The following is a 126,668-nucleotide window of genomic DNA, read 5'->3' on the forward strand; positions in this document are numbered from 1 at the left end:
TTATTTAAACATATCTTAGTTACTGCTATCAATAGCAGCTTTGCATGTTACAAGGAGGCTTCCTAAAAGTTGCTTTGTATCCCTTAAGCTACACCATTGATATAGCAACTCTCTTTCTTGCTATAGTTTCTGTCATCATGACAGGTTCTCTTTCATGGTTAATCTCCCAAGTACCAAGACTGTACCCTTCCAAGTTCCAAAAGCAGGACACTAGAGTTAGTAAGACTTCAATACTAAACTAGTTTTGGGTGTGGTTCTCGGAGAAATCAATGATCCACCATGGGGTAACTTTTAACCTGTATCCATCCTAATCTATTTCTAATTTGTAAATAGCATGTAAATAAATTTTCTATATGCTTTTAAAGGAGTCTGTGTCTGCTTAGCATTGACTCAAGAGATCGAAATCCCAGAAATCTCTCTATCAAGGGAGAAACACCAACTCTCTAGATCTGGGCAAAGAGTGGAAGAACATGGGCACCACCTTATGCAATTTCCAGCCACCCTGGCCCACTCCCTATATTCCCAACCCCCTGCTCCCAGCCCAGCCCCATGGACTTACCTTCCCCACATGGATCCAAGTTGCCTTCCTTCCGTGAATTGAAGCTGTTGGGGCTTTCCATATTTTCATAGGAATCAGCATCTGTGAAGGGTAACCTGGTCAGTAATGACCCAAACCACCATTCCCAATTCTTGAAATAGGGCTCTTGGACAGGAAATTGATAGAAATATTAACCAGCTGCCAACTTTATTTTTTTCCTTCCAGGCAGCTATCCAAGTGGTCCAACTTTCCCTGATATGCAAGCTGGATTTCTACCTGTCATGTAGCTACGAAAAGAAAAAGTGTCATGTTGAAAAGTGTTGGCTACCCTAACCAAGTGACGTATTAAACACATCTCTCTTTTTGCTGTGGGCCCTGTAGGTTTGGAGAAGTAAGCCCTCATTTGTTTGTAGCTATTATGGTTGCAAACTTGAACAATATGAAAACACACAGTTGGAAAACTTTGGTATTAGCTTCATCATCACAGATTTGAATAAATTCACCTGTCTGGAAACACCCAAAGTTTCCTTTTCTTAGGAAACTCAGAAGACTTGGCACTCACCCTCCTCATTGCTTGTGTTGGGATGAAGGTGGAGAGTCTTGCTTGTAATGGGAGACAAGTTCCCATTCATCTCTTCATAGGACTGGGAGCCTGATGGGAGACCAAAAGCATCTCAGATAGGGCTGGAATAACAGTGGTGCTAAATGCTCTATGGAACAGGGTGGGTCTCAGCCTCTGACGTAGCTTTAATTGGAGTTTTTCAGTATATCATACCCAACTTGACATAGAGCTTTTTGAAAGTTCTCCAAAGGCCCAGAACAGTGCAATGCCCAATTCACAAGCCAAAGACAAATCTGGCAATACTGCCTGCCCAATCAGCTTGAGGCTGCATGCTTTGGGATGTATTTCTCTGGGAATAAGAATGATGGAGCACAAGAAAGCATGGCTCATAGGTTCAAGGTGGATTTTACCACGGGTAGCCAAGGACACATGTACTGAATCTAGGTAATTCCTTCCTTCCCTCGAGGGCACATCAGCGTGGTCGGCACTGCTTTTAGTTACCAGCACCATCAGCTTCTGATCGGCTGGTCTGGCCAACCCACACAGAGAAAAGTTCCTGGAAATGATGTGAAGGAGAAGGGTGCTAGCCTAACCTTCTCCCTGACAGGCTAGTTTTCTATGTACAGTGATGATTAGGTTTAATGGGGAGGGGGACAATGACATTTAATTATGTTCCTATCAGCAGCCTAAAGTAGCACTATCTGCAAAAAGTTTAACTATGTAACCTTTTAGGCTAGATGTTACTTATGGACACTTGGAACTAGCAGACAAATGTACCTTCAAAGAGGAGTAGTTGCAGATTATTCATCTGCAGGGAGAGCTCTGCTTACCCCTTCCCCTGGGGCTTTGCTTCTTAACCAATATCCCATACAACACCCTGAATCAAAAATGCTTCCAATTGTCCACTTTGTTTTGGTTCTTGTTTCTCCAAGCACCTTACATGTTTATCCACTTGAATGTTTGCTTTCTTTAACTATTTTTAAAATGCTGAAATTGGCTTTAACAGTTGGGGAAGTGGCTTCCTGATTGTCACAAGAGCAGGCCAATCAGTGCTGGTTTCAGTTCTGAAATAGAACAGTTCTCTCTGAACTTGAAAGACAATGATATATGTGCTGAATGGGGGCTAGTGCACTTCTGCAATAGATGTGCCGCTAAAATGAGGTACATCAGATGGTCGCCTTGTGACAGCTGCGGAACAGCTTCTTGTTCCCGTCTGGGAATCTCAGGCAGAAGTATGGTGGAAATGGGGAAAACAAAAGGGAGGAAAGAAGCGGAAGGGGGATGAGACAGAGGAGGGAGGGTATTGTAAAAGAAAAACGTAGCAACTCCACATATGCTTTGATCTGGTCTAGCCTTAGAAGAAGACCAGATCAACAGTGACATTTACAGAAGCAACTATCTTTTTTGCTCACCTGTAGAGGCTTCACTGCCCCCATCCTGCCTGTCCAGGTTGGAGCTCAGAGCCAGCTGCAAACCTGTGGGCAGAAATCAACACTGACACAGAAGAACAATGCTGGTTTAAGGTTGCATCCACAGGAACATTATCTCCTTATCTCAGGAGGGCATCATGCCCATCTGTTCTGCATTGATAAGTCTCTGTTTGCAATTGCAATGGTCAGTTTGAGGGACAACAATTCCCAAGAATTCGGAAAATGTTCTCTGAAGGTGGTTGAGGAAATACTATACTGGGACTACTAGCAGTGGTCAGCTGTTTTCTCATTTTCCATCTGAATTACACCATGTTATCTTATGTAGAACTAGAATATAGGCTGCAGTCTTTTGCCCATGTACTTTCGATTAAGTCCCATTGATTTCAGACTTTACTTCTGAGTAAACATGTTTAGCATACTGCTTATTGGCCAGAGCTAAAGACACAATGAAAGGCTATCTGAACAAGGCAAGTTAAAAGAAGGCCTGTAGCTTAAAAGCAAGAAGGGCTGTTAACCCTGTTAACAGGGTGTGTGGCTATGTCAGTTGTGGGGAACTTGGGGTTAAAAATGCTCAGTGTGGATATCTGAAGATCTTTTGCTATTTCAGTGAAATACATTAGTGTTTAGCTTTTATTTTTTTCTATTTTCTATTTTTTATTTTTTTTTAAAGCTTGCTTCTAACAGAGTTTGTTGATTTCACCCAGAATGAGGATCTGGGCTTTGCAAAGAGCTGAGTAATGGCAATTTGAGGAGAATCACCACCTCCCTTGGGCTTGATCTGCTGAACTGAAACGTTATTTTTTTCCTACACAGTTGAAAAGCTGAATTCTCATTTTATTAGATGTGGCAGTGCAATATTGCACAACGTTGCAGTTTTTGTGTAATTCTTCAACGGACGCATAAACCACCGTCCTCGTCCCTACTGGCCTCCCATCCTCCAAAAGGCATATCTATGCTACAAACTCATGCCAGTTTCATATCAGTTCAACTGTCGTGCTTCTGTCCACCTCCAAATCCTGGGAGCTGTAGTTTGGTGAAGGTGCTATGAATCTTCCCCCATTTCCTGCCTCTCTTTCTCTGACACAACTACAGTTCCTACGGTCCTCTGGAGGAGAAGGCTATTCATTCAGTGTATAGTGTAATTACAACATACCTTTACTGGCATGGCAAAACAGTTCCCACTGCAAAGCAGCTATCCCTTTTCTCTTGTCAATGAGGTGCGGTGGCTGCCCTGTCTCAGCAAGACTAAGGAAAGCTGGGTTCAAGTTTGGCTCAGGCTTTCCCATTTCAAAGGATTGTTCTGAGGATAAAGGGGGGAACCATGTATGCTGCCCTAAGCTCCTTTGAGAAATAAACATGCAATATAATACCGTGGTCGCGAGGAATCAAGAAGACTTTTGCCCTGTGAAAACAGTTGGAGTGATATTACACATGATACTTGGAGAACTTAGGGATCTGAACCACTCCAGTACCTGCTATAAGTCGTGCAGCACCAGGGCTCACACAGACTGCCTCTTCTACATTCTCATAGTTCGCAGCATCTGTTGGAAAACACAGGAAAACATGACCACCCTTCAGTGGCGTCGCTAGGGGGGTGCGGGGGGTGCGGGCCGCACCGGATGATGGGGGGGTGATGCGCCCTGGGGGATGATGCGCTAAAATCACAGCTTTAGGAGCTACCCCATTATGCCATACACTGTTGGATACAGAATGTCCAGTGGAATACCATGCAAAAAACCAGAGCAAAATAGTTCCTTTCCTTCAAAAGTTAGGGCTAAAAAACTGGAAAGAAAAAATGCATGGAGCCCTATGGAAAATGAAAGTGAGCTGTATCGCGCGTTTACTCGTGAGTAGGTGTACTTGCCATAGTCCATCGGAAAGGGCAGGAATCCAATGACAACAGAATGGTCCCTATCCAATGAATGCAGCCCCCAAAAAACCGAGAAGGAGGTTTCTCCCTCCCAGCTGTGAGTCTATTGAGCCCTGTGGAAAGTGAAGCAGCCTCACAGTTGCGTTTACTCGCAAGTAGGCAAACGTGCCTTGGCTGGTGGTCAGGCCAGGCAAAGGGGAATGTAAGGACATCAGAATGGTCCTAGTCGAATGGAACTGGAGCACAACAAATGCTCCAGAAGGCAGCCTCCCCCCCCCCCCTCTAAAAAGGACAAAAAAAAAAGGCTTGAACTGGTAAGGGGAATGTTTTCTCTTTTGCACTTGCAAAGCCAGGTGGGTCTTTGTATTAATATGCTTGAAATAGAAGAACTTTAAACTGGGCACTGGGGAGGGCTGTATATCTCACTGATTCTTTTGGGTGGGGGGTTACTGCAGGCAGACTACAGAGAAAATTCATGTGGTGGAACAGGGCTGGCTCCCCCTTATTTAATTATTTCATTTATTTTATTTTAATAATTATTTATTTTAATTTGCTTGATGATGTCATTTCTGGTCATGACATCACTTCCAATGGGTCCTGGACAGATTGTTATTCTAAAAAGTGGGTCCCGGTGCTAAAAGTTTGAGAACTGCTGCAATAAGGTGTTAGTAAGTTGACACGGGGTGTGTGTGTGTGTGTGTGTGTGTGAGAGAGAGAGAGAGAGAGACTCTACAAGTTTTCAAAATCACTAAAATCAGAATTTGGAGGAATAATACCATCACGTTATATATCTGCCCGAACGGCCCCTCCTGACCGAGGAGTTAAGTCAGATAGAGGTTAAAAGAGAAGATGTTTCAGACCTCATTGATAAATTAAAGATCAATAAGTCACCGGGCCCTGATGGCATACACCCAAGGGTTATTAAGGAATTGAAGAATGAAGTTGCAGATCTCTTGACTAAGGTATGCAACTTGTCCCTCAAAACGGCCACAGTGCCAGAAGATTGGAGGATAGCAAATGTCACGCCTATTTTTAAAAAGGGAAAGAGGGGGGACCCGGGAAACTATAGGCCGGTCAGCCTAACATCTATACCGGGTAAGATGGTGGAATGCCTCATCAAAGATAGGATCTCAAAACACATAGACGAACAGGCCTTGCTGAGGGAGAGTCAGCATGGCTTCTGTAAGGGTAAGTCTTGCCTCACAAACCTTATAGAATTCTTTGAAAAGGTCAACAGGCATGTGGATGCGGGAGAACCCGTGGACATTATATATCTGGACTTTCAGAAGGCGTTTGACACGGTCCCTCACCAAAGGCTACTGAAAAAACTCCACAGTCAGGGAAATAGAGGTCAGGTCCTCTCGTGGATTGAGAACTGGTTGGAGGCCAGGAAGCAGAGAGTGGGTGTCAATGGGCAATTTTCACAATGGAGAGAGGTGAAAAGCGGTGTGCCCCAAGGATCTGTCCTGGGACCGGTGCTTTTCAACCTCTTCATAAATGACCTGGAGACAGGGTTGAGCAGTGAAGTGGCTAAGTTTGCAGATGACACCAAACTTTTCCGAGTGGTAAAGACCAGAAGTGATTGTGAGGAGCTCCAGAAGGATCTCTCCAGACTGGCAGAATGGGCAGCAAAATGGCAGATGCGCTTCAATGTCAGTAAGTGTAAAGTCATGCACATTGGGGCAAAAAATCAAAACTTTCGATATAGGCTGATGGGTTCTGAGCTGTCTGTGACAGATCAGGAGAGAGATCTTGGGGTGGTGGTGGACAGGTCGATGAAAGTGTCGACCCAATGTGCGGCGGCAGTGAAGAAGGCCAATTCTATGCTTGGGATCATTAGGAAGGGTATTGAGAACAAAACGGTTAGTATTATAATGCCGTTGTACAAATCTATGGTAAGGCCACACCTGGAGTATTGTGTCCAGTTCTGGTCGCCGCATCTCAAAAAAGACATAGTGGAAATGGAAAAGGTGCAAAAGAGAGCGACTAAGATGATTACGGGGCTGGGGCACCTTCCTTATGAGGAAAGGCTACGGCGTTTGGGCCTCTTCAGCCTAGAAAAGAGACGCTTGAGGGGGGACATGATTGAGACATACAAAATTATGCAGGGGATGGACAGAGTGGATAGGGAGATGCTCTTTACACTCTCACATAATACCAGAACCAGGGGACATCCACTAAAATTGAGTGTTGGGCGGGTTAGGACAGACAAAAGAAAATATTTCTTTACTCAGCGTGTGGTCGGTCTGTGGAACTCCTTGCCACAGGATGTGGTGCTGGCGTCTAGCCTAGACGCCTTTAAAAGGGGATTGGACGAGTTTCTGGAGGAAAAATCCATTATGGGGTACAAGCCATGATGTGTATGCGCAACCTCCTGATTTTAGGAATGGGTTAAGTCAGAATGCCAGATGTAGGGGAGAGCACCAGGATGAGGTCTCTTGTTATCTGGTGTGCTCCCTGGGGCATTTGGTGGGCCGCTGTGAGATACAGGAAGCTGGACTAGATGGGCCTATGGCCTGATCCAGTGGGGCTGTTCTTAAGTTCTTATATCAATCAATGCGTAATTTCATGCAGAATGGAATGAAACAAACCACATTGAAATATATGTGTTCTATCAAAAGGTACAGCCAAAAAAACAGTGATGGCGGGGTGATGGTACATCACCATGCCCACCATCTGGGGCGTTGCTCCGCCCACTACATGGGGTGACGCGCAGGCCTCCTGCACTGGGTGACGCGAATCCTAGTGATGCCACTGCCACCCTTAACGAGACTGAAGAAATATGGGTGATATTTCTACAGTTCTGAAGGAGTTGTTGCTCTTGATCGTGTCTTCAGCATCCTCAGAAAATTGTTGTCTAGGACAACAGATGCCCTAGCCTGGAAGGGGAAAAGTAGATGGGGTTCCCATTACAATTTGCTGCCCCTGCAGGCGACTCTAAGAAGGGATGGAGACATGAAGGTAGCCAGGGGCAATGCAATGGGCACTAATATTGAATTGCTGGGTGAAATATCACCAGGATAATGCTTTCTTCCCCATTTGGCGGCCCAGTTACACACATTAGCAGCTCTGTCCCAGGCATCTAGATCCCTCTTCTCGCCCGCTGCACAGAATCCTGCCAACAATGTGTTGTTCGCATATATTTTATTTTCTAAGATGCTGTGATCTCCACACAGCTGCTCTTATTTTTCCTTCCTAATTTGAAACCCGTTGCTTCAATGGGCTGCCCCAACCACACCCAGATGTTACCTTCGGCAAGTGACTCTTGGATCAGATTCTTGTTGCCCTTTTGGGTATTGTTTGCATACAAGGGGCCAGCTGTGGTCAAAAGAAAGAAGATGGTAAGACACTGTGGGCAATTCTGCCATGGAACCTGTTTGGTTCCCCCTTCCTTATTGATATAGCCCCCATCAATACCTGAGTCCCAAGTGCAAGAACCAGACTTCATCTCTTCCTTTCTGTTTTCATAAAGGGATCTATCTGTTGGAAGGAAGAACAGCAACTGTTGGTCCATGAAGTTTAACAAGTAAGAAAGGCAACGGGCCATAGCTCAGGTCTAGAGTACAAACTCTTTGGGCAGAAAGTTTGATTCCATCACTGATATCTCCAGATAAAAAAGGTTCTCTGGCAGCAAAACTGGGTCATACCCTTCCTGAGACCTCAGACAGCTGGTGCCAGTTCCATTAGTGCAGCGATTTTTCAGCTGTTTTCATCTCACGGCACGCTGACAAGGCGCTAATGATGTCACAGCGCATCATCAGGTTTTTGACAATTGATAACTTGCTTGGGGACTCACTTCCCCCCATGGGTGAGGTTAGGGACTGACTTCCTGTCATGGCCCTACTAATAAATGACCCTCCCCCAAACTCCCATGGCATACCTATGGACCATCTGTAGCACACCAATGTGCCATGGCACAGTGGTTAAAAATAGCTGCATTAATGGGTAGTTTAGACCAGGAGTGCTCAAACCCCGGCCCGGGGGCCACTTGCGGTTCTCAGGGTCTCCTAATCAGGCCCTTGGGGAGCCCCCAGTCTCCAATGAGCCTCTGGTTCTTCAGAGACTTGCTGGAGCCTGTGCTGGCCCGAAGCAACTGCTCTCAGCATGAGGATGACTGTTCGACCTCTCGCCTGAGCTGTGAGATGAGGGTTCCCTTCACTACTTGCTGTTTCACGTCTGTGATGCAGCAGTGTCAGTGAAGGAAATGCTGGCCTTGCTTTGTGCAAAGCCTTTTATATGCCTTGAACTACTGCAAGACCTTCATTCATTCTTATAAGTTCCATCCCTAATACATTTATGTAAATTTATTCAAATTTTAAATGTAAATTAATTCTTTTTTCCCTGGCCCCTGACACAGTGTCAGAGAGATGATGTGGCCCAATCCTGCCAAAATGTTTGGACACCCCTGGTGTCGGGGGCCGGGGGAAAAAAAGAATTAATTTACATTTAAAATTTGAATAAATTTACATAAGTTTACATAAATGAATATATTAAAGATGAACTTATATGAACGAATGAAGGTCTTGCAATAGCTCAATGCCTATAAAAGGCCTTGCACAAAGCAAGGCTGGCCTTTCCTTTGCTGCCGCTGCTGCATCACAGATGTGAAAGAGCAAGCAGTGGAGGGAGCCCTCATCCCACAGCTCACATGAGAGGTCAAACAGTCGCCGTCACACTGAGAGAAGTTGCATTGAGCCAGTGCGGGCTTCAACAAATCTCCGGAGGGTCAGAGGCTCATTGGAGACTGGGGGCTCCCTGAGGGGCACATTAAGAGACCTCGAGGGCCGCAAGTGGCCCCCGGGCCAGGGTTTGGGCACCCCTGGTCTAGACCAATGGTTCTCAGTGCAGACCATGTGGTTCCCCTAGGGGACCATGTCAAACTTCAAGGAGGCACATGGAAACAAAGTGGCAGACCTCCCATTCACTCTATGGAGCAAATGCCCCAGGCGCGGAGCCTCATGCTCCTTTAGGACCCCTGGGGAGCCTCCTGACGGGGCTGGAAACTGTGCTTTCAGTTTTCTGGAAGCACAGTTTAAAGAGTCAGGGAACCATCTGCAGGCTTCCCCGATGCGTCCTGGAGTCGCGCAAGGCACCATGCGCTCCAGGTAAGTGGGGGACAGATTTGCACATGGGGGTGGTGACATCCCATGGGGAGGCGCCATTGGGGACCTTTGCCCCGGAGCGCAGGAGTGGGGACGACTGCCATGGTGGAAACAATTGAACATTAGGGGGGCACCCAAACTTAACTGCCAGGCATATAACAAATTTGTCACAAGGATCACACTGAATAAACTGCCAATTATCAGAATATTTTTTTGTTAGCAGGCCTTATGCTGCTACTATCTATTTTGTGTCTTTAAGAATTTTCTTTATAACTTAGAAATAAAGTACCAGTTATTAGAATAAAGTTGGTAAAGTGCCTTTTTTCCCAACTAACAGTAGCTATGAGGGGGGCCACAGAGGTAAAAGAGGCTCAGACGGGGGACATGAGCAAAAAAAGGTTGCGAAACCTTGGGGTAGACAGATCATGGTCTGATTTGTCAATATCATGGTTTATAGACCTTCTGGATGGTCTGTAGACCACTCTCGTTGCTTAATGACGTGAGAAATCAGCTGTACACAATCTTGTCGACTGATAGTAAGTTTAGGAAGATTTACCACACAAATTCCTGTCTCTCCATTTCACTTCTTCCTGAGTGTTTTCATAATTGTCATCATCTGAAAGAGAAAAGAGAGAATGACTAGCATCACAAACCTATGCATGTTTACTCATAATTAACTCTCACTGTGTTCAATCAGGCTTATTCCCGGGAAAGTATATATAGGATTCTGCTTAAGCCTGGATTTTTTCTCATTCTTTCTTGGACCCCATTTCCACAACCCACTTTGATGCCATCCTTTTCCCACTGAACCAACCTATCCCACATCTGGTCAAAATCCCCCAAATCCTTCTCGTTCACAGGTCTGTGGCTCTTCCCCTTCTTTTCGGCACGGATATGTGTCATACTCTCCTATGGTACCAAGCTGCTCAGCTCAGTACAGCATTTGAGGGTTCACTATCAAGTCAGTGAGAACTGACTTTCACACTGGTCATTAGCTGTGGTGGCCTGGGTGATACCTTTAGAAAGTGTAATCTTACTAGAAGATAATGTGATTTCTACACAGCTGTTCTTATTTTTTCTTCATATTTTTTTTTACAATGAAACCTGTTGTTTCAATTGATTACACTCCAATCACACTCAGATGTTACCTTCAGCAAGTGGATCTTGAATCAAATTCTTATTGCCCTGTTGTTTATTGTTTGCATATAAGGGGCCAGCTGTGGGTCATGAAAAAGAAGAGGGTAAGAAGATGGCACCCAGCACAAACTCAGATGCACAACCTGCTGTTCTCTGAGACAGAGCAAAGGATTCCAGGATGCACACTCTGTGTTTGCTGGCTGCCAGCCTTGGAAGCTACGGAAGGGTGTGGGGTCTCCAGCTATCCATCCTCTTGACCTTTCTCCCATCCCTTTAAAGCAGAGTATCTGCCAGATATTGTGGTAACCCCTACCCTGTTTATTCAGCCCAACTGGTTAAGGGCCCAGTCCTATCCAACTTTCCAGCTCCAGTGGAGCCACAATGCAGCCCCATGGTAAAGGAGTACATGTTCCCATACCTTGAGAAGGCCCCAGTGACTATCCCTCCACCACAGAATGCAACGCACACCCTACTGGCACAACTGCACCAGCACTGGAAAATTAGTTAGGATTGGGCCCTATATCAACAAGGGCTTTGTCAAACTCTCAGTGGGTCACATTGGTGGTCACATCACACACATGGCTGAGGGCCCAATCCTACCCAATTTTCCAGTGCCCCTGCAGCTGTGCCAATGGGGCATGTACTGTATCCAGTGGTGGGAAGGCCTCCTCAAGGTAAGGTTACATTTATTCCCTTACCTCGGGGCTGCAGTGCGGCTGCAACAGTGCTGGAAATTTGGATAGGATTGGGCCCTCAGGCTGCTATGAATTTTCACAGGTCTGTGAGCTTGTTTTCCCTCAAATCCATCCTACAATTTTATTCCCAGTCCTTCCTCCCATATTTACCATCTTTGATCTCTGTCTCACTGTCAGGGAGCTCATACTCTTCCTCGTCTTCATCTGATGGTTAGGGAAGGAAGACAAAAGTAGAAAAATATATGTAAGTTGTGACAGTAAAACTCACTGAACTAACAGAGCTGTCCTTGCTATCTCAATACTCCTTTGGTTGGATCCATAAATATTTGACAGAGTCCTATACAAATAGCTGGAAGGTGGTAAAAGTATTTGTGGAATATACCACTTCAAATTGCAAGTGGGAGGATCACAGGGTTGAATGTTCTTTTATATAAAAAAACTCCCTCTACATAGACGATAAGAGAATAGTTGTAGGACAACCTTCTTCCCACTATGTAATGTTATATATTATATTTGTCAATATAATGTCATGTATTGACAAATTCTGGGTGCCAGATTGCTGTGGCACCTAGAAATTTCATAGCGGTGCCAAGTATTTCAACAATAATTATTCACTTTTTGCATTCTCGTGGCAACAAAAGTGTGAACAGCAGCATCACGCCACTGCTTATCTCTGGCATGGCACTGGGTGCCAAATTCTTTGATTAGTGACATGTGCAGTTGTGTGTATCATGGTGTATTGCTGGTGAGTGTTTCATTTGCACAAAGTAAGGAGCACAAAGTAAGGAACAGGAGCCAGTGTGCTTATTAGACAATGCGGGTAAATGTGTAGACAGTGGACCAGTGACTAGTGTTTTATAATTTCATGGGCATTATAGCATGTGTGTTGAGGTATTAATTTTTATTAGTCAATACCACAAAAAGGAAGCATGTAGCCACAGCTGGGAGAAAAAAAATATGCAAAGCAACAATGGAAGACATTGTACAGCACATTTGTCATTTCCCATCAAAGTCTGTTATTTTGTTAGACATAAATCTCCAGTAAGTTCTTCTCTATGCTTGTTTATATGTAAAACCAAATTCATGCCATTCATTGGTGGCACATGAGATTATTTGGGGCCATTGTTAAAACCTAAGAACTTGAACGCTGGAAAAGGTCCTGAACGTGTCTGGCTCCTTCATTTGGAGGGCTGGCTTCTAGATCCAAGACAAATTTATCAAGCCACGCATTGTACGGGCTGGCATGCAACTACTGGGTTCTCCCCACCTGTAGCCTGAAGTGGAACAGCCCAGGAGTAGTTTGACTGTATCATGTCCTGTTTGTGTGAACTGGACCAAAGTTCCTTCCCCTGCAGCAAAGTTTGTGGTAGGTTGGCTGAACTGTACTGTAAATATGAAAGTTGACAACACAGCACCAGATAGGGGCTGCAGAGGTGGGGTGGAAGGACCTCAAAGAGCTGCTGTACCAGATCCAGGTTCAAATCCCCCCTCAGCCATGAAGCTTCCTGGGTAACCTTGGGCCAGTCACTTTTTCTCAGCCTCACCTACCTCACAGGATTGTTGTGAGGACAAAAGGAGGGGAGCGCTGTGTACACCACCCTGAGCTCTGTGGAGGAAGAGCGGTATAAAAATGTGAAAAAATAAAAATAAATAAATAAATGAGCAGTTGTGTAGATAGGGGCTTTGCACATCAGTGGTGCAGTATGTGGGGCTCACCATGTGCTACATGCACTGATCCCAGTGACTTGGCTCAGCATTGCCAAGAGCTGGTGCTTGTGTCAAACTGGCCCTTGGTGTACTTGTGTTATATACAAAGTCTCCATTCTCTACTTTGTGCAAGCCCGTGGTGAGAATGGGCACCTTAGTGTTCATTTTACCATGAAATGGAGGTTGGCTTTTTCCTTCCTCCTTGAACAGTGTTATACGTTTACTTTGCTAAACTGTTTCTGCATCCTGCCACAACTTGAGAAAATCTCATTGTACAGGCAAACCGCAAGCGTGTGCTCGTTTTAGTGGCTGTTTCTTTTTCACACATGCAGGAAATGAAATTTCACCCTGCTTTCCCCTCATGTTAGCGGGAAACTCATAAGGGAACACTCAAAAACATTGGCAACATGTCTCACAAATGAATTACGGCACCTGTATAGCCCCTGTAAAATTTCAGGAAGGCTTGTTCCCAAATCCACCACCTCACTTTGCAATACAGACCTCACATCCTGAAACTTCAGTGTCTAATTTCATGTGAAATTAGGCCTGCATCTTTAAATACAGTTTGCCCATCACATGAGGTATGCATGAGAATATTCAAAATTTAAAAAAGGGACCACAAGGAGTGCTGAAACTTTCCTCCACATGCCTCCCCCCCCCCCAATTAAACATGAACCTGTGTAATCCATTCTCACAACCACTTTCCTCTCATCTGGACCCAATTCCAGTATTGGAGCCCCACTGAGGGGAAAAAGCCCTGGGAAGATGGACTCTCTCTCTCTCTCTCTCTCTCTCTCTCTCTCTCTCTCTCTGTGCGTGTGTTTAAAATCAGGAGAAGAGTTCAGCTCATCCCTTTGTGCTTTAAATCAGATTTTAAAACACAGGCCTACCACTCTCATATTTCACCTGGTCCTGGGGCTGGCTCAAGACCTCCTGATGCTTAAATCGGCATGCCAAATGATGTCCCCTTATCCGATGATGCTCCCCCTATTCTCCAATGTCCTAGCGCAGGGATCTCCAAACGTTTCAGTACAAGAGCCACATTGTATATTTTACACTTTCACGAACCAAAAACAACAACACAGTTTTATAAACGAATGAAAGAAATTTAAATGAATGAATAAGTTTCACTTGGATCATTTTTGTAAACACCATGATATGATACATAATGAAAGAGAAATGTGACAATTACCAAAAAAAAAAAAATGCAGTGCTTAAACTGTGAAACGAGTAAAAATGTCAAATATTATCCGATGTTCTGACCAAAAGAAAAAAAAAAAGGCGAGTTGCTGTAGGCCAGATAAATTCTTGTGGCAGGCCAGACGTGACCCCCAGGCCATAATTTGGAGACCCCTGTTCTAGCTTAACACCCCTCCACATTTTATTCCTCTACATTTCCCGTTTCTCTCTGTTCTCTTTGTTTTCCAATCCAGAGAGTGGAAAGAAAAGAAGGAGCAATTGAGGCAAGTAGACAGACAGAGATGAGCCCCCCCACCTCGCCAGAGGTGACTGCTTCAGTTGGCCTTATGAGTAGGCCAGTCCTGCTTGATCCTCATTTTGCCCATTGAATTCTACAAACAGTATCCTCAAAACACTTCTCAAAATAGCACACTCGCCCACTGCCTTTCTATCCCTGACGTTTCTCAGAATTGTCATAACCCTAAGCTCTGATCTTTGTGCAATGATCACTCTCCATTATGCTGTTCCCCTACTGAAGGTGGCATATAAACAAGCTCTGGTTCTTTCCATTCCTTGCTCAGAACTTACCGCCCATCTTGGTGGCATTGGGCAGGATATTTCCTTTCTGAAGTAACTGCTGCCCAGCTACTGAACCCACAGTTGGCATCACGTTCTCATATGAAAAGGCATCCACTGGCTCTGCGCCTGGGGGAAGGGGGAAGCAAGCTCTGTCAGGACAATCTTCACGGGGTCAGTCAAATTTCTAACAGCAGCAAAGCAAAGAATCAAGCAAGAAAGTCGAGGAAAGCAGCAACACTCTTAGTGTCTTCTCTCGGAAGACCATTATAGGCTGGATGCCTGCCAGGAGACAAAACTGGGGGGGGGGGGGGAGGAGAGGGGTTGATTCTTTGGATGGAGGAGCAGTACCAGATCATTAACTTACCATCTTCAAGAGCGGAGAGCACCAGAGCCCCATTGGAGACATGTGCCCTGTTCCGCTGGGCCTGGAAGAATCTTCTGGAAACCCAAGAATCGTAAAACATTAATGACAACAAGGCATGGGTTTGACTTGGGCTGTCTTGAAGGCCTTTATTGGGCCAAAAATAGTTAAGCTATACAGTTCTGTGATCACACCAAGAACTATGGAACTCCCTCCCCCATGAGGTCCATCTGGTCTCCTCCATCACCATTTCCTGGGAATCTGAAAACTCTCTCGGTCCTGGCCTTCATTCTGGAGTAGTGTTCCTGGGAAGCTGTTGCAGATGTATTTGGTTGTTAAGTACAGTGGTTGCTATTTGTTTTATATTTTGGTTTTAAATTGGCCAATTTTGTTTTGATTTTGATGTGCAAATGCCCTGACTGCCTGCAAATCTTTTAAACAATTTCTACCCAACGTTGCATATATGCAACAGGAATCAAATGTGTACTCCTGTGGGCTGGGCAGAAATGGGTTTTAATTAACAAACTAGCCATAATCACAGTTTCCCTACATTTTGGACTCAGTTGGGAAGAATATTGAGGGCTGTCAACTTGCCCTTTAGCAACAGTTGCGATCTCCAGGGAACATGGGGAAGCCTGGCAGTTGCCTGAAGAGCCCAAAATAACATCTAAAAGCAAAGATGGTTAAACATGGAAGAAGGATCTTTGTTTGCCTGATGGGGAAGGGCATGACTCAGAATAAAAATCTTTCTTATGGTATACACAGGTTACTGACATATGGCCAATTCAAAGGATGAATTTTTTTTATTGGGGGGGGGGGTTCAAGAGTTTTACCCAAGGACAGAGTGTTGGTGTCCCTACCTTCCACTCCAGTTCCCAGACCACAAATGACTGCCTATTCCTTGCACACTCAAGTCCTCCACCCCAGTCTCATTCCACAGAGGTCATCCAGAGATTCCCTGTTCTCTAGCCCTCCCTATTCTCCAGGAGGCCACTCTCCCAAATTGCCCTCTGCAGAGTGCCCACATATATCACTAGGAACATAAGAAGACCCTTGCTGGGCCAGGCCAAGGAGCCCTCCAATCCAGCTTCCTGTATTTCACAGCAGCCCACCAGGTCCCTCAGGGAGCACCCAAGACATCATGATACCCAATCCTGTTGCCACTCCCTTGCATCTGGCATTCAGAGGTAGGCTACCTCTAAAACTCATATAGTTGCATATAGTCATCATGGCTTGTAACCTGTGATGAACTTTTCCTCCATTATTCTTCCCAATCCCCTTTTGAAGGCATCTAGGCCAGGTGCCATCACAACATCCTGTGGCAAGGAGTTTCAAAGATGAATTATGTGCTGTGTGAAGAAATTGTTCTGCCACACTCTTTCCAACCCCAATACTTGCCTCCTTGCAGCTACTCTCAGCTTCTTCTGCTGCCTGTGTGTACGAATACCTGGAACAAAAGGGGTAGATAAGGAGAACCTGACAAAAATAATCCTTTCCCCTACAGGCTATTTATCAGTCTATGGGCACAATCCTAACTCCTTATGTTAGTGCTTCTGGCATAGTGGTGCCAATGGGACATGTGCTGCATCTTGCAGTTGGGTGGCACTCATGGAGGCCTCTTCAAAGTAAGGGAATGTTTGTTCCCTTCAGAGCTGCATTGCCCTTATGCCAGTGCTAAAAAACACTGACATAAGGGGTTAGGATTGCGCCCTATATTAATTACGCAAAAATACTAAAACCCTGAGTTATCATCTGGGAGGCAGTGGTGTAGTTAGAGGGGGTGCGAAGCACTAAGTTTTGCAGGGAGTCACAGCGCTTCATGCAAGTGGCTCCTCCCCTCCCCTTTGGGGGCCACTTGCACACCATGCTGAGGCTCCCTGCAAAACTTAGTGCTTCACACCCCCTCTAGATATACCACTACTGGGAGGTCCTTCCTTAAGCTGCCACTGGTTGACCTGCTGTGTTCATAATGAACATTCATAAACATTCCCTCTTGTCAGGGGACACTGTCAGCATTGTTAACTGTGCAAGTTCCTTTCTCACTGTTGAAAACGACATAGGGTCTGGAAGGTGAGGGGGCTGTGTGTTGTTGGCAAGAGGAGACTGGACAGGCAAAGGAGAGTTGGAAGATAAGAGGTTGCAGCCTAGGGGTAGCAAGGCCAAAAAGGCAGTGGTGGTGGTGGGGGGGGGGTAGATTTTACATATTTACTTGAAGTAATCAGCCAGTCTGATTCCTGGTCTCTAGGTCTTCATTATTTAGATTTCACAGCAAAGAGAGGGGTGCAAAGGAGGACAAAAGGAATGGTTGTGTTTGCTGAGGATTACAAAATTATGTTAGGTCAGATTTCAGTCTAGAGGGCAGGATATAAATAGTAATGGTTTGTGCTGGAAGAACTATGTTTAAGCTATGAGGATGAGTTACACAAAGACTTTGCCATGCATTTCTATGATGTTATAGATGTACATTTACTCACTACGCTGGATCCGCAGGAAACAGAACAGGAAGCCAAAGCAGACAACCATGTATCCCAAGGCCACAGCCCAGATTATCCAATGCCAGTCTCCAAAGTTCAGCCAAGAAGCTTCAAGGGAAGCGGGACAGGGAAGGGAAAGAGTTCTGTATTTATATACACAATTATCACACTATTATTTTGCAGTTCTGTCAAGCGCAGAAATTGGGAGTATCCTGAACATTTCCGGTTTCATTTTTTAGAAGCAAGTTTCTAGTCCCCAAGTCTGAAAATTAGGGTTAAAACTCCCTGTTGCTCTTTGTGCAAATTGCAAATTACATACAAATCTGTGGATAGGATTAGATCTTTTCCTATGGAGAAATTCATACAGTATTTCATTGTGATATTTGTTTATTTTTTAAACAATCAACTTCAATTTTAAAAGAGATCAGCATTTGGAAATGTTTCAGATCAGAAATTTTTAACTTTGAATGTTGAAAATAGGGCTGCATGTCAGATGTATTCAACTTCAGCTTCTGTCTAACCACCCCTAACCTCCCCTCCCTTCTCCTTACTCTGAGTCACACCTGATTTAGCTGTCACCTCCAGCCAGTAGTAGCGACTTGGGGTCTGGTTCACTACCTCACAGGTATAGTTTCCAGAATCTCTGGGGCTTACTGAAGGCAACAGCAAAGAGATGTCATTGTGCCTCATCCATGGCCAATAAGAGCTGGAGCGCCACATGGTTACATTCAGCACTGTCTTCTGGCTCCATAAATCATTGTGGAACCAGAGTAAGGACCCACTCGTCCAGTTGTTGGATATGGAGACGTCACAGGGGAAAGATTCTGGATGCCATTCTGAGTGAAGGAACTCCTTGTGTCCTGCAGAGGTAAGAGATGGGGAGGAGGGAAATGGGGGAGGAACAAGCTGAGCAAAGCACATTTTGGCACAAATATAGCATTTGTCAATTATTGAATTTTGAAACCAAGTTTTTAAACTTCTCTTATGAAGGACCCATTTGCCAACCTGAATACTTCCTCTCAATCTTGAAAAAGCCTTTAATCCCTGCACAACTATAATCGGCCCCGATTGGCGTGTGAAACAGTAGGAGGGAGCCACACAATAGCTATTTATTTAACGTATTTAAGGATGTGTATTCTTATATATAAAGCCTCATGTGGCGCAGAGTGATAAGGCTGCAGTAATGAAATCAAAAGGCTCTCCCCACAAGAGTTTGAGCCTGGCAGAAGTTTTGGGTAGCTAGCTCACCTTTCCACCCTTCTGAGGTCAGTAAAATGAGTACCTAGCTGCCTGGGGGTGAAGTGTAGATGACTGGGGAAGGAAATGGCAAACCACCCCATACAACACAGTCTGCCTAGTAAATGTTACGATGTGACATCACCCCATGGGTCAGTAATGCCTCAGTGCTTGCACAGGGAACTACCTTTACCTTTATTCTTGTATACAAAAATTAATTAAACATTAATAGCATCAGTAAAACCAAGGCAGCAACTGCATACAATAAAATCCCCTTTCTAAAAACAAAGTTATCAAATATCAGTAAAAGCCCATAAGTGGGGTCGGCCCATCCATGAGGCTGGCTGAAATGGTCGCCTCAGGCAGCAGAAGAAGGACTGTGGAGGAGAGGAGTGTCAGAAGAGCAGAGACTGGCACATTAAAGGGTAAGGGGGTGGCATTTGCATGCTGCCTTGGTGGCTGGGAAGCCTTTGGCCATCTTTGCTTGTGAGAAGAGAATGAACTTTACCTGGCACCTGAATGTTAGCATTGTTGACATCAGATGCTTCATGCCTTTGAAGGCCACCACTAGGTACTACCACCAAAAAGATCCTGTCTCTGGTCTCCATCCACTTTATCTCAGAAGGTGGAAGACACCTGAAGGAGGGTTTCTGAGGCTGCCTTTAAGTAACAGCCTGTAATACCCTGTAATACCTGCTCAACCCTCACTGCTCAACCACATAATACCAGAACCAGGGGACATCCACTAAAATTGAGTGTTGGGCGGGTTAGGACAGACAAAAGGAAATATTTCTTTACTCAGCGTGTGGTCGGTCTGCGGAACTCCTTGCCGCAGGATGTGGTGCTGGCGTCTAGCCTAGACGCCTTTAAAAGGGGATTGGACAAGTTTCTGGAGGAAAAATCCATTACGGGGTACAAGCCATGATGTGTTTGTGCAACCTCCTGATTTTAGAAATGGGCTATGTCAGAATGCCAGATGCAAGGGAGGGCACCAGGATGAGGTCTCTTGTTATCTGGTGTGCTCCCTGGGGCATTTGGTGGGCCGCTGTGAGATACAGGAAGCTGGACTAGATGGGCCTATGGCCTGATCCAGTGGGGCTGTTCTTATGTTCTTATGACAGGCAGGCTCATATGGTCCTTCAGGTACCCCTACCCCAAACTGTTTATGGCTTTAAAGTTTAAAACACCTTGAACCGCACCCTGAAACAAATGGGTTGCCATTGTGATTCTTTTAGGATTGGCATAATCCTAATCCTAATCAGCATCGATTCCAGCTTTCTTCCATGCCTCAACTCAAATCTTAGTGACATCCAAATCAGCCCACTCCCTTAGCTCATCCTTGTCCCTCTCTCAGAACGAGGCTGTAGCCAATCACTAACCCCCATATTCTTCTGTACCATTGCCTCCCATTTGCCACCCTTCGCCCTGTCACACTCTAATCCTCTGGTTTGTACTCATTTATGCTCCTGTCCTTATCCCCGCGCTTTCAAAATGCAGGAGTCATTCCGTCAAAGTCCCCCTTCACTTCCTGAATAAAGAGCCTCTGGATGAAAAATCCTCTACAACTGCAAGCCCAGAAATCCCCCCCTCCGCCCCACACACACACACAAAGCCAGCACAATTTAGCTATCCTCATGAAGGTGCTTGAATGGCTGGGTTGTGACCATTTCCCAGTGAAACTAAATTTGATGTGGTCTCATGTGCTAGCCATAAAGGAAAGGAGCTGTTACCGCTTGAAAGGTTGCCTTTCACTTCCTCTTGGGTGTTCTCAGAGTTGTCATAATCACCTGAAGGAAACAGACAAGGTTGACTACTAAGCCATCTTCTCTTCTCTGAGCCCAGACAATCTGTCCTCATCCTCCCCATTTTTCTCCTTCACACATTTATGCTATCCTTTCCCCTCTAAACTGACCCAACCTCTTACCAAGTTCCCAACAGGGCCTTAAATTGGCTTTAAGTCAGTTGGGCCAATGGCTCCCATTTGGGTCCTGATCCTAAGGGCCCTCCATGTTAGAGTAAAAATAAAACATAAAATTAATATTTTTACTAAATCATTTAGAGTCACCAAAACAAGTGATTTTGTAACTATTTGCTTTTTCAAAAAGTAATCACACATTTTGTTTGTTTACTTGTAGGCTTATATGAATGCAATTTTAGATTAAGGTGTGTTTAGATCCATTTGGTCCTCTAATTCATATGTACTTTTTAAGCACATATTTTGTTTGCTTTCCATTCTATCATAGAGATATAAAGACTATAATAACTTTTATTTATACCTCTAAGATTCCAAGGACCTTGGTTATGAATCTGGGCTGAGTGGATGTGTGTGATGCTCTTCAGCAATTACCATGCTCCCAGCACAATACAGTACTGAGGACAACATATAGGTGAATGTATCCTCCAGTATCCCTCCAGTTTTACTAAAACTTTTCCCCACTGTATTCTTTAAGATGCCAATCACAGCCTAGTACGTCCTTACCAGTCCTGTTCCTGAATGTGTGGTTCTTTCCAGAGATGCCGTTCCAGCTGCAGGTAAACCAAACATCATCCTCTCTGGTGATGTTGTGGATCTGGAGGCTCCATGCGTTACCCAAACTGACGCTGGAGTGGTGGGACGTCACATGAACAGACAGCAGCTCCTCCTCAGAAGGACCAAACCAAGTCAGCTCCAGACTGCCTGAAGCCAGCATGTCCTCCAAACTGCAGGACAGGAAAACTCTTTGTGACTCTGGGATTGGGGGAAATAGGAAAATATGAAGTAGTTTATGGATTTGTTTCATAGATGCATAGCCTACTTCAGACCACAATGAACAATCACAGTTCTAAAAAAACAACCTTTTTCTTTTAAAGACCGTTGCCATCTAAAAACTGATGGCAGCCAGAAGTTCTTAAAACAGCATAAGCATTAAAAAAAAGAAGTGATTTAAACAGCAGTCTAAAAAGCCAAACAAAGCAGTAATTTAAATAGATCAAACAGTATAAAAGTAGTAAGGAAGACAACCTGTCTCAACATTCATTCATACATTCATTCAAAAGCCCAGACAACTAAAAAGGTAAATCAGTACAAAGGCGGCAGATGGACCTCTCTGGGGAAAGCATTCCAAGGTGCCACCAATTAAAGGTCCTCCGGCCATTACCCACCTCACTTCTGAAGTCAGTGAATCTAAGAAAGAGCCTCTAAATACAATCTTAGTACCAGGTGGGCAGTACTTTCAGAAGATGGTTCTGCTGGTACTTGAGTGCCAAGCCATAAAAAAAGGCAGAGACACTCCCCAAACTAATGCATGAGCTCACCCACCCATTCTCTACTGCTGGCAGCCATCAGCCTACTGCAAGGACTTTTTCTCTCCACACAACTAATATTGTAGCCCCTCACCACTGATCTGACTTGAACAGCATCCTCAAACCTTTCAGAAAATGATGCCTTCCAGCATAGAAGCTTGCCTGCCTTTTAATCTCAGATGCCCATGAGGCTGGGCTGTGGTGAGAAACAGGTACTTTGCACATGTTCAGAGGCATTCCTTTCCACCACTGCCACTTTACTGCTACCATAATTGGCTTCCCTCACCCCATCTCCAACCCACACATTTGAAATCTGTCCTCATTCAACCCACCTCCCTGCCAGTTTCTATCCTCCCCCACCTTTGGGACCTACCTGTGGCCTGGACAACTTGCATTGGCTCTCCCCACGCTCCGGTGGCTACTCCCCAATCCAGCCACAATACAAACAGGTAATGCAGAGCGGGTGCCATTGCCTCCCTCCAGCCAGCCCTGCTGTACACCAGACCCTGGGAAGCTGGGCAGAGTGAGGCCTGGGCAGCCCAAAAGGGGCCGTCAGTAAACCAGTAGCTGCTTTTCTCAGAAAAGGGGGCTCTGGAGCGTGAACTTACCAGCGTAGTCCCCTGAGGGCGGAGCAGCTGCCTCAGGGGAAGGAAGGAAGGGTGGCGAGAGGAGGCCAAGGCTGCGTTAGACTCTGTGAGCGCAAAGTGATTGAAAATGGAACCTGTGGCATCCAAGCACCTGGCAAGCGGGCAAAACTTATGCGGTCATTTGTTTATTTACTGTAACTGCATCTCAAGCTTTCTGAAAAGGCAGTTTGAAGTGCTCAGACAAGCAAGCAAACAAGCAGAAGTATTATTGATTGATCAGATTTGTATTCCGCCTTTCTCCCCAAAGGGCACCCAAGGCGGCTTACAAAGTACGTTGCAGCGGTGTAGCTAGAGGGGGTCAAAACGCTAAGTATTGACAGCGCTGCAGTGCGCCATTTAAGCAGCCCTTCCCCCTTTCTGCTGGAGTCATACCAGAAGGGAAAAGCAATGTAGAGTCACCGCCTGCCCCAAATGGCTTGGAAGGTTAGGGGGAGGGGCCACTTACATAGCGCATCACGGCGCCATCAATACTTAACGTTTTGACCCCCCTCTAGCTATGCTGCTAGTACGTTGCAAAATAATAAAGCAGCAGAGCTCTCTGTCAGTCCCGTTGGTGGTCTCTTCAGAAGCTGGGGGCACCAGATCAAGTCTCCCCCACTTCTGCCCATCTGTCCCTTCAGGGCATTCAGGCCTTGAAGCACCCCTTGGGAAGAGATGGTAAGGTGGTTGCCCCAGCTGATTTCAGTTAGCCAAGAGGACCCTGTTAAAATTGCTGTCAATAGTCTCCTGGAGGTTGATAACACAGGCCTACAAAAACAAAAACACTCTTTTTTTGTTGCCAAGGATGTATGAACAAATTTAGGATATTTTGGGAGTTCTGAATCCAAAAAATGGCATCAGTTTTGCCTGATTGGCTCTAGTTTCGGGGGTACGGCATAGCCATCTTACATGCTGATTCAAGCAGCTTCCTCACGAGGAAGTCTGTAGACTTACGACAACAAAATGTGTATAGGCCTGTGTAATGATTGCTAAAGACTCCAGGCCAATCCTGGAGAGATGGTAGCCAGAGTGGTCTGTGGAGCTTCACCATTGCCCTTTGAGGATGCCCACATTCCCCAGAACACTCCTCCCTGCCTACTGAGGCTGCTATCCCAAACACACTTGCTAGAGAGCAAGTTCCATCTCATGCAGTGGGGTTACCTTCCACGTAACCATGTTTAGGACCACACTGCAGAACGTTGTGAATTCTTGAAAGCAGCTATTAAAGTGTAGGGAAGAGAGCTGCTGTAGGTCATTCTGAGAACATGGGGTAGAGTGGGAGAGAAACAGAGCAAACAACACATAAATAAATATGGTTGTAGGACAATTCTGTACTGTTTTCCTAGTGCTTTAGATCCACAGTTAAGAACACAAGAACAGCCCCACTGGATCAGACCAAAGACCCATCTAGTCCAGCTTCCTGTATCTCACACTGGCCCACCAGATGCCTCAGGGAGCACACAAGACAGCAAGACACAACCTGCATCCTGGTGCCCTCCCTTGCATCTGGCATTCTGAGGCAGCCTTACTTCTAAAATCAGGAGGTTGCACATACCCATCATGGCTTGTAACCTGTGATGGACTTTTCCTCAAGAAATTTGTCCAACCCCCTTTTTAAAGGGATCCCGGCCAGATGCCATCACCACATTCTGTGGCAAGGAGTTCCACAGACTAATTACACACTGGGTATAGAAATATTTTGTCTGTCTTAACTCTCCCAACACTCAATCTTAATGGATGCCCCCTGGTTCTGGTGTTGTATGAGAGGGGAAAGAATATCCCCCACCCCTGCATAATTTTGTATGTCTCAATCATGCCCCCCCCAGCCTTTTTTCCAGACTGAAGAAAGACAATTAGTTCTCATAGTTATGCACCATTGAAATAAATGAAACTAAGGGCCCAATCCTATCCAACTTTCCAGCACCACTGCAGGCACAATGCATCCCTGAGGTAAGAGAACAAATGTTCCCTTACCTTGAGGAGGCCTCCTTGACTGCCTCCTTACCAAAGGATGCCGCACACACCCCATTGACACAGCTGCACCAGCACTAGAAAATTGGATAGGATTGGGCCCTAACTTGAGCCTCACTCATTTCAGCGGACCCCCCTGAGTTTTAAAACAGTGCAAGACAAGCTGCTGTGGGCGATATATGAACAAAGAAGATAGCAAACAGAGAAGGACCTTCAGTAAGTATATAATAGTGGGAGGAGGGCAGCAATCCTTCAAATGAGATCTGGGGTGTATGTCCCTGTTTTCATCTGTGAAATGCTGGCAGGTATTTCAGGAACGCATGCATGCACATGCAACATGCTTTCCAGAAACGAATCGATACATGAAGGATGTGGCGAGGTTGGCAGTAAGGATCATCTCCTTGCCCCGATGCCTGAGCTTGAAAGCAGATTACCTAATACAGAGGACTTTGCTGTTGCTTCTGCAGCACCCCTCCAACCTTGGAGAGAGGAGATCGAATGGGATGCTACAAGAAGAGTAGGTCTTACAATGACCCAGCCAAAGCGGGTACTGCCTATTCTTACTTGCCTTGTAAATGAATCAACACCAGTCCCTGGGGATGGGGGCTCAGAAACAGACTTTGCAGCTGCAGTGGTGAGCAGAAGAGTGTGTGGCATAGCACCAACAGTCAGAAACTGAAGCCGAAACTAGATATGACATGGCACAAGCCAACCCAGGTAGTAATGAATACCTACAGAGAAGGAGGTGGGGGGGGCACGCAGAGAATTTCAAGCAAAGCATAGGCAGACAGAAAGGAGAAGCTAGATTCAACTGCTTTTCTTCCTAAAATTGCTCTTTTAAAATTTCTAACCATTTTCCTCCCCCAAAGAGTTTACTTCCAGTCACAGAGCCCCAATAGGAAGAATAAAGTGGGTTGAGGGGCGGAAGGGAGAGACGTGAGCAGGACCCATACTGGCCGTTCTGCACTTTTTAGAAAGGATTTTAAAATGCTTGGGTTTAAAGAAGACGAGTGAACAATTGGCTATACAAAGCATAACCTGCACTATGGGGCTACTCGACTCTGCGCCAGCGAATTGCTGGTGCAAATCCAAGCAGCTTGTGTATGTCTGATCAGGCTGGTAGCAGAGGTTGGGATATGGCCTGTGCTGGTGTAGCCTATCCCACTCCCTTCCTGGGCCCAATCCACCCCCAGGTTGCCCCCTGCCCCAAAACACCCCTTTCCACCCCCAGAATTCCCTACTGCCACTTTCTCTCACCCCGTACACTGGCCTGCCTGGGCTAGTGAAAACTTATCACCTCCAGCCACTGATCCAATGTCTGTGGGCTGGTGAAGGCCTCTGCACTGGCCAAGCTGACTCCAGAGGAGGCGCAAACGTGCATTACAGCATGTTCGTGCCACACCTAGGCTGAAGCAGCAGGTCTGTGCCAGCTGAAGTTCAAAGTAGGATTGCACTTTAAGGGTGACGTAAAGTGTCAGTGCACTTTCCAGCACTGGCATAAGGGGAATGCAGCTCTGAGGGAGGGGAACAAACATTCCCTTACTTTGAGGAGACTTCCGTGAGTGACACCCAACGGCAGGATGCAGCACACATCCCATTGGCACCGCTATGCCAGTCCTGGAAAGCACTGACATAAGGGGTTAGGATTGCGCCCTAAGACACATACTTTACTTAGCACCATAAGATTCAGAATCTATTTCATTTTGTTTTTGCTTCCACTGTTAAGCAAAGGACAGCAATTTTAACAAGTCAACTTCCTAAAAAAAAATAAATGTTTGCTTGCCTTGAACTCTTCTTCCAGATAGCTTGAAACTGTCTCTTCAACTTAGAACACAGAGAAATGTGTTGTCTCTGCAACTTAAACAGGTAAATAATGCCCCTGTCATCAAGAGATACAAGGTTAGCACATTCAGATTGTCAAGACTGGCAGGACGCTTTGCTTGCTTGAAACAAGCAGGGATGTAATGCCTAATTTTGAATTACATTATGACATCCCCATAGCCTTAGCATGACAGCCCCTACAGCCATCTCCCACTAAGGCAAAAACAAAAAATTAGCTTTGAATGCCTTACATCATTTTTTCCCCCTTTCATTTATTCCTATGGTTGGCAACCTTCAGTCTTGAAAGACTATGGTATAAGCCTACAGCACCCGGTTTTCCCATGTGGTCTCCCATCCAAATACTAGCCAGGCCTGACCCTGCTTAGCTTCCAAGATCAGACAAGATCAGGCATGTGCAGGGTAACAGTTGCTATCATTTATTCCTACTTTAAAACTTACTATACTTCATTTAAAAATCGGGCTCATTTCATCTCAAACTCTGGGAGCAGATTGCAATATTTTGCAATTATTTGCAATATTTGCAAAAACAAATGTATACAAATTGAAATATGGGATTTAAAAAATCCCAAATAAAGATGAGGTATTCTAAAGTGTAAGCCTATGCATGTGCTCCGAGAAGTAAGCCCCATTGTGTTCAAATGGACTTATTGTTGGGGAAATTTGCATACAATTGCAGCCTTAATGTAACATGAGCTGCATTTTTTCGCTCAGTGAATCCTTGGGAAACATGATGGCCTCTATAAATATTAACATGTGCCCCGAGGCAAATGTCTCAGTTTGCTTCCTGCTGAACCTGGTGCTTCTTCTCAGCTAAGGTCCTTTGGAACAGGTTTCAAAAGCAGCATCGGAGTGCTCCTGCTGATGAGATCAACCACTCCTGCTATAGGAGTTCTGGAGCACTGCTCCACCTGGTCTACATCCTTGCAGTCAAGGATTAGTTGCTTTGTTCAGTAATATTGGTGGGTGGCTAAATAAGTTGATACAAATCAACATGCTTGATTAGTAATTAGACATGGTGAGAGAGGGGCCAATGATTGAATTTATGAAGGAGAAGGGCAGGAGAAAACCAGACAGAGAAATGGAGGACACAAGATTCTATGCCACAGTGAAATGGAGATGCTGGAGCTACAGTGCCTCTCTGCTCATCATCCTGTCCAAAAGTCAGAATACAGGGTGCCAAAAGGTCTTGAGGAAGTGGCTATCCATTTCCCTCATTGAATTGGCCTGAATAATCTCGCCTTGAGCTCACTTGTATCTATTAATAGCCTCTTCCTCCATCTATATATTCCTCCCTCCCTGTAACCTGCCTTTATTTTTCATTTCCTCCTCCTCCTTTTGGGACATTTCCAGACAAAACAGAAGGTTTCTACCACAGCCTATTCCTGCAGCAGTACCTCTCCACCCTGCAGAACAGAGGGAAATTCATGGCAAGGAAGGAGGGCACTCCGATGAGTGGTATAAAATATTGGAGGCCTTCAGAGGAAGCAGTGAGGGCATCATTTATACATTTATCAATTTTAGATATTTTCCCCATCATTGCAGGTTTAGGAAAAGCTGCGACTGTTGAATTTCTGCCTGACACACATAAAGGCAACTGAAAAAAGAGGTAACAAGTCTAATCATGTGTATACTTCTGCAGGCAAACCAAACAGGTTCTCCATCATTATTCACTACTCAGGAAAACACATTCTGCAGTGTTCTAAATTTGAAGAGTTCAACAACAGAATTCAAATTTTTAAGTCAATGTTAAAAAAAAAAATCCCAAAGACAGAACAGATTGCTGGAGCAGGTTACCTAACCTCTATCCTAAATGCTCAAATCTGTATATTTGTAAATAAAGCAAATATTACAAAGAATTTGTAATTTGAAACATTGAAATCAACCTCCAGTGATTTCTCATGCCAAATTCAGGTAATGCTATCTAAATTCAATAAAGTAGGGCAAAAGTGTGTAACAATATTTTTATTTTTGATGCCTTCACTAACTCCAGAATAAAAGACACCAAAAAGTCCATCTTTGAATTCTGCAACCCAAAGGCCAGAAGCAATTTTCCACAGACATTCCCTAACCAACTCATAATGGGCTTGAAGATCCTCATTTGGAAACTTGACCATGGCTTAAATTATGGAAGAAAAGGGGAAATGGGCTTAATGAAATCCACAAGCTTCTGTTTGGCTCTCCCCAAGTTTAAAGCCCATTGTTGCATATGCGCAACAGGAATCAAATATGTATACCTGTGGGCTGGGCAGAAATGGGTTAACAGTTCCCCCCAAATCAACCTTCTGAAAACATTAGCTAGGGGATGGTCATGGGTGGTGTCACAAATGATGAGAAGACAACAGGCCCATCTGGTCCTTGCTTAGAATTTGAGCATGGGCAGAAACAGCTTCAATCTCTCCCCCTCCCCATTTGATCAAAGTAACGAAGGAAAAGCCAGACGCAGGACAATCCAGTTAAGAGTTTATCCTTTAATATCAATAAATAAGCAGCAAGAAGAATCTCTTCATTTCCTCCAAGTTGAGGAGTCTCACTTGTGGTTTTTTTTTTTTTTTCCCTAACAAAATGTTTCCTTCTGTTTCTGTGTGCATTAAAAAATCCAACCCCTGGCTTGAGGTGGGTTCTAGTCGTGTGAAGAGGGGGAACGAACGTAGTTAGTGTGGGCGCTAATGCAGAAAGCCGTGGAGGGTTGAAGGTTCAGGAGCAAGGGTGGGCAGGTGGCTCAAAATGTACAGAAGCCAAGTAGCGAGTGATGTCTGGGCAGGTAGGGGGGAAGCAGCTGGCAGGGAACACGGCATGGCAGATGCCGGTGTTGTGGCCCACACTTGTAAGTCCCCAATAAAGGAGGTACAGAGGGTTTGTGGGAGAAGAATGGCTATTAAATAAGGGAAGGGGTACAGAAGCAGAGGTGGGAGCAGCAGACATGGCGGGGGGGGGGAAGGGACGTAGGGAGGTCTTCACTGATGAAGAGGTTATTTCCATGATGACTCAAAGGTTCACTTCTTCATCCGTTCTTCTAAACCAACTGTCAAATGAGGAAGAGAAAGAGAAAATAAAAAATTTAGGGGACAGAGAAATGGAGAGCGCAGGATCCCATGCGCAGTGAGATAAACAACTTATAGCAGGCCCTTGCCAAAAGTCAAACTACATGGATAGCACATTGGCATGAGGAACAGCAGCTCACCACAGTGGCTCTCCTCACTCATCTTTCTGGCCAGTAGCCCTAACATAAGGGGCAGAAAGTTTGTTAGCACACAGCTGTACACCTTTCTCACTGAGTTGACCTCATTCCTCTTAAGGCCCAGTCCTGAACCCTGCATGCTGGGCAGCTCAGGATTGGGCTGCCCAGTAGTCATCTTTCTTTTTTATTTAGGAATGATCTTGGGCTCTTAACACCTGGGCTAATGGGCAGAAATTCAGCAGCTGGAGGCACTTTTCATCACTATAGCAGCATATGAGGAGAAAGTCTCACCTGCTGAACTTCTGCCTGGTACATGGCTCTTCCATGGATTTTGAAAATGATTTTGCACCAGTTTGTGCACACCTTTCTTTTCCTAAAGTCCAAGGAGCTGATGAAGCTCAAAGTCATCGCTAAAATTACGGCGAGGGAAGGGAGCACAGCCCCTTTACCTTTTTAAAGCCTTTTATCCCTTTAGCTACTGTTTTTGGGTGGCTGTGGGGTCTACGATGAGGCTATAGGGACTAATATTAGAGAGTGTGCAGATTTTATTATGACTGTCTTTCCTCTTGCCCCAGAATTTGAACACTGCCAAAAGGAAAGCTCAGAATAAAAGGAGATGGATCTTTCAGGTGCATTGACCCTGACTGGAGTAACAAATGAGTGTTAGATCATTATTTTCAAGGATACACTCTTTCTCCTTGCCTGAATCCATTGCTCCTCCCTATTTGAGAGGACTCAGTCCCACCACAGAGACATGCTGCCATATACCTAAGTAACAGCTTTGCGCTCTGTATTAATTGAGAGAGAGATACACACATACAAGGACTCACAACTTTTGTAAATTCATAACACTGGTGTGAAATGGGCCTACAGTCCCATTTTCACCCCAGTGCTATCCACATTTATTTGGATACATAACCCATTAGGTTCACTAGAACTCACTTCCAAGTGCCCATGCTTACAACTGCATGTTTCGGGCCTAACTAGATGTTATCTCAGCAAAAATATGGCTCCAACCCGGTGTGTATTGGCATAATGGGGGTGTGTGTGCAGCAGCACTTACAGGGTTGACTTGGAAGGACAGAGGCATGCTTAATCCCTCCTGCACCCTCACATTTTCCCCTACGATTCTGCCCCTCCCGGCCATTTTCTTCTCCTAGTTGGACTCACATCCCCCAGTGCCCAGCTTAGAGAACCAAAATTAAAAATTGCCTGGGTTGTGGGGCGTTTGCAGGGAGAATTATCAGGCTGGAAAGGGTTATACTCCCTTCTCCTGCAGAAGCTTCCCATCTCCTACCAGTTCCTACATTCACTTTATGAAGGAAATGCAGAATTGGGAATCCCTTATAACATCTGATTTGGCCTAATTAGAGTAAACATATTTACTCAGAATCAAGCTCTACATACTCAGTGGTACTTTCTTCCCGGGAAGCACACTTAGGGCTGGAGCCTTAGAGGCATGCTGGATCAATGGGAATGGATAAGACCGTAGGGATATTCACTCACCTGGTTCCATGCATGTCAGCCAGACTGCGAGGACCCCCAACACAGAGAAGCTTGCCCCACTGAAAACACTAGCTTTACTCCACAAGAATATCTTCTTTGCTCAGCTGTCCTCAGTGTAGACAATGGAAATAGCAAGAGCGACAGCCCCAAGGAAGGGGAAGCCCTGAGCTCAGCTCACCCTTATTCCCTCCAGCAAATGTGGGCCAAGCAATTGCTCATATATGACTGGCCAGGCAGGGCACAGGGCAACCAGCGGAGAGACACTGACAAGCAGACCAGGCTGAAAAGCTCCCCTGTTCTTCGTACAGTATATGGCACAGCTAGATAAATCATTGCTTTGTTTCCAACACAAATGAAATAATGGAGGTCAAATTGGCTCCTTGGACTGTGTGCGGTCAGTGGAAAAAGCATCACGGAACTGAGGGGGCTGAAGATATTCAAATCATTCTGCAACAAGCTCATTCATCAGACATAAGGATGCCTCAAGTTCAGAGTTCTGTGCTTAGATTTGAGTTCAACAAATATTTAAGTCAATGTTCAAAAAACCCCAAACTGACAGAAAAGATTTGAAGTCTGATAGTTTCTACTAAGAGTTATCACTTCGGAGAAAACACCTCAAAGGAACAATCCAGTGGCTTTCAAACTGTATTCCAATGAACCCTGAAATTTTTGCAAGTTTCTCATTGAGGAGATCTGTAGTTATGGACATGATTCTCTAAATGACACCTTGCTCCTGTTACCTGTCTTCCCTTGCAAGGTGTAGCTACAGGCAAGCAGTGAGTGAATTGTGGCACCTTAAGTACACATTAGGTGAAGATGGAGCTTGGCCAGAACACACACAGAACCAGTTTCTGCCCTAGAGCAGGAGTTTTGAATTTCTTTGAACCCAGGACCCACTGTTAAACCCAACCAGCAGCACAGAGCCCAGTTTTAATTTTAACATTAATATATTCCTTGCAGCTCCTTGGAATTGCATCAAAACATCCACAAGAATCTTCCTTGCTCATGTCCTTCAAATTCCTTTTTAAAACTGATTTTTTTTTTTCTGTGAAGCCTTTGGTACCATGCCTTAATCCCCATTCTCTACTGTAACTATGCTTACATACAGGAAACAAAAAAGAATTGCATGTACTTCTGTCTCAATCCCCTTTTTCATTTCTGTTGCTCCTCCCCTATAAATTTCCAGATTGTAATTTCTTTGGGGCAAGGAGCTGTCTTTTCACTCTGCGCAAAGCACCATGTACTCTGATGGTGCTATATAAATAAATATACCATCACTCTATCCCCATTTTTTTCTCTTCTGTTTGTCTGTCTTAGGGCAAATCAACACTGCAGACATAATGGTCATTTCTTCTCCTTTGGGAATCTTGAGAATTGCAGTTCTATGGTATGTGTGTTTGTGAAGAGACTGGAATGTGTGTGGATTCCCTTAAGAGACAAAGTTGGAAAACCACTGGAATAATTATTTGACTACTTCCTGAGGCTTTAAAGCATCAGGGATAATAATTTGTCTTTGAACAGCCAAGAATAAAGCAGTAGCCCACCTTCTAGGAAGTGTTTTCTCTCCCTTGCCTCATCAAACTACCAGGCTCTGAGCCCCAGTGTCCTGAACTGCCCCAACTGCAGCAATAAGACTCTTCAAGCAAAAAAAAAGAGACACCATCCCAACCTCCAGCTTCCCCCAACAGGTATTGCAGATTCTCCCACACAGATGGACAAACAGATATGATGGGGCATATCTGAACAAGCAAGGCATGCGGTCAATACTGTCAGATACCTGGGAGGCAGGATACAGGAGAATAGAGGGGGAAGGAGTTTATGCTACAGAAAAGGGAAAGGATAAAAAAAACAACCAAAGTTAATAGACAGTGGGATGAAGAGTGTGGGTGAGAAAAGGGATTAGTGCGGATGGAATAACGGAATGAATGACAACCCATCAAGGGAACTGGGTACTACTTAGGGTCACAGGATATGGAAGAGGGCCCAGGAGCTGTAGTTCTCTTTCCTTTCCATTAACATGCTACACTTACAAAAATCTAGGGAATAAGCCAAGTGTCCCATTGGTCACCCAAGCTTCCTGTGTCCCTGCTCTAACCTAGTGGCCCCCATTCCATTTTCAGAAGATAACCTCAATATCCAGGGACATCTGATCTCGCCACCTATAGTCACACACAAGGCACATTACCTCTGTGTTGCCACACAAGGTATGTTATCTCTATAAGAATCCACTGTTGCTTCTATAAGAATTTCAAATTTCTAGGGACTGACATAAAATTCTCAAATCCCTGGTACTACACTGAGAAACTATTACAGCTCTGAGAAGAGAGTATTGAAGAGCCTGGGGAAAGTCCAAGTGTTCAGACTCTTGAAATTTCCCCAGCCCTCTATCTAATATGAGTTACCCTGGATGGGTGCAGATGGAGGTGATGGAGGAAATGATGAAAGACAGGGAGAAATCAGGAGAGAAGAGGTCAGAGGGAAGGGATATCCAGCACCTACGCTTATCCTCAATGATTACTTTTTTTTTTAATTATGTTGTTCTGCTGCAATCATTCCATGGAAGGGGAAAGTGGTGAGGTAGTGGAAAGTGATGGGATCAGAACCAACCCTGGGAAGGGAAGAGGGGGATAAGATCGCAGCTTACCCTCCAGATAGTTCCGGGCAACGAATTTGAGTATCTCATCCAGAAAGATGACGGGCAAGGAAATCTTCAGCACCATGAGCCAGTGATGAACTTCTAAGTGTGTCAGTTTGAAGATCATCTGGGAAGAGCAAAGGAGAGATGTCAGTGCTGTATTTATGCCCCCAAACCCAGCTCTGGGTGGAAGGAGAATCCTGCTCCCCCCAGGAAGCATAGCAAAAAAGGGGACCCCCGTAAAATCAGATATAATGATAACAGAATATACACAGGACTGTGTGTATACAACGTGATCTGTGGGAATGTATAATGTAGTACAGTATTGGAAGCGATATTCAACGGAGAAATGCAACATTGATGCTTGAAGGTAAGGTTGCAATGCCAATGCCCCACCCACTGACTTAAAGAAGCAGGATTATGCAAACTATGCATGTATGATCACTTTCCTTCATTTATACAGGTTGGTTCTGAATAAATACCGATGGAACATTCATATACAGTGCAGTCACTAGAGGGTGTGGGCCGCACCGGGTGATGCACTTGGGGGGGGGTGTGACACCACCAAAATTGTGAAAATCTTGGTATTTTTTAAATCATGTTATATATCATTCGATGCCTAATGTAATGCAGAATGCAATGAAACAAACCACGATGAAATGTCTGTATTCTATCAAAAGTTATGGCAAAATAACCAGAAAACATTTTGTTCCTTATGTAACAAAAAAGTGGATTTCTTTAACTCCAAACTGACCAAGGAGACTGACTGTGTTGAGAGCTAATGAGGTGTTATGACACAGCAGGGAACCAGTAAGGTGTTAGTATGAGTCAGCTCTCATTTCCATGTCTCACAGCTAATACTAGAACTTTTTCTCAGTTGTGTGAGTGTCATCAAGTTGGCCACTGGTTTTTGTTGGTTAGTGATTTGTTGGGTGACCTGTGCTGTTATATATTTAAAATTGTGCTGTTATAAATTAATAAATAAATAAAGTTAATGGGGGTGACCCCAACCCTGGTGACACCACTGCGTTTAAGTTGTGCATATAATATTGTAATTTATTCTATGTGGTCTGGTACGGAAGGAATTCCATTGTTTGGGTGACGCAATGAGCTGCTGCATCAGGTGATGCCAACCCTAGAGTTGCCTCTGTTCATATCACCTAGTGCAACTCAAATAGAATTGACCTTGAATGTCTCTAGTGGTGCATTATAGCTGTCAGTCATCAAATGTTGAGCAATTGGATGATGAGACATCAAGAGATGTATATGTATGTGTGAAATGGCCCTGAATTGGGGCTATGGTGGTGGAGCAACACTTACAGGCAGGGGATCAACGTAGAGGATGACAAAGTGCAGAGACATGGAAAGGCAGATAGATGCCAGAAGCCAGATATTCACCCAAGGGGGCATCCGAACCAAGGACTGGTTCTCTGACAGACTGTGAAGGACAAAGAAGGAGTTGATAAAGTTACAGACATTTGTGTTTTTAAGGAGAAAAAAAAAGCCCTTAGGAAATGACTTAAAAAATAGAGACTGGTTATTTAAGCACAAGCTGGGATAGAACCCTCAGGTGCACAAGGGTTGGTTGCTCAGGAGACTATCAAGATCACAGCTTGGAAAGCTAGAGTCCTGATGGATAATGGATAGGGCTGGGCATATGCTGCGATAATGGGTTTAGTTTGTGATATGAGAACTGGAGGCATGGTCTGAGGGGTCACAAGACTAACGCTTTGCAGAGGCAAGCAGGCTAGTTAGATCAACTCCTACTACAGCAATCTCAGAAGCCAGATAGAATCAACTGAACAAGACCTGAAGAACATGTTGCTTTTCCTGTGTGAGGGTGTAGTTTGGGTCTCTTTTTCTTTTGTGTAACAGGTATATGGGGGCAAAACTCAGATTGAGGCCATGGCACAGAGATAGAGGCTATGCAACCCTTTAACTCTGTGCCATTTTCTCACCAAAAACCAGGTCCCAGAAGAAACCACTTAATCCTTAAAGCAACGCTTGCTATATTGTACAATTAGATTTCCAGTGGGGGGCACCTCAGTGCTTTGTACTGTTCCTCGTTCCTTCCCACGATAAACAAAACACAAATTAATTGTGAACACCGCAGACTAAATTATGCAACCTCCACACATTTGCTGATTTCCCTTAATTTCATATTTTGGACTGGTTGAAGAATCCAGTTTTAAAAAATTTTATTGATACTTTTTCATTAACAAGATGCATTATGTTGTATGGACGATCATCTACAATAAACTAATGCAATCCATTTGGTATATTGTATGTGAGTCACTTGAACTGAGCAGAGAAAGGGTTGTGGCCATGGGGGAGGGGGCTTTATTGAAGAACCTCGAAAGCTGTGTTATGTGCATGTTGCTGAAATTGCCGCTTACATTCCTCCAGCCGCCCTTACCTGTTGAGTGCATTGCACATCTCAATGGTGACCAGCACAGACAAAGCCATGGTCATTGGGACAGAAGACTCAAAGATTTCACAATCCAGGCCTTCAAAGTGAGGGCTGTCTTCTGTACATTTCATGAAATGGGACTGGGGGCAGAGAAAAAGAGAGTAGGAGAGAATGTTAACACACATCCTGGCTCACTGAGGATAAGAAATTCCCTGCTTCCTATACGACACCACTAAGCTCACTTTCACACATACATTAACATGGACCCAAATGAGCAAAACTTACCAACTGGTAGTAGGACACGCCAGGTCCATCCTCAGCATAAATGAACCACCAAGCGGCAGCACCAACAGTGGCAGCTCCGACATAACCTGCAGGTAGCAAAAGAGAAAAGTTGCTGCAAATGAAGATGGGGACAAACAGCAAAGAAAAAGTGTCCCCAAGAACAACCTGCAGGAAAACTGGAATGGAATGATTTGGGTGGCTTGGATTCAGACAGCAAGAAGCCACTCTTGACTTTCATGAAAGCAGTAAATATGGGCTGTTCTATGCCAGGTCATGTTCTGAGATGCAGACATGGGTGGCTTGACATAGGATTGCAGTCTTTGGGCACAATCCTAACCACTTCTACTCAGAAGTGAGCCCTATTTTATTCAATGGGGCTTACTCTCAGGAAAGTGTGGTTAGGATTGCAGCCTTTGTTACATTTATATTCTGTCTTTTATCCATCATAGAACTCAAGGCAGAGTACAGAGAAGCCCCAAGGTGGTAGTCCTATACAGGTACTCAGACTTGTTTCGCTTCAGCAAGGCTACCACATGAGGTGCCTTCAGTCTAATGCAGGCTGCACATGCAGAATTATGTTTTGGGATTAAGGAACAAGGCACCAGGAGAGGTGAGAAAAGTTGTTACCTCCGATGGCAAGGTAGCGGAAGAAGAGCCAACCACTGATCAGGGGTTCCTTGGGGCTGCGAGGGGGCTTGTTCATGATGTCCAAGTCAGGGGGGTTAAAGCCCAAGGCAGTGGCTGGGAGCCCATCAGTCACCAAGTTCACCCACAGCAGCTGCACAGGGATCAAGGCTTCAGGGAGACCCAGAGCAGCTGTGAGGAAGATACTGTGGGGAGTGGAGAAAGAAGAGAAACAAAAGAGTGAGGAGACAAAACTCCCTGGGAGCAACAACAGGCAGCCACAGAGAGAGAGAGAGAGAGAGAGAGAGAGAGAGAGAGAGAGAGAGAGAGAGAGAGAGGGGGGGGGGAAGAGCTAAGGGGCCAGATTTCCCCAAGATTGTCAGTTGTCAGCCCTACTTAATGTAGCACAGGGGTGTCCAAAGTTTTTGGCAGGAAGGCCACATCAGCTCTCTGACACTGTGTCGGGGGCCGGGGAAAAAAAAGAATTAATTTACATTTAAAATTTGAATAAATTTACTTAAGTTTACACAAATGAATATATTAAAGATGAACTTATATGAATGAATGAGGGTCTTGCAATAGCTCAATGCCTATAAAAGGCCTTGCACAAAGCAAGGCTGGCCTTTCCTTTGCTGCCACTGCTGCATCACAGATGTGAAAGAGCAAGCAGTGGAGGGAGCTCTCAACCCACAGCTCACACGAGAGGTCAAACAGTTGCCCTCACGCTGAGAGAAGTTGTGTTGGGTCAGTGTGGGCTTCAACAAATCTCTGGAGGGCCAGAGGCTCATTGGAGACTGGGGGCTCCCTGAGGGCCGCATTGAGAGGCCTTGAGGGCCGCAAGTGGCCCCCGGGCTGGGGTTTGGGCACCCCTGGTGTAGCACAATGAAGATGAAGATGTCCAATGAAGATGCGGTAGCAAATGAGCAGGGAGGAGGTATTAAGGGGGAGGGGAGAATTCCTTACCAGACGACCTCACCCACGTTGGAGGAGATGAGGTAGCGGATAAATTGTTTCATGTTGTTGTAGATGGCCCTGCCCTCTTCAACGGCGGACACGATGGTGGAGAAGTTGTCATCTGCCAGCACCATTTCTGAGGCAGTCTTGGCCACAGCAGTGCCAGAACCCATGGCAATGCCGATCTCAGCCTTCTTCAGAGCTGGGGCGTCATTCACACCATCACCGGTCTGTGAGGAGACAGTGAAGAAGGCAGAGAGTGAATCCAGGCACCAGAGAATCACAGGATTACAGCCCTCAGGCTGACACCTCCCTCAACACATGACCATGTTGCACAAACAGATTGTTACCCCATCTCCCAATCATTATTGTAGAACTGGAAAAGGTGCAAAAAGTAGGGGGGCAACCAAAATAAGTCAAGGGGGTTGCTGAGAAGTAAAAGGGCAGTCACTTCATCCCCTGTTCATGGGCATCTGGTTGGCCAAGGTGGGAAGCAGAGTTTGGGGCTAGATTAACCTTTGGCCTGATCCAGCAGAGCTCTTCTCATGTTTTTATATGTACAAATGAGGAAATAACTGAGGGCCACTTCGCCCAGGACACTTTTCCCACAGGTGTGTACATGGCTATAGGATGGAAAATGCACATTCAGGTAAAGCACCATCTTCAAAGATTAAGCATATGTTTATTCATTGCTTAATCTTTACATCACGAGTTGCTTTGGTGGAAAAGTGGAATATAAGCTCTGTAAGTAAATATTTCTCAGAATTGACAGTAGTTTCCCAAATACACTTAGTAAAATAAGACATAAAAATTTATGTGGAATATTCACATATGAGGTTGTGCATATTTTTTTTTTTTAAATACCATGGGATTGGGGTTTCCACTGGCTCTCTGTTGCCTCAGAACCAACCTCCCATCCCAGCAATCACCATCCATCTACTTACCATAGCTGTGATCTCATCAAAACCCTGCAAGAACTCCACAATCTTTGACTTGTGTGTTGGCTCAACACGAGCAAAGCAGCAGGCTCTCTTGCAAGCTTCCCGCTGCTCAGAGGGGGGCAGGTCATCAAATTCACGGCCGGTGTAGGCCCTGCCAGTCACATCCTCGTTCTCGCCGAAGATGCCAATGCGGCGGCAGATGGCGATGGCTGTGCCTTTGTTATCACCTGTGATCATGATGACACGGATGCCGGCTTCACGACACAACTGGATGGAGCCCATCACCTCTTTGCGGGGTGGGTCCAGCATGCCCACACAGCCCACGAAGGTCAGGTCCACCTGTGCACAGGAGATGTGTCAGAGCAGCTTAGCAGATTTTTTTAAATTACTAGAGCATTTACACAAACTATCTACCTGCTCACTTGGAGGCAATTTTTACTCACCACAGGTGAGTATGAACGGCTATTTCAAAGTTTGTATTAGAACCTGGCTACATGTTGCACTCATCACAGGAGAGCAACCCCCAAGTTCAATAGGGATTTTGCTTGTTGATGATTCTGAAGGTGGAGTCTCTGGACACCCTTCCCCCGCTCTGGTATATCTTTCCTTGCAAATAATGTATTAAGAGAACATTCAAAAATGTAAACCCCCCCCCCCACTGCAGTCTGAATAGTACCGTCTATTCTAACAAGTCATTTCCACCTCATTTTGTGAAGTAGATCAAGACTTAGACCTTGAGAAAATGATCTCCTGATCCTACTCCTTTCATCCAGGCACCTGGACTCCACTCCTGTTCCACTGCAGAGGTTTTCTATAAGAGCATTGCAAGCTAAATCTCTTGGTAGCTGTTAACTATGATCATTAGAAATCTCTAAGTTTAGAGGCAGTAAACCTCTGATTACAAAATGCTGGTAACAAACAAGAAGAGATGAGGATGATTTCAAAAATAATTGGGAGGAGCAGCAGCATTAACTATTAACTATACTGGTTGTGCCTCGTTATCCATGGCGGTTCCATTCCAGAATCCCCAGTGGATAAAAAAACCAGTGGATACCAAATCAGTGGAAAAATAGATTTAAAGACCCACTTCCAGGTTTCTTGCTCTTCTATTGTTGCCCCATAATGCATTGGTATAGATACTATACCTCATTCAGCTGCTAGATGGGGTAAATAATGGAATCTAATGGAATGGAATTATAATTATTTAACAGTGTGAAGGTAGAAACTGGAATTTTGTGATTTTTTTCCCCTTGTTACTAGGCATTTAAAGGTGGACCCTGGTATCAGTGGTGAGTCAAATCATTGGATACCAAATCAGTGGATACTGAGATCCCAACTGTTATGTCTCTACAATGTATTGCAGTACTGGCAATACATCGTAGAGACAATAAAAATTTTAGAGCTCAATTCTGTTGTCCTCCCTCCCCGCCAATGCAGCAGCATCAGAATTGCTACCTAGTTCTTAGCCAAGCTGCTCGTGGTTCTGGGCTCCTGATTACACCCTGGTCATATCCTCCCAGTCTTTCCCCGATTTGCGTTACCCTCAGCTTACCTCATACTCTACAAACTTGGTGGAGTCCTCCAGAATCATGTCTTCTCTTTTTGGGGGGGTGTCACGGGTGGCCAAAGCCAAGCAACGGAGGGTGTCCCGTCCTGTGCCCCATTCCTTGATGACACCCATGATGTGGTCCTTAACAATGGGGGTGAGGGGAACGCGGGTGGTGCCCACACGGACATAGTTGCAACGGTCAATTACACCCTCAGGGGCACCCTGTGCATGAAGAAAAATAAGCAATAAGATATTGGGATTTCAGGAGAGATGAATCTCGGTGACAGGTTGTCCGTCTCAGCACTTGGGCTAGAACTTTTGATTGGGAGTTCCAGAAACTGCTTAAGGGGCTAGTGGAAGAAGCAGGCCCCTGATTGAAATACAAGGCTTGATGACCCTACTATAAAGCAGAGTGAAGCAGGTAGCTTGAGGTGCTGTATTTTGAGTCAGTTCTCTCAGGAACATCATGACGGCCCACCAGTGCCCATTCACACCCATAGATTGCAGGTCATCTATGGCAGGAGAAGTAGCACCAGACTACTTTCCCTCTTCCTAACAGAAATCACTGACCTTGACAAACATCTTGTTGCCAACCGCAGCCCGAGAAGCTTTGGCTGGGGAGCAGTAGACGGACATGGACTTCCTGTCCCGGGAGAACTCCAGGGTGAATTCCTTTTTCATGAGCTGTTTGATAACCTGGAGAAATAGAGGACAAGGACAGGAGAGTTAAGAAGGACCATACCAGATACACTCACACGCAGAACTAGAAACAACAACACTTGGTGAGTGAAGTGTGGTAGGGAGGTGTTAGAGGGTAGCTTGCGAGTCTGTGGACTGAAATACACACAAAAAGTATGCAAGCTGATGTAATGCAACAACTAAGAGAGCAAATTATGAATAAGAAAGTCCTTGGTCTTAAGCTTGCCCCTAAACTCACTAGAGGCCTTAGGCAGATCATCACCTCTCAACCTCAGCACTACATTCTGTAATGTGCAGATTACAATAATAAAACTACCTAAAAGGGGTTTTTGGAAGAGAGGTAAGAATTACAATAAAATAATGGATGTGAACTATTAAGCATTTGCACTTGCAAATGCTTAATAATCATATAGGATATAGGCATCACTCTGTGGATCTAATAATAATAATAATACAGGTATTTCTATACCACCTTTCTTGGTCCTCCGATTTCTCCTCGGACTTTATTCAAGGCGGTTTACATAGGCAGGCTAATTAAATCCCCTTATGGATTTTTACAATTTCAAAGAAGGTTCTATTTTTCAAGAAACCACAACATTCAGATGTTTCTTTCTGATCTGGTCGCAACATTCTGGCCTCCATCCTCCCACGCTCAGAGCAGATGGAATAACTCGGCTCAGCTTGTCAGCTGCTTCAAGGTCTCACCGTTCACGGTGCCGGTGGCCTCGAACTGGCGACCTGCAGATGTTATCTTCAGGCAAACGGAGGCTCTACCCTCTAGACCAGACCTCCTGCCCATCCGTGGTTTCAGTTATCCACGGCTCTGTGCAGCCCCCTGAAGCGCCCCCCCCACATCCCTGTGCCCATCATCTTTCATTTTCTTCATTAACAAGCAGTCATGTTTCTTGCTTTTACTGATGCTACAAGAGGAAAGTAACAAGCAGGCAGGCAACCTGCATGCTAGGGGGACACAGAACGTTAACAGAAACAGGAACTGCCCTGCTTAGTCTCCTTCCCCTAGGACAGACTGCCTGCCTGCATGTCATTTTCCTCTTGTAGAGTCTGTAAAAGCAAGAAACATGACTGCTCGTCAATAAAGAAATGGAAGTAGCGGGTGCAGGGTGAGAGGTCACGGAACATTGCACTTACAGTGTTCCCCCTTACCCGTGGTTTCCATATCTGTGGGTAGGGGCAGAATGGATCCCCCAATGATATGGGGGGACACCTGTAATATATTTGCCAGCAGGCTTCATTGCCAGAGCACTTTGTGGTGAAGTGGCCTAAGGATATCACAAGACTGGAGTGGGAGCTATTGCCTGGCAACACAAAATCCTAAATCCAAGTAGCCTGTTTATTTTTTTTTAAGTTGTAATAACAAACATTACTACCCAATCACATTAAAGAGAACTGCCAGATGCCCCTCAGTCATCTCAGACTCCTATGTTCCTTGCTTTCTTTCTACCTCTGTAAGTAAAAGGGCTAAAGAAATACATAAAAATAAATAAATAAAATTGATTAAGGGTACAATCCTAACCCACTTTCCAGCACTGACATAAGGGCAATGCAGCTCTGAGGTAAGACAACAAACATTCCCTTACCTTGAGGAGGCCTCTGTGACTGCCTCCCAACTGCAAGATGCAGCACACGTCCCATTGGCACAGCTAGTGCTGGAAAGTTGGTTAGGATTTGGGTCTTATTTACTTAAAATCAGACAGACAGACAGACCAATCCTGGAGGGGGACAAGGAGAATTGCCAAGGAAGGGAGGCCAAGGCCTGATAGCCTCCCCAATGGCTATGCCCTCCTCTGATAGTTCTCATTATGAATTGCTCTCTACATTGTTGGGGAAGAACATTGACTGAGGGAGAGAGTATTGGAGCAATGTAGGACCCCAAAGGGTAGTAGCCCTGGGGAGGCTAGTACTTACAGTGTTGCAAGCATTGGCACGCTCCACCTTGGAGAGGCTGCGCACATCTGTGTTGAAGACATTCATCTTCTCAACCAAGCAAGTCAGGGCTGTCTCTGTGGCTTCACCCACCTTCTCATAAACACCTTTGGACTGAGAAAAATGAAAAGAGAGAATAGTTGAATGTGATTGTCTTAGGCAGGGGACATTATGGGAGATGCACCTCACAAAGAGATCAAGAAAACTTGCGACTACGTCTGGAGTCAGCACTTCCCATGAGCAAATGGGGCCTGGAGAAAAGGAACACAAGGTGAAATCCAGGGCATGTCTAAGGATGCATGATGCAGCCAACTTGCTGAAGCTAAAGTGTTCTAGGGATCTGACATGTATACCTAGTAGTACATAAGGCCATGTTACTGTTTACAGCAAGAGACATCTGGTGTGTAGCATTGAGAAGCTGACTAGACGTATCAGTGCTCCTGAGGAATAATAATATATGGTCTGAAACCCAAGAGGGGAGATGGTTTCCCTTTCCTCCTGAAATAGCAGCACTACAGGGAATTGACTGTCATATGCTTGCTTCTGAATTTCCTCTAGAAACAAAATGCTAAATCATTAACTGTTAGGGTTGTGGCCACAGAGTGGTCAGGGAGATCCTGGGGAAGAGTTTAGCAGGGGCTCTTTATGATCTGCATTGACTTGTATTAAATTTTTGAAGTGTTCAAGGTATAGAAGATAGTTTAAATGCTCACTTGTATTAGTGAAAGCAAGTCATTCGGTTTGGAATGGTTTAATAACTTCAAATTAGTACTACTTTTGCAAGCTATTTTCATTAAAAAGTTATTGATCACATCTCTGAAATCTTGTCAAGCTAAATTAGCCTCAGTGCTCAAACTGACAAATCTCTCAGTCTATCCTGTGACATTACAGATCGTAAGTCATTCTTGACCACCTTAATTTTGCTAGAAGTTCTCTCAGCTGTGGCAGAGAAATGCTGCAAAACATCCTCAAAGAAATGGCAATATTTGGAAATATTTCACAGACTATTTTGCACAATATGGTTCAACAACAGCCTGATCCTGAGTGAATCCTTCCCCCCCCCCCCCCACCATGTCATTGGAATATGTGCTGCATCCTCCAGATAAGGGGACATTTGTTGCCTGGGAGTAAGTCCCTGCCACCCAAATGGGTCTACTTGCTGAGGCAGCCCAGCCATGCTGTATGGCACGTCGCCTTTTGCAACAGCCATAAAGCATGCTGCTCTGCCAGAATGCCAATTCCAGGGGCACATCAGCCCAACAGGAATGGGCTGCAAGATAAATAGTTTCAGTTTTTCTATTTTCAAAATTTGCAGCATGGAATTGTTTCAACTTTTTCATCTTGTCAATCAATTCAATGTCTAACACATCACCACCATACAATGCAGGAAATTTCTGGGTAACAGCAGCCAATTTGTTTTCTTGCATATCAAGATATTACCAAGGAATTCAAAATTTTGACATATTTCTTCAGCAGTTTTGAACCTAGTATAAAGACTTGTATGATGGAGTCAATAAAGACATAAAAAAACTGAAGTCCAAAATAATGCTCTCCCCCCCAATGGATCCTGAGGATCTTTAAGGACATGGAGAAGAGCACATGTTTGCAATTCCAACATTGATGGTAACATCCCTTGCTTGAATGATCTTGCTGGAGAGATAAACGGAGAGATAAACTAGAATATCGAGAATTCATTCTAGACCAGTGTTTCTCAAACTGTGAGTTCAGACCTAGGAGATGGGTCGCAAACCAATTTCAGGTGGATCTCCTTCATTTCAATTTATATTTTACTTTTATTAGACTTGATGCTACCATGGTATGTGACTGCATTTGGGGAAATGTTACAGATCTGTACTTTTAAACAGGCTACTATGTATGGGGCTTACATGGGGTAAGTGCGGATGGGATTGCAGCCTGTGGGATTTGGGGGGGATTTTTTAAAAACACATCAGCAACTGTTTGGGAGGGTTAGGAGAGTTCTTCTATATTTTAAAAAATAGTTTAAACTTATACTTATTGTAAACTTTTAATTTACTGATTTGATTTGATTTAGTTGTATGGAGATGTTAAAAATTTTCCTGCTTGGCGATGTAATTTCTGGCCATGACATCACTTTTGGTGGGTCCCACCAGATTGTCATTCTAAAAAATGGGTCCCTGTGCTAAAACATTTGAGAACCACTGTTATAGAATCTTTTGCTCTCTTTCAGTCTCTGGCAATATGCTTCCAATAGGTGTTCTGCACACTTACTCTGCTTCACCCTCATTTGAACGTGTGCCCAATCAGTGAAAGACTGTTGATGCACTGCTGAATGTTCATGCTCAGAAATGTTGTACAACTTTTTCCAACCAGTTTTTGCCTAGACTGATCTTGATTGAGGGAGCAATTTGCATTGCAAGCAAAACCTGGCATTTCTCTTACTGAAAACAAACCACAGTCTTGGCACAAATTTTCAGTTTCTTTGTACCTTTGTCAAAAGAGACTTAGGGAAACCAATAACCAAAGGCTTCTCAGGATTCCTCTGAGGAAAAACCATTAGTATTAGCTTATAAACCATCCTGCTTATAAACTATTGACCTCAACTGAAGGTAACTGGGGGTGGGGTGGGGTGGGAAGATACAAAACAAGAAACACTCACCTCATTGAAATCCAGAGAAGAGTCATTGCAAAGGGCACAGATGGTAGCCAGCTCAACAAGCCCATCATATTGTCCTGCCTTGACCTGTTTGTCATTCTTGAATCTGCAGACATATAAGAGCAAGGAGTTGGGAGAGAAAGAAACAAGTCACATTCAAGTGGAAAAATATCAACAAGAGAATCACACTCTGAGGTAAGATGGAAATGAGGTGAAACTAGAGTCCCCTATATCACAGCATGTTGCCAACCCTTTGATGTTTAGCTTTCTGTTTAATGGGTTCGTTGTTGTAGGAAATGAGCCAAGTTTACTTTCTCCTCAATGTTGGGCCAAATTTATATTTAGTGGTAGTGTCAGGCTGGGCATTTTGCAATCTTCTTGAAGTGTAAGGTTAGGACTGGAGAGAGAGTGCCAGTTAGAAGCACAATTTAAGGAAAAGTGGAAGACTGGATTTAGTGGTCTCTCAACCCTGTTCTGGGCTGTACCAAAGATCTGCTTAGCTTCTGAAAGAGCACTGGTGTTAGGCACTCTAGTTTGTTCTCTAGGCCCCTTATGGGACTCCAGACTATCCCAGGAGTCACCTACTTCTTCCAAGTGATGCAAAGTTAGGATTTTTAAGGTTTAACTCAATACCGTATCTCATTTCTCCTCCATGATGTGAGATTTGTGTAATGGGATGAGTTCTGAGCAGAGGCTTTCTTGGAAGTTACTCACACTTCTCCTTCGGGGGCATAGGTGGAACCAGTGATAGAGAATTCATTCAGAGAGCATATTTCTCCCTCCACTTTGTCAATGACGAACATCTACAGAGGAAGAGAGATAGGAGGCAGTGTCAAGATCTACTTGCTGTGAACACTTAGGACATTGTGGACACTGAGCGGCTGTGGACACTCAGTGTGAGAGTGGCTGGCATCAAGCCTCCTCTCACCTTGCAAACAGACATCTGGTTGGTGGTGAGGGTACCAGTCTTGTCGGAGCAGATGACAGAGGTGCAACCCAAGGTCTCTACAGAGGGCAGGCTTCTGACGATGGCGTTCTTCTTGGCCATACGACGGGTACCCAGGGCTAAGCAGGTGGTGATGACAGCAGGAAGGCCTGAGAATGCGGAAGAGGATGGGGTTAAAACAGAGTTAAGGAATGGGTGGAGAGCTTAATCAGCTGCCATCTACTTACTGCCTTTGGTTTTGGATAAACTAGTCTGCCTTCATCATACTTATGGGCCTTACCACCCACAGCTCCACCTTTTGTTCAAAGTTTCTTGAGAAATATGCGTTTATTCAATCCAGGTTTGTGGCAATGAGAATCAGAGTTTTGACTGACAGGTATAATGGCAGGCCCACAACTCAGTGGAGGAGAAAACACTTGGCATGTGGAATATACCAAATTCAGTATCCAGCATCACCAGCATGTTAATCTTGGACAACATGGCAAAGAGACACCAGACACAGTTGTGTTGTCAGTGTCAGAGTGAGAAGTTAACCACACTACAGTGAGCCAAATAACCCTCCCCCCGATACCTTTTCCTAAGTTCTGTATTTTTCCACAAACAGCTGCTGGAGAAGCAAAACTAGGCTAGATAGACTAAGGGTACAATCCTAAACAGGTCTACACAGAAGTAAGTCCTATTGTGTTAAATGGGACTTACTCCCAGGAAAGTGAGGTTAGAATTGCAGCCTAATAACCTAACATAGTGGTGCTCAGTCATTTTAACAAATGTGCCACATATTAAGTCCAAATGTCTCCAGTATGCCATCCAAGTGTGCACCCAAATACCACCCAAGTGTGCACTGCAGAATTCATGCAGCCCACACCTCCATACTTCCTGGAGATCCTTTTGGTGGTTTGGCTTGTAGTCTGCTGAGCTGTGAAGCAAGACTAAAGAGAACTGCTAGAAAGGCAATCAGGCAAGAGTCTAAGCTTGAGATGATGCCATAGCCAGGGTCACTACCCTTTCAGCTCCCATCCAGGAGTGTCACAGACACCTGTTGCCATACCTGTCCCACAGATTGGTAACCCTAATCTAGGAGTTTAAGGCAGCTCTTTGTGTCTTTTTTGCCCACAATAAAAAAGAATTGTGGAAGACTTTCCGCACAAATTGACCACAAATACTATCAAGGTATAAGGCAGAGGTTAATTTAAGAGAAGCAGGATCGCGTAGTGATTGGTGTTGCACTAAAACTGGAAAAACCTGGGTTCAAATCCTCACTCAGTGAAGCTTATTGGGTAACCTTGGGCCAGTCAGCATTTCTCAATCTAACCTACCTTGTAGAGTTGTTGCTATGATGAAAGGATGGGAAGAAGGATGGGATAAAAGTCTAAAAAATAAACTTCTGTTTTGTTGGAAGGAACATCATAGACTTTCTGGCACTGAGAAACTTCATGTTTTCCTAGCATAGGCTAGAAAACTAGCATACCATAGGCAGTAACTATTTTTGCTGCCTACAAAAACTGTAGATATGTTTTTTTCATGCTACGTTGTTTGACATGGAGGTGATTTGATAAAAAATAAGGATTGTCATTTTGTGCTATTGCTCTTACATCTAACTACATTTGCTTGCCTGTGTGTTAAGCTTCAGTGCTATCTGTCCACTCACTGTACAAACCAAAAAATGAAAACGGAAAAATGTAGTGACAGCAAAAGCTATTTTAAAAAAGAAATCAACAAGCACTCATTCGTCCCAAGACAGGTGGATTGACAGGTGGGAACCTAGATTGACCTCAGCTGACCTTCTGGGATGGCAGCCACAGCGAGGGCAACGGCAATCTTGAAGTAGTAGATGGCGCCACGGATCCAAGAGCCGCCATGGACGGGGTCGTTGAAATGCCCAATGTTGATGAGCCAGACAGCCACGCAGATGAGGGAGATGACCTTGGACAGCTGCTCGCCAAATTCATCCAGCTTCTGTTGCAGGGGGGTCTTTTCTTGCTCAGTGGCTGCCATTTCATCACGGATCTTACCAATCTCTGTACTCACGCCTGTGGCGATGACGATACCGACAGCCTTGCCTGCACCGATGTTCGTACCCTGGAGGGAGGGAGTTAAAAAGGTGGGTCAGAAGGGATGAAAGGCACTTCGCACATGCTTTGGAGGAGAGAACGCTGCAAAGGAAATTGGAGCCGTTCCGGCTGTGAGCAGGACTGTGTCTGATTGCCCCTGTTCACATTGTTAGCAAAAGCCAAGTGAACATTTTCAGGAAAAGTAAATACATGCAAATGTAATTGGCAATCCAATCCTAACCTGCCCTGGAATAGGCAGGCAGGCAGGCTGCCTGGCCTGTGCTGTATCCACAGCAAGGTTGGGGTTGGCTGTGGTGCAACTCAGGGCAAGAGGAAGTAATTCCCCTTACCCCAAGCAACCCAACAGTGGGTAGAATGGGGCTTCTCAGATCTGTGCTACCTAAAGAGATCTACTTAGATCTGCGCCACCGGGCCACCCCCTCGCCACCCTCCACTTTGTTGGCTGCTGTTTATGTGGAGAAATGAGGCAACATCACGTCACTTTCCCCCAGTTTCACATTACTGGAGTGCAGAATTCACTAAGGCCATGCTCTTTCCTCCCCACACCCAGCATTTCACCAGGTTACATATAGCTGGAGATAAAATGGGATCTGATATCATCACATTAGCATTTCCTGATATGTACACAGCCCACTCATTGGCTGCTGCTTAAAGGGGTAAGGAAACAACAATGTGGAGGTGTCACATTGCTCCTTGTTTCTTCGAAATGCACATGACCAGGAAAATGGGTGGGGCCAGAGGTGTGCATATGTATATCCCCATAATGTGTCATTTGGGCTTTTGTGTAGACAGATTAGATTTTCAGCCCTGTGGGAGAAAGTTCCATGGCACACTCACAGAAAACAGCATGTTCTTCTTGTCCTGGTTCACAGCTCGGGGATCTGGGACTGGATCGGTGTGCTTGATAACGGAAACAGACTCACCTATGTGGGGACAGAAAAGCATTAAATCATCTGGAGCACTGAAGCATGAGGGACTGAGTGGGCACTGGCAAAGCAGGTACCCAGTAAAGACAGACTTAGACGAACTTCTCAGTGAGGAAGGAGCAGAGAGGTAAGGGTGTTTAATCCTGGCCCTGTCCTTTGCTTTTTCATGACAATGTGTGCTGGCGCAAGTAACACACATGTTGCTCCATGTCCCAGCTGCTGCTTTGCCTCCCAATACATGTATACCTGTGACCTTCACTCCTCCAGCTCCATTGACCTCAATCAAACCTCTCATGCTCTCTCCAATGACTCGCTCCCTTCCTGCGCCAGAAGACTGGACCTGTCTCCCTCACCATCTTTGTGATAACACCCATCTTTCTTCATCCCTCCACAAAACCTGCCTTTAGCATGATGCCGTTGGCACAAGCCTTTAGTTTCCATATCCCACTGTAACATAGTACTTGTCTCTGAATAGAAGCATACTACCCCTGTTTCCCACCCTTTCCTCTATGTTTTCCCATGTCTCACATTTGTAAGTTCCTCAGGGGGCAGGGAGCTGTCCTCCTGTACTTTGTAAAACATCATATATATTGATGATTAATCATCATCATAATGCATATATTTATTTACAGTTTCAGGTCACCCTTGCTCTCCAGCACCCCTCAGTACCTGTCAGGATGGACTGGTCCACGCGCAGAGTGGTAGATTTGATGGAAATGATACGGATGTCAGCAGGCACTTTGTCACCAACTGGGGAGACAAAGAGAGAAATTCATCAGTTCTGGCTATGGCTCAGTTCAATCCCAGGCTGGCCCATATCACTGTGTATGAGAGAAACACTACTGTACCGTAAGAAGGACATTAATTACCAACCCACAGCAGAAGCTGCCCACCCAATCACCTTGGAGAGGTGATGCAGTCCATTGGCTAAGCTTGTCCTTTGCATTCAGAAGGTCCATCCCTGGCTGGCATCTTCAGGTAAGGCTGGTAAAGACCCCTGCCTGAAACTCTGGGGAGACAATGCTAAGCTTAATCGGTCAATGGTCTGGACTCAGTAAAAGTTGTATATGTTTCTACAATTTATTGCTCTGGCCTGCCCTCCTTCTAATAAGCCTTTATGGTAACTCTTCTGCATCTCTGGATCAGATGTAATTGAATCATCTGATCCAACTCCACACAGAGAATGATCTGCCTTCAGGAGTTGTATGGTGTGGTTCTGCTGGAATTGCTGGTCTGGGTTTGTCTCTTTTCAAGTTGAAGGCATGCCCAGGACACTGACTCATGTGGGCAAATAAGGAGTGAGTTTACTCTTATACAGGTTAGCAGCATGACCTTTGGGGAGTGGGTGAAATGTGCCACACACACACACAGATAGAGGGAGAGGGAGAGAGAGACTAGTTGCACCTCACCCAACCATGGGGGCTTGCTACCCTTGCAGGAAGAAGGCTAGGAGGCCTGAGAGGACAGGAACCATGGTTAACTGACTGTGGGCATCAAGTGACTTGTCCTCCATGGAAGGAGACTGAGGATATGCCAGAAAAACAAGACCATGGCCACTGGGGGGCAGTAGGGACTATGTGAAATTCTAGTCAATCAGTGCACAGAGAGTGTGTTCAGGGGTTTGCCAGAATAAGTCAAAAAGAAAAGACAAAACGAACATTTGCTTGGTGTTGTTTTTTGGGTTGTTTTTTTAATGACTGGTCATATATTTTCAAAGAGCTGAAGATGGCATGAAAGAGAAGTTACTGTTCATAGTATGTCTATTGATCCACTCTGACGTCTGGTAAACAGGTTTTTGCAATATTTCATAAGCGTGCAAAAGCACCTTGACCAGAGGCAATAGCAAGAGAGAACAAATATGGACTTTAAGCTCTTTTAAAAGCTTTCATCTGTCCTCAGCCAAAGTTAGACCCACACAAACATATTGATCCGTTCCTGGATTACGCCATTTATGAATGTAGCTGGAGGAGGCAATTAGTAAACGCCCCTCCATATTATAAAGGAAGGGGAAAAAAACTAGTATGATATGCCAGGGAGAAGGGTTCAATGCAACCAAATAACCTGAAGTTCTAATTTGGTCTGTGCAACTTTAAGAGTATTTTAGGTCCAGTATAGTAGGTAGCGCACGCATGTCTGGTTACATGGAAGCATCTCCTCATTGCCCACAAACTTGTGAAGCTTCAGCTACAAAATTTGGTTGAGGAAGACATTCAATAGTGGGATTTTCAAATTCCTCGTCAAAAGTCTGCCATGATTAAACCAAAAGTCTTTCATTTCTAACACGATTTAGGTTAAGACAATAAACTTCATTTTAGATGACCTCTGAATTTTTTGCTAAAATTTTAAAGATTAATTTTGAACTCTTTCCCCATGAATGTACTTGGGGTTCTGTGATGTATTGTATTACTATTTAGGAAATTTATGCTTGAGTGACAATGCAAATGTCAGAGATGAGTGTGGTTGATTACAGTTCATTGATTAAAACTAGAATAAGTTTACTGCATCCATTGTTAATAAATTTTAAAATATGGATGGTCGGCTTCAGTGTGCACTAAAATGTATCTATTCTGATCGGCTGTGTTCAAATTCAGCATAATCCAGATTACTGGTGATGATGCAGTTTAAATTTTCAGACGGTGCATGCCTTTGTATGAATCTTCTCCAGGAAAATTACTACTTTGATTTGGTTTGAAGCTTTAGGCCTAACTTTCATTAATCAGTCTTGTTCAGAAACATTCAGCACTGTTCTTTCTCTTCAGTGTCTCTCTGCTGGACATTGTGAGGCCTAAAGAGTCCTCTAACACTTCTCATTTTGTACTCCCAATAAATCAACTCACAACACCACTTCCACACAGAGGACTCAAACAGGCCATGTTACCAGGCCATATATATACACCCATCTTCACCATGTTCTCCTATGACCAAGTTATTTATGAGGTAAAATATAGCTACTCTTAAGTAGTTGTTTTATGGTCTGTCAGGTTATCTGGAACTGTTTAAGGATTCCCAGAGAAGTAGGGAAGTCTTTCGGGGGGGGGGGGGTTTGGGCAAGGCCTGGTATAGGGGAGCTATGGAGATTAGTTTTTGGATGCCCTTGGAACTGAAGAGCAGAAGATGGGGTGTGTGAGAATTTTTTTGCCCCATGTCCAAGTAATAACCAAGAGGCAGCACCCCACCTGGCTTTTCCCCTTTGCCTGCCCCTCTTCCACCTCACAAGGCATGGTAACCCTAGATGTCCCCATGCACCCCAGCTCGCTTTTCCACCAGAGCATTAAGTGTCTCTCTCTTTCTCTCTCTCTCTGTCCCTCCTTGCCTGTCTCATCACATTCCCGAGGCATCACCAGCTGCCTGCCACTGTCCATACAAGGCGACGCTGGTGGCTGGGCATCATACACCACCCGTTTGCCTTCTCTCCTTCAAGGAGATGAAGAGGTCATGGGTGCCCTGACAAGGAGGGGAACTCGAGGCCAGGCCAGACTGGGAGGGTGACAAAGGCCATGTTCCTACATCCCCAAAGACGATGTGAAAACTGCTTGGCCAGCAGCATTAAAAAAAACAACGAATGAGCTACTCAAAGTTCGCCACAAGCTGCAGAGATCCCTTCTCAAAATGATCTCTTTATGGAATCCCTACCGCTGCAGAAGCGATGCCCTCGACATCTTGACAAAGTACAAAATTAGAATTCCATCCTGCTAGAAATTGCGACACCCGCTAGCTGAGGTAGGGTGGCCTAATGCAAAAGAGAACCCCTGTGCTTCGGTGAGGGAATTTTGGCAGGCACAGTTCGTTGTGCAGGGGTGAGAAAAGTTGCACATCGTGTACAAGGAGACAACTTCCAGGGTTGCTGTCTCTGATTTATTATAGATATTCTCAATGCATGTCGATAAAGAAATCTTTCTTAAGAGAATTTTGAAATCCAAGCAGCAACTCAGTACAATTCCGTGCAAGCTTTGTTAAAATACATTGTGCCTCTACAGATGTTTCTGGCCCCTTCTTTGGCTGGCTAAGAAAAATTGCACCCGCTCGAATTCTGTCTTCTATGCACCTATTTAAAAAAAGAGAGAGCCCTGACTTTTTCATTTGCCTCTGGTCACCCTAACATGAGGCACTTAAAAAAGAGGAGATAAAATTATGGCACTGGCTATTAGTTAGGATTGCTAGGAACAGAATCTCCATGTTCTGAAGTAGTTTTACTTCTGACTATCAGATACCAGAGACAAATGTCAATGGAAAGCCATCACTTTCATGCCCTGCTTGTCAGCTTTCCTGAAGCAGGGGCAGCATTGATGGTTGGTATTGCTGGGCAATGCCAAGGGCTCAAAGACCTCATAAGGGCCCACTCCCGATCCCTGAGACCCCTGATGGGCTCACAGCTTTTGTGTGGCAGTGACAGACTGACACTTCTAGATCCACCCACCCATGAAGCCTCCCTGGTTGGCCTTTGCTGAAGTCCAAGGGAATGTAAGGGAGTGGCTTACATTCTTGTAGTTCACTAGAGGCAATCTCTTCTCCTATACAGATTCATTTATCAAAAACAGGATAGGAGAGGTGGAATTAAGAGGTGACTGAACAGCTATTAAGCATGACAGAAAGACAAGAGATATATTCTATTATTATCTCCCAAGCACAGAGAAGTGCTGGTCGAAACCTTCCAGAAGTTGTCTTTCAATTACTTCTGAACAGATTGCACTGGATGGCTTTTTGTTTTTAAGATATTTAGATATATGCACACATGCACAGAAATAAATAAATATCTGCAGGGAGCCTTTTCTCCCTGTTGCCTCAAGCAGAACAGAGGTAGAGAGCATACAAAGTTCCCTTTTAAAAAACAGTGGGAAAAACCAGGCCCAATATGAGGAGAGGGACAGCATAAAACTCAAGGGATTTCAAGGAGAACTTGATATCACCATAAGGCGAAGGGGAAGAATTTTTAAGGGAGGCTGCTCTACCCAGAGAAGGGCTGCAGGAGAATAAAATATGTGTATGCGATTGTGGGTGCCCTTTATAAGTTGGAAACACTTGTGCAACTGGCCTTCTGAGTAAATGATCTTTGAATTAAATTAATTCAGACAGAAGGACGGAGGGGGGCATCTTGGCTGCTGGCCCAGCTTTGAGGACAGCTGTTGCCCACTAAGTGCAGCTGAAGGGGATTCCTCAGGTCTCTGTTTTCACCACTCCTCCTTCAGCCTGCACCCACCATGGGGACTGTCTGTTCCCAAAACATCCCCTTCCCCCTCCCTCTGCCCCCACTCTAGGGTCAAGACAGGCCAAGCCCAAGGAGTAAACAAGCTACATGATGGAGGGACAGGCATGACTGGGGAGTGGGGTGGGCTACAAAGACTTTGCTGAACCAGCATCTATCTCCAATACCCCCTGTGAGCACAGGGTTGAAGGAGGGCACTATCGGACCCCGCAGGGAACTAGAAATGCACCCTTGGGATTGTGGGTAATTGTCGCCCCAGCCCACCATTGCATGAGTGGTTGGTTGCCATAGCAGCCCAGAAAATATGGGGAGGGGACACCTGGGCTGGGAATTCTCTGCCTGTTGCAAAAGGCCATGGAAGGGTAGACCCCTAAGTATATGGGGACAAGAGGACCACTGGTCTTAGGTCCAGCCATTTTCATTACTGAGCACTACCTGTACGTTGACACGAGAAAACTCAGAGTGGGCAGTCATAAATGAATTTTCAAACTATAAGAATTCTGATCTGAACACTTCAAAAGACATTATTTTGGAAATCTGAAACACAGAATTTGGTCTGGCTGACATTCACCCAATCTATTTTATAAACTCCTGATAGTGGAGATGGCAATTCCAGGCAGAAGTGCCATCCTGATGTTTCACTTTTATCTTCTCTTGCAGCAGACACTCTCTCACACCCACTTATACTTTGTATCCAGTGTAGCACAGTGGTTAAGATACTGTGGTGTGAATCAGGGCATCCACAGTTCAAACCTCACATCAGCCATGATCTCAGGAGGTGGCCTCAGGCAAATCACTGCCTCCTAGCCTCAACACCCCACCTACAACATGGGGGTAATAATTCTTCCTTACCTAACAGGCCTTAGGGACAGGGAACAATGTATTGATTTGTTTTGTGAACTACTTTATGTTGACAAGAAGTATATAAACCTTAATAACAACAATTATGTCACATTTAGCCAAAGAAAGTAATTTCTTGCCATACTGTCTAAGAGCCCAATAATATCCAACTTTCCAACTTCGGTGTAGCCGCAACGCAACCTCATGGTAAAGGAACACATGTTCCCATACCTTGAAAAGGTCCCAGTGACTGCCCCTCCACCACAGGATACAGCGCACACCCCACTGGCACAACTACACCAGCACTGGAAAATTGGATAGGATTGGGCCCTAAGTCGGTAACTGATATAACTTGGGAAATGGTTATAATTTCTGGAAGCATTCTGTTCTCCAGGCTAAATATCCTTCACGTCCCAAATGTTTAAGCCAATAGCCCCCACCACTTTGCAATCCCTCACTGTTTAGCAGAGCACTACTTGAATACCCAAACTTGCAGTGTTAATGGCAGCAAGTTGAATAAAATCAGCTTTCAAGAGATGTGGGAGGAGGGAGCACACTCTCTGCAACAGAGTATGTACCCTACACCTGATCTGTTTGTCTATGTGAATATTGCCAGAATGAGGCACATACCATCTACTTGCCAAATTGCCTTTGCTCACCATAGAGAAAAGTATGCTCTCACTACAAAGTAGCAGAAAAGAACTATGGCATACCCTCATCTGCCTTCACTGAATATGTACCTCCTTGTGAGGCAAATATTCCTGTCATAAGGAGGGCATACAGAAGGTGTGCTCTCCTGAATGACCTTTACAGAAGAATATGAGGTAACTGGCTTCTTATCACTCAAGAACCACCATTTTTCAATGCCACCTCAGGTGATGTTTGTACTTAGTGATGGTTTAAGTGGGGGACTTGGGCTGCGGACCAAATTTGGAGTTAGGCATCTACAGATGGTGCATAAGACATCTCCAGCTGTCTCAGTTTCTCATTGGTTCTAGCACGCAATCCACGTTTAGGTCTCACCCTGAGGGAATTCTCAATTCCTTTAATCCCATTCCTATAATCCCACCCAGGCTGGTACTCACCTGCCACCTCTGTGATATCACCGGGCACCATGTCTCTGGCCTTTATCCTCTGCACAGACTTTCTGTCAGATCGGTACACCTTGCCCATCTCGGGCTCATACTCCTTTAGAGCCTCAATGGCATTCTCAGCGTTCCTCTCCTGCAAGAAGAAATGCCATAATCACATTAATAGAGGGGGAGAGCTACACTGTGGGCAAGGAGTGAGTGGTGAAAATGGTCATTAATCCTATTATTGTTATTTCAATTGCAAATGTGAAATGGAAAAGTGGAAAAAAAAATCCAGTACATTTTGAATAAATAATAGTACCCAAAAGAATGTTCTCTCTCCCACAATGACCAAGCAACACTCTGAGAAATAAGTTTCTCCATCACTGCATCATTCCCTTTCCCCTACTACATGGCAAACTAGGCTATGTGGGAACAGTAGTTCTCTGTAAAAAGACTTGAGTTTCTTATCCTATTTCCCAGGTTGCATGTACATGCATGTCTGTTTCCGTCCCTTAGTCTAGCTCAGGGGTGTCCAAACATTTTGGCAGGAGGGCCACATCATCTCTCTGACACTGTGTCGGGGGCCAGGAAAAATAATTAATTTACTATTTAAAATTTGAATAAATTTTCATAAATGAATATATTAGAGATGGAACTTATATGAATGAATGAAGGTCTTGCAGTAGCTCAAGGCCTATAAAAGGCTTTGCACAAAGCAAGGCCAGCCTTTCCTTCGCTGCCACTGCTGCATCACAGGCATGAAACAGCAAGTAGTGGAGGGAGCCCTTGTCCCACAGCTCAGGTGAGAAGTTGAACAGTCGTCCTCTTGCTAACAGGAGTTGTGTTGGGCCAGCATGGGCTCCAACAAGTCTCTGGAGGGCCAGAGGCTCATTAGAGACTGGGGACTTCCTGAGGACCTGATTGAGAGCCCCCGAGGGCCGCAGGTGGCCCCGGGCCGGGATTTGGGTACCCTGGTCTAGCTGGAGGCTTTTCCCATCTCTACCCTTTACTTTGCAATAGGTTGGTACTTTACTTTGCAATAGGTTGGTAAAAACCTTACCTTACAGTCTTGTTCTACCTAACCTAATGTACCGAATGTGAGGCAATTTGAATTACAGAGCTACAGAAATGCTGCTTTTATTTATTTCTTTGTTTACCTGCCATACTCCAACAATGGCATTGGCAATCAGAATCAGCAAGATGACAAATGGTTCCACGAAAGCTGTGACAGTCTCCTCACCTTCTTCAAACCAGGCCAGAACCTGCCAAATAAAGAGGTGCAGACCCCATGGTTAGATTAGGCAGGGCAGAGGGAATCATCAGCCCACACCTTGCTCAGGTATAGCCCTCATGCCTTTCCAAGCCAAGAGTCTTAGATCAGGTTTCTTCTCCCACACTTCCTCCCTCATCTTTATAGGATTGCATTTGTCTCTTGATTCTTCTTGACATTTGGAATCTAGAGACAGCTGAACCCAGGCTGCGTCTTGCATGTGTACAAGATAAAGCGTGTAAATTGATCCCATGAAACCCGAGAACATCAGTGCAAAGGGCTCCTGTTTGTCTGAGTGTGTGCATGTTGGAGCATATGGGTGTTGTGTAATTGTTGGGGCAGGTGCGAGCATACAACTCCGTATGCCCAGTGTTGGATGGGAAATGAAGGCATGAATCTGTGCACAGATGAAATGTGCAAGATTGTCTGAGGATCCATGCTGACCCCTGCTGGAAGGAACCTGCATATACATGTGTCTGAAATTAGGGGGATTTGCAGGGGTGGTGAGGATGCAACCAGATCCTACTTTTAAGATTAAGAAAATAGTTGCCATAAAGTTGGCTTTCAATCAGGGCTATAAAACTATTTTTGTATGATTTAAATCTCCTGATGAATTTTAGAATCTCCACATGATAAATGACAATATTGTTTATTATCAATTATCTTTTAATATCAACAAAGTGTATATCAGATTTCTCTCTGATAATCAACATTTGTCTGTGAATGTGCAGCTCAGGATTCACCATCAGCAACCATTAGCAACCCCAAGGAGATGATAGTTTGTTGCACCGGTTCTTAAAATAGCCACTGGAAACCAAGAGATGTCCAATTGCAATGACGAAAAAATGTAAAAGTTCCTCAGCAGGATTGAAATTAATTAGGTTCACAGAAGGTAAAGCCCTGAGCCACAGAAAAGGAAACACGAGAGCTAGGTCCTTCAGTGAGGATTAGTTGCACCTCTAAACTGATACAGAGATTTACTTGCTCTGTGTGTGAGAAAGGGAGATCTTAGTGTTATAGGAAGGCAGAGAAGGTCTGCCTTCCCTATCATTTTATTATGCTTGGCAAATCTTTTTTAGGAGGGGGCAACTCTTGGGGGGGGCACGATTTGGTTAACACTTGGGAGAATTCAGGGGCAGGCAGGCTTTTTATTTCATTAAGGGTCCTCTAACTCCCACCCCTCCAACAATAACTGCAGCAGTGGATCGTCTCTTGTTCTCTCTCCATTTTACCATCCCCACATACATTAATTGTAATGACTGTTCTGCAAGGTGTACTTCAGGCCAATCTTTAGAAAACTGGCTCAGTCCCAATCTGAAACCCACAGAGTGCCCCACACTCTCTGTAGATGTAAGAGTGGAGATGAGGAACGAACTCACTGGGCCAGAACAAACCTGGTCTCCAGCCTTTTCTTTAGCCAAGAACACTCCAGGTTTGCTCAAGTTCCCAAGAAGGAGTTGGGCCCAGGCTACCTGAGAACTGGGCTGTTAACTGTGACCTTTAGAGCGACCTCCTGGTGCTGGGCCAGGCCGTGAGATCCTTGGGGATTGAGTATCACACTCCAAGTAGCCTTCATCTCAAGTGTCAGGAACAGGGCAGTAGGGAGTGTTGGAGGACTCTGCTTGCCAAGGGGGAGAGAAGCCTTCAGGTTGTAGTGACAGAGATGGTGGTCAAGAGGATCTGGAGGAAAGGGGTGGGGGTTTTCCCATTGACCTGAGAGAACTTCTTTTCCACAAAGGCCAGGTGGTTCCTGTGTCCTGGTCACTGGTTTTAGTTCATTTATTTAGAGTGAATATAGATGCATACAATTGGAGCAGCGAGTCCAACATATGCTTGCTGCATCCTATTCAGACATTCAGAATTTTCTGGCTCTAGGGAAACCAGAAATGTGTACAGCTGAAGCTCATGGTTTACAGCAGGGGTGCTCAATAGGTGGATCGCGATCTACCGGTAGATCGCGAGGCAAAATGAGTAGATCGCGGAGTGCCGAACCCCCCCCTTCAGGTGCCTCTGGGAGGAAACGCTGGGAGTAAGGCCCATTGTAGTCAATGGGGCTTACTCCCAGGTAAGTGTGGCTAGGATTGCAGCCTCACAGCCTAATCCTAGGCATGTCTACTTAGGAGTAAGTCCTGTTATACTCAGTGGGGCTCAAGGTACACCAACATACATTGTACACATAAATGTTATATGTTATGATAGCGCAAACATTGTAAAAAAAACTCTGGTAGATCTCCAGGCCTTGCTGGGTTTCAAAGTAGCTCTCGAGCCAAAAAAGTGTGAGCACCCCTGGTTTACAGCATTCATTAGCTAGAAACCAGTGATACTACTAACCCTTTTCTCCCCAGAATCATTGTTCAATGTTTTATCAATTGATTCTGCCTTTTTTTAGGGGGACAGTGAGAAGGAAAATGTACACGTAATTGAATATGCATTTAAGTACATGACGTGCTTAAAACAAAATTATAGATAGCCCGTTTGAATCATGTGTAGGGCACAAGAAAGACTGAAGCAGTGTTCAAATCATTTGTCTGTATGTCAAATGCATTGCTGAGGCAGAGAGAAGCCAGACTTGAGTCTTGATTTGCACGTAGGTCTGCAATGCTCCTTTCAAATAATATGGTCAGAGATGAGTAAAAAGTCACTTTACCGATGCTTTGTTAATATTAGTTCACATGCTCCAGAACTGATCCCTGCCATTGAAAATATCCCCAAACTAAGCCCTGACTCAGATCGTCTCCATCAATTAGGGAAAATAGGGCTCATCAATAGCTCTTTTCGTGGTTTCCTCTTCACACACTAGGTGGCATGGATCAGACCTTGCCATGACAAATTGATTCTAGCTAGGATAAATGCAGCTTATCACAGAACAGAGATTCCCAATTCAAACTAGTAAAAAGGAATATTTGCCATCAACACTTGGTGCTGGGATAAGCCAGCCACTGACCTAAGAAGCAATTCATTGGTCTTGGCGTATGAAGCAAACTTGCTTGCTAGGGTTGGAGTATTTCAGTCTAGATCTGCATTATTGACCCAAGCTGCATCCCCCACAAGGCCACAGTCACTTACAAAGGAGATGCAGGCCGCGAGCAGGAGGATTCTCACAAGCAAGTCTTCAAATTGTTCTATCACCAGTTCCCAAATGGTTTTGCCTAGCATGCAAAAAAAAAAAAAAAAAGAAATAGTGGAAATGAAAGCTCAGAGGAGGCAAGGACAACTCACCCTGCCTTCTTCAGTTTCCCAGGAGCACTGTGAACTAAAGAAGGAAGGTGGAGTAGGGAAATGGGGACATCCTATGCCCACGTTTCAATGGACTCTGGACTAGCTTGGGAGCAAGGCCTAGTCAGGCAAGACTGGGAGCAAGAGCTTAACTCCATGTTGTGCCCAAACACACATAACAAAATCTCAACAGGGATCAAACAACCAGGAAGTAAAATTGCAATAGAAGCAGAAGGTGGGGTATTCCTCCCTTTCCCCAGCCCTGCTGCTCAACTTCAAATCACCCCCAGTTGCTTTTCCTCCAGATACGTTTGCTTCTCCAAAGGGTCACTTCCTTTCCCCTAAGCACCCCAACACTCCCATTCCTGGCCCATATTGCTGGTCCAGCAACACCTCATACTGATACTAAACTATTGATACTGAACTGCCCCCTACCCTTGGTACAGCACTGTGGCCTCTAGTTGGGTTGAGAGGTAGGGGCTGGAGTCTAGGAGTGAAGGGATGCTTGGCAAATATTGGGGAGGAGCCCACAGGGCTATGAGAAGAGGCAAAACTTCACAAGCCTAGCAGGAAATAATCTGCCCGCTTGATTCACAGCCCAAGCCTATGCATGTCTACTCAGAAAAAAGTCCCATTAGAGTCAATGGGGCTTACTCCCAGGAAAGTGTGGATAGGATTGGGCTGTGAGTTCTCTTCACCTTGAGATATGCTCTACCTTGACAGCCAAATAACACATTACATCAGGGGTCTCCAAACTTTTTGGGCAGAGGGCCACATCAAATATCTGGCGTGGTGTGGAGGGCCGGAAAAACAATTTAAATATAAAATTTAAATAAATAAATTAGAGAGAGAACTTAGATGAGTGAAATGAATCGGTGGGCTCATTCATTCAACCTCTCTGGCCCTCAGAACACCCTCCTGACCCAATCAGAGCACATTTCTGGTCATGTTCAGTTGAGTGGGCCAGAGGCTTTCAGGGGACAAGAGGTTGGCCGCGGGCCAGAAAGAGACTTGCTGTGGGCCGCATCTGGCCCCGGGCTGGGGTTTGGAGACCCCTGCATTACATGAAAGCTATCATTAGCAATGATGGATGTAACTTTTCTTTTGAAAAGATCAATCAGATTGGAACCAACCACAGGAGGGCTGTAGCAGGGAGGATCAGGGTGGCATTAACCCTGCTGCACCACAGATTGGGGGCCCCATCCTACAACTGCTATTTAGCAAGGAAAAAGGTTCCCATTGGTTTCTAAGAAGAATGCAAAAGGTTTGTAACTTCAGGTCAGACCCTGTGAATGGGGCTACAGTCTTGATCAGGGTACTATGAGGGTTTCCTATAAACTCTTTAACAGTTCTCCACACCTGCGTCAGGGACTCACCTTCTTCAGCTGGGAGTTCTGTGGGTTTGAAGGCCATGCATTGAGAGAGAGAGAGAGAGACAGAGAAAGAGAAACGGAGAGGTTAGAATCATAGTAATTGTGCCTTTGTGTGGGTTTACTAGGGAACAAGAAGGGGCCTGTTCACAATTATGTTGCGTCACAGTTACGTCATACAGAGCTCAAGGTTAGTATCTGGGACCAGAATTGTTAGAAGGAAGTCATGGGGTGATGCTTACATGGCAGACTTGGAACACAGATGCAAACTGCAGGAAGCCTCTCTGTTGTAACAGGGGTTCTGGGAAAAGACTCATATGGCTTTGAAATAAGCTATTGGGTCGGAGCCACTACCAAAGCATTAAGGTTAGGCTGGGGAGTCCTTGTTGGCTGGACTCCACAAGGAGACAGGAGAGCTCTGAACGGGTGTCAGTTACAGCCGGTTGCACATTCATGCACGTAACACAGACTGTGGCATAGGTACATGCTCACAGTCTCATCTGATCTCCTTGCCTTGATTCTAATGAGTCTAGTCCCTGTTTCCTCCTCCATTTCTTTCCCTGAAAGTGAGACCTGGCTGGAGAGTATCATGAATGGGAAAACGGGGAATTCAGGTTATCCCTTGCTGCTCCATTGCTTATACCCTGGGCAGGATGCTACTACTTCCAGAACACACCGCCTTTCTCCATACGATTGTACTTCATTTTTAAATGCATTTTTCTCAAGGACATCACTCAAATCTGCCCTGCACGCAGCCAGCATCCTGGTCAGTGACGGTGGAATATCTACACCTCCCCCCCCATCTCCCGGCTGCTCCTACAAGTTGCCCATCAGCAATTTTGATATCTGGTTCATACCAAAGGGAATTACTGGGTTATTCTTAGCAAAGCAGCAGCTGCCCTGTCCCCAGCCTGGCTACCTCCTCCCTCCCCACAACCTTGCTATCTCCCAATGTTCCCTCTCTTGCTTTGCTTCTGCCTCCATCCCTATTCAGCTTTCATTCCAGTTTCAATTTCCCATCAGACTCATTCTCTTTATAATTTCCTTCCTTCCTTCCTTTAACTACATAACTGTTCTTTGACTTGTTTTGAATGCCTCCCTTCCATCTCTGCTCCCTGTATCCATCCATCCTTTGAGTGCATCCATCTACCTGCGCACCTCTTGCTAGATCGTCTTTTCCTTTCTTTGGTTCTCATGCTTGTATTTTCATGTCCATCCTATCAGGAGTTCATCCATCTCCCTCCCTCTCTCTGCGCCCCACCCTGCATCCTGGCAGCTGGCCACATGGGTACCAAGATGGCTGTAGACACTCACCGTTGTATCCATATTTTTCCAGATTTCTCTTCACCTGCTCAGGAGAGAGGCCACTGTGCTCATTCACCCCAAAGTAAGCCAGACACTCTTCTGCTGTCTTCGCATGGGCGTTCTCCATTTTTGCCCCACCACCGCTGCCCTGTTGCTGTGCTTAAAGTCACCCCCTTTTCCTTGGGCTTGACCTGCTTCTGCTCCTGCCCGACTGTGTAGTCAATGGAGAATCACTCGTGCCCCCTTTGAGTTCCTCCTAGTTCTCAGCAGACCATGGTCCTTGGCACACAGTATCCAACGACGGAGGGAAAGCCCATACGACCCGTCCTCGTACAGAAGCCTTCACCAGGCTCTGAGGCTGGCACACGTCCTTATGAGGCAGCCCGGGGTCCAGATCCTCGGACATTGTCCGTGGGCCCCCATTGGGTGACTGGTGCTGACATCACCTCAGTCACCAACTCACATATGGCCTTCTGCGGAGAGAAGGTATTTTTGCTGACTTGAGAGGGAGAAGCCAGGAGGATGGTTGGATTGAAGCGGGGGGGGGGGGAGTAGGGGAGAGGAGGCCGGGTGTCCACAGACCCATGTGTCACTCAAATGCTCGCCTGTTCCTTGCAAGAGATCTCACCCTAGCCTCCCCCTCTTGCCTCTAGTAGATTTAGGGTTTATTTCTGTCACTTGTCTTGTCTATAATAAAGATACATAGAGAACTGGGTTGCCCTCATTCCTCTATTTGCTCCTTTTTTTAGCAGGGGGAGAGCCCACCTCACTGGCCCACCTCACCCCAGCACTGTCTGTTCTAGTGGCTGTCTGCTGGTATTCTTTTGCATCTTTTTAGATTGTGAGCCCTTTTGGGACAGGGAGCCATTTAGTTATTTGATTTTTCTCTGTAAACCGCTTTGTGAACTTTTAGTTGAAAAGCGGTGTATAAATACTGTTAATAATAATGTTAATAATAAATAAATCTATGTGTCCTGTCCTGTCTTTCTGATTTACACACACCTTCAACACTATATAATAGTCTATCTGTATCTATATCTATAAGGGCATATAGTGTATGTATAGCACTCTTTCCTTTTCTTTCTCAAACCAATAGCAGTTAAGATTGGTTTCTATCCATCTCAGCAATTCAGTCTCCGCCAGTGACCAACCAGGTGACCCAGGCACATTCACAAGAAAGGCAAGCTGAACATATATTGTTTGTGTTCAAGATCTGCTGCTCAAGAGATGTACTGTATTGCCTCTCTGACAAGCAAGGTTGAAAGCCACAGATCCACCACAAATGCATCTTCCATTCCATTCCATCTTCAATCAACCATTTCTTGCAGTGGCCATGGCAACACCATGTGGCAATCAATTGCTTATTAACATGAATGATATGTAATTTGCAGATGCAGTACAGTTCCATTGGTTTGCCTTAAACATGCTATCAGCTTTGCTCATCTAATGATATTATGATGTAAAAGCCAATCAGAAATAAAGATCTTCAATGGCTGTTTGAAAACAGTGAAAGAGGAAAGCCTGACGCATCTCCCTGGGGATAATTCCATTGAGAAGACCTCATTTCTGGTACTTGTCAAGCCCATTTCAGTAAGATATGGGCAACAGAGCAGCACCACTGAGTCCAACATAAGGGCTTAAGCAGACTCATAAAGAAGAAGGGGCCAAATGGTCCTTATAGCAACCTGGCTTTAGACCTTGTAGGGCTTCAAAGACTTATATGGGCAAGTTGAATTAAACCCAGAAGTGAATGAGCAGCTATTCAAGTTAATATTGGTCCTCTGAAGTTTTCAACACAAGGTAAGTTAACAGGCTGGCGCACAGGTATAAACACACATGCAAGTGTCTATACACACATTACTCTGAATAGTTATTCACCTCTTAAGAGCAAGAGCTTTAAACTAAAAAACAAAAACAACTTTCTTCCATGTGGTGAGATGAGATTATCACCTCTTGAAGGGCTGATAGCATCTTGTATGGAACTGCTCTTGGGATGACTAAATATAGTAAATAACATATTCCAGGTTCCTGAAATCTCAAATGAGACATTACAGACTTCAGTATATATAGGTATACTTGCTATATTTTGTCAGCAGTTTACCCACATGTTATGATTAAAATTATGCTGATTCAGAGTTCTTAGTTTAAATTATTTCTGATTATATTTTGTAATCAAAAAGTAATCAGAAATTGAAATCAGAAAGTAATCAGAAAATGAAAACTCTAAATGAGCATAATTCAATTATTTTAGAGTTGTTTGAGTACTTTCAAGATTCTTGTGGATATGTGGGTAATGATCAAGTTTTCTAGGCCAATACTTGGATGTGAAGATTCACCTTTCAAAGACCATCAAAATGCCAGGCAGCACTCTGAAACTCTTTAGGTGATACAGATTGTCATGGTGAGATGTTTGCAAATGAAAATGTTTTGTTGGTGGTGGTGAGGATGCTTCAGAAGCCTGAGAAAGAGGCTGAGAGCCAATTCTTAGCAAGCTGGGAGAGGAGGGTCTGGGTGGAAACCATTTTCCTTGACCACTGCAAACATAATATTTATTTGGGCAATTGGCATTTGTGTGGAAGTGGCAGCTTCTTTAAGGGTGTTCCTGACCAGAGAGTGACTGATGGAAAAGGCTCCATCAACTCATCAAGTCAAGAGGTGATGAATATATACAGACTTCTAAGCATTTGACTGTAGGGGGAGGGAGGAGGGATGGGATCTTGCACCCTTCCCATCCAGCAGGAAGGAGCAGAAGGGAGAGAAATGTCATATCCCAGATAAGACATAATAGCTTTTTCACCACTGCTGCCCAAGGAAAGGATTCCTCAGCAAACCTGATGGAATCTTTGCATGTCAGCTGCTTATATTCCTGGGTGGGCACAGAAATTAGGCTTTTTTCTTCAGAGATCCCTGGAGCCAAAAACAGGAGACAGACTATGCCAGTTGAACAGCCAACATGTTTGAGCTCACCCTAGTCCAGAGACAAGGGAGCTATACCAATCCACTGTCCACAAGGAAAAGGAATGATATTCCAAGAGGTTGTCAATGTAACCACAAAATCATTGTGTCCTGCCCACTAACCTGGGTAGTGAGAAATTCCAGGGGCAGTGCCACCCAGGTTTGGCTTCTTTTGAGGAAGAAGCTTATAGCATTTTTGTCATGTTTTGTTTCTTTACAAATATACCTGTACCTCTCAGGTCCTGATCAGGCATAGCTTTAAGGGAAACCTGTAGCAACAGAATCCATATTGTGTTTTTAGAGTACCAATTTTCAAGCTTTCTCATCTCACGGCACACTGACAAGGTGCTACAATTGTCAAGGCACATCATTTTTTTTTTTAATAATTGAGAAGGCACACACCAAGCTTCTGGTGGGGGACTCACATCCTCCAATGGCTCTACTAATAAAAGACACCCCCCCCCCCGAAAACTCTCACAGCATACCTGCGGATCTTTCATGGTACATCAATGAACCATAGCACACTGGTTAAAAATTGCTGCTTTAGAATCTCTCAGCCACTGTACTAGCTCTGCGCTTAAACATTCTCATTCTGAAAAAAAGAACTGAGCTAAAAAGCTCAGTGAAGCTATAAAGTACTTTTTGCTTCCTTCATTGCACCAGTTATTTGAAAGCATAGCAAGTTTCTTTCTGTTGTTCTTTCCTGTCTTTCCAAGACTTGATAATTTCCTTCCTTTGCTGCCTGTGCAACTTGTGAAATGCCCTGGGGGCTGCAGCACTCAGCTGGTGAAGTATGTTGATTTGGTGGGTTACTAATGGTGTGTAGGCCCACCCTAGGCCAGGGGTCGGCAACCTTAAACACTTAAAGAGCCATTTGGACCCATTTTCCAGAGGAAAAAAAACCTCAGGAGCCACAAAACCCTTTTGACGTCTAAAATGAAGATAATACTGCATATGTAGTTTTTTTTTCACCTTTATGCTCTTATAGGTCCCATTTTTATAATGTAGTCCCCTCTGGTAGCTTTTAGCTAGTTTTGTCATACATTCTTGTCCTATGTTTTCAGACGCCTGGTCCTCTACGGTGTTTTGCCTGATTCCAAGGCCATTCTCTGCCTGGAGAATTAGGCCCACTTTAAGCAAATTAGCTCCCCTTCTTTCCCCCAACAAATGACCCTGGTTCTGCCCTGCAGTCCTGCTGGACCCCACCTCCAGGGTAGCTCGCCTGTTCAACCTGCAGAAGTCCTCTCTCTTGCCAGCAGCCTCCCACCACTACAGCAGACCCTGGGTCCTCAGCAGGTCTTGGGCACAGCAGCCACACACCAAACTCCAGTGTCTCCAGCAGTCCATTAGTCACAAAGTCAGTCAGAGGATCCAGGGCAGACTCCAAAGTCAATAAGCCAAGTCATAGTCCAAGATCAGATTCCAAAGTAAATCAGTCAGAGTATCCAAGTCAAAGTCAATAAGCCCAGTCAGTCTCCTCTCCAACCTGCACTCCTTCTACAACCCACACCCCCTTCCTCAGGTGCTCCTTATATCCCTGAGGGCCCTATTGCCTTCAAGTGGCTGCAGCTGTGCAGCACACTCTGCTGGATGCCCAGGCCTTACCCTTAAAGGGGCCACTGCTAACACCACATCTACCTCCTCACCAGATCTTCCAGGATTCCAATACATATGGCGGTTATGACATCTGCTTATCTTACATGGATACTAAAGAACTCCCCCCACCTTCCAGAGGCACCCTGCTGGAAGGAAAAAAGGACACAGGCTCCAGAGGTGGGGAAGAGAAGAAGGGGGGCAGCCACAGGCCAGCTTCTGCCCTGCCTGCCTGCCCTCCCTCACTCAGGTTGCAACCTTCTCCACACTATCCTGGGAGTAAGCCCCATTGACTACAATGGGACTTCTGAGCAGACAAGTTGGTTTGAGCTCTCAGGCTGCAGTCCTCTCCACACTTTCCTGGGAGGAAGCCTAACTGACTACTTGTGAGTAGACCTGCATAGGAGGGGGCTGAGGCTGCAGCCCTCCACACCTTCCTGGGAGTAGCCCAGGGACTACATCAGGGCTTACTCTGGAACAGACCTGGAACAGACGGGCTCCCACTCACCTGTCCTTGTGCTTGGCCTTGAGCAGGCTTCAAGGCTGCCATCCCAGGCGCCCTTTCCTGGGAGTAAGCTTCATCCTCTGTAATGGGGCTTACAATTGAGTAGACACGCGTAGGAGCAGGTGCCAAGGCTGCCATCCCAGACACCCTTTCCTGGGAGCAAGCTTCATCCACTGTAATGGGGCTTACTACTGAGTAGACACACAGGATGTCTCCTCTGCTGTGGAGGAAAAGCCTCTCCTTGCACTGAGTGGGGACCTGCTCAGGGAAAGTCCGGCTGCAAGGGCTCGCAATGGCTGAGGAGGAGGGCGGCTCAGGATTGGCTGGTGGTCAGCCAGTGAAGGGCCCTGAGCCATTCCAACAGAAAAAGCCAGGAGCCTGCTGGAGAATTGGGGAAGGAAAAAACAGGGGCCTTAAGCCTGCAGAGCGGGCAAAATTGAAAAGGGAAACCAATGCGGGGCAGGTGGGGGTGAAGGGAGAGGAGGGCAGTGAGCTCAGGGGGCGGAGGGAAGCAGCCCGCCCTCCCAACACAGGTGCCTCCTGTCACACTCTTTGCCACTTTCACCGGGAGGAGCCGCAGCAGACAGCTGAAAGAGCCGCATGTGGCTCTAGAAACGCAGGTTGCCGACCCCTGCCCTAGGCCAAATGCATGCCCTGGGGGTACTAGCTTCCTACTCCTCCAGCCAACTGCCAACCCTCCTTTGCTGCTGCCTCTGCACCCAAAAAGCATGTGATTCCTCAGGACTCTCCTTGATGGGAACATTAAATCCTTTGGCCCACAACACCAAATCCTTATGTGTGCAGTGGTCTGGGGGCAGCAGAGAGGAAGATTGAGTTACTTGACTGCTGCTAAGGCGAATTCTTTGCTTTAACCTGATGCTGAACTCTCACCGCACATCCTTACCCTATAGGCAGTTACCTTCAACCCCCAATCCGTTTGTGCCCTACCACCCCAGATCTCACTCCCCCCTCCCCGCCCCACAAATGCTGACTGTTGGGTGACCATTCCTTTTGTTAGTAGATTGCTGCTTAATAGCCCAGAATTGTTGGGGTGATTGGAACTAGTTTCGAAAAGTCTGTCTCCTGATATCTGGAGATTCTTCTTAAGTGTTTTGGAAGAGAGAACAAAGAGTTCTTATCCTCTTAAACATTATCAAATTAATTATAGCTTAAGCTTTCCTGGACAGAAGTCCATTAGATGCATTAGGTGTTATCCTCAGTTGCAGGTGTCTATGTAACTTGGTTTGTAAAATTTTGGTGTGAAAAACCAAAAGGGAGACCCATGGCAGAATTTCCTGCGTGTGTGTGTTTGTGGGGGAGGGGGGGTCATAAGAACATCCCTACTGGATCAGGCCATAGGCCCATCTAGTCCAGCTTCCTGTATCTCACAGCAGCCCACCAAATGCCCCAAGGAGCACACCAGATAACAAGAGACCTGCATCCTGGTGCCCTCCCTTGCATCTGGCATTCTGACATAACCCATTTCTAAAATCAGGAGGTTGCGCATTCACATCATGGCTTGTACCCCGTAATGGATTTTTCCTCCAGAAACTTGTCCAATCCCCTTTTAAAGGCGTCCAGGCCAGTCGCCATCACCACATCCTGTGGCAAAGAGTTCAATGATGGTCTGTGTACTGATTTGAATCAGGACCATAACACTGTTTGCAACTGTTTGTATTTGTTCCAAAAGGCAAATAGATGCTTTGGGAAGGAGAGTGTTTTCAAGTGGGAATATAACCCAGATGGGAAAGGAAATATTTTCCTCCAGCACCATGGCTCCAATCTGAACTGGTCCTCCCTCACCTGCTGCATTTGCCTTAAAAACAAAAAAGAGCAGGGACAGATAGTCATGGACCTTCCGCTATCACATCTAGTCTGGCCTTGAGTAAAGCAGAACACAACACACAGGAGCCCCAATCATGGCCGTGCCGACAGGTGTAGAGTCTCTAACAAGATAAAAGTGGCATCCCCAAGGGCTTTCCCTAGAGCCTGTGGCCAGAAATATCCGCAGGAAACCACAATCCAGAGTTCGTGCGGTGGCAGCCAGCCCAGGGGTCAGTGGGGGGTAGAGTGGGCTGAGAGTGACCAGGAGAGAATGCAACTATGCTGATTTAGCCATCCAGTTCACTCTCCACCTCCACCGCAGTCCTGCCTAGACAAACAATCCAAGGACATGACAATGTTGTTATGCTTCTCATTGTCTTCCCATACCTGCTTCATGCCCAGGCTCCATTTTTACCCAGAGTGCATGACTGCAGCTGATTCCTCTGCCAGTTTCTGAGAGTCACTCCTCTCAGGTGTCCAGAATATGGGTCTGCAAGCCAGCTGTATTTTCAAACCCCATGAAACGGATGCAGTCAGGAGTGTAACATTTTGCCCCAGTGCCTGGGGCTGTGACATCACAATGTGTGATATCACTTCTGAGTTCTCCCCCGAGAGTGGGGCGCTGCTGCCCTTGTGCACCCTGTTCTGGCTTCTGTGGTGGCTGAAATCCTCCACAGAAGCCACAACAGGGTGTGTGAAGTCAGCAGCACCCCATCCTCAGGGAGAGCCTGGAGTTGCAGTCATGCATCCCACCCCCCACCCCCCGTGTAGCACCCAGGGCATATGCCCTCAGGTTCCACCTGAGTTGCACCACTGGATGCAATTGGAGTCAGGGTTTAGGCTGAAGAGGAACCTTAAGAAAGCACTGAAAACGTGGAATGTCTACAACAATGTCTGTTTTTGGTCTCAACTAAAAAGATACTATACTGAGAGGGCGGTGGGGAATCAGGGGAGGAATAAGGTGCAGTGGGACCCCTTCTGGAGTTGGAATTGGGTGACGCAATCTCCTGTCTGGTTGGATTCTTCATTGTTTTCCTACCCCTAAAATGGCTATAGTGACACAGGAGGCAGTGGTTTGTTGGGGGGGGGGGGGAGCCCTTGCTGAGATAATGTGTTGGGATGAGTATATAAATAAATATTTTGGATCATGGCTTGTTTTCATCAAATCCATACTGGCTGCTAGTTGTGTTTTCACAGTTTCTTTCATCCTTACAACAGGGCCATTGGGGGATAGGGCCTCTTTCTTTACTCAGCGTGTGGTTGATCTGTGGAACTCATTTCCACTGAATGTGGTGACGGCATCTGGCCTAGATGCCTTTAAAAGGGGATTGGACAAATTTCTGAAGGAAAAATCCATTACAAGTTACAAGCCATGATGTGTATGCGCAACCTCCTGATTTTAGAAATGGGCTGTGTCAGAATGCCAGATGCAAGGCAGGGCACCAGGATGCAGGTCTCTTGTTATCTGGTGTGCTCCCTGGGGCATTTGGTGGGCTGCTGTGAGATACAGGAAGCTGGACTAGATGGGCCTATGGCCTGATCCAGTGGGGCTGTTCTTATGTTCTTATTTACTGGCAGTATGGTGTATTTTGCCAGTTGTCAAAAACCTGATGGTGTGCCTTGACAATTTTAGCATCTTGTCAGGGTGCCATGAGATGAAAAAAAACTGAAAATCACTGCCTTAACGTTTTGCAAATTAATTGTGACTAATAATAAGCTACAAAATAATAAGCAACCAAAAATGCATCTGATGAATTGGACAGTGAAAGCTTCTGACATAATAAATGTGTTAGTTAAGCCCAGACACTTTGTTGGTTTTGCTGTAATGGACTAACATGATATCCCTCTGAAATGATTTATAATAATATCTTCCCTCCCTCCTTGTGTTTCCACAGGTCTTCCTCTTTCTGCTCCTAAGATAGACACTTGTGTGTGTGTGTGTGTGTGTGTGTGTGTGTGCGCGTGCGTGCCTTTTTGCTTTTGGTACTATGCCAGTTCTCTATGAGTTCTCAAATATAATAGTTAATGCTTCTGAGATTTGCCCGGCTGTCTCCTTTGGGATCCCTTGGGTGGATGCCATCCTGCCCTGCTGGATTGAATTCATTCAGACATTCCATGCATTCTTGAATGTGTTCCTTTGTTGACCTGTGTGCCCATTTATCTTACATATCCTGCCAACTTTACTACTCATCCCATCCCTATTTACCTTCTTTGTGAAATAACTACAGAGCAGTTCAGTAAGTCAAAGGAGGATGGCGCTGCAGAGCGAAAGAGCAACCTCAAAGTCAACTTATTGCAAAACAGGTTTTGAGATGTGCCCAGAATTCACAATGCATTGCAAACATCTGCATTCCTCCTGAGGGCAAATGGCTCACCAGTTACATGAAAGCCAAGCTTGGAAAGAAGAGCTTTTGTGTAATCTGTGTACATTTGTTTTCCTAAAAGATATTGTACATTCTGGAAAGTTATAAATGCTATTTTTCAGTCAGTCATTTTCTGCTCAAGATTGTCTCCTCCCTTTCACCATCTTTCTATTGTGCAGTCGGCTGTGCTCTGTCTTTTGAAGTAACTCTCCTCATAAGAACATAAGAAGAGTCTTGCTGGATCAGGCCCAGGGCCCATCTAGACCAGCTTCCTGTATCTCACAGTGGCCCACCAGATGCCTCAGGGAGCCCACATGAGACCACAAGTTACTTGCATCTCACTGCCACCTCCCTGCATCTAGCATTCTATTTACCCTCACACACACCCCAGCAAAGACACCAGATTGCAGTTGGGTTGAACTTGTGTTAATTTTATTAAACACAGTGACCAATTTTTAATGCATGAAACCTACTGAATATACCTTCCCTCCTTCGGGGGGGGGGGGGGCGAAAAAAACTGCCATCCATGGCCAATTTGGATGATAGAAAAAAAATTCCTACCCAAATTGGAACCACAGTTACAGAATATCTATTGTCTTCCTTTTGCCTCTACTTTACAAAGACCTCACTTAGGGCTGAACCGATGCAATCTTTCTGTGGTTTTAAATTTATTGCAATACGTATTGCAATACATTTTATTGGATTGACTACATGCCTCTTCCAGAACTGAAATGCCCCCCCTCCCAAAAAAAATTGAGGATCTGGCTCACAGATCCATCTCAAAAAAGCTACAAGCTTTTACAAGGCCCAACACAACATTTTTGTTGTGTATGCTCAGGATTGCTTCAGATAATGAAGCATGGCTACAGAGTATTATTCCAGAGCTAGCCCTCCTTTTTCCCAATATCTCTCATGAAACTATGCAACCCTAAACAACATCTTATAACACACACACACACACACACACACACTCAGGCTGCAATCCTAACCACACTTTCCTGAGAGTAAGCCCCATTGAACAAAATAGGAATTACTTCAGAGTAGGTTACATACAGGTTCATACAGTAGGTTACATACAGATTCAACATATGGAGTCCATTACAGTCCCAGCAAAGCTTTTTCGAGTGAAAAAAGATGGACAGTCTGAGAGGTGTGAATATTATAACATCAGGTACTGAAGCATCTTGTGGGCTACTGTGAGAAACAGGAAGCTGGACTACAAGATGGGCCCTTTGGATCCAGCAGGGCTCGTCTTATGTTCTTAAGTTTGTTCATGGCAGAAATATTTGAGTCAGAGACTCACAGTTTGCTCTTGTAGCCACTATGCGCTATGTGCTTGTTTGTTTTTACATAGGGAGGAATCCCCCTCCTTCAACCTGAATTGGCCTAACCCATTCTACCAGGATTCTGCCACCTCATTCTGCTGCAGGGTAGACCAAACATCTAGCTCTGAGGGACTTAAGGGAGAAGGTAACCTATCCTGCTGGGTGCTTGATAGATTTAAACTAGCCATTGGAAACATATCCAGAAGGTTAAAGTCTGATGAAATGGCAGTGCACTGGTAGAGCATGATGTGTATAGGGAGACTCACACCTATTTCAGGAACTGGCAGGAGGATACACTAATGCTTTCTGCTCCCTGATGCAAAGGAAGACCTTTGGCCCTTGAGGTTGTTCCAAAGCTTTAGGTGAGAGAGACACAATTCTGTCCTCCAGAATTCCTCCCTCCAGGACTAAAGGGCCAAACTCTGATCCCACTGGTGGGGAAGAAAGCCCCCAGGCCACAGCTGCCTAATGCCTAGGGCAGGGAACCCTGAGGCCAGGTCACTTGGATGAGGAATGAACAGGGAGTCCATTTGCAAAGGGATCAGGGTCAAGTTATGCAACCAGCCAGCCTGGGAAACCCGTGAATTTTATGTGCCGCAAAGCGAGGGTGTTGAGTTCCCTGGACCCAATAACGAGCCCAGCAGCTGCATCCCGCCCGGGTCCGGTTACCGCCACAACCTTTCAGGATTGGCAAAGTCAGCGGCCACAAGAGAGAATGGGAAGGGGAGGGAGAGAGGAGAGCTGGAGAAGGGTGGGTGGGTGCCTCTGGGAGCAAGTGGGGCTTTTGGGCTCACTTGCTAAAGGATTAAACCTGTGTTGGGCTGAGGGAGCAGGAAGCATTGGGGAAGCAGCCAGTTCACAATGGGACCAATGGACAGCTGGCCTGCTCAGCACCCAAGGTGTCCTGAAACTCTAAGGAAATGAGAAATAAGGAAAGGAAAAGGAATGTGAAAAACTGGTGAGATTCCAGGACAAAACAGAGACGTTTGACTTCTAGCTTCCATGCCTATTCTCCCTGAGAACCTTCAAATCCTGCCTCCCATCCAGTCCCACTGCCCTAAACTAAACCTTTCCCTTTCAGATGGGCTGTATCCCGAGAAGGTGAGTCCTGACAAAGCATCACTGAAATGAATGGGAAAGACTCAAGGGAGACACAACTAACTTGACCCATTGATTTCAATGGTGCAATGTCAAGATTCATACACTTCGGAGACAATCCCAGGTGTTTTCACACACACACACACACACACACACACACTCTTTAAAAGCATCTTTTTGTCTCTCTCACTGCTTTTGTGCATGTGTCAGTGTGACTAATGCAGGAGAGGAGCAGAGAACAGGGCACAAATGCACTTTTTCTTGTCATGTGTAGAGAGGATCAGAATATAGGAATATAGGTATAAGAATATTCAGAATATAGATATTCAGAATATAGGTATCACCACTGATTTGCAGATTTATTCAATACAAAAAAGAAAAGTCAAACATTGCTTGTGAACAAAAGTCCTTCATTCTGCCACAGCCGTGAGTGAATTGACCTTTACCTGTGACCAGCACTGAATATTCACCTAGTGCTTGAACACCTTTAACCCTATAGAGTCTGAGCGGGAGCATGGCCTGGGGTTCCCCACTATGTCCTTGCATCACCTTGCTGCGCCAGGAGCGGCAGCTGGCGAGGTCAGTTATCCCACCCCATCCTTGACTTATCACCCTTCCCTAGGGCCTCACTGCAGAGGGACGGGGTTATTTCAGGCCAAGTCGCCAATCCCACAGGCGTCTGTGGCACCAACAAAACCTGAGCTGGGCCTGTGATCGGTGAGATAGAGATCTCACTGTCACTGTCACTGAAGATCTGGCAGCCCTTGCCGGTCATGTGCTCTGCTATGTCTCGGGATCAGTGTGCCCCCAACCCTGTTGATCTCCCAGAGATAATGACATATTGGAAATTCATTGAAGATAATGGGAAGGAAATTAGGAGCCCTTTAGCTCAAGCTGTGGGATCACTCACCAAGTCATCACTGGGATTTTTTTCACACACACCCACAGAGACAACTGAGGTTCCATTTATGCCCACCTCTCTGCAGCCAATCCTGTGAGGGAGAGGAATATGAATGGCCTCAATGATGAGCAGCCTTCTTTTGCTGGATTAAAAAGCTCCTGTACACTGAATATCCAACAGCTGCTTAGTACTTACTTCACAAAGCGAACCCATCGCCTCAACAGCTTGAGGTCCTTGTGTCAGGAGAATCATGTCATGAGAGCCAGTCTGGTGTGTGTTAATGGGATGACATGTGCTGGACTGAACTGCAGTGGACCTGGATTCACAAGCATGTTCACCTTCAAGTTCAAATACTAGGCCAATGACCTCCCCCTCAGCCAAACCTACATCAGGGCCAGGCTGTGGTAGGTTGTGGCTGCCCCCATGTTGCACTGCCCTGAGCTTCGTAGAAGACGTACACTATTTTCTGATCACTCTCTGATCATTACCTATCCTTGTACCTGCTGTTGCCTTTTGTGGATGCCTTATTAACATTGTGTTAGTGTGACTTGCTAGTGTTGTCATTGCTCAGGGTTCAGCTGCCTTCCCAGGATCTCAAAGCTGGCGTGGGAATGCATGCCCACTTCACATGCTGCAGTTGCTGGGATGTACCTTGAACTGTTTCTCATATACTGTATCTCTAACAAAAAGAATCAAACCGCTCCTGGCGATTAAGGGCCCAATCCTATCCAACTTTCTAGCGGTGGTGTAACCAGAATGCAGTCCCGTGGTAAGGGAACACCTTACCACATCTCACCACATCTCAAGATATGTTCCCATATCTTGAGAAGGCCCCGTGACTGCCCCTCCACCACAGGATGCAGCGCACACCCCACTGGCACAACTGCACCAGCACTGGAAAATTGGATAGGATTGGACCCTAAATTACTGCAACAGGGGATTGCATAGCAGGTTCAGAGAAGGTAGAGCAAAACATTTTGGAATGTGTAAGAGTGGGAGAGGGGGGCTTGGGCAGTAGTATATGAATCAGGGTTGTTACAGCGTTATCCCTGTTGTCACCTGTGAAATACTGGAGAGTATCGTTGGTGCAAAAAAATAAAAGAATAAAAGAAAATGCACACTTCCTGTTTGGATGTTATTGAATGTTATCTTTATCAGATGTTATCCTATTCTCAGCACATGAAAATCTGCAAGTTCAGACTAGTGGTCCTTGAACATGAAGCTCACAGGCCCTGCAACAAAAGCCACCAGTCCTCACACACATTCACATATACAGGAATAACTGCTATGCATCTTTTCCAAGGCCCTTCAAGCCAACTGGCCCATGTCCACATCTCCAGGAGAAAGATTCAGAGCCTCTTGTTGCAGGAGCCTAAAGTCCTAGAAAGATCTCATCATGTACCAGTTATTTCCAAGAACAGTCGAGACTCAGGCCAGCTTAAATAAGTCACACCCTCTACCTTGTCAGTCTTCATCCCCCGGTAGGTTTTGAGGTAGGCTGGTGTGGGTGGGTACTTCTTGGGAATGGAGTATGAACTCAGCATGTGCTCACATAACACTCTCATCTTTTAAAATTATTCCACCAATTCCCAGGCTCAGGGTTTGGTGAACCATGTCTCAGGTTAAGCCCTGTATTTGCTTCAGCCTCTAGCATCTCACTATAGCCTGGGGCTTAAGGCAAGAGGATTTATCACCCTTTTCCTTAATAGCTGGCTTATGAGTCAGATCAGGGTCTCCAAGGCCTCTCTTGGAAGTTGGCATCCCAACTCTCTGCCTCAAGTGCATGTGCATTGGGAAAGAAACACATCAACCAGTGGATGCAACAGATGAAGCCACTGCCTTTTTTTCCTAATAGAAACTCAACAGGTGCAGCTTTTCCCATCATAAAAATGCCATACTGAGGGAAGCTGGGCCTGTCTGTCAAGCAGCTGTCAAGGATGCAGCAAGCCATTGGGAGAAAGGTAGCAACCCCTTGTAGCAGGTGCATGAGACAGGTGATGAAAGAACAGAGCCTTGAGCAATAATTGAATGGAATTGCACAGCCATATAACTTTTCCTGGGTCTTACTCTGGCAGGGTGAATAGTCCCAGTTTGGGACGGGTGACGAAGAGTGGCTGTTCTAGGTGCTGCAGAAGTCTTTCCAAGCACATAGTTCAATTCTGGCCATGAATTCCCACATTGTGTGAGGATGTTTTTACCTCTCATCCCCCTTTTGAGGCAAAGTGTCAATTTACTTGGCCCTTTCTCTTCAATTTACTTGGCCCTTTCTTCAACCCCAATCCAGCTGGGGTTGAAAGCAACCATTTTTGTATGTGGAAAGGGACATTGGTGGAGCTGTCTGGGTCACAGGGAGGAGGAATTAGAGGAATTACAACCAAGAAGTGTAGACCAACTTTTGGGTCAGTGCTATCCAGTGGTTTTTCTTAGGTCTGTGGCTACAGCCTTGCACAAACTCTTCCTATGCATTTTTGATGGGCTGAAGCGGCCAAAAAAAACAAAGCAAAAAAACCCCCAAAGCCTGGCTTTTCCCCTTGCTTTTCAACCACACTATTTTTTTTTCTTATCATTGCATCTCTGGTGTTTCTATTGTGAGAGACAGTATGTGGGAGTATTGAACATCGGCTGGGGAGTCTGGGTTCAAATGAATCTCACTGAAGCTACTCACTGTTTCTAAGCTTTGCCTACTTCACAGGGCTGTTGTGCAGTGGAACAAAAAGGAGAAAGCCTATGTATCCCACCTGGAGTTCTTCAAAGGAAAAGCAGAGCACAGAGGTGTAATTAATGAATTATTTCTCCTCAGAAGAAGCTTTTCCAGCCATCTCGACTAGTGCCCATCACAAAATTTCAGGGCTGAATTATGCAGTGCATGAAGAAATACTTCCTTTATTTTTCAACCTGAACTCCAAAACAGATCCAGGATCTAGTTTCTCTCTATTCACCCTCTTTGCATCATTCATAACTTTGCAATTCTCTGTTATGCCCCACCTTTATTGTCCATTTTGTTTTTAATAAAATGCTCCAACTTGTTAAAAATTGTTTCCTAAGAAAGCTGCTCCATCTCTGGATGATTTTCATTACCTTTTTCTGAAGGGCTACTTGTAATATTACAAGCCGAGTTGCTAGCATTGACTGCTATATAAAACCTCCAGGTTCAGTGGCACTATACCTCCAAATACCAGTTGCTGGGGGAAATAGTAAAGGAAGACTATTACCTTCATGTACTTGGCATGTTCCTTGAAACATGTAGTTGGCCACTCTGAGAAACAGGATACCGACCTGGGTGGCCTGTTCAAGGAAGTTCTCTGCTTATGATGCTGAAATATTGTGTGTAAAAAGTGCTCTTTTCCCTTCATCTTGAGTAGCAGTAGGCTCCTCAAGGCCAAATATTGGGACTGGACCAGTGGTTGTAGACCCAGTGGTCATCAGTTTTGACCATGAAAAGCATTTCTGTATATTCATGTGCAGGATTTTCAGGAAAGTCCATTTTGATTATGCATACTCAGGTTGTGGTGAATTCCAGTAGAACACTTTCAGATGTGGGTGCCACTGTCACACACACACACACACACACACACACACACACACACACACACACACACACACACACACACACACACACACACACGTTCAGGGAGCAGGGTTCACTGAGGTCCCTTACCCCAACATCACTCCCCCTCCCCACCAGCCAAATGATAGGTCCTTTTTCCTCCCCCCCCCCCCCCCCGCCGCATCTTCTCCAGCCACAAGATCCGTCTTGAAGGAGCTGGTGTCCATGTCTGTCCCCTGCTGGGGCACTGGCTTTTACCCTATAAGGGGAGCAGCTGGGAGCTCCTTGAGCCCAAAATAGATGCAGCTGCCGTGTCTGGATTAGAGAGCTCAAGAGAAGACTTTCAGAGGGAAAGGGAGACTAAGATGCGAAGAGGGCAGGGGAGGGACATTAGATAGATAGATAGATAGATAGATAGATAGATAGATAGATAGATAGATAGATAGATAGATAGATAGATAGATAGATAGAATTTCTTTATATTAGAACCATGTAATATACAGTAGATAGACACAGATCTACTGAATCTCTGTGTGTGTGTCTCCCCTTGTCTCATTACCAAGTTGATAGCCCTATATCCTATGTTAAGGGGGCTTCAAGGATGTAATAATCATTGCAGGACAGCCAGAACAAAGCACAGGTAGCTTAAGGTCCAAATCCTAACCAACTTTCCAGCACTGACATAGCTGTGCCAATGGGGCATGTGCTGCATGCTGCCATTGGGTGGCAGTCATGGAGGTCTCCTCAAGGTAAAAGAATGTTTGTTCCCTTATCTCGAAGCTGCATTGCCCTTACCTCGGTGCTGGAAAGTTGGTTAGGATTGCACCCTAAGATGTTCAAAGGGACTTTTAGCGAGCAACTGGGTAGAATCCTGCCTGCAAGCTGTTCCTTTCCTTCACAAGGAAAAATGCTACAGTTATTTGCTTGTTTTGTTTTTTAAATGAAAGTTGCAAATTCAGGGAAGGGACCACCCCTTTGATTCTCCTCTATGGCCTGATACTTGGCAGGGTTAGACTTGAAATCAATTAAAAAACAAATCAGTCAGTTGTAGGCGGAGGTACATGTGTTCTCCAATCCCACAGTCATGCTATGCAAATACAGAGCTTGGTGCTAAGTATGAGAAGTTGGACCCCTGAACATGATTATTTTTAAAAAGCAAGTATTGAATCCTTCTGAGGAACACAGCTCAAAGGCTGGTAGGAGGCTGGACAGCAAGATTTCCAGGGATCTAGCTGCATAGCACTTTGCTCTCCCCAGCACCAGAAGAAGCAGAATGCATGAGATATAGTATGCAAATATATGCAAAATTGTTTTATTCTTCAGGGTGCAGAATTTGGGTTACTTCAGACTTCTGGGAGGGGGCAGGAGTATATTTAGCTCTAGATTTAGGTTTGAAGATTGCCTGTGTGGTGTTGACCCACCAATTGAACTACAGAACATAGCATATGCCATGAATTTGTTTTGGGTGTGTGTTTAATTTTTAAAACGTGTACACCACTTTTCTTGCCATAACCACCCAAGCTGGCTCACAATAAAACAAGGTAACAAAAAAGTATTGTAATAAAACTGCACAATCTGGCAGTTGCCACAAAATCCTGACAGCCGCAGATTTCATTTGACCATGGACTAAGAAGCAAATGCTCGTTTCTAGAGCAGTGATTTTCAACCGCTGTGCAGAGTATATTAACTCTGCATTGGTGTGCTGCAGATGGTCTGCAGGTGATATATGAGTAGGGTCACTGGTGGATGTAAGTCCCTGGCTTGCATGGTAGTGTGGCTTGTCAATTGTCAACAAATTGATAGTGTGCCTTGACAATCTTAGTGCCTTCTCAGTGTGCCATGAGATCTAGAGCAGGGGTCTCCAAACTTTTTGGCCAGAGGGCTGCATTAAATATCTAGCATGGTGTGGAGGGCCAGAAAAAACATTTAAATATAAAATTTAAATAAATAAGAGAGGGAACTTAGATGTGTGAATAAACGAATGAATGTGCTCATTCATTCAACCTCTCTGGCCCTCAGAACATCCTCCAGACACAATCAGAGCACAGTTCTGGTCATGTTCAGCTGAGTGGGCCAGAGGCTTTCAGGGGACTGAAAGAGGCTTGCTGCGGGCCACATTTCACCCCCGGGCTGGGGTTTGGAGACCCCTGATCTAGAGAAATGAGAGAAAATCAGTGCTTGAAGATGGAGGGAATCTGCACATTTGCACACCCAATGTGCTGCTAAACTCCCAGAGGATTTTGTTGGGAGACTACAGGCTGATCTTGGCAAAGGAAGGGAGGAGTAGGAGCTGGTGACTGACTGAATGTGAAAAAGGATTTTGTTGTGAACCATGAAACTAAATGGTCAAGCTGAGAATTACATTGAGTTGCACTGAAGTTTCATCAAAGTTGTTTAGAAATTTCTGTTACTGAATACAAGATGGAGCAGTTCATCCTAAGAATACACCTGCCTGGGTCAGCCCTATGGTCTGACTAACTTTGTCCAAGTTGTCAGAGGGATTTTGGTGTTAAGACACCCCAAGGGTGAAGTCCACTGAATAATCATTCTCCCTCCCCCAGGGTGGTTGCTGAAGGTAGCTAGGAATCTCAAGCAGAGAATTCCCAGTGTGTTATCAGCCTACAATTCCCAGGAATCTTTGGTGGAAGCTGCAACTGTATAAACAGGTTGAGAAGTCAATAAGAAATCAATGTGCAGGAAAGAAGAGATATTTCAGTCAAGCAGGTGTCTGTGGGGTTTCTTTTTTGTTTTGCAAGCACTGAATGTTACACTGCCTTAACATTCAGCATCCTGAGAATCTCTACTCCTTCTTAATGGGCAGCCCAATTCTAACCTGCCCTGGAGCAGGCCTGCCATGCATCCAAACCAGGGTTGGGGCCAGTTGCGGCTCAGCCCAGGGAAAAGGGAATTCCTTCCCCTTAGCCCGGTGAAACCCACAGCAGCCCCTATGGGGCTACTTGGATCTGCACCATCTCAGGAGATGGCACAGATAAGAGCAGCCTGGAGCTGCTCTGGAATGCCTAGGATCAGGTACAGGATCCTGCTCAAGTGCCAAATCGTGGTCCCACCCCCTGCTTCACAAGAACATAAAGCCCCACCTGATCAGGCCATAGGCCCATCTAGTCCAGCTTCCTGTATATCAAAACCGTGGCCCACCCACAGCTCCACCCTCCCCTTGCCCCAAAATGCCTCCATCCCGCCCTCCCCAAGCCCCCATGCCAGCCTGAGTCGACCAGCCCGGGTTTACCTTCACCTAGCGTCCCTGCTCTCTTGGTGGCATGAAAGTGCTTTACCACACCAGCTGGCTCCTGCAAGGGACCTAAGTTTCTAGCCCCTATGACTGCCAAAATCAGTGTGCAGGCAATGCCTGGTGAAATGTCAGAAGACCTATGTGTGGGGTAGTGTTCCTTGTAGTCAGGAAAAAATCTTCAACGCCTTGAATAGTTCCTATCCTTTTCCTATGACTAGTCCTAATATGACTAGCAGAAGCAATATAAGGATGCAAGGCAGGATATGTGAATGGGGGGGAGGGGTTTACACAGATCACATCATTTCAGTTTTGAAGTTCACAGAAGGTGGGTTGCCTTATCACAGAATTGTTATCCCTTTGGCAGATTTTACACAAACCACATTCTATGCTTACTCTGAGCCCCCACAGAATTGTAGCACACATGCAGTCCTGAATGTAGGGTACATTTTTCAAGCACTTGGAGCATTCACTGTTGCCCTCGACTGCTCAGAATCTAGTGTTTACAACATACATTTGTCATGTTTTCGATTGTTCCATGTAGAAAGGATGAGTTAACAGACTAATAGCCCAAACCTATCCTTTCCACCCCTGCTGGTGTAGCCATGCCAGAAAGGCATGTGTTGTATACAGTTGGGGGGGGCACAGAGTAGGAGGCCCTGGAGGAGAAAGGAGATTTCAAGCCTCAATAATGACATGGTCTCATGGAAAGTCACAACCTTGTGAAAACAAGATCTACAAACATTTAATTGAATATATACACACCTACCAATTTTTAAAAGATATTACTAAAACAACCCTTACCCACAGTCACTAAAACTTTGTCCAGATTTTTAAACTCTATCCCATTCACATTTTGAAAACCAAAAATAGTGAGCAAAAAAAAATATGAGCATTTCTGAAGGCATTACATCACATCCCCCAGGTCTGCTGCCTAGGGTTCTCCTGGACTTATAGCTACTCCTGGTTGCTGAGGTGACAGCTGTGGCTGGGGGGGGGGGGGAGAAGCTTTGCCCAAGTTTCAGCTGGTGCATCAACTGTAGCCTTACCTACACCAGCTGGACATGGCCACGGTGTTGACATCAAGATTAGACTATTGTAACACTCTGCTTGGGGCTACCCTTGAAGACAGTGCAGAAGCTGAAGAATGCAGCAGCTTGGGTAGTTGCTGGAGGTCAGTGGTTTGACTCTGTCAGGCCACTGTTTCAGCTACTGTATTGGCTGCAGGTTCATTTCTGTGCCCAATTCAAGGTACTGGATTTGACCTTTATAGCTCAGGGCTAGTGTATCCAAGAGACCACCTTCTCCCATATAATCTGGCTTGTTCTCTTCAGTCATCAGAAACAGCCCTTTTACAGAGGTAAGAGGGCTAGTAGTGAGAAACAAGGCCTTTTGCATAGTGACACTTATATTGTGTAATTCCCTCCCCTTTAGTTTAAGAACAGCTTTTTTCTTTAGAAGCCTTCCTGTGAGGTCTGAAAACATTCCTTTTCTAGTAAGCCTTCTGATTTTAGCCAAGGTGCCTGCAGGTTTTATTGGTGCAAGTCTTCTGTTAAAACGTATAAGTGAGTATTGTATATTAAGTGCTTGTCTCGTTTTTAATGCTTTATATTATTCATATTTATGTTTTTAATATTTTGCATTTTATAGGTTATTTTAATTGGATTTTAATATTGTTCTATCCCACTTTGAGTGCTTTCAGGAGAAAAGTAGGATAATCAAATAAATACATCTCAAAACGCTTAAGCAGGCCCTGACATATAAAAAAGCAGGGAGAGCACAAGGATTGGAACAGTCCTGGCATCTGAAGTGGAAGCAGAGTTGCTCTCTACAAGCAGAGGACAAATCCTACCACAACCTCAGATTCTCAGTGTAGACTTGTGTGACAACCCCCCGGCAGCCAGAGAAGAAAACTCTGAAAGAACTTGGAGGACTTGAACATTTGCCACCATGGGATATATTAACTAAGTCCAAGAAATGTATTATTACCGTACTTTAAGAATCAGTGCTGACACAAGTGTTGGGGAAGGCATAGAGCAGCCATTTTCAACCACTGAGCCATGGCACACTGGTGTGCCGCAGGAATTTTGGAGAGGGTCATTTATCAATAGGGCCATTGCGGATGTGAGCCCTCTATTGACCACAGTGTGCCTTGTCAATTGCCAAAAAACTGATGGCGTGTCTTGACCATTTTAGTGCCTTGCCAGTGTGCCATGAGACAACAAAGGTTGAAAATCACTGGCATAGAGGGAAGACAAAAGTTAACACTAACAGCATCATTCGAAAACAAATGTGCTAATAAGGCACACGTCTAAGAGGTCATGAAGACTTTCTGCTCGAGCAGAAGCCACTTCCAAAGATGGTTGTGGAAGGGACAAAGCCAGACTTGTTTCATAGGAAGCAGCATGGTATGGTTTCTCTCCCCAGCTGCAGGTACTTGAACAGCGTGCATGTCTCCTGGCAGAGCTGAGGCAGTGCAGAAATGGGAAAAAACACAAACTCTCCAAAATCAACTCATGCATCCAGAATTGCCAAATCAACAGACAGCTCCCTTCAGCAGGAATTCAAGTTCCAGGTTTCTGACTTGACAGCTGGTCCTAGTTCAATTGCCTCCTATGAAACTAGAGATGTGGGTTGCAATATTCAAGGCACCAGAACATCAGGATGCTTCAAAAATGCCTTTTCATTTGGTACTTTTAATTGTTTGCAGACTTAACATTTTGTCTTATGGCTGTTTCAGGGGTTGTTTGGCAGCCCCAGCTGCAAAGAGAAGGCAGCCCCTCATCTAAACTGCTCACTCAGATTATTGGCATATCCCAGCCCCTATCAAGAATTAAGCTTCAAAGAGCAGCAGTGGCCCCTGCTGGCAGGCCTGCTCAGCACCTTTCAGGCCCGCTTCAGACTTCATACCCTCTTACCACAGTAAATTAAAATGTACCCTTCAACCACCCCACCTATTTACTTGAAATGTAAAACCCAAGCCCAGTGGTCAGGTTTCAGAGGAATATTCCAAAGAGGAATATTAGACCAGATTCAAGATAATAGTGTCACACGACCAAGTCTCAGTAACATTAATGGGACAAGTTTGTTATTCATAACCAACTTTCATTAACTACAAGGCAGTCTGTGAGGCACTGTCATTGCTGCATCATAGTAATACCAAGTATTAATAGTACTCCTTTTCTTCTGGTAACCAGGGCAGGAAAGTTGCATCTAAGAAGGCAGCCAGTTGTCAAATACTTGCCTTAGTTCCACCAAGTTCAACTTAAGAATTTTTTTTAAACCAAAAGGTCATCTAAGAGCACAACAAGAGCCACTCCCCTTTCTGGAAGTCCACCTGTGACACTTTTGTTTTTATCATTTTTCTTTTAAAAGGTAAAATGATGTTTCCTTTATTTTCATACAAACTCCCCCAAAAATTAAAAACGAACAAAAAGACACAGATGAACAGTACCTTAGAGCAAGTTTAAAAAAAAAGAATTAAAGAGACAAAAAGGGCCCAAGAATCCAACTAGGCCACAGTAGAAAAATAAATCTTAAGGGGGGGGGGGTGTAGCAGGAACAAGAGGAGGGAAGAGTATCTTGCTTATGAAGGTGTGAATTCATAACAGTTTTAATTGACCTGGGGTGGGAGAGACTTTTTATAAAGTGTGGCCAGGCCCCAAGCTGGGGGAAGGGGAGAAAAGAACAGAGGGAAGGGAGGAGAGAAAGGGAAAAATATAAATATATTTCTGAGCTTGGAAAAGAGAGCTAACCTTCTCCTCCCCACCGTCCCAAGGGAGACGATGGGGAGGAAAAGGATGTTACATTCAAAGACTCCATACATTCAGAAAGAAGGGGTGGGATATAAGAGACTGTCTGGAGTCAAAAAGTTTAACATGTGTTGGGGGAAAGAGGAGGTATTACTACCACCCCTCTATGTAGTGTTTATGGTGAGCTGCTGCTCCTTGCAGAAATTTACAAGAGAGGAACAGCAAGCCCACACCTTAGCAACCAAACAGGGCTAAAGTAACATGTAGCAAGTTGCAAGTGGGAAGCACGAAACCCGACTGAAGGCCTCGTACCAACATTTTTAGACAAGCAGAAGTGATGTTTGCTCTGTACCCAAAGGCTGGGGGAGAGGGGGGAGAAGAGAGACTGATGAGGTATGACCAGTCTATCCTCGCCCCTCCCTCCTTGAGAAGGTCATTGAGGAAAGTCTGGAAGTCTATTGGGTATCCAAGCCCACCTCGTACCAATGGTTAGGGTTAGTTCTCCACCGGGGAAAGGTGGCAATAAGGGCTGGCTCTTCCTCTATCCCAGATACAAGGGGCTCAGACAAATGAGTACTGGTTGTTCACAGCCCTGGCTCGTCCTTCTGGCTCCTCCGGCAGGGGAAGGGATCCCCCTCCTCTCGCAGTGGCTCCCTCCTCCGCCTCTGGCTCCATCAAGCCCTCCTCCTCCACTTGGCCCTCAGCCTCTGGCAATCCACGGTCAGTGGGAGCATGAGGTGGCCGAGCTGGGGGGAGCGGGGGTGGCGCTGGAGGCAGGTTATGAGAGGTGTTCGGTTCTGTGGAGAGAACAGAAAGAGACAGACACAGAAAAAAAGACAGGATGGCTGGGGGTTAAGTTAAAGCGAGAAGTGAGATGCAGGACAAATAAAGGCCCACATAATTAAGCCATCAACAGGGGGCTCCTCCCACCCACATACTTTCAATTAGAAGGGGACTTTCCACCATTACAAGCACTTCAAACACCGACAAGAGGGAAAGAGCCTGGAAGTTGGAATTGAAAATGTCTGAACTCAGATAGCACCACTGCATCCAACATGCCTTATAGATGGCACTGTGGTCATAGCTTGAAGAAACCACCATGACCATTACCAAAGATTGTGGGACTATGGGAAGCATGGTCTTCCTCAGGGCTTTGTAGACACTCTGCTCTATACAAACCTTGGGGCATTCACTTTCAAGTCCATGGCGTAGGCTTCCTCATGAAGAAGCTGCTTGAACCATTCACTAACGAGACTATGCTGTACCTCAGGAACTAGAGGTGATAGGGTAAAACTGATGCCATGTTTGGAATCAGCACCCCAAATATACCCAGGAATAAGTTTAATTTTTAAGACAGCAAAACATGCATTGGCCTGTATAATAATTATTAGGGCTGTAAACAGGAGAAAAATCCTACGCTGCAATCTTACACATTCCCAATTGGAAGTAAGCCCCAGTGAATGTGGGTCTTACTTCTAGGTAGACATGCATAGGATGGCACTGCAAGTCTATTACATTTTATTCATGGGCAGAGCAGTTTTAGAGAAAAAAGCCTATCTGTGGTTATGGACACCATATACAGACAGCAGATGCCATTTTGCAGTTTCCATAGCATTTATAAATAAAAATTAACATGCTCTAAATCCATTGTCCAATTAATTGGGGGGGGGGGGTCTTTTTAGCTGAGCCAAAACTATGTCCTTGAGTTACCTAACCAATCAAATAAAGTTTGCAGGCCTAACCGTGCAAGATTGTTTTATAGTGGCTTTACAGATATTATTGCTCTGGATTTTAACAGTTGGTAGCTCTGGGTGACGTTCCAGCAGTGAAATGCAACTCTGAAAATGTAAAACTACACTCTGCTAGTCACAGAAAGGCCCCAAGCAACATAGGCCAGGTCCTGTAGCTCCAATTCTTGATTACTGCACTTCTACACAAACATTCCAACATCCAAACTCAAGTTTTGTTTGTTTTCTATATTTAAGTGGAAATGGAGATTTGCTGCTCCTGTGCCCAATATGAAATTCTGTACATGGGCAAAATCACAAGATACATTCGGCTCTAATGTTATTCAGTGGAATTGTTTCACGCAGACTGAGCATTTGAGTTGAATTCTGAAAATTCCCTAAGTCCAACGCTATTTTCGTGTGTTGGCAACCTTCAGTCTCGAAAGACTATGGTATCACGCTCTGAAAGATGGTTCTGGAACAGCATCTAGTGTGGCTGAAAAGGCCAATTCGGGAGTGACAATCCCTTCCACACTGGGAGCAAGTGCAGTCTGTCCCTGGCCTGTCTCCCTGGCTGTGGGCCTTCCTTCTTTGCCTCTTAGCCTCAGACTGTTGGCCAAGTGTTTTATAGACCTACTTAAAGCCTAAGCAGGGCAAGACAGAAAGTTATAAGCTTGAGGGTTGGATTTAGGTGAGGATTTTTGTATAGTGCACAGCACCGATTCTTAATTAAAACTTTTGTTTTTTGTTTTATTAAAGATTCTGTTACCTTTAGATGTGCATTTCAGATATGAGCCACTCCTTCATATTCTTCTCCACCACCACAACAGTTAAGTGCCCAAACAGAACTCTGCATACCTACCTTTCTTTGCATGCTTCCCATGCTGGGAGGACAGACATCCACTCAATTCGGTAGACTCTTTTTAGTGCTTCACTGCACAGTGCAGTTAAGACTACCACACTAATTGTGGAAGGCAGGAGTTGCTCTGGTTTTTGCATTACTGCAGCTCTGAGTTGTCCTAACCTCATACCCTTTACTCTACAAGAGACTTTTTGACCATGCAATTCAGACTTACAGCAGCCAGACCGGCTGGCAGTATGCTAGGCGGTGAGAAGCAGAAGAAGGAATAATCTTTCATTCCGTGAGTTTGGTAGGTGGGTTTTAGTTGCGTGATATTATATGCATTTAAAATGTTTAACTTTTTAAAAAATTGGGATATTCTGCAGAATGCTGTTGTATACTGTAACCTGAATTGCAACAAGGGCATGAAGGAGGCCCGAGGGGGCTTTGGATGCTACGGGACAGGCTGCCAGCAGGATCTGGTTAGCAGCATTTCCTGTAAAACCTGTCCACGATCACCTTAATAAGGGTTCAGTTCCAGAGAAGGAGACTCTTCCACTCTTTATTCCCTGCTTGGCATCACAAATACAGCAGATGGTGTGGGCACTGCTCACTCGCACGACCCATGGAGAGTGATGGGCTATGGTGCAGGGCCGTGACACACACACACGCTCTCAAGTCCCTGCCTTCTTCCCCTCACAACTATTGCACACTTACACGCAGTCACCCGCGGAGGCGGCAGCAAGGATGGAGATGAGGTTGGGGGGCGAGTCGGGGTCCCCACTGAACCCAGACACCGGCGCTCGGCTCCCAGCCCGGTCCCGGCCTGTGACAAAGATGCCCACATCAGATATAGGGATCAGGGGTGAGGGAAGAGGAAGAGGGATGAGCAGCTCAGAGGTAGACATGGAGGGTATGGGGTTTTCCCCATACTACCCAGGGCAGGAGCAGAGGACTCAGACGGGAGGGAAGGGCAGGGATATGTTGGGAGCCATAATGGAAGAAGATGGGTGGGAGATGGAGCATGACATGGATTGGCAACAGTGTCTATGCTCTTTCCCCTCAGAGCCCCGCTCCTCCCAGGCTCACCGTGCAGCCGTTGCGAAGCAACCACGTAGCTGACAAGCGTCACATCGCTGGAACCACCTGACTCAAGTGGGATGGGGTGGACCCGGAAGTGCTCCAGCATGTCAAAGATGGTCTGGAACCAGAGATGCTGAACCCGGCATTGCCCATCCTCATTAAGGGAGAGGCGCAGGTGCTGGTGGTAGGAGAAGGCCGGGTGAGATCGCACTCATGAGCCACAGACCCAGCCTAAGCAGCACGTGCTCCCAACCCAAACCCAGCTCATACCTATATCCATGCACTTGCACTTACCTTGGCTTTCCCCTGGAAGTTAAAGGTGAGGACGTATTCACCACGGCGTGTCTCACTTTGCCGCACTAAGAAAACACCGTGACTGCTGGCTCCTCCTGCCAGGACCAGCTGGGCTGCTTTGAGACGAGACAGGGTGCCGTGGAACCATGGGTACTCCGAGAGGGGATGCTCTGTGTCACCAAGACTTCCCCCACCTGGGTCTGGCTCTCCTTGGAAGAGGAAGGAACCTGAAGCAGGAGAGAAGCAAGCCCATTCAAGGAATTCTAGAAGTGTGTCTGCTAGTTGCTTCTCTTACACTCTAACTCACTACAGCCTTCTCAGGAACTAGGAAAAGAACCCAAGAGTCCTGGTGTCCATTCCAAACCAATACCTGTGGTGTCAGGGGTTTCAGGGAAGGCTGTATGGAGAAGGCTGGTGGAAAAGGGCCCTTCGTCAATTGGTACCCGAGGAGGCAGCTCAGGAGGTAACAACTCCATTGACTCAAAGTGCGAGGCAGTGATGGAGACTGAGCTGGGGGACATGGAGGCCGAGGGGCGTTCCATCAGTCCACCATAGGCACCTGGGGAGACAGACCACACACCAGGTCACAGGCTGTGCATACACTTGACTTCCTAAAAATCACCAGTCTTCCTTTTCAAAAAGCTACATTAGAAAAAAAAAGTACATATTGCTGCATTTGAATAGAACATAAAATTTTAAAAATGGTCTTTCCAACAACAGAGCAACAGTTTTTCGTAGCTATTGTAATCTATGTAAATGTACATACGATTAACTGATCACAATTCAAACCAAGATGGAAAATGCTGTTTTTCTAAAAAAGCTTTGTATCCAAGTTACAAGACCCTTTACAAATCAACAAGCAGAAACAAAACAGAATTAAAAACAACAGGGAGTAAAATAAAGAAAAAATATTAATGTTGCCCCCAAAATCCCGAACAACAATTACAGATCTTGGCATATGACAAGTCTTCATTCATTATTTGGGTCCAAAGCATATACAAGTGTGTGTCACTTGACAGGGATACATTCTGGATCCCTGTTGTTATGCAATTAGGTCATTAAGCAAACATTCAGGCCAATCTAGTGTCTTTGTTGTGTAAATAAACACTCCCTGCCAGACAGTAGCTGGCTGCATAGGCTACTGGAGATAGACTGCCTCTTCTTTACATTGAGAGCCTCTTTGTTGTGTAAAGAGGCACTCTACTACAGGCTAAGGGAGACCTGACTGCCTCATTAAGAGCCTCTTTGTTGTGTTTTGACCACCATTGTATATGCGGTCCATTGTTAAGCAAAAGGTTGTTAAGTGATGCACACCTGTATTTGTTGCTAGGACTGCTGGTAAAAGAACAGAAGGAAAATCAGACAAATTCATGGAGAACAGAATGTATTAAGAATATTTAAATATGGCTTTTCAACATAAAGTTGGAAATCAGTTTCTACATCAACAGTTGCCAAACTGGAAACCACAGTGTTGTGAAAAAGCCCTCCTCGTTCAGAGCAGCGCTTACTGTTTCGCTGTGCTGCTCACAATCAGCCCACCCTATCTTTACAGACTGATACTCTGGGCAATTGCATCTACAGACCACTGTCCCAGCAGGCTTTGTGCCCGGATTTCCGGGCAGACACGACTGGACAGAGAAGAATGCTGTCAAGATTGGGTTGGCTGCTTCTGAGCAGCGTGGCTTAATGGTAAGCGCTGATGATGATGGGTTGCACCGGATCCATCCCATGGATCATAGTTTGTTGATCGAAATTATAACTCTTCAATAAGTACATATAACTCTGCATTTTCACTCTACATTTTTAAGCAGAAGCTGCAGAGATATGTCTGCATTTTCAGAAAATCCCAAGAGGAGTTACCTTCTTGAGATACGTGTGGACTTGCTGTACTTAACAATGGCCTGATTGGATGGGCGTTTTCTTTTTCCATGACTTTTCAGGTGCTAACTAACTTTTCAGGTGCTACCATCTCAATAAGAGTTTTATGACTTCATTTACGTACCACCCTTCTGTCAATGCAGTCAAGTGCACAGATTTAACACAACAAGCCATTAGGTTTATGGATGAACCAAAAAAAGAAAAATGAACAAGGAGGAAAAGGTGAATTCAGGTACAATCCTGGTGGGCACAACAACACGTTTGAAAGATAAAGTGCAGGAAGGGCCATAGCACTCACCCTGGCTGAGCTGTTCGCTGCTCTCACTTGGTACCATAGGAAGCTCCCGGCTGGGCATGCTCTCTGAATGGTTCATGCAGGGCTGCTCCAGACTGTCGGCGCTCTCTCTGAAGAGGGAAGTGCTATTAACTAAAATGGAACCTCCACGTTTACAGGCAATGTATCTTGGAGTACCAAGTGCTGGAGATACGCAACAGAGGAAGGCTAGGCTGACTGCTGGTCTAACCGCTTATCTGTACTAGAATCACAAGACATTACCCCCTTATGCCTCTCTCATTTGGGGGGCACAGTCACCCTGACATGGCTACAGAAACTCATGAAACAAAGGCAACTTCCTTATCTCAAGTCAAACCAATGGCCCATTTAGTTCAGTACTGTCTATACCAGGCAGTGGTTCTCTAAGATCCCAAGGAAAGAAGGCATTTCTGAGCTTCACCATCTAGTCTCTTTTTAACTGGAACCTGAACCAGAGACATTTTGTGTGTACAGCATGCCCTTTACCACTAAATTATGGCCCTCTCCCAAGGTTTTGAACAACTTACCCCAGGCCCATGCATTCCTGAATGTCTGCCAACCATGAGCGCATCTGCAGCGAGTCAACTGTTTCAAGGATATACTCTGATGAGCTTGACAGCTTGGGGGGGGGGGGAGGAAGTGAAAGAACCATCATATATTACATATAACTGAGAAAGATGAACCTTGCACCTAGATGCCTCCAAACCTTCCCATCCCAACCCCCCCCCCCAAAACAGAAGGAAATATCAACCCATCAATGAGAAAGGCAAGAAGAGTGAAATACAATCTATGCCAGGAAACAGCAGACTGAACAAATTGTTGAAACCCAAGACATTGAGAATAAATTAACCCCTGCTAATTGGGTAAGAGGCACTTTTTCAAGTGGGTGCTCCTTTTTTAGCAGGGGGAGAGTAACTGGCCCACCTCACCCCAGCACTGTCTGTTCTAGTGGCTGTCTGCTGGCATTCATTTGCATCTTTTTAGATTGTGAGCCCTTTTGGGACAGGGAGCCATTTAGTTATTTGATTTTTCTCTGTAAACCGCTTTGTGAACTTTTAGTTGAAAAGCAGTATATAAATACTGTTAATAATAACAATAACAATGTCTTCAAGAGTCATAACGAACTCACACACACATAATTCCATAAAGAAAGGGTCCCTCCAATCCATAAATTACTTTCTTAATGAGGGAACACAAGGAATCAAGAAGAGATCAAGCCCCACTCTGCTTGCCCTGTGAGAGAAGGAAGCCTTCTTGGTAGATGCTTACCTAGGTCCCATGTCCTTGGCCAGGTGCCTTTGCTGCTCAGGAGGAGGAAGTTGCTCAGGAAGAGCAGAGTGAGCGAATACTGCTGATGAGGGGGGGCTGTGCATCCACATGTCTCTCCTTGGCAGAAGTATGGGGCAAGGAGAAGGGTAAGCAAGTACTAAGAGCACACTCCAGTCACCACCACCTGTATTGGCTGCTGGTGGAAATGACCTTGCCTTGTGGGTGTCAAGATGGGGGGGGGGGGTGACTGCCTTGCTAATGGGTTGCCTTGCTAAGAGGGTAATGCATGACATGGCTCAAAGATTATAGTCACTGGGTAAACAAATCCTATGGTTATAGTTCTAACACATTTAAGACCTACAAGCTTTGCGCCTGCCCAGAACACACCAGGTTTCACTAGGGCTCTCAACAAGCCACAGCTGCTCTAACTCTCTCCATCCCAGCCTTTCCACTGACCTTGAGCACAAAAGTGTTCTCCTTATCAGGCATTTCTAGGGGAGTTGTTGTCCGCACATCCACGACGCAGGAGCAGGCAATGCTGACCCGTGGCTTTGATGCCTGGTGGTTAGAGTAGGAAAAGAGAAAGTTAAATTGATGCCCCTCAATTCCAAACCCCAGAAGTCCAAGCCTTTGACTTCCCCTCCGCCATCTCACTGCACCCCAAGGTTTTTCTTCCACCCTGACCCAATGCTCACCTTTGGTGGGATGTAGAACTCTAACAGGTAACCTTCCCCCTCCCCTTTTCCTGCTTTACGCAGGAGAAGACGGCATTTCTGCCAGCGCGTCCGGCTGCCCCCGCCTGCCCCATCGTCAGCTACAATGTAGTTCAGTAGGCCCTCCCGCCGCACGCTGGCCAGTTCCACTCGGAGGGTGGCCGGGGAGGCTTTGTTGAGCCGCAGGCGCTCAAATCGGTGAGTCCAGCGCTCAGAGTCACCACCCCCCGAAGAGTTGGAATTACTGTTGGCTCCAGTAGCTGCCTCCTCTCCGGCACTGGGAGATGACTCAGCAGAGGTCTTCCACTGCAGGATGCCCCGTACACTGCCTCGGACGCTACGGCTAACGTTGCGCAAGGAGAAGCGTTTCTTCAGCTTTGGTTTGGTGGTGGTCACTGCTGCCACAGTCGAAACATCTTCAGAGCTGCGGGACTGACTGCTGGAGAGGCCAGAGGGGGGCCCAAGAGGAGGTTCCACAGGGGAGGCAATGGATGAGTCGCTGCAGGTCTCAGAGAGGTCACGAGCAGAAGAGCAGCCAGTGAAGGGGGCGATGTCACACCTGGGGGGTGAGTCACTGGCATAGGCCCGACTCACTTCGGCCTCAAAGTGTTCCAAGAAGTGCTCGGCAAAGCGGCGTGAGAAAGCAGCTTCAGCTCCTGGCATGGCAAACTGGGGGTTCTCACCAAGGAAGGCCCGAAATCGACGGGCAAAGTCCACTGCAGCAGCACGAGCATGTGCCTCGCAGAATTCTCGCCAACCTGGGGAGGGGAGGGAGGAGGGCTCTCCTGCAGCCCCTCCCCCCACCGGTGACAAGGGTACCGCACTCCCATTCATGGTTGCCCGGGTGGGGCTGGATGGCAACACACCCAGTGCCAGGACTGGGCTGTTGCTAGTACCAGTGGCCTCGTGACCTGAAGAAATAGAGACAATTATTACAAAACTGTTATGGGGGGGGTGCAAACAACCTTCTCTGAGCTGCTATTGTGGCTCTTGGCACAGGGAAGAAAAAGATACCGAATAAAAAAATCCCACCAACAACAAGGAACAACTCACTGACATGGGGAACACCTGAGCATGTCATCCAAATCAACAGACAGAGATGCAACTAGTTTCATTACCTTGCACAGGACTCATTAAAGGTTCTTGTCAAAAAGGCAACCTAATTTCAGATGAACAGGCCCACTGGTAAATTGAGTAAGAGAACCCTTGTAGCAATCAGGCAGGCAGCACAAGAATTTAGGCAACAACAGAAAAGATCATAAGGACATCATGGGAGTTCTAGATCTGGAGCTCTGTACATGGTTCTCGCCTATAGGGAAAGCAACAACCCATGTTGACCCCAGGAATAAGCTTCCTTCCCTTATGAAGAGTGGCGACCAGAGGCTGGAAACCTTTTCTGATGTTAAAACTGGATTAGAACCTCAGGATGTGTCCAACAAAAGGAGCAGCCCACAGCTACTGAATGCAGAGAAGAATAACCATGTCATGACAGTCCTCCATATGGCTTAACAGTGTGATAAACTTCACTGCTAATCAACAAAATTATTTCAACTACTCTCTCTATTTTTTTTTTTTATTCTAAGGCCTTCAAAGTGGCTACAAATTGAAAAGATGAAAACAAATCCATAAAAATACACATGTACTCAATCAAAACCACAAGTTCCCTATGATAATAGCAAGAATTAGCATCAGGTGTTACTGCAACTCACCAGTACACTACTGACAAATTTCCAGCAGATCGCCCCAAACCTGCTGATTGCTGGGATTCTTCCCAAGGCTGCTGGGACTAGGCAGACCTTGGAAGGCACTGTATACATTTTCTTCAAATAGTGCAGACTCGGGTTTACTTAACACCAATTCGTTATGTCTGAACTACTATATTAAGAGATCCTAAGTATAACCTCCATTTGCCCCAACTCATTACAGCATTGTCCTGGAGTAACTGAAAGCCATTTTATCCAATGGGAACAGTAAATTCTAGTCCAATCAGCGCCCATTTCCTGTCTATTAGATCAGCAATGTCTCCAATAGTGCTGTTTCATGCAGTGCTCAACTTTTGGAATGTATTTCCCATGCTGTAATCACTCTTGCTTTGAAAATTCCACACACACTGGTAGACACAGAGATTCTGATAGAAACAAGGATACTAACTACACAAAGCCGATGTTAGCACACCTCAGGAATGAGTGACCAAGATAATTCCCCAACCTCATAACAATAAGAGTTCAGACTTCTCCATACTACCACTGGGGACTGTGGCTCAAGTGGACAGCACCTGCTTTGCATACAGGAAGTCCTAGGTTCAACCTCTGACATCTCCAGGTAGAGCTGGAAAAGACCCATGTGAAAACCCTGGAGAGCCTGTCAATCAACATAGGTAATACATGGACTACTCGGCTCAGTTTACGATTCTTCTCATGCTATGTAAACTGCTTCATGAACTTTTTGTTGAGAAGCAACATATTAATAATTCTTAACGTACATGGAAAGTACTCCTGCTTGGAAAGTTTACATAATTGGGGGGAAACTTCAAGTTTTCTCTGTGGAGGGAGTTTTTAACACAAGAAGGTACTTTCAACCCAGTAGTGCCATCTGCATCCTAAGCTGTTAACAAGCTCTTAAGAACATTGTACTGCACAAATACACTGCACATTTGCACACTGCAAATACAAATACTACACAAATACATGCACATTTCCATTAGCACTTGGTCTAACTTTTGTAAATCGCTTTGCAAAGTAATTGAAAAGCAGCATATAAATATGAAAAAACAAGCAAAAATGTATGCCTGACCAAGGTTTAATACAAGAATCTAACCCATTCCAAGGCAGGATTCTCAAAAGTTATACTTCCACTAAGAACCAAACCTTCCTTATGGGGAGATGCCCCCCCCTTGAGGTCAAGGGACAGCAGCCTACAGATAAAACACCCTTCAGTTCCCAGTGCTTTGTACTGCATCAGAAAGAGACTCTTCTAGGTTCTATGTATGATTTTGGAAACGAACAAGTCATTTTTGTAGCTTCTCCTGAATCACGATTTTATTAGTTTTTCCCTACAAGTGTATTCCTTTCTCTGAATTAACAGTAAATACTATTCAATTATAGTTAAACTGCTGAGCCTGTTGACCGCAAGGTTGGCAGTTTGAATCCATGTGGCCAGGTGAGCTCCCATTGTTTGTCCCAGCTCCTGCCAACCTAGCAGTTCAAAAGCATGTAAAAATGCAAGTAGATAAATAGGTATTACCTCGGTGGGAAGGTAATGGTGTTCCATGCGCTTAGGTCTAGTCAAGCCAGCTAGATGACCACAGAAACTATCTACGGACAAATGCCGGCTCTTTGGCTTAGAAACGGAGATGAGCATCACCCATGAGTTGAACATGACTAGGCTTAACACCAGGAGGAACCTTTACCTTTACTTATTCAATTTCCCTGTGCCAATATGCCAAACCCTCTGAACGTGAAATTCTACAACAGCCAAAGTGTCAGCAGGAAGGAAGGCATCAAGGTGTGACTGGTGGAGAAACTGATAAGAGTTTTATCTTTTCTGGTTGAAAACTTTATCTTATCTGGTTGAAGACCAGGAAACAGAGAGTGGGTGTCAAAGGGCAATTTTCACAATGGAGAGAGGTGAAAAGTGGAATACCCCAAAGATCTGTCCTGGGACCAGTGCTTTTCAACCTCTTCATAAATGACCTGGAGACAGTGGTGAGCAGTGAGGTGCCTAAGTTTGCAGACAACACCAAACTTTTCCGAGTGGTGAAGACCAGAAGTGATCGTGAGGAGCTCCAGAAGGATCTCTCCAAACTGGCAGAATGGGCAGCAAAATGGCAGGTGCGTTTCAATGTCAGTAAGTGTAAAGTCATGCACATTGGGGCAAAAAATCAAAACTTTAGATATAGGCTGATGGGTTCTGAGCTGTCTGTGACAGATCAGGAGAGAGATCTTGGGGTGGTGGTGGACAGGTCGATGAAAGTTTCAACCCAATGTGCGGCAGCAGTAAAGAAGGCCAATTCTATGCTTGGGATCATTAAAAAAGGTATTGAGAACAAAACGGCTAATATTATAATGCCGTTGTACAAATCGATGGTAAGGCAATACCTGGAGTATTGTGTCCCATTCTGGTCAACATATCTCAAAAAGGGCATAGAGGAAATGGAAAAGGTGCAAAAGAGAGCGATTAGGATGATTACTGGGCTGGGGCACCTTCCTTATGAGGAAAGGCTACGGCATTTGGGCCTCTTCAGCCTACAAAAGAGACACCTGAGGGAGGACATGATTGAGACATACAAAATTATGCATGGGAAGGATAAAGTGGATAGAGAGATGCTCTTTACACTCTCACATAACACCAGACCAGGGGACATCCACTAAAATTGAGTGTTGGGAGGGTTAGAACAGGTAAAAGAACATATTTCTTTACTCAGCGTGTGGTCAGTCTGTGGAACTCCTTGCCGCAGGATGTGGTGATGGCATCTGGCCTGGATGCCTTTAAAAGGGGATTGGACAAGTTCCTGGAGGAAAAATCCATTACGAGGTATAAGCCATGATGTGTATGTGCAACCTCCTGATTTTAGAAATGGGCTATGTCAGAAGGCCAGATGCAAGGGAGGGCACCAGGATGCAGGTCTCTTGTTATCTGGTGTGCTCCCTGGGGCATTTGGTGGGCCGCTGTGAGATACAGGAAGCTGGACTAGATGGGCCTATGGCCTGATCCAGTGGGGCTGTTCTTATGTTCTTAAGTTGTAATGGAGTCACATATGGAAAAAGCCTATTAATGCTGGATTGGGGACGGGGGGTTGGACTATCCAGGAACAGAATGTCACGCATCAACTGGGAGAACACAAGCAATGAATAGTCTGACATTCAAATTCCATATTAAAGGCATTGAAAAGGATAGACTCCTCAAGTCCTAAACTCAGGGGAGGACAAAATGACATTTTGTTTGTTTTAAATTAATTCAACATTTCTCACTTGCATGCCTGGGTCATCTCTAGCTGCACAGCTGCAAGAGAAAGAGAGCTCAAATCTCTGGATGTGATTTTTATTAAAAAGCAAAACAAATGCTAAAAGAAATGATTCCGAAATCAAACACTCCAGTTTGTACAAATACATCTTCCTAAACTATCCTCAGATGCATGTGGCGCATCTAGGGTGTGGCAAGTGGGGACATCTGCCCTGGGAATCACTTGCTGCACACGGGGGGGGGGGGGGATGCTGCACACAGACTTGCCCATATTCTACCAATGGTGTGTTTTTGCACCAGTTTTAGGGGACCTCCAGAAAAAAGTGAACATACACCATTTTTACAAGCACACTAAGGTTTTTGCAGCTGGATGAGTTTAAAGTATAATTTAACATGTTGCTGGAGTGCTTAAGCCACAGATTAAAATGCATCCTATAATGTATTTGAATCTGTGGTTTAAAGACTCTAGTAACATATTAAATTATGCTGTACATTATTTTTCGTTCCTTTTTAAAGGGGGGGGCATAGCATTAGTGGATTTCTGCATAAATTCACTTGGTGGGACAGTGCTGGCCTCTTCCCCATCTCTGGGCCTGCTGAATAAGTTCACTTGGGGGGATGAACAGAGATGGCTTCCCACCCGATGACCTCCCCTTCCCTGTTTGGGCAACGGCACAAGTGCAGTGCTTGCCATGGGTGCCCTTTACCTCTATATGCCAGTGCACACACACGCCTGGCTGGAAAAGAAGACCCGGGTGTTAAGCGTTTTAAATAATAAACACACACACACACACACACACAGTATATACATACACACACACAGCATACACATAGATATACACACATGTGTACACATATACATATACACGTGTGTAGACACACACACGTGACTACACACATATGCACACGTGTCTATACACGCACATATATACATATACTATATACATACATGTATCTACTCGCACACATATATGTGTGTGTACATACGTGCATGTGTGTGCGCGCGTGTATACACGCACACACGTGCACAAGAACACGCATGCAGCTGTGTGTACACGCACGACAGGAGCGCCGTGGAGGGGACGGCCCGCTTGCCTCGGCCTGGCCCGGCCCAGCCCGGCCCGCCTTCCCCGCCCCGTCGAACGGGTTCCTGGAGCGCGGCGGCGGCGCCCAAACCTCAGTGCCGGCAGAGCGGCAGCGCCGGCAGCAGCGCGAGGCGCCCGCGCGGGACGGGAAGGAGGCGCTCGGGGGGCCGCGCGGGCTTTGTGCGCTGTCACTCGCCGTTCGCTCACCATCCCAGCCGCGCCACCTCCGGGGAAGGGTCGGTCTGTCCGCCTCTCTCGCTGCCCTCGCCTTCCGCTTCCGGTCTCCCTTGTCGGCTGACTCCTTCCCCTTCCGCCTTCGTCAACGCCAATGGGGAACGGCGGCAGAGACGTTGTTTTTCAGTGTGGGACCATAGAGAGAGCGCCCAGAGAGGTCGCAGAGCAGTGACGTCACTGACAGTTAAGCCTCCCCGCGTCCCATTGGTTAAGGCTTTCGAGGGTTGCCAAGACAACCCGTGACGCCATAAGTCACTTCGGGCTTGCTTTTCTGAGTGGTCGCCCTGGCGACCGCGCAGCAGCAGGTGCAGCCCTATGCAAGAAGGAGACGGGTCTACTCAGAAGTAAGTCTCATTGTGTGCAAGGGACTTACTCCCAGGAAACTGCCTAGGACTGCAGCCTGAGAGCCCGAGCCTATGCACGCCTACATAGTAGTCAATAGGGCTTACTCCCAGGAAAGTGCACAGGATGGGGCTGTTAGTCAGCAATCCTGTGCACACTTACCTGGGAGTAAGTCCCATTGATTCTAATGGGACTTACTTCTGAGTAGACATGCATAGGATCAGGCTCTCAGGCTGCAATCCTAGCCACACTTATTGGGAGTTAGCCCCACTGACTCTAATGGGTCTTACTTCTGAGTAGGATAGGCTAGAAACCCTAAACATACCTTGAAATAACAGCATTAAACCATCATGTCATCAAGCAGTTTCCCAAACTGTGGGTAGGGACCCACCAGTAGGTCATGAGCCAATTTTTGGTGGGTTGTGAAAAGTTTTTGAAAGAATAATAATAATTTAAAAAAAACAAACACATTTGCAAGCACCATTGCCCAGTTTGCAGAAGAAAATCATGAGCCGGAATTCTAACCTGTGGTAGGAGGTGCCCCCAATTTCATACCCCCAATTAAAATGTCTCATTGTCTGATTTTCTCTACTAATTGGCATGCCTCAGATTATGTGTGAACCCAGCTTCAGCCTGTTGTCTGGCCTGGAAATCCCTAACTGCATGTCTTGCTGCTGTTCAACCTTCTGGCTACCCTGGAACGACTGTAAAGCAGTGTTTCTCAAACTGTGGGTCGGGACCCACCAGATGAGTCAGGAGTCAATATTTTAATTTTAATATATTAGACTTGATGCTCCCAAGGTATGTGACTGCATTTGGTAAAATGATACACATATGTACTTTTAACAGGCTACTATGTATATGCTTTTAACAAAGATAGTAAATGGGACTTACTCCTAGGTTTGGGTCAGATTGCATCCTAGTGTTATGCAGGATCCAAAGAGACCACTAACACCAAGCTAAGTTTAAGACTTTTTATTAGGAGGAATGGAACCTGAACCAAACAAATGGAAAGACCTTATTTCAAATTCCCCCAATTGAGAGAGGACCTGAGGCAGGCAAGCAGGAGGCAGCAGGACTTGAGGCAGGCCAAGGGCTGGAGGCTTGATGGAAGTTCCCCTCTGGTTCTCAGCTCCAGCAAGAGGCTCTCTCTCCCACAGAGCTCAGGATTCAGCTCTTCCCTGGTGGTCTCTCATCCTGTAGCTCGACCTTGAAGCTCCTTTCTGCAGCTTTTCCCTGGTGGTCTCTGTGCTGGTGCAGCCCCTTTTATACTCAGTGGCTCTGCACACAGCAGCCTCTACCTTTCCTCCAGTGGTACTGCAGCCTTCTCTCCTGCAGCACTTTTCCATTTGGTCCTCCAACACTCAAGGGCTTGTTACAAGGTACTCAGTTCACTTTCCTCAACAGTGAGCCCATTGGCTCAAACAAAATTTTATAATGATTGGCTCAGACAAACTCAGACTGACTGTCTATGGGCTCATGAAAGGCCCAGGCTACGATCCCCTCAGGCCAATTTACAGCAGTCAACTGAGCCCAAGTTCTGCACATATCACTAGGATTGTTAAAACTCTTCCTGCTTGATGGTCATTTCTGGTCATGACATCACTTCCGGTGGGTCCTGACAGATTCTCATTCTTAAATGTGGGTCCCGGTGCTAAACATTTGAGAACCACTGCTGTAAAGGTTTGGGGTAACAGTCCTTGAACTTCATTTCTAGGGGAAAATCTAGCAAATGTCTACATACAGTTATGATACGTAAGGTCACGAGCATCCCTGGGAACACAGGACTCAGATTATTGATTAATAATGTATTAATTTTTATTATTAATACATAAAAATATTTCTTCCTAGATCTCTCTCTTTTCTTTTTATCTAGTGGGTCACAATATATTGTCATTCTAAAAAGTGGGTCTTGGTGCTAAAAGGTTTGGGAAGCCCTGTCATAGAGTGTCACAGCTGGGACAAAACCCTCAGGCCAACCCCTCAGTCTCAGCTTCTCTGTTTCTCCCCTGAACCTTAAGGCTGTCCAGTAACTGACATTTGGACCTGACAGTTCTAACAGCTGTAGTTCTCCTGATTCGCAGACCTGAAGATCTCCTTCCACACATTCATAAACAAAGCAACAAGCATAACTAACAGATGCACCAAGAATCTCCACTTGACTCCAAGGCTGCACTCCTGTATCCCCTTATTTGGGAATAAGCCCCATTGAATTCACTTCTTTCCTATTTTTAAGTAGACATACATAAGATTGCACTAAGAGTCAATTACTTTGCTGCTCCTTTTTCTCTGTTGATCAGCCCCTGCTACCTCCAGAAAGAAATTCTCACAGGTAATTTGGGATATGCCAATTTGATGGACACCTGAAGTGTTGTCCTCGGCAGATGTGTATATCTGTCTCTCTATAATATACATTCATATACAAATGCAGGTCAAGATGAAAACGTATTTGTGAGGGAAGGAATGTTATTATAATTTGAAGCCAGAAGACTCAGCAAAGCAAGAGATGGAAATGGGCTATACTGTATCTATGTGTCTAAAAGCAAATAAGGTCAAATAGTGAACTGGCAAAGCAACAATGCACATAAACACTTTCTGTAGAGAAAGAATCACTCCCAATCTTATGCAGCCCAAATTATCAGATTGTCATCTGACATTTCAGTTCAGCATTTCTTCCTTGGAGTCTCCTTTTGAACCTTGATAACCTCAGAAGTGGGATGGGCATCTGTCAGGAGCAGGGCTTTTCCAGGAGTGGCCTTACTTCTCAAGTGAACTCCCTACACTTATAGCTCTGCCCTTTGTGAAAGATGTATTGAGCAACTCTGGGGAAAGGGGTATGGCATGCATAACTCTCTTTACTCAGTGTGTGGTTGGTCTGTGGAACTCATTGCCACAGGATGTGGTGATGGCATCTGGCCTATGTTATGGGCAGAACTTGAGAGGACCAGAGGGAAAACTGCTGCAGGAGAGGAGGCTGCAGTACCAGAAGAGGGAAGGTAGAGGCTGCTGTGTGCAGAGGCCTATAAAAGGGGCTGCACAAGTAAGGAGCAGCAGACCACTAGGGAAGAGCTGCTGTGAGGAGCCTTGGAGAGTGAGCTCTACAGAGGAAGGGGACCACCAGGAAAGCTGACCAGAGAAGGAGCTCCAGGAAGGAGCGAGCTGGGAGAGACCAAGCTGCAGAGCAGAGCTAAAACCTGAGAGCTGAGGAGGGAGCTGCAGGAAGGAGCCCCTGGGAGCCTTTGAGAACCAGGGAACAACCATCCATCCTTTGCCTCAAGTCCTGCTGCCTCCTGCCTGCCTAGTGTCTGCCTCAGGTGCTCACTCAATCAAGGAATTTGGAACAAGGTTGTTTTTATTTGGTTCAGGTTCCATTCCTTATAATAAAAGCCTTAAACTTACATTGGGGTCAGTGGTTTCTTTTGATCCCTGCAAAACAATTTTGGTGACCCAGATGGGACTTCCAGAGTGGGCTTAGCCTAGCTTGGCCCCCAGTGAAGTTCTGAACCCAGGGCAGGATCGGAAAGACACTACCCAACTTGGGTGATTGGTTTTGGGCTAAGGAAGTGGAAAGGTGTCCTATGGTTCTTGGTATACCTGATTGTTTTTTGAACTGCTAAGTTTATATGCTGATGTCTTATGCCTACGCTAATATTAGTTGCTTATGCCAATATCTAAATGTTTAGCTAGAGATTCATGCTAGTGTTGTGTGAATGTTGTATGCCTTGAAGTGAGTTTATGGGCTGAAAGGGGTGGATGCTTGCCTGGATTCCTTGTCTTCCCTGAAACCTTTCCTCCCTGTCCTTGAACACACTGTGGTGGGCAACCACCTAGGTGAGGCTTAAGCCTCGCCTACAGGTGGCTGATCGCCCCAGAGGTGTGAAGCAGGCTGCATCGCCCCACCATCCCTAATCCTCCAATTCCCTCCTTCCTCCCTGTCCTGTTTTAAGTGTTGCCAGGCTGTGAACCAGTCCTTGTCCCAGAGACATTCTGCCGTAAGCCCAGTATGGGTGTCCTAATTGGCATGGTGCTTGCGCTCCTGCTGAGAGCTTGGCTCAAAAGGGTGAGGAGTTAGTGGGCACTAGAAGGTCTGTTGGTCCGAGCAAGGTCCAAAGGCCGGCTGAGGTGGATGCCAAAGCACGCTTGGTTAACTGAGCACTGACAGTCTCTTAGGCTGGCGAGGCTTAAGGACAGGCTGCAAGGCAAGGTGCGTGGTTGGACTGGAAGCACTTCGCAGGGAACCTGAAAGGGGGACTGTGTGTGCTGATCACTGAAAGCCAAGGCAAAACCCTTATTCCCTTCTCCCCTCCAATTCAAGATGCCCCGGGAATCTGCAAGGAGGGGAAACCCTGAGACCAGGCTACTGAAAGCAAGTGGGGTCGGTTCCCTTTCTTCCCTTGCCTCACGAAGAGCTGATCACTCACCAAGAAGGGCAAGCAGAAGCTGAAGCGAAAGATTAAAAACTGAGCGAATGGAGGCATATTAGGCCATTGTGTCCAGTGTCAATCCTTGCATAGTCAGGCTGTACCTATTGCATTGTTCTGTGGGCAGAGGGCTGGGGAGTCGTGGACCTGGGAACCGGGAACAGAATGTTGTTTTAATGACTGGGAAGTGGTTGGTTGGTTGTTGGGGTGGAAGCTGGGAACGATTGTTGAAGGTCAGGTATCGTTGGCTTACCCACAGCCGGGAAGGCCATAGTTGTTGGTCTTAGCGAGCTCTGAAAAAGGGTGGACGCAGGAAGAACTTGGTCTGCCAGGCGTGCTCTGGGATAAGAGTGGGTGCCAGGGAAAGGCAGTTTTAAAAGGTACAAGGTTAAAGCCTGAAAATTTAAACATAGGTGGAGGATTCTCCCGCAAACAAATTTCCACAGAGACACCTGTGGGGAAAATTCTTGAGAGGTGGGGAATGCTTACCAGCTATTATAAGGATGCACAGAGAGCAAAAATAGTGAAGTTCTGTGTGGAAGTGTGGCCTAAACTTGATATTGGGTGGCCGAGGAATGGAACCTTTGACCTGAACCAAATAGCTAAATTAAAAGCAAAATTAAGGGAAAAAGGCAAATGGGGACAGCACCGTTATGCTGACTGTTGGGAGCTGGCAGGAAAACAAGAATCAGAGCAGGCAGAAAAACAGATGCTGTGCTGGGTCAAGAACCGCAGAACAGACGAATGGGACCCCGTGGACGAGGCTATTCATCTCTCCACATCCTGAGACATCTTCGGCCCAGAGGAAAAGACAAGCTCCACAGCAGCCCCAGAGGACAAGAGAACCACAGCTCCTGGACAAGGCATCAAAAGAAGAGGACCCCCTGGAGAAAGCAAACGGCGATTTTGAGTTTGGGAAATGGCTCACCTGAACAGACACTAACTGAGTTGAGAAGGCTGAAGAACATTGTAGCAGAGGCAATAGCCAGAACACCTGCCGGTCCATACCAGCCTCAGAGAAGGGTAACTAGGAGCACAGCATTGCAGGCTCCAATGAGGACTGTGCCTATTGCTGTTGAAGGACAGATACAAACCAAGATGGTTTATGTGCCCTTTTCCACCACAGACATCTTCAACTGGCAGGAGACAACACCACGGTTAAGGGATGATCCTGAAAGGGTCTTCAAACATTTTCAGCACCTATGACCCAATGTGGAGTGACTGCCAGACTCTGCTTGAGAACCTGTTAGCACCTGACAAGAGAAGATTGGTCACGTATGCTGCATGGAAATATGTGGAAGAACGGAGATGGAACTTGGCTGAGGCCCTGCCTGAAAGGGAACCTCATTGGGACTGTGAAACTTCTTCAGGAAGGGAAGCCCTGAACAACATGAGAGAGGCCATCCTCAATGGACTAAAGCAGGGGTGTCCAAAGTTTTTGGCAGGAGGGCCACAACATCTCTCTGACACTGCGTCGGGGGCCGGGGAAAGAAAGAATTAATTTACATTTAAAATTTGAATAAATTTACATAAGTTTACATAAATTAACATTAAAGATGAACTTATATGAATGAATGAAGGTCTTGCAATAGCTCAAGGCCTATAAAAGGCCTGGCACAAAGCAAGGCTGGCCTTTCCTTTGCTGCCACTACTCCATCACAGACATGAAACAGCAAGCAGTGGAGGAAGCCCTCATCCGACAGCTCATGTAAAAAGGTCAAACAGTTGCCTTCATGCTGAGAGCAGTTATGTCGGGCCAGTGCGGGCTGCAACAAATCTCTGGAGGGCCAGAGGCTCATTGGAGACTGGGGTCTCCCTGAGGGCCACATTGAGAGGCCTCGGGGGCCGCCTGTGGCCCCAGGGCCGGGGTTTGGGCACCCCTGGACTAAAGAATGCTGTGGGCAAGACCTTTAATTGGGATAAGGTCCATGGTTGTCTGCAGGAACCATACGAACACCCCTCTGACTTTTTATCCAGGCTGCTTACATCATTTGAGAGACATACAAGTATTGATCCTCACTTGGCAGAGAACCACACGTTTGTTAGCCAAGTCTATGCAGCCCAGTCAGCACCAGATATAAAGAGGAGGATACAAAACATAGAGGGCTTTGAAAGCAAGAGCTTAAGTGAACTATTGACAATTGCTACTCGTGTCTTTGTTAATAGGAGATCTCAAGAACCACCACCCAGAGACAAGAGAACCAACAAGAGAACGAGGCAGAGACAGACCTTGGAACATGGCTTATGAGGGCAGGGAAGTTGAGACTCCCTGGAGGAGGGTCGAGACTCCTTTCCAGGAACCCTGAAGAAGACTGGACTGTGACGAGTGCTCCTGGTGTCACAAAAGGGGACATTGGAGATGGGACTGCCCTGAGCAGGTGCCAGAGCATAAGCAGCAGCAATTTGGGAGGGCATCCCAAAACCAAATGTCTCAGACAGCACGAACACAATGACGCCAGAAGAGCCACGGGCTGAGGAACAAGAGCACAAGGACTGCTACAGATGTCACTGTGGAATGCTCACCTCAAGACCCTCAGGTTGTTTTGAGTATCGAAGGAAAGGACTTCAATTGCCTCATTGATTCAGGAGCAACTTATTCTGCATTGAACACTCCTCCACCACATACAGAAGTGATTGGAAATCAGGTAGATGTGGCAGGAATTGAGGGACAAGTGGAAACTTGTCAGTTTTTGGAACCGAAATGTCTAAGTTTAGAAGGGCAATATAACCTGAACCATTCGTTCCTATACACACCCTGGTGTCCAGTGAATTTGACGGGGAGAGACATGCTCTGCAAGCTGAGAGCTACAGTCAAGTTCACCCCAGACAAAATAGAACTGGTAGTACCTATACATCGCATGTACTTACTGGGGGAGTGGAAAGAGAAAGGAGCCTACCAAATGCTTGCTTACTCATTGCCTAACACTTTGAAGAAGAGAGTGAATTCAGAAGTATGGGACATTGAAAACTCAAAGGTAACTCCCTTGGTGCCTATTAAAATCAGAGTCAAGAGGGGGGCCCTGCTTCCAAAGATAAAGCAGCGACCATTATTGGATCAGATTGTCAAAGGACTGGAACCAATGATAAATACCTTGAGAATGAACTACTGGAACCCTGTATATCACATTGCAACACCCCAATTTTGGCAGTACCAAAACCTAAGAGGAATCCAGATGGTTCACCTGTTTACAGATTTGTACATGATCTAAGAGCCATAAATGCCATCGTGGAAGGGATGTATGCAGTAGTTCCTAATCCATTAACCATCTTCAATGGAATACCTGTGACAGCCTCACATTTTTCAGTAATTGATTTAAAAGATGCTTATTTCTCTGTACCTTTGGAGGAGGAAAGCAGACCCTCACACCAAGAGATCATCACAGCTGAGATGGACAGACCTGCCGCAAGGTTTTATCCACTCGCCCACAATCTTTGCTAGAGTGTTGGAAGCACACTTGGACCTATTAGAGATGCCAGAAGGAAGTAATCTCTTGCAATATGTTGATGATTTACTGGTAACAGGACACAATGAAATGACTTGTATAGAAGGCACAATACAACTGCTGAAGCATCTTGCCACTTGTGGTTACCATGCTTCCCCTGACAAATTGCAGTATTGTCAGCAAGAAGTCATGTATCTAGGACATGTGTTGAGACAAGGAGAGAGAGGACTTTCTCAGGGAAGAGTCAAGGTAATCGAAGATCTCTCCTTGCCCACTACCAAGAGAGGCTTGAGATGATTTTTGGGAATGACAGTATTGTCGTCCTTGGATCCCAGCCTATGGGGAATTAGCCAAGCCCCTATACAAGTTACTGACCACAGAATACAGTGAGCCAATAGTTTGGGAAAAAGAAGAAAGGAGAGCATTTGAACTATTAAAGAGTGCTATCAAGTCTGCACCTGCTGTCGGGATGCCCAATTATGAAAAACCATTCACTTTGTTCATACATGAAAAAGGTGGAGTTGCCTCAGGAGTTTTGGCTCAGAAACTTGGACCTACATATAGACCTGTGGGCTATTTTTCAAAGCAACTTGATCCAGTAGCATAGCAGCTGGATTTCCAGCATGTTTGAGGACCATGGCAGCTACAGCAACCATTTTAAAGGAGGCTCAGAAGGTAACAATGGGCTACCTGGTAATCAGCCAAGTGCCTCACGAAGTCCATACCATCTTGACACAGAAAGCTGCACAGTTCTTAACACCTGCGCGAACCACACAATGTGAGACCCTGATCATCGGAAATCCAAGTGTTAGCCTAGAGGTTTGTCATATGCTAAACCCTGCTACACTCTTACCTGAATTGGATAAAGGAGAACCTCAGCATTTCTGTTTAGAGGTTTTGGAGGATGAGACACCACTCAGAGCAGATCTTACTGATGTTGCTTTGGAGAATGTGAACTTAGAATTGTTTGCAGATGGATCCTCTTACATGGTGAATGGAAAAAGGCACACTGGCTATGCAGTAACAACTTTATTTGAGACTGTGGAAGCCAAGTCCTTACCTCCTAATCTGTCAGCCCAGGAAGCTGAATTGACCACTTTGACTTGTGCCTTGGAGGAAGAAAACTAATCACAGGAAAGAGACTTGGAAAGAGCTTCAGACAGCTGGGAAGCTGAAAGTCTGGATGGACTAAAATTCTTGTTTAAACGAAAGCCCACAGAGGTTGAGAAGGAAGTCTCAGGTGAAAGATCTGAAAGGAAACCGGACTATGGAGAACAATGCATTGCTCTGTTGTTTGGTTTATAGTTATGCTAGTTAACATTGATGGTTACAGTTTGAATTGTTTTGAAAATAGAAAAGATAATGGGGAAGGAATCTTCCTCTTATTGGGTCTGCAAACAGTCTGAAGTTGAACACAATTCTTCTAGGTGAAGAATGATGTTCAAGAGGGGGGAATGTTTTTATTTGTTTTTGATTTGGTTCAGGTTCCATTCCTCATAATAAAAGCCTTAAACTTACGTTGGGGTCAGTGGTTTCTTTTGATCCCTGCATAACACCTAGATGCCTTTAAAAGGGGATTGGACAAACTTCTGGAGGAAAAATCCATTACAGGTTACAAGGCATGATGTGTATGTGCAACCTCCTGATTCTAGAAATGGGCTATGTCAGAATGCCAGATGCAAGGGAGGGCACCAGGATGAGGTCTCTTGTTATCTGGTGTGCTCCCTGGGGCATTTGGTGGGCCGCTGTGAGATACAGGAAGCTGGACTAGATGGGCCTATGGCCTGATCCAGTGGGGCTGTTCTTATGTTACTATTTCAATAACTTCCACAACAACACACCATCAACTTTGCCAGCTAAAAAGAAATAAAGAACTGCATCATTGTGAATTGGTTGCAAACAACTGCTCAAGATTCTCTCAGCTGATGCACATCAATAGGTAGGTTCATGGTCAGGTACCAGTGCCACTATGTACAAGCTGCTTGAAACACTGAACAGTTAAAACTTGTTCAGGCACTCAGATTCCATGGGTGCTGGTACAGCACCCACAGAAGCTGCCTCAAAGACCCACACTGAAATTCCACCCTCCACGTCTGAAGAGGCAAAGGCCACTGTGCTTTGATGAGATCCTCCAAGTGAAGTGGAACACTGGGAGCACTTTTCAAATGTTATCATTAGTATGGAGAGGAAAGCATGGGGGGGGGGTATGATGAACATGCCTGAAAGGTCCACCATTATCCTGGGGCATCTAGCATTATTTCTTGCTGCATACAGTGTTTATCATTATTGGCAGGGGGCAGGTGTAGCAATTGAGAGTGCATCAGCACAGGGGTGGGACTTTCAGACATGTTCTTGGTCCCCTGACCATACCTTCCTCTTTGGGTGGAAAGTAATACCTGAAGAGGGGTTGGGCGTAGGGCTGCTAACTCTAACCGATGCTGTTTTGGGAGATTCCCCCACACACATACACACACACAAACATGATGTAATGTTAGAAACTCCTGGAGTTCATGTTAACATTTCTGGAATTGCTTTCAGTAGTCACCTAGATTGTGATTCCTGAAGACCCCAGACCAACCCTGGAGAGTTGGCAACTCCACTTGGGTACCCAGTGTATTACATCACAGGAAGTATCTCTCCCCAAGTCGAGTGTTTCTGTTTCCAGATCAGCTCTGTGTGGTGGGCAGGAGTATATGGAATTTCAGCATGCATCCATACATGGGCAAGGCTTAAAGAACACTTCTGTGAAGGCTATACATGGGATACAGCGTTCACAGAATATGAATGTCTGAACAGGGCTGTAATTTGAGTGGAAAAGGTAATGAGGATTATAGAAGATCAAGAAACAACAAATATGTGTAAGATGAGGGGTATGGGTACTCCTCATGCATGTGAGACCTCAACCTCTTCTTCTTGTTGCCAGAGTTGCCCTAAAAGCAGCTCAGGCACTCCCTTCTCCTCAACCTCCCTGCTCCGCCTGTGTCTTATGGAGATTCCTCTAAGGGCCCAATCCTATCCAAATTTCCAGTACTGACACAGCCACATTGCAGCCCCAAGGTAAAGGAACAAATGTTCCCTAACCTTCAGGAGGTGTCCATGAAACACCCCTCCCACCATTGTGCACACCCTTTGACATGGTTGCACCTGCACTGGAAAGTTGGATAGGTTTGGGTTTTTAAGTACAACTATATCCTCTTCCAGTTCCACCTCCTGACTTTTATTTATTTATTTGAAATATTTTTTAATCCTGCCTTTCCTCTGCCAGAGGAGACGCCCAAGGCAGCTTACAATTTATAGGAAAAAAAATATAATTTATAAAAACAATGGGGAAAAACACATACATACATACATACATACATACATACATACATACATACATACATACATACATACATACAAAAATGGGAGGAGGGCAAAACAGACATTCAAGGAATTGCTATAGAGGCACAGGAGGCAGACAACCCATCTGCAAGACAAAACAAAAAAAATTTTGAGCCCTTGCTGAAATGCCACAAGGGAGGGAATTGATCTTAAGTCCCTCAGTAGGGAGTCCATAATTGTGGTGCCACTACCAAGAAAGCTCATCCCCATGCCATCATCCTCCTAATTTGGAGAAAGGCAGCACTTGCAAAAAAGCCCCTTCAGATGACTTAAGAGGGAAGGCCAGAAAAATTTTGGAGAAGGCGGTCCCTCAGATAACTTGGACCCAAACCATGAAGGGCTTTAAAGCTCAAAACCAGCACCTTGAATTGGGACGGGAAGCGAATGGGCAGCCAGTGCAGTTGTTGAAGCAGCAGTTCAACAGAATCAAGCCTCCTAGCTCCAGTAACCACTCTGGCTGCCGCATTCTGCACTAACTGCAGCTTCTGAACCCATATCAAGGGAAGGCCCATGTAGAGCAAGTTACAGTAATCCAATCAGGAAGTCACTAGGGCATGGACCACCTTATGAGTAGGACCTCAAGATGGTTGCCTTCATGACCAGTTTGAAGGCTTCCTGAAGGTTGGCCCAGAGTGTTGCAAACATGATGTAATGCGTGTCTGCAATCTTGAGAGTCAGCATACAGTCCCAACATTGTCACTATGTCAAGTGAAAGGGATCCTGAAATCCCTTTTCTCACTTGGCAATGTAACTGTGGCCACTTTCCATGACACTGGATTTGTCAGGTTAGCACTCGGTCCCCATCAAACAACACTGACACAGCTGGATTTCTTAAAAAGTTTTTTTACTGTAAACTGCAGAACAGTGAGGTAAGTATTAACATATTCTCTGCAGGTTTGCTCCTCAGTGGGACTTTCCAGATGCTCTTCAGGGAATGCTTCTCATGTACCTTGGCCCTTCCCAACCAGCTATTCCCCAGAGCCAGTCTCTCTCCTCCATATTCTTTCCAACTGCCTCTTTTAACTGCTCTTTCCAAACATTTCAACTGCCCCTCCAACTGCCATTCCACCAAGTTCTCCTCTCCCAAAACGTGTCTCTGTTCCTCTCACCCTCTTCTTGCTTCCTGGGTGTGAGACATCAGTGCTGCTAACCACTGTACCCTGGCACCATAGTGGACAATGTGGAGCATGATCTCTCCACCCCAAAATACACCCTCTTGACAGACTTCAAGATGGTGGCCAAGGGGGCAGCGCGTGGGCTGTGGGTGCCTCACACAGTGGCAGCCTTTTTCAAAGGCTCCCTGCCCACTGCAGGCCCCTACTAGGAGTAAGCCCCACTGACTATAATGGGGCTTACTTCTGAGTAGACCTGCCTAGGCTGAGGCTCCAAGGCACTGAGGCAGCCTTCCTTTGGACTCTCAGCCTGACCAGGAGCCCACCAGGAAGGCCACTGGCTCTAGAGGTCACACCGCCCTTGAGGTCACAGAGGCCACGGCTGCCCTGTAAACCGATGGGCACTGAGGCGCCGGGGTCACCCGGGGTCACCCTTCACCCAGCCACATCCGGGATCTCTCGTCTCAGCGCCAAGCTCCGCCCCTGACGCATGCGCACTGGGAGGCGCCGGCTATTCGCTCCGAGACGCGACTCCCCTAGGCAGTGCGCAGGCGCGGAAGAAAGCCCCCTCTGCGTGGTGCGCATGCGCACAAGCCAGGCTTCTGGAACCCGGAGGCAGGCGCCCAGTCTTTTGTTTCCTTTATCCCCGCATGTGCGCTGAGCCTCCAGCGGAGGCCGGCCCAGGAGTCTCCGCCCAGGAACGGCAGCCCGCGCTTCTCGTCTTTGGAGAAGCGGGTCCGCGGAGGAGGAGGAAGAGCCGCCGGTGATCACAAGGGGGGAGCGCGCGCACGGCGGCGGCGGTAACGGACGTGCGCGGCGAGAGGTCGCGCGCCACGCGCAGGCGCAGAGCGAGGCCCCGCCCCCGACAGGGACTCATTGTACGGCCACCGGATTGACTCCTCGTCCACGCGGGGCCGAGGGGAGCCGGGCGCCCCCCCCCCGCGACGGCGGTTGGAGACCGTTGGCCCCCGCTCCTCCCCCTGCGCGAGCCGCCTCAGGGCCCTCAGCGTAGCGTCGCCTCCTGATTGGCTGAGGCGCGCGAGACTTCCAACTTCTTTCCTTCTCCCCTCCCCCTTTCTCTCGCTCCCTCTCCCCCCCGCAAGCGCGAGCTCGACGGCCGGCGACCAATAGGAGCGCGCCTCGCGCCTCGACGTCCAGTTGGGCCCAGGCCTCCGGCGGCCACTTCTCTCTGTGTTTGCTTGGTGCGCGCGCGCGCGGGAGCCGACCTCGCCTCCTCGCGAAGCCCGGCCTGCCGCCCCGGCTCGCTTCCCCTTCCGGGCCACCTGGAGCGCGCGCGGCGGCGGAGCACTGCCGGACTGCCGCGACACTCGCCCTGCCTGACCGCTGCGGCCTCGCCTCGCCTGTCGTCGGCGCGCGCTCGTCGCGCCCCCCAACGGCCCCGCGCGCGTGCTGAGGGGGCCCTCGAGCCCGCGGCGCCCGGCTCCATCCCGCGCCCACCGCCATGTTGAAGCAGCCGCTGCCTCCGCCCTCCCCGCAACCCGGCTCCCCCGGCTCGGGCCCCCCGCCGCCCACCACGCCGACGCCGCCTCCGCCGGCCGCAGCAGTCGCCGCCGCCTCTCGCAAGGCCAACCCGCCCCCCGCCAGCCCCAACGGCAGTCTCAGCCCCGGGGCCGCGGGAGCAGCGCGGGCCGCCGGCGTGGCGCCCCCCGGCAGCGGAGGGGGAGGCCCCCCTGGAGGGAGCGGCACCAGGTGAGGGCCGGCGCTCGGGAGGGGGGGGACGGTGGGTCGCGTGCACGCGCCGCGCGCTCCCGCCGCCCGGGGTTGAGGGAGGACTCGGTGGCCGGAGGGGGTGAGGGGCTGTGATAAGCGGAGTGCCTGGCCGGCCTCCGATTGGACGGCGCGCTGCCCAATCCGCGCCCCTCGCCAGCACTGGGGGTGAAGGGTTGGCAGTGCTGGGACGGAGCAGGCGGGCCGGCCCGCGAGGGCGGAAGAGGGCTGTTCTCTCGCCCCCCTTGCAGAAGGGCCCCCGGCCCCCACCCATGAGCCGCCCACTTGGACCTCTCTCAAGCAGCGCATCACGTGTTCCGAGGGCCTCCCCGACCGTCTGGGTCTTCAGGGGACGCACAGTTCTTCAGGCAAACCAGGAAGTGGTCTAGGCAGCCTCCCTGACCCACAGCGCACCCCTCCTTCCCCCCAGGCACAGCTGGAGCACAGCTCCGGTCACGTGGGCCGCAGGCTGGGCTCACCATGGGCTGTGTCTGGCCACCAGGCTGGGTTTGGGGCATCCCTGGCATAGAAAAGACTAGTTTCAGTTTCCTGCACTGTTCTCATTGTACCTGGTGGGGTTGGTTTTGTAAGTAAGTGCACCTGGGTTTGGATTGCATCAGGCTGTTCTAGATACCTTCTCACTCAGAGTAAGTCTAGTTTCTTTCCTTCCTTCCTTGGGGTTGCAGTTCTGTGAAGTGAGATGGGTTCTCAGTCCTGGCTGAGGCTCTTCTGCAGGCATAGTACTGTGAGAGTTAGCCCAGGATGAACGATTCCTCTTTGAGTTGTTGCTAACCCTGCCTTGTTACACCTATTTTTTGGCAGGGATGGGGCCAATCATGCATAAATGCATCCTGGGAACTGCCAGTTGCCACCTAGTAAAGATAATTTGTTTGGTGGAGTATCAAACTAAGATGTTCTTTTGAGATATTCTGGAACTCAAATGAAAAATTAGCTTCTACTTTTCCATGTTTAAATTGTATGGAGTTAACAGTGCAAATCTTAAGTGCGTCTTCAGAAGTAAGTCTCATTGTGTCTATTGACTTTCACTCTTAGGTAAGATGTATAGGATTTCACTATGAAACTGCAATCCTGAACATCCTTGCTTGAAAGTGAGCTCCAGTGAACATAGCGGAATGTACTTCTGAATAGATTCTGTATAAGGTGGTGCTATAAGGGTAGCAACCATGTTTCCAGTTTTAATAAGCTGAAAATAACTTCTAATCAGACTGGTCTGAGAGAGTGCAAGGTGCTCTGTTTGTGGCTAGGAAAAAGAAAACATTTCAGTGGTATAAGTGGTAGCATCAATTCTGAGAGATTTTCCAGAAGCAGGACAGGAGTTTTGAACTGCATTGGTCAGAAGAGAGCAAGGATTGTGGCTGAGGAATTCAGGAGTCCAGAAATTGATTCAGTAGAGCCTACACTAATTTAGCTCAGTTGCTATTGAACAATTTCCGTTCAAATGATTTTTTTCTTGCTCTTAATGTAGGTTTCTGCCAGCTGAGACTGAAAACTGTTATAGAATCTGAATGAAATTTTTTACCCAAAGCATTATATGAATAATATCTTTATGGATTCTTCTCCAGCATCTTTTTATCCAAAGTATAACTGAGGTGTTGGGATTCTCTGCCAGACTGCCACAAAATGTACTAGATTATATTCATATAAATACGAAATATAAAAAGCAAGGGTAGTATTTTGCCACCTGGGTGGTTAGTATACGCTTCTGCCCCTGTGAAGCTCCTTAAATACTCAGTTTTCATGAAGAAGTTTTTTTGTCCCATGTCCATGTTGTCCCATGTAGAGCAGCACTGGCTTATGGACATTCATTGTTCTAGAAGGCCTCCTTTTATCCTCTCCACAATACAATATTGATTTGCATTTTAATGTGTCATCTTGGATTAGAATGATTAAGCTCATGTTTGTATAACAAGTGGGGAACCGTTACATCCATGGTAGCCTGTTGGTATTGGCACGTGTGTGTGGTAGTGGCATTGCCTTCCTGTGAGTCACCTTTGTACCTTATTCATTTTCAGGAGCCAGAGCACAGGCAAAGGGCCTCCACAGTCTCCTGTAAGTATCTCTGTCTTCCCCTCAACCCCAGCTGGCCATTTTTGCATGTTTTGGCTTTTTACCTTTGTGATTTGCACAGCCATCTTCCCCATTCAGCAGAGGCATCCAAAGTGGCTTACAGCATAATTAAAACATAGAGAACAGTTTGAAAAAATTCAATACTAGATTCCTGAGCCCTGAAGATCCAAGTTGTGTTCTGATTTGAAGATATGCTGTTACTTTTTATGTCCAAACTGCAACATTTGTGTGTAAATATACTAAAAAAACAAAAGTTGGACATCTTCATGTTTGGTTAAATGCACTGCAAATGCATTTGGTTAAATGCACTATTGGTCATACCTCCTTTTTCAAGGACCCAGTGAATCTCGACCTTGCTGTGCTAATAGGATATGCAGGCACTTCCAGATATTAAAAAATTTCATATAGTTTGAATGTTGCTGGGTGCTTTCTTACATGTATTTCTACCCTGGGTTTTCTGTGGATTTGAACAGTATTTTTCAGTTGTCATTTAAATGCAAACAAAGCCACTTCCAATGGTTTAGCAATGGGAAGTCCTTTCTGCTGTGAATTTGCAAGTTTACTGGAACTGTTAGTCATAAAGGGTACCAACTATATTTAGAAATAGAGACTGAAGGTATTACAGCGAAAGAATACCCACAAACGGCAGGATTTATGTCCATTAGAGCAGAGTAATTTGGGTGTTCCACTGCTTCTCTGGCACAGATGTTGTAGTACTGTGTGCCTTTAAGCCAAGGTCCTATCTAGTCCAGCTTCCTGGATCTCAGAGTGGCCCACCACATGCCTCAGGGAGCACTCAACAAGATAACTGTATTTGGTAGCCATTCCCTTGCATCAGAGAGAGGCTACCTTTGAAACCTAGCAGTTACATATAATTTTCATGTCTTCTAACCTGTGAGGAACATATTGTCCATAAATCTGTCCAATTCTCTTTTAAAGACATCTGGCCATTTGCCATCACAACTTCCTGTGCAAGGAGTCCCACAGAGAATTACATGCTGTTTAAGAAATATTTTCTTTTGTCCATTCTAACTTGCCCGCCAATCATTTTTAGTGGATGTGCCTTGGTCCTGGTGCTGAGTGAGAGGAAAAGAAATTCTCTATCCTAGGGATGGCAAACATTTCATACAGTGGACTGAATAGCATTTATGGCACCTGATGAAGATGAGAAGTGATGTCATTTAGCAGGACGTGGCATCATTAACCCATTTTTGTCCAGCCCACAGGTGTACACATTTGGCCTCTGTTGTATATATGCAACTTTGGGCAGAAATGGCTTAAGTGGGTGACGGCCAGAAAGAAGCACTTTGTTTCTCACCTAAGAACTCATTAGCTGCCAATGACAGAAGAGAGAATATGCAAATCTTGATCAAATTTGCAAGATATGGAAAAGCCCAATTGTCAGGCAGGCTACCCTTTCATTAGTGCTGCTTCTGCTGAGGCATTACTTTGCAGCTCAGCGCTGACAGGGCCTCTGCAAAATGACACCTCTGTAGAAGTGTTACTACTGAAAGGGCAGCCTGTGTGATAATTGGGCTCTACCAGCACCTCTGCAACTTCTTCCTTCTTCCTTTCTCATGCTCTTGGTCTGCCCCTACCCTGTACTGTTCCTCACCTTCTGAGATCTACCATCTCTCTTTCCTAGCACCTTGGCAGAAAGCAGCGCTGCTGAAAGGGCAGTTCTGGGAGAGCCCAGTATCACGTGGTCCACCCTTTCAGCAGCACCACTTCTGCTGAGGCATTACTTTGCAGCTCAGCAACTGATAGCAGTGGTGGGAGAGCCCAGTTATCACGTGGGCCAAATAAAGAGCTTCTGTGGGCTACATCTGACCGTTGGGCCTTATTTGACACTTCTACTTTATCCATTCTAATTTCTCAATTTAAGATCCTCTGATCTTGGGATGGATGCGAGGCAACATTCTCTAAGCCAGGGGTGCTCAATAGGTCGATCGCGCTCGACAGGTCGATCGCGAGGGCGAAAATGAGTCGATCGCGGAGCTGCTCCAGCTGTTCCTGCAGTTCCGCGGCTTGGCCAGCAGGTGGCGCCGAAGAGCCGCCTTCTGGGTTCTGAGCTCACCTCCGAGCCTGCGCAGGGGCAGCCTAGAGTGCGACGAGGGTGCGCGCGTGCAGTTGCCGTTTGTCGCTCCGCTCGCACCCCCTCCCCCTCAGCGCCCGGGCTGGACAGGAGAGGCTGGAGCTGCGGCAGCGCTGGCTGCCGGACAAGGGTGGGTGGGTGGAGGGAGAAGAGAGCCTCACCTCCCCGCTGTGCAGCTTTTGTGAGAGGAAGCGCCCCTCTTTCCAACCCACCCCTAGGGTAGAGGGTGGCCTGGGCGCAGCCCTGGGCTGGAAGGTGAGCGGGCGGCGGGGTCCCTGCAGGCGGAGCGTGGGGGGCTGCGGGAGGGCAGCAGGTGGTCCAGGCTGCTCGCCTGCCCGCCCGCTCTGGGAGGCGTGACTGCTGCTGCTGCACCTGCACCTGCTGCTGGACCAGGCGGTCCCTCCCCCCTCCCTCCGCAGCCTGTGGGGAGGGGGCTGCCAGGGCAAGCCCGGCCACCTGCTCCTCTGCCGGTCCTCCTGCAGGCGTGGGGCTCCTGGCACGGGCCAGGCAGGTCGTCCCTGTGGAGGGGGCGAGCCTGTGCAGGGAAGGCGCTCTGCATGTGCTCAGGAGCACTTCCAGCCGGTGGCGTAGCTGGAGGGGGCAGGGCACCCAGTCTGGCGAGGGGAAAAACACTTTGCACATGCTCAGAGGTGGTGGCACAGCTGGAGGGGGGCGGTAGATCTCCAGGCCTTGCTGGGTTTCAAAGTAGCTCTCGAGCCAAAAAAGTGTGAGCACCCCTGCTCTAAGCCCATTTCTTTAGCTATTTCTTTAGACTTTTTTGCTACAGAAGGGAAATTGCTTCTAGCTGTGAATAAAAAATTCCTGTATTTCTTTTCTTACTCTTCTTCTAAGTGAGAATTCAAATGATTTAGCAGCTATATAAGTTTAAGATTGTTATTATTGTTGCATCAAGTGTTCTAGGTTCTTTTAGCTGTATACATAACAAGTGGAAGTATTAGAGTAGTAGTAAAGGCAGGGCATGTTTGCAAGCTTTCTGATGAGCCTTGTCTTTACTTCACTCCTTTTGTCACCAGGTCTTTGAGGGTGTCTATAACAATTCCCGAATGCTGCACTTCCTGACAGCAGTTGTGGTGAGTCTCCTAGAGATAAGAGAAATGAGAGGTTAGCTATGTGGGTGCATGGTTATTCAGTAGAAAGTGGAATTTCTTCCTGTCCAGTGTTAAGGGGGAAGCCTTGTTAGATGAGCATCTTTTAAGCTTTGCCATTTGCAGTACTTCCTGCAGATATTTTCTCCATTGGCTTTATGTAGGTTTGCTTCTGGGCACTTCTAACTACTCATGCCTGATAACTGCAAGCCGTTCAGGGACTTTGCAGATCCCTGTGATGCTCACTGGCAAATTCTGTCGACAGGATGGCATGGTTTAAACAGTGACTGTAGCATTCTCTCACTCACACACAGGTGTGTGTGTGAGTGAGAGAGATCTTTCACTTTTTTTTGATGCTGTAGTAGGTGGAGAAAGCTGCTCTCTGGATGAAGAAGGGGGTGCAGGCTTCAGTTTACATTTTCTAATGCTTCTAAACCCTGTTTTCACCATCTTGTTCCATTTTCAGGGCTCCACATGTGATGTGAAGGTGAAAAATGGAAGCACCTATGAGGGGATTTTTAAAACCCTAAGCTCCAAGGTGAGTGCTTGGCTTGCTGACTGGATTTCCCTGAAGCGCGCACATCTGGCCAGAAAAAGAGAGTTCTTAGTTGGTTTTGTTCTAGAAGGTGTGAAACGCATGCCATAGCACAAAAAATTAAGCACTTGGTGGCTTGAGAAGACAAGAGACCAAGCAGTGGCTAGTCCAGTGAGACGGTGTAACATGGATTTGCTTGTGCTTTCAGTTTCCTCCAGATGTGTGGGGTGTGTGTGGATATGCATACGTTGTATGTATTAATGGGGATTACTTTTGCAGTTTGAGCTGGCTGTGGATGCTGTGCACAAGAAGGTGCCTGACCAGTCATTAGGTCCCAGGAGAGAGGATATTGTGGACACAATGGTATTCAAGCCTGGTGATGTCATGCTGGTGCATTTTCGCAATGTTGACTTCAACTATGCCACCAAAGGTATTCAGTCTCAGTATAATAGCCTTGAGGCTTTATAGTATGGTTTGGACTGGGGAATAGAGAAGAGCTTGGAATCTCTCCTCCCTGATCTTCCCCTTTGGTCTGTATTTTAGATAAGTTTACGGATTCTGCCATTGCTATGAATTCCAAGGTGAATGGGGAGCACAAGGAAAAGGTGCTACAACGCTGGGAAGGGGGAGACAGCAACAGTGATGATTATGACTTGGAATCTGACATGGTGAGTCCTGGTTGGATTGAGGTAGCAAAAGAGGATTGTTTGGGGCTGGTGTTTTGCTAAAGCTGTTCTTGGGTCCAGCATCACAGGATGCCTAAAATATTGCTGTGTCTGTCATTGCAGTCTAATGGTTGGGACCCCAATGAGATGTTCAAGTTCAATGAAGAAAACTATGGTGTGAAGACCACCTACGACAGCAGTCTCTCCTCTTACACGTCAGTTACAATTTCAGTTGTTTTGTGTCTTTGGAGGTATAAGAAGGGAATGAAAGAGCCTTGCTTTGGAGAATTGATGCAACTAGAATATCTGTCAGAAACAATGAAAGATGCTTTCATTGTTAGTGTAAAATTGCCAGAGATACTTAGCTTAAATTCAAAAATTTTTTATATGTGTGTGTGCGTACACAAAAGCATAGTATTCGTCTTCCTAAGAAGTTCTCCTTCTGCAGAATCTGGCCTTATCTATAGCTGCAGTACCAGAGTACAAAAGGTGCTAGGATTGCACATGGGATGAACTCATTTGGGATATCTTCACTTGACCAAATTTGTCCCTACTTCAGCCAAGATCATTGTGTAGATCATAGAGAGTGTTGTTTGGTATCCAAGTCTCACCAGGCTCTGCACTGCCCTGTACAGAAGTACCTAGCTCAGCTGTTCCCAAACTCTGGGTCTATGGCCTACCAGTGGATCATTACCCAATTTTTTGGTGGTTTGTGAAACTGACAGGGTAAATTAGGCTATGTGTATTGGAGGTTAAATGATCTGCTACTTGGGGGGGGGGGAGCAGTCCTGCCCAATCACCATTATAGCCACAGAGGCTTAAACAGCTGGTAAAGTGAAACTCATTTAGGTGGCTCTGATGCTAAATAATTTTGGAACCACTGGCCTGGCTTCCTTTCATGTTGCCTAGGCTGCACTGGTTCATGGTATCGGAGCAATTAAATGGACAATCAATGATCTCTTTGTTTGTCATTAGCTTATATTTTTTCTTACTGCTGTTTGCTTTGTTTTATATTGTCTGTTTTTATTGACTTTTTATTGTTTAATCTGTATTTAGCACATTTTGTATTTTATCTATTTGTTGTTAGCTACCTTGAGTGCTCTTCTGGGAGAAAGGTGGATTACAAATCAAATAAATAATAATAAATAAGTACTTTTTTTCTGTTAGAGAACTTGTTATAAACCACATGAGACTTTCACCTTGTATACTCATGAAGTGTGATATCTTGTTTAGAGGCAGGGGAGAAACCTTCCATCATTGAGCTTTAATATGAAGGAAGTCTATAAAGTCGATAACCTTTCCTGATTGCACAGCTGTGCCAGTAAAGCTGTAACTATCTTTCAAGCTTGTAGCACTTGTTACATAGGTATGCTGTACGTACCAATTAATGGAGAAAACATTTTATTTCTTTGCATTAATTTCTGCGTGCATGGTTCTGGGTAGTGGAAGGTCAAATCCTGGTTGGAGTTAAACCAGAACTTAAGGTTCACATACCCTTAATTACCCAGATATACTAATTACCCAGAAATATTTCTAAATATTCATCTATTTTTGCATCCTATTTTTCAAAATCACAAAGCAGCTTACAAAAAGTGATACATTAAAGTTCAGAACAACTTACAATGCTGTGTATAGGGTAAAAAAAACAGAAAATAGATTAAAACCAATTTGAAACTCTGCATTGGCACTAAAAGGTTTTGAGACTAATCTAATTTGCAATTGAAGTTGGACAGAAAGGAAGGCAGTCAAGCTACACCACTAATGTGGGGGTGCTACTAAGAAAACCGTGTCTCTAGTATTCATCAGTCAGATTTCTGCTGGTGGCAGACCAGAAAGCAGGGCCTTCATCCTGATGTTTCTGTTCCTAGTGAGACAATAGATCTGACAGTAGATCTGTGGGTTCGGTAGCATGTGCTGGATGTGCCTTTTCATGCCTCTTTTCTCTCTGTACATGGCAGGGTGCCTCTTGAAAAAGATAATTCCGAGGAGTTCCGGCAGCGGGAGGCCAGGGCTGCCCAACTAGCACGGGAGATAGAGTCAAGCCCACAGTACCGATTGCGTATTGCTATGGAGAATGACGATGGGCGCACAGAAGAGGAGAAACACAGCTCTGTGCAAAGACAAGTCTCGGGGAGGGACAGCCCCAGTCTGGCATCCAGGTGAGGTGGTGACTCTGACCCTGGTGGAAAGGGTGGCAGTGACAGGCTGGCTTGGATGCAGTAACAGAATGCCTTCACTGATGTAGAACAGACAGTTTCCAGCTTTCTGGTTCACATTGCATCTTTTGGGAAGAAAAACAATTCCAGGTTCTGTTTCAAAAAGTTGGTGCTTAGAAACATAGTGATGGCTATTTGTCTGGGGCGTACTATCCTCTGTATGTTCAAGATTGACTGAAACCCCTTGTCTGTTTTCCCTCCTTGCTATGCTCGGGGTCAGAGTTCAAAAAACCGCTCTCCCATGATAACTTGCAGATATGTTGTCTGCTTTGCAGAGAGGGCAAATATGTACCACTTCCCCAACGTGTCAGAGAAGGTTCGCGAGGAGGTGTTCGCTGCAGTGGCTCCCGTGGTGGGAGGCCGGGCATGGGTTCCTTACCGCCCCGCGGAAGTCCACATCATCCAGATAGCAACACCGGCTCCATTCCAGAGCAGCGAGGCATCAATGGAGGTGAGCTGGACATCTTGGAAATGATGAGGTTTGGTGGAGTTGATGTGGTCATCCTCAGTCAGACAAAACAAGCTACCTACAGTGGCTGTGGAGTTTCCTCTTAGGGAGATGTTCAAGAAAAGCATTTTGATTGGATAGCTTTTCATTTTTCCCTACAGCTTTCCCTTTGAGGTTTCTGTCCTGGCTGTGGTGCGTGACATCTCTGCCACTTGCTACCTCAGGAAAGCTGTGTATGGCAAAGGGTTATTTGTGCCTGCCATTTACTATCTGTTTCTCTTGTTGCCTATTAGGTCCATCCAGAATGTCTCCAAAGTCTCAGCGACCCCTTCGAGTGACCAAGAGCATGTCTTCCCCCTCCAGTCGCCCCATGGAAGTCTCTGCTGCATCTTCTACAGGTAGAGCAGGCAGAGTGTGGCTGAGTCATTTTCTGAAGGCTGTAGTAAAATTTTGTGCCCTCGGGGTGCTGTTTCTATCTAAAATCTTTGCTTCTTCTATACAGTGGGCCGCCTCTATGCTCCACGCTCTCCTAAGTCTGCTTCAGCTGTGCCAGTCTCCTCCCAGGATCCTCCAGTGGGATCATCTGTCCCTGCGGCTCCTGTATCTCCCTCTGAATCGAGGCCTACTACAGAGTCTAGTGCTTCCCCAACCCCGCCTTCACCTAAGGTCCCAGGGTCTGCCCCTGTAGCTGTTGTTGAGGGTAAGGACAGGCTGGAGAAGCAAGTCTAATCTGCTACCAGTTAGGCAGTACAGATAGGCTGCAAGGAATAAAATTCCTCCCCTTTATTGTCCTCTTCTGGGGAACTGAGGGGTTTCTTATTCCCAGCCACTCCCCATTTAAGCATTTCCCTCATTCAAATATATTAGGTTTATTTAGCTTGAAGAATTTACACTGAGTGTAGATGAAGTCAGATTCCTTCTCAGTATGTAAAAAATTTGGTGGGAGTGAGGATGGGATGAGGCCACATACTCCATGTCCATTTTTGTTCTCTGGAAGCAGTCTCTCTGTGTGCCTCATTCCTTGTGAGGCATCAAGGAGTGTGTGCACTTAGTGGCTTTTTTCCCCTCTCTCTTCTCTCCACCCAGTTAAAGATGTGCCTAGCTCTGCCACCAAAGAACCCAGCAGAACCTTGGAGGTGATGGCACCCTCAGACTTGGTCAATAAGGCCAACAAAGGTTTGTGCCTTCTCCCTGCTTGTTTTTCTTAAAATATTAAAGCCCTGTTTCTTTGCTTTTTGAGAAGAATGTTGGGGATTCTGTGCACTCTCGTGTGTATGTGATTACATGCTCTCTCATTTTGAGCAGATAATGTCTTACTGAGTTTCCTTTGCAGCGCTTATCCTTTTCTAGTCTCATGTACTCCACTTTTTTCTTTCCTGTACTGTCTTTTTTTACCTGTTACTATTT

The 126,668-nt window shown here is 46.0% G+C and overlaps 4 protein-coding genes across 8 annotated transcripts in view; 1 reads left to right on the forward strand and 3 right to left on the reverse strand.

Moving 5' to 3' along the window:
- Positions 1-482: 482 nt before the first annotated feature.
- On the reverse strand, positions 483-23,253 carry CD19 (CD19 molecule). Its single transcript, XM_066630335.1, has 16 exons — positions 23,245-23,253; positions 22,761-22,791; positions 21,350-21,598; positions 20,601-20,657; positions 18,198-18,494; positions 17,635-17,742; positions 16,559-16,607; positions 15,164-15,237; positions 14,809-14,925; positions 11,485-11,538; positions 10,059-10,118; positions 7,650-7,718; positions 4,003-4,071; positions 2,513-2,575; positions 1,101-1,190; positions 483-640 (listed from the first exon to the last, which is right to left on the reverse strand). Exons 1-16 carry the CDS (start codon positions 23,251-23,253, stop codon positions 483-485), a joined length of 1,554 nt encoding a protein of 517 aa, XP_066486432.1.
- Positions 23,254-29,576: 6,323 nt separating this feature from the next.
- ATP2A1 (ATPase sarcoplasmic/endoplasmic reticulum Ca2+ transporting 1) lies at positions 29,577-64,302 on the reverse strand. The gene is made up of 22 exons (XM_066630336.1): positions 64,182-64,302; positions 62,874-62,891; positions 61,348-61,430; positions 58,169-58,273; positions 57,024-57,162; positions 50,565-50,645; positions 49,807-49,892; positions 48,679-48,976; positions 46,880-47,046; positions 46,666-46,754; positions 45,955-46,057; positions 43,299-43,430; positions 41,244-41,369; positions 40,677-40,895; positions 39,128-39,463; positions 38,193-38,413; positions 37,233-37,435; positions 36,606-36,691; positions 36,327-36,460; positions 35,231-35,348; positions 33,883-34,037; positions 29,577-29,613 (listed from the first exon to the last, which is right to left on the reverse strand). The coding sequence occupies exons 1-22, from the start codon at positions 64,297-64,299 to the stop codon at positions 29,577-29,579; spliced, it is 3,054 nt and encodes a 1,017-aa protein (XP_066486433.1). The 5' UTR covers positions 64,300-64,302.
- Positions 64,303-86,238: 21,936 nt separating this feature from the next.
- Positions 86,239-101,703, reverse strand: SH2B1 (SH2B adaptor protein 1). Of its 3 annotated transcripts, XM_066628152.1 has the most exons (10): positions 101,655-101,703; positions 95,383-96,311; positions 95,144-95,245; positions 93,946-94,037; positions 93,404-93,510; positions 91,598-91,786; positions 91,228-91,454; positions 90,940-91,111; positions 90,568-90,676; positions 87,977-88,079 (listed from the first exon to the last, which is right to left on the reverse strand). In XM_066628152.1, exons 2-10 carry the CDS (start codon positions 96,232-96,234, stop codon positions 88,061-88,063), a joined length of 1,869 nt encoding a protein of 622 aa, XP_066484249.1. In that variant the 5' UTR covers positions 96,235-96,311; positions 101,655-101,703; the 3' UTR covers positions 87,977-88,060. The 3 variants fall into 3 exon arrangements, with proteins under 3 accessions (XP_066484246.1, XP_066484248.1, XP_066484249.1); XM_066628149.1 differs by lacking the exon at positions 90,568-90,676 and having other exon boundaries at positions 86,239-88,079; XM_066628151.1 differs by lacking the exons at positions 90,568-90,676; positions 101,655-101,703 and adding an exon at positions 101,350-101,423 and having other exon boundaries at positions 86,239-88,079.
- A 13,337-nt stretch (positions 101,704-115,040) lies between these two features.
- ATXN2L (ataxin 2 like) overlaps positions 115,041-126,668 on the forward strand; it is an 18,119-nt gene continuing 6,491 nt past the window's right edge. The window contains exons 1-12 of one of the 3 annotated variants that reach the window (XM_066626855.1): positions 115,041-116,090; positions 118,142-118,178; positions 121,326-121,382; positions 121,864-121,935; positions 122,212-122,362; positions 122,476-122,600; positions 122,721-122,812; positions 124,556-124,756; positions 125,089-125,264; positions 125,555-125,659; positions 125,764-125,961; positions 126,348-126,437. In XM_066626855.1, coding sequence (XP_066482952.1) covers positions 115,843-116,090; positions 118,142-118,178; positions 121,326-121,382; positions 121,864-121,935; positions 122,212-122,362; positions 122,476-122,600; positions 122,721-122,812; positions 124,556-124,756; positions 125,089-125,264; positions 125,555-125,659; positions 125,764-125,961; positions 126,348-126,437 — 1,552 coding nt within the window. In that variant the 5' untranslated portion in view covers positions 115,041-115,842. The remainder of the gene's footprint in view (positions 116,091-118,141; positions 118,179-121,325; positions 121,383-121,863; positions 121,936-122,211; positions 122,363-122,475; positions 122,601-122,720; positions 122,813-124,555; positions 124,757-125,088; positions 125,265-125,554; positions 125,660-125,763; positions 125,962-126,347; positions 126,438-126,668) is intronic. The other 2 variants (XM_066626853.1, XM_066626854.1) reach the window with 2 other exon arrangements.

This window comes from Tiliqua scincoides, chromosome 5 (genome assembly GCF_035046505.1).
Source record: "Tiliqua scincoides isolate rTilSci1 chromosome 5, rTilSci1.hap2, whole genome shotgun sequence".
Taxonomy (NCBI): Eukaryota; Metazoa; Chordata; class Lepidosauria; order Squamata; family Scincidae; genus Tiliqua; species Tiliqua scincoides.

Coding starts and splice junctions, on each gene's coding strand:
- CD19 (XM_066630335.1), bottom strand. Junction 21,599..22,760: donor GCCCTCAGGGGACTACGCTG/GTAAGTTCACGC, acceptor CCCCAATCCCAG/AGTCACAAAGAGTTTTCCTG. Junction 16,608..17,634: donor TTTCCTGCGGATCCAGCGTA/GTGAGTAAATGT, acceptor CTTTTGTTCCAG/GTATTCGTACACACAGGCAG.
- ATP2A1 (XM_066630336.1), bottom strand. CDS start 64,299: ATGGAGAACGCCCATGCGAAGACAGCAGAAGAGTGTCTGGCTTACTTT. Junction 46,755..46,879: donor ACCAGATGTCTGTTTGCAAG/GTGAGAGGAGGC, acceptor CTTCCTCTGTAG/ATGTTCGTCATTGACAAAGT. Junction 29,614..33,882: donor CCCCCTCTTCCCTTCCCAGG/GTTGGTTCTGAT, acceptor CTCATTTGACAG/TTGGTTTAGAAGAACGGATG.
- SH2B1 (XM_066628149.1), bottom strand. CDS start 96,234: ATGAATGGGAGTGCGGTACCCTTGTCACCGGTGGGGGGAGGGGCTGCA. Junction 93,511..93,945: donor CAGGAATGCATGGGCCTGGG/GTAAGTTGTTCA, acceptor TTCCCTCTTCAG/AGAGAGCGCCGACAGTCTGG. Junction 88,080..90,939: donor TGCTTCGCAACGGCTGCACG/GTGAGCCTGGGA, acceptor TTCTCTCCACAG/AACCGAACACCTCTCATAAC.